Source organism: Chelonoidis abingdonii, chromosome 15, assembly GCF_003597395.2.
Source record: "Chelonoidis abingdonii isolate Lonesome George chromosome 15, CheloAbing_2.0, whole genome shotgun sequence".
NCBI classification, from domain to species: Eukaryota; Metazoa; Chordata; order Testudines; family Testudinidae; genus Chelonoidis; species Chelonoidis abingdonii.
The window spans coordinates 51,798,700-51,942,878 of NC_133783.1; the positions used below are offsets into that span (position 1 = coordinate 51,798,700).

The window sequence follows — 144,179 nt, forward strand, 5'->3', positions numbered from 1 at the left end:
ACGCCTACCTTTCTTAGAAGACCACCTCCATTAATTAACCGATTTGGTCAAGCTTTGGTCAGAGATGCAAGATTCACTGTATGGTGTAAATACCTTGTTTTAAAATTAATCATTTTGTTTCACTTATTTGTCCAATACCACCATTGAATGTCACTTGCTTCTTTTTCAGTTGACTTTTGAGCTTATTTTATTCCTCCACACAAAATGTGTTTCTCAATATGATATCTATCTTGCCTCCTACTCATTCAGTGATACGGGCGCCAAGAGACAGACACAGGGAAGGTGAAATCTAATGACCTTTGAAATGCACACTATAAGGTTATGATTTACTATTCTCTTTTATCCTCTATTAATCTTGAGACTCTGGTGGGATACATTCTTGTTTTTGCGTATTCTAAACACATCTTCTCAGATGATCTGAAAAAATGTAACCAGACACATGCCTTTGGAAAACAGTTCTTGGGAACTAAATCTGGGACAATATTTTTCTCTGAGATTATTCAGTTTGTGGAAATTTTATATCCTCCAAGTTGAAGATTTTCCAGTTTTATTAAATTTTTTTTTTGAGCATCATGTGAATCATGCGCTGATTAACTTGCAGCATTGCTGCTTTTTGTTCTGGTATTTAACTGAACCACGGAAAACATGTTTAGATAGAGTCTGGTGCTTTATGTATTTCTGTGATGACAACTGTGTGCCTAAATGTTTGTGGATGTTGATCAGCTTCTGAATCGTCTCCCCTAACACTACCCAATGTTACCTTTTTAAAGTCACTTCTTGCTGGGGATATTTTTAAAGGACCAGATTCTGCTGCTCTTACTTACATTGGGTAGTACTTTACAACTTGAATAGTCTTATTCAAATCAATGAGACTATTTGCAGATGAAAATACAGCACAATGCCCCCTATTGAGCACGGCACATAAGCACAAGCTTGAGAGTTTTCCTGACTTGAGGCCATAGTGAGTAAGGATGCCAGAATCTGGCCCTATCTGTCTAGTAGCCTAATTTTCAAAGGTGTTGAGCACTCATAACTCCTGAGGAGTTCAATGGGAGCTGCAGAGCTTAGCCCTTCTATAATCAGCCTACAAATGCTTGTGCATCTTACATGTCCTGTAAACAAAACTATGTTTCTCTATTGTGCCCTACACACATGCAGCTTTGTTTCGGTTAGGAGCTACAATAAGAAATGGGCTATAAAAGAAGTCATTGCAGAGGCAAAATTAAGTTGACCTTTTAAAGATAATATGAAACATCTGTTGAATTTTTCACTATATTTATACAATAGGGTGTGTATGCTCATAGAATAATGTGCTCACGGTAAGTTATATAATGCATGTAAACTGTACCCTTATCACCAATTCTTTTATTTTTTTCGTAATGTTAGTGGTGGCAAAAGGCACTGGATTTGATTGACAGCTACCGAACAGATACAGCATGATTGTAAGCTCTTTGAGACAGGAACCATCTTTTTGTTCTGTTTGTACAGCACCTAGCGCAATGAGTCCATGACTAGGGCTTCTAGGTGCTCCACAGTACAAGTAATACATAATAATAACTCAACATTGGAAAAACTACAGGTTGGCAAAGTTGCAATGTGTTCATTTTTCTTTTGGCCACTGCAACTTTTTCAAAGTTGGAGCCATTTTGAAAAGTTACAGAGTGGAAAAAAGGAAAATAAAAAGTGAAAAATCAGTGGAAGTTAGTCACTTAGTTATCATTTGTGCCTTTGAAAATATTTCCCTAAAAATGAATAAACCTTTTGACAGAAGGTCTGTGCCGTTGAAGTCTGTATCATATGAGCATTGGAAACACTCTTGTAATATCTTCAACATAGTAGATTTGCCCTAAAACCTATTCTGTTAATCTGTGGAGGGATAAAGTGAATCTGTGCCGAGAATAAGGAATTGTACATCTTTCATACACACGCTCTGATACCACAGGGATAGGTAATTTTATAAAACAGACGGACGGCTATTGGAGACATGGGATTGGAGGAACATCCTCCTTTTGGAGAAACCACTCATCTGCTTCAATGTGCCCACTTAGTCTTTGCATCCAAGGCTCTCTTACCTTTTGTAAAGGACCAACTAGCAATACAAAGAAATGGTTTTAGGAATGGAAAAGATTCTGCAGTGCCTACTTGTTCTTGGGGGGAGAGATTGGTACGTGAACCAAGAGGAACTGAGGGAATTTTAAAAGTTTTGAGATCTGGGGAAAGTATCTATAGTCAGCATAAAGTATGGAATTTGAAATAATAGTTGTGAAAATCCAACCAAAAAATCAGACAGAGAATGCGTCATATGTTCCAGAAAGTGTATGGTGACAGCTCTTTGGACTGTGAATCCATTGCTTACAGAATACCAGGAAAGCAGTAGACAATGCCCTAGGTCAGGGATTGTCATGCTGTCATTACTTTCAACAGGTTTAATGTATGCAATTTTCCTTAATTTTGCTTTAAATTCAGTGTATTTTTAGGGCTTTATATAATCAACTCCCACTGACACCAATAGGAGCTGTGTGGTAGACTTCAGGGTATTATATGGTCCTCAGTGTTTGACTGTAATAACTTCTGTCAGTCTCGCTGTCACAAACACTAAAAGTATATACTGCCCTTGATTTGCTCAGGCAACTTCAGTTGATGCTAACAGGAGTTGTGTGTGTGGATAGCGAGTTGTGTCTGGCCATTAGTGTTTGAGCGAGAGACTGACAGCACTTGTTAAAGTCATAGTTTAGAAAGAGTTGTTATTACTCTTATTTATTTCTGCCAATGCATCCAAGTCCCTCTTGTTTCAGTGTCATCTCTCCTGTGCCGAGGCCTCACAGGGTTGGGCCCACCATCAATGATTTTCCTCAGCTAGCCCCACTCTGAAGTCTTGCCTGCAATTGGCTCTTTTGCTTCAGATTTCTCACAAGTGCTACCATCAGTTCAGCTCCACCAGCATTAGCAACCGTGGGAGTGTTTGGCTTAAATAAGGCAGTGACATCCTAGTGATGTAAGCATGGTGTCAGACAGACATGCTGTGAGCAGAGTTAAATCACACAGGGCAAAAATGTCAGCAGCCACCTGGAACCCTGGCTGTACTAGTGCTCTCACCAGTGGAACTGAACTGATGGCAGTAACAGTGAAAAACTGGGGGCACAAAAGGCTAGTATAAGCATGCCCTAAAATGTGTCACTTAAAGCTGGCTTGATGCAGCAGGAGCATTGTTGAAGATTAGATTTATTAACCTTTCTGACTGCCCGAGAAATGGGTATTGAGTTGGAATTGGTCATTTATAATCCAGCTCCATTAAATGCATTCTGCTGACTTAAATTCCCCCTGCAGTTTGAATTGGTAGAGTATTCTTCACTCCCTCCCCTGAAGTGCTGTGTAGAGTTGCTGTGTGCTGTGAGAATAGTTGCTGTGTTTCACCCCAGAGGTAGGTACATTTCAGCATGGCTGAATTAATTGATCTAGGTATCAATTTAAGTTTGCATAGTGCTTTGGGATCGTTTGGGATGGAAGGTGCTATGTAAATGTGAAAAAAATGATGCATTAAGTCCCAGTTCCAAGTAGGGTTCAGAGATGGAATATAGCCCACACGCCTAGCTATTATTAGGCTGATGATGCATCCATTATGGTCAGATAGCTGTAAATTGTAATTACAGGATTTGATGCTTAGAATCTATGCTGATGGATGCCCTGGAAGTACCAATGGTCCATCAAGTCAGAATCATGCTTCTGAGAATGGCCAATACCTGATGCTTCAGTGGGGAAACAAACCTCTCCTCTCCTGCCCTCCCCATTTCTGCTCCCCCATAAAACACACAGCAACTGGTGCAGTACTGTACTGGAGAGGGTAAGAATTTCTTCCCATGCAGTGATCAAATCCCATGCATCAGGACATAAGGTGGTTACCTTATTTGAGACTTCATAACTATAGAGGCTATTGCTGGTCATATAGTTATCCAGTCTTTTTAGAAATCAATTCACAATATTTATCTTTGTGTTTGTATTTATTTATGTAGACTAATTTCCGGTTGTGCTTATCAGAATCTCAGCCATTAAAACCACAAATTCTAAACAGCATGTCAAAATGACCATAAAAATGACAGACCTCCTAAAGAAGAAAAGAAAAGAAAAGAAACCTTCCCAGCCCCAAATCAGGCTCAGTGACCTTCTGTGAAAGTTAATTCCACCATGCAAAATGTTTCTTTTTATTTGTTCACGAGGGAGAGAAATGGCAAAGGGCAAAGATCCTTCCTTCACCCCTTTATTTTTCTATAACGTAGTTTTCTCTATTGATAAAGCCTCAAGAAAAAGTAATGTTCCACAGTCTTGTGTACGCTTTTTGCTCTGGACTAAGGACATATATTTTAGCTGAAGTAGATTTCTTGACATGGTTCAACTCATTAGATTTTTAACAGTGATGCTAAGTGTACAAGAAAAAGATTTTGATTTTTGTTACCAGTTTCTACACACATTCGGATATGCTCTCTCTGCATTATTCACAATACCTACAACTGAGTCTGTAACTTAGGCAACCTGGCGCGATATTGAGTAATGTAGTCACTGCCTTGACATTCAAAAAGATGTTTGTATCTAGCAAATGCTATTTTTATGTGGGCATTTTGGTTGCTTCAAAGATAATCAGGAAAACTTGCTTGTATGTCATATTTTCCTTGCAATGCCAGATTTTTGTGACATGCATCTGACAAAGTGGGTATTCACCCACTAAAGCTCATGCTCCAATATGTCTGTTAGTCTATAAGGTGCCACAGGACTCTTTGCTGCTTTTACAGATTTTTGTTTGTTATTTAAATATATAATTGTAAAGCCACAGATCAGTTGCAGTTAAAGTGTATTTAATTGTATGTGACGTTTTTAGCTTGTCAGGAAATCATAACATTAAATGAAAGTTGTTTTGTTTCCTATTTCCTATGCTGATTAATAACAGTTCAATTTTTGAGCCAGACTCTAAATATATAATTAAAGCAGACTAAAAGCCAGATGTTCTCCTCTGCTGCATGAGTGGAGCAGAGGAAAGGGGGAGGGAAGCAGCAGCTCTGTGTCATAGGTCCTGTCTACACTATGCAGTTAAATCGATTTAAACAGCTTTAAATCGATTTAACGCTGCACCCGTCCACACTACACCACCCTGTAAATCGATTTAAAGGGCTCTTTAAATCGATTTCTGTACTCCATCAAAACCACAGGAGTTACCCTAAAATCGATTTTACTACATCGGAATTATGGTAGTGTGGACGGAAATCGAAGTTACTAGCCTCCGGGAGGTATCCCACAGAGCACCACTGACCACTCTGGTCAGCAGTCAGAACTCCGATGCACTGGCCAGGTAACAGGAAAAGCCCCGCGGACTTTTGAATTCTATTTCTTGTTTTGGCCAGGTGTGGGAGCTCTGATCAGCACAGGGTGACCACGCAGGGCTCAACAGCACAGGTAACAATGGAGTCTCTGAGAAAAGAAAAAGAGCTCCAGCATGGACCACATCGCTCTCATTACCCACAGCAGCCAGGAGCTTTTTGAGAGCACAGAATTAAACTCCCAGCCCCCAAGCCACCTATCCAGACAGTGAAGCACATGGAAGAACCTCTGGTGAGTGTACATTTGTAAGTATCATCAAAGCCACGCTTTGGGTCGGGGAGGGAAAGGCTGGCGCTGGGCTTCTCTGGCGGCAGGGAATCTTCCTAGCTACCAGCCACGCTTTGCGTGGGGGGGGGGGGAGGGAAGGCTGGCGCTGGGCTTCTCTGGCGAGCAGGGAATCTTCCAGCTACCAGCCACGGCTTGGGTGGGGGGAGGAAGGAGGAAGATGAATAACAACTAGCTTACGGGATAGCAGCCATGCGCTGGGAGGAGTGGAAAGCCCGGGAGGTTGGGGTTCCTGGTTCCTCTAAAGGAACAAGGCGATCATAGGTCACTGTATATAAACCCTGGAGAAGTCAAACTATACAGCCTTACCATGGCTGCATGGAAGCTGAATTATGATGCCAGGACCGGGTCCTGTGTCTGCAGTGTGCTCACGAGGACACAGGCACTCAGTATAAAAGATGCAAATTTGACCTCCTGTAGTGAAATCACATGTGCTATGTAAGAGTGCATAGTTTTTCACTGTGAAAGAGTACAATCTTGTTCTGTAAAATGTATCTTTTTCACATACTTCTCTCCGGCTGTCTTCCCTCCCCATGCAGCCTGCGCACTTTTCTGTACTACCCTCACCCCATCAGGAAGGCTAGCTAAAGGCGGAGAGAAATGAGACTCGAGATGAACAGTTTTCAGAAATCTATGGGAGTAAGCCACAGTGACAGAGCTGATCAGGAATGATTGGATAGCAAGTCTAGGCTAAATACAGGCAAGGAATGCCAGTGCACGGCCGAGGAATAGGAGAGATGCTCAGATGAGAGATGCGGCAGGAAAGAAGGAGGTGGCGACAGGAAGACAGCAGGAAGATCAGAGGTGATAGGCAGGAAGATCAGCGGAGGCGTGATGAACGCGGAGCTGCTGCGTGATCAAACTGAGATCCCTCAGGCGCATGGTGGAAGTTCAGGAACAGCAGCGGGGTTACCAGAGTGTTACTGCAACCCATGTTTAACCACCTCAAAGCTCCCCACATCCATATCTACCTCCCAGACGTGTTAGAACGCGCTGGGGGACGGATTCTGCCACCAGCCCACCTCCACCACCACTGGACAGCCCAACCAAAAGGCTGACATTAAGCTGAAATGTGCTTAATGGGCTTTTTCTTTTTCCGATCCTCCTCCCAAACTACACCATGCAGGATACCTAGATAATTCTGTGGCTGCTCTCTTTTATAATTACTTTTTAATCAAGAATACATCCAAAGGGGGGAGGGTTGTGTTTTCTTACAGGAATGACTTTTAAGAAGATTCATGATTTTTAAGCAATACCACAATGACTTTTAATACAGAATTAAATGATTTTTGAAACATATACTGACTTATTTCCTTCAGCAAGCTGTAAGTAAAGGGGGAGGGTGGTTGCTTAGGGAGTCATAGAGGCGATTGTCTCATCAAGGGAACAAACACAGCAGTCACACCGTACCCTGGCCCCACGCTGAACAACTACTTTCAAGGCTTCCTCTGATGCGCACCGCCCTCCTGGTGTGCGCTTCTAATCGCCCCTGGTTTCTGGCTGCTCGTAGTCTCAGCGCCAGTGATTTGCCTCAGCCTCCCACCCCGCCAGAAAAGGTCTCCCCTTACTCTCACACAGATTGTGAGTTCACACAGCAAGCAGCAATAGCCAATGGGGGACATTTCTTTTGGTCGGAGGTCTGAGCGGAGTAAGTATTGATCGGAAGCGACCCTTTAAACGGCAAATGCACACTCTCCCACCATTCCTGCACTTGCCTCAGCCTGTAGTTAAACAGCTCCTGACACTGTCCAAGCTGCCTGTGTATGGCTCTCATGAGCCATGGCATCAAGGCGGTAGGCGTGGGTCACCAGCAGATAACGACAGGCATCTCAACATTCGCCAACTGTATTTCTGCGTGCTGGGAAGTAATTTCCCTGCCTGCATGCCGTTTCAAAGAGAGTTGTGTTTCCTGAGGATGCTGAAGCGTTCATGAACTCCTCCTGCCATCCCACTCGGTGCTCTGTGAAACGCTTGGATCCCTCGTGAAGGGTCCACGTGCTTGCAGGGAGCACCATTGTCCGAAAAGTCACCCCTTGCGGTTCAACGACTCGGTGCCCTGGTCTCTGGGCCAAGACTAGGATATGGCGTTCCATCTATGCTCCCTCCTCCACAGTCTAGGGAATCCCAATTGCAAGCAAAGCAACATCCACCTATTCACCTGCACGTTTCCCAGAGGTCACAAATCGTGTCGTAGCAGCAGCCGCTTAACGAGCTTTTGGCTGATGTGATGCAACAGCAGCCCCACAGTTACGATTTTCCCAACCTCCCCAACCTTGATTCCTGATAGCCTCGGAACCCCGTGTATGCTGCCTGGAAATGCAAGCTATCCGCAGATAGGCCTAATTCGCCATCCCTTCTCCACTCGTCGAGGCGCTCGTCTCTCTCACGCTCTTGTATGGCGAGTTCAGGGCGAGGGAAAGCACGTCACAAAGTCTCCAAAGAATGCTCTTTACGCATGCGTAAGGTTTGCAGCCACTGGGATCGATATCCCACACCTCTGCAAAACTCACCTGCAGTCCAACAGATCTGTGCTCTGTTTCCCGTGCCCAAAATGCCGGCGTTCAGATGTGGTAGAAAGCTGCTACCCCCTACATTACCAGCAGTAGGCTCGCCCATTAAAATGCTGCGCGTCCCCGCTATGGGTAAGTGGAGATTCAGTCCTCCATGTCGTCATCGCTCTCGTAGGTGCTGCTGTCGTATGCTGCCTCCTCTCCTCCTCATCCCCCTCTTTGCCTATTTCACAGCCCACGTTCATGGCCTCAGCTAGAGCAGCACGATCATGCGGCGAGTTGTTTAACAACTTGCCCCACGCATTAGGTTACTGACTTCTGCAGCCACAGGGTCCATCCGGTTGCTCAGCGGGTCCATGCTCTGCTGTGCTCGTGGCTTTGGCCCTCCTTCTTCACCCAGGAAAAAAAGTGACGCGAATGGTTGGCTCTTGCCTTTCCACAAAGGGAGGGTGAGGCTGTACCCACACCCCCGCCCGGGCCACAACATGTTTTTCTGCCCCCCATCACCGGCCACTGGGCTCTCAACCAGGAAGTTGGGCACCTTTCTAAATGGGATAGCTGTGGAACAGCTACCCACAGTGCACCGCTCCTGAAATCGACGCTAGCCTTGGACCATGGACACACACAATCGATTTAAGGATCCTAGTGTGGACGCACTAAATCGATTTTATAAAATCGGTTTCATAAAATCGGTTTAAACAAATTCGAATTAATCAGGTAGTGTAGACAAGGGCATAGTGTCCTCGCCTCCCTGGGAGATCCTTATGTGAACCTGGAGCAGTTGCGGCTTCTGCAAGAGTGTCTGCTGATAGTTAGTATAAGTATTAGGGTGAGACACTCTTTAGCTCCAATTCTTTGTGCAGGAGAGAATACTACATGCTTCCTTCCCTCTCTTCTTCCTGCCAGTGCAGGAAGCTCCTTTTTATGGTTGACTTGCAAAGGAGGAGGCGGCAGGGTTGGGAGCAGTAACTGCACTACATTCTCCCCTAGCCACACAGTGGATTTTTAGGCTGAAGTCTGTCTTTCTAGGTACTTATAAAGGGATCATCAATATAATATCTGTCAGATGCACATGTTTATTGTAAATCTGTAAATCTTCTGCCACAGCTCCTCCTTCACAGAGGGGACAGTGCATAGCCACAGGGCTCAGAGCTAATGGCATGAAGGATCCTGTGACAATCGTGCTACAGGGGAGGTATGGAAGACAAGACCTGGCAGCAGAAAGGAGGAGCAGGCATGCTGCATAGGTGTCCTGCCATATGTGCAGTTTTAAGGATGCTCTGTCTTCTGGGATTTCACAAGGACCCTGCCTTCTCTGAGGGGCAGCTTTAATGGGAGGATTCAGTAGAAACTCTGGATGGAATTCTTGAAAGCATTCAGTCATTGACATGAAGTCAATAGGAGAAGAGATGAGCCAATGGTTAAAGTGTTTATACAAATCCCACTCTCTAAACCCAAGGTCCAGGGACCTGTTTCTGCCTTGCCTTGCATCTTGTGTGGTCATTTAACCAGCACCAAGTCACTGTAATTGCTGCACAATCAGAATTGGTAACATTAACACCCGCTTTGGATTTACTGTCTATGGGTGTGAATAACCACACAGGACACAAGGTACTGGAGGATCAGGCTAATGGAGTTTCAGGAGAACTTTTTCTTCTACTAAAAGTTTTATTTGTCGTAGTAGGAAATTAGCCCTCATTTTATTTTCTTGCTTCTAATGGACTCATCCAACGTTGACAACTCAGGATTTTAGCATGAAGCATGAAATATTTGATGCTTTTCTTGAATCCCTAGCTCATGGAGTCATGTGATTATTTGAGTTTCTTGGCTTATTTTTATATTTTCCTAATGAAACTTTCTAGCCCTTATGGCTCTGTGGAGAAGAGTTTGAAGATGTCTCAAGTGCATCCTAAAGGCCTGCAAGCCAGAAAGCAAATAAGTTATTTTTTTTTTAAATCTCATGGTTTTTGAACATTCAGGACTGGCAATACTGTTTGTCACAGAAAATGCAAAGCCAAATACCCCATGCATCTTTTGCAAATGATGTTTGCCCTTGCTCCAACTCCTTATTGCGGTCGTGGTGTTTTTCTGTGCACAAAGGCCAGCCCATGCTATAAGCAGCACGCTCCAGTTGCCAACCACTCAGCCATGTGCAGGGTGTTTGGTTGTAGAACTAGCCTCATGACGCTGTCAGCTTCGTTTGCGCACCGAAAGGGATAGCAATGACAACGAAATACACATTCAAAGCTAGGCTGGCTCCCTCCCTTGAGCTTCTCCGTCCCTTAGCAGCCCCCCCAGCGAATCTGTCAGTCGCAGCCTGGGCTATCCTGTTTGAGGGAGAAGCGGAGGGTGAGCGCACGCTCGCAAGGGAGGGGCTCTGCAGCAATCTGAGCAGCCGTAGCCCAGCAGCCCGCAGGAAAGCACAGGGGTCAAACGCTGAGCCGTCCCTCTGGCTCCCTGCACCATCGGTGGGAAGGCGCTACGAGGGTGGGGGAGGGAGCGAAGCCTCGTCTGGGCTCCAGCCTGCTGAGGAGGCAGCAGCAGCCGGGGATGGCTCAGGCTGCAGAGTGAGGGGCGCCCCGCGTGAAGCTGCAGGACGGAGAGGGGCGAGAGGCGGCTCCAGCCATGGCCGAGACGGAGGGCGGCACCGCAGGTAGGAGGAACCGCGTTCCCTATCCCTGCAGCTGGGAAGCCCCTGCCGGCCGGGCACGGAGCAGCCGCTCCGCAATGCAGGAAACCTCCCCGGGAATGCGCATGGGGCTGCGGCTCACCTCAGCCTCTGCAGCAAGGGGCTGGGCACGAGTGTGGCTCCGGGGCAGCCGTGTCCCGTCAGGGGGTGCGCTGCATGCAGAGGGCTCCCTGCCGCAGAAGGACACCGGCGGCGGGAGGCAGCACCCGCGCTGCGCGGAGCAGAAGTGGCTCTGTGCAGAGCTGGCGCTAGCCCCGACCGCCCTTGTCTGATGTATCGCCCCGGGCCAGGCCCGCCCGCCCTGCCACAGCTCGGACGCCGGCTGGGGGCGCGGCGCTCGGGCGTAGCTGGATCGAGCCCTCCGCGTGGCTTAGCGCAGAAGTCCCCGGGACGGTGCGGGGCAGGGCTGCGCGGGCGCGGGGCAGGCTCAAGCCAGTGCAGCTCTGCTGAGTCTGGGGAGCGCTCCGCTCCTGGCATGGGGAGGGGATACTCGCTTGGGGCTGGGCTGATGCTCAGATTCGGTCGCGCAATGCAGCCGAGCAGTTTCTCCCGGGCCGGCTCGCTCTCCTGGGCGGGGTGGCCAGGCATTTCCCGAGCCAGCTGCAGTCCTGCTCTGGCACCGAAGAGAGGAGTTTTAGCCTGACATGACACCTGGAAGGGTCGCTTCTGCTCATCCAGTGCTGTCTGGGAGGGGAATCAGTGCAGCAGGCCGGGAGTAAAAAAATAAATAGATGGAGCCTATAGCTCATAGAACTGGGAGGGACCCCAAAAGGTCATTGAATCCAGCCCCCTGCTGTCACTAGCAGGACCAAGTACTGATTTTGTCCCAGATCCATAAGTGGCCCCCTCAAGGATTGAACTCACAACTCTGGGTTTAGCAGGCCAATGCTCAAACCAGTGAGCTAGGGTGACCAAGTGTCCCAATTTGATAGAGAGAGTCCTGATTTTTGGGTATTTTTCTTATATAGACTCCTATTACCTCCCACCCCATCCCGATTTTTCACACTTGCTGTCTGGTCGCCCTAGATGGGAGGGGGCTGATGGTGGGAGCCAGGTGACAAAACAATGCAGAGGAACATGATGCCTCTGCTCACCCATCTCCTCTCCGTCCCCGGGCTGCCCCATGGAGCCACCCTACATACAGCTGGGTGGGGCGCAGCTGGGTCAGTAGCGATCAGACCCCCAACAAAGCTGCCAATGCAGCAGCTGTTTCCCAAAGGCTAGTACAGTACCCAGCTAGCCCAGGACTCTCTCCCCGTGTCTCCCACTGGCCAGTCTCCTCTCCCAGGATAGGATCAGACTCTAGGCAAGGGCACACTTTGTAATTCAAGTCAGGTGCTGCTGTGATTGAAATAAAGGGAAGCGGCATCTTAGACTAATAGAGAGGCAGGCCTGTCAGTGCATCAATCTGCCCTGGGGTTTGTGATAAAGAATCATCTTTCCCCCCGCCCCTCTTTGGATCACATCATATCTTCAGCATCCTGGAGCAGCCAGATAGCTCTGAATCTAAGGAGTCTCAGAGATGGGATAAAACCAGAGGCAGTTTTGCACAACCTTGAACATAGGGTTTTGACTTTGTAAAATCAAAAGTAGGAGTTGTTCTGGGTCTCCTTTTATCCAGCTCAGGAGGATTCTAATAAAAAAAGAAGAAAGAAAGAAAGAAAAAAAAAGGGTCCATTTGTAATTACAGTGCATAGGAATAAAACAGTGATTTTTTGGGGGCAGGAACTACAACTGTGTATGCATATGTCTGTGAAGGGTGCCAGCACAGTATGGGTATTACCAGAATGCAAATAATAATTATAGGGGAATAAAATATAGCCAGTGTGATGTACTTACTTCCTGCCATGTGGGTGCTGCAGAGGTTTGAAAACATTGCAACTTTGAATCCCAGTCTCTGCACAAATGAAATTCTAGATGATGATGTAGAGAGAAATAAAGGGCTAGGTTTATATGAGATTAGCATGTGGTTTAGAGGAGTATATTTCTGAATAAAATAGTTCAGCTGCAATGCATCTTAAATGGGAATGTCCGAGAACATCCATTTTGAAAACTCTAGAACAAAACATTGTTTGAAAAACTAGTTGAATCTTAAAGATATGTGCTTTGCTCTTTTATTGCTTTGCTTGCCAAGAGTTGCTGGGAACTCCAATACTCTCCTTCCCCTCATGTAAATTATTATTTTTTTAAATAAAGGTTGTAATGATTTGTCTGTCTGGCTTGATGAAGTTAACTATAATGCTGTTATAGCAGACAGCTGACAAAAGGAAGAGTAGAAAGCAGATTCACTCATCTGTTAGATGACAGTATATTACATATTTTTACACATAATTAGTTGCAAATCTGGTGTATTGCAATGTTTAAATTAAATGTTCCGAGGTAGAACCTGAGCAGGAAGGATTCTATCATAAGAAGGAATATGATGTAGCAAAGTCATGATTTGTCATACCAGGAATACTTACATCTTTTGTAGTCTATGGAACACTGACACAGTTGGAGAAAAAGGAATCTGAAGGAAAAAGTACTGCTGAATGAGAGTACGTATATTGGTAGTATTAGGGCTGCAAAAATTTATAGCAGTGTGGTGTGCTGCAAAAATGACACACACCTATGTAAAATAGCAAAATGCTGTATGCGCCAGCTGTTAATCATTTTTATGGCTACAAGTAGCACAGCATTGCAGTATTTGCAGTTTGGCCAGCATGAGCGTGACTAATTTTATTCATAGAAACTGTTGTGTTAAAGCTTTAAAAATACTGTCTTAAAGAAATATAAACCATTGGCTCATATTTGAATGACACCAGTTTAGCAGATGTTTGTTTTTTGTTTAGTTTGTTTTGTTTTTTTAAAAAAAAACAGTACACAGTGTGATAAGCTTTTAACCTGAATGTCTAGCACATTTTAGCCCCTGAACCAGACCCTGCTAGGGCGACATTTTGCTTCTCCATGGATGCAGTTTCCCTAAAGCCTATGAGGCCCCAGAGGATCTGTCCTACACTGGGTTTAAGGAAGATAGGTCCTGTCAAACTAACTTAATTTTTTTTGATGGGCTTACAAGTTTGATTGATAAAGGTAATAGTGTTGATGTTACATATTTAGACTTTTTGAAGTATTTGACATAGTACAACATTTTGATTAAAAAACTAGAATGATACAAAATTAACAAGGCCCTCATTAAATGGATTAAAAACTGTCTAGCTGACAGGTCTCAATATGTAATTGTAAATGTGGAATCATCATCAAGCAGGTATGTTTCTAATGGGGTCCCTCAGTGATCGTTTCTTGGCCGTACCCTATTAAATGTTTTTTTATAATGACCTGGAAGAGAATATAAAATCACCACTAATAAAGTTTGCAGATGGCACAAAGATTAGAGAGAAGTAAGTAATGAAGAGGACAAGTCACTATTACAGAGCAATCAGAATCGCTTGGTAAGGTGGGCATGAGCAAACTACATGCATTTGGTTACACTAAATATAAATGTATACATCTAGGAATAAAGAAGGTAAGCCATGCTTACGGGATGGGGGACTCTATCCTGGGAATCAGTGACTCTGAAAATCATTTGGGGGTTGTGATGGATAGTCAGGTGAACGAGCTCCCAGTGTGACACTAGCCGGAAGGGCTAATGGTACCCTTGAATGAATAAACAAGGGAAACATAAATAGGAGTAGAGGTTATTTTACTTAAATATTTGGCACTGGTGTGATCACTGCTGGAATACTGGGTCCAGTTCTGGTGTTCACAGTTCAAGAAGAAGGTGTCATCCCACCTCTGCCACCATGTCGTAGCTTCCTACTCAGATTTGAACCTTAGCGTTCATAACCTGAGAAGCTAGCATGAACCCTTCTAAGCTTAATTACCAGCTCAGATTTGATCTCGCTGTCACCATCCAAAAATTACAGGGTTTTGGCTCCCTCTGGTCTCCCCAAAACCTTCCCTGGAGGGACCCCAAGACTCAGAGACTGAGTCTCACAACAAAGGGAAATAACCCACTTCCCTTCCCCCTCTCTCTCCCACCCAGATTTCTTCTAGGGCTAACCTGAGAGTATTGATGCAGTCTCTTTAATCTATAAGAAGCATTTCTCTTATTCCACAAAGAGATGACCCAAATAAACAGAAATGATTCTCTCTCTTCCCCTCCACCATTCCCTGTGCTACAGAGCTTACCTCCGTAGATCTAACACAAAGAGAATTCCCCTCCTTCGTTCCTTAGCTAAACTAAACAAGTCTTAAAAGAAAGCTTTATATAAAAAAAAGAACAGAGAATATTTTATTCTTCTATTAAGATGACAATAATACAGGTCAATTGCTTAAAGAAAAATGATAAACACCTTATTCAAAAAGAGATACAATTTAAACATTCCAGCAAACTACACACATGTAAATACAAAACAAAACATATAAAAGCCTATTGTTTTGCTACCTTTGTACTCACAACTTTGAAACTGAAGATTAGAAGCTTGAAGATAGAAAGAAGCCTCCCATAGCCGAGAGACAGACAAAAGACTCAGACCCAACATTCCCTCCCTGAGTTTTGAAAAAAATCCAGTTTCCTGATTGGTCCTCTGGTCAGGTGCTTGGTTCTCTTTGTTAACCCTTTACAGGTAAAAGAAACATTAACCCTTAGCTATCTATTTATGACAGAAGGTTTGGAGAAGAGCAACAAGAATGATGAAAGGATTTGAAAACATGCCTTATAGTGATAGACTCAAGGAGCTCAACCTATTTATCTTAAAGAGAAGGTTAAGGGATGACTTGATCACAGCCTATAAGTACCTTCATGGGGAATAAATAGTTGATAATGGGCTCTTCATGGGCAATTTTAAAATCAAGATTGGATTTTTTTTTTCCAGATATGCTGTCGTTCAAAAGAATTTCGGTGGGGAAATTCTGTGGCCTGTTATGCAGGAGGTCAGACTAGATGATCACAATGGTCCCTTCTGGCTTTGGAATCTATGAACACAGGGGCATACTCAGGTGGCATAGAGCTGATGTAAGAGCTACTATTCCCCACTCTCTGAGCCAGTGTAACTGAGGTGTAGGGATACCTTAGCCACAGTCGCTATCACCAGGAGCTGGCGTGACCTCTTTGGGACATGGACAGTCACTGCATGTTAGAGCAGCCTTTATGCTGCTCAGTTTTACGCAGGAGGACAGGACTGTCACCTCAGGTGCATCAAATCTGGCCCCATAACTAAAAGGTGGCATTTGAATCCATTCAGTTCTCTGACAACGTCTTTTTTATTGAAATTAGGGTAATACATTTTAGAAGATTTTAATGAAATACATCACCCCATCATTTTCTGTCAAATGCTTGTTTTGCATGATCAGAGATTTCCTCAGCTGTGACTTGCCAAAGTCAGCTTCTCCTCATTGTTTTGGGCATGTTGGTGTCAACTTTCATTCCTATTATGGGCTTCATCTCTCCTGCTGCATTAGGTTCAGGCTTCTGGTTCTTTCCTTCAAAGCTGTGCACAACTTCTGTCCTGGCCACATGCCAGATTTTGTCTCCAGTTCCCTATTCCAGGGGTTCTCAACCTTTTTCTTTCTGAGGCCCCTCTCAACATGCTATAAAAACTCCACAGCCTGCCTGTGCCACAACAACTCTTTCTCTGCATATCCTGTAGATTCAAAGCCAGGGTTGGCCTTAGGGGGTAGCAAGCAGGGCAGTTGCCTGAGGTCCCTGCCACGGGAGGCCCCGCAAAGCAAAGTTGCTTGAGCTTCGATTTCAGCCCAAGGCGATGGGGCCTGGGTTTTGGCTTCATCCCTGGACCCCAGTGAGTCTGACGCTGGCCCTGCTCTCTGGCTTATTTTGGCTGACCCACTGAAACCTGCTCGCGGCCCCCCAGTGAGCCCCAGACCCCTGGTTAAGAACCACTGCCCTGTGCCATACCAAACCTCTCTCACAACCACTCCCTTTGTATCCTTCCCACTTTTTTTCTCATCTTGCATGGTGTTCCCTACTTTCTTAATGTGCACCAAAGAACCCCCCTCTGGTCATTCAAATCCACCCTTAAAACGTAGTTTTTCGGCAAAGGCTTGCAGAGTGACCCATGAATGGTTCCAGCACTTCCTTACTATCACGCTGGTATCCCATCCACCTTCATTACATGTGTCTGGACTCTTCTCACACAGTATGGGCTAAACTCGTCACTGACATTACTCTGACTTCAGTGGAGGAACTCCAGGCAGGAAATCAGCCCTGTAGGTGGGATTTCGAAAAATGGTGTTAGCATAACTCTTAACAGTGGGAGTTTTACCCTTGACTTCAGTGAGAGGTAGTGTTGGTCTCCTATTATTAAGTGTTTTTGAAAATCTCTCACTGTCTGTACTAGATTGTATGCTCTGTAGAACAGGAGCCATGAATATTTGTGTGTTTACACTTGTGGTAAACGTCTGTCTCAGATCTGGACTTAGAGTTCAACATCTGAGTGTTTACTGGGAACCTCCCCCAAGCTTATACCCAGCTTGGATCTTACTTCGCTGCCACCAGATAAGATTTAGGCTCTTATCAGCCTGGGTTCCCCAAATTCCTTGGGGGGAACCCCCTCTCTGGCCTCCCCCACTTTCCCTGGGAGGACCCCCAAGACCCAGACCCCTGGGTCTCCCTATCTCAAACGGGAAAACAAGTTCCTCCCCCTTGTCTCCTCGTTATCTGCTCCCCCCGCTTCCCTCCCTGGGTGAGCCTGGGCGATGCAGTACTTAACTCCTTGAAGGCAAAACTAAGAGGGAAATCACCCTCCCCCTGAGGCGATGCCTTCAAATCTAGTAAAGCTAATATAAAGAGATTTTCTACTCCCCTTTCCTGTAGCCTCACCAGAGAAAAACCAAAAACCTCAACCAGGTTTTAAAAAGAAAACTTTATATAAAAAAGAAAGAAAATACAGAACAATAATACTGCATTAAGAAACTCAATACAGGCTCTTGCTTATAAGAAAATATGAATAAACCGTCTGATTTAAAAGATAGCCCAATTAAACCAGTCCAGCACAGTACAACACACATGTAAATACAACACAAAGCATATCACAGCCTATTTGCCTTGTTGCCTTTGTACTCACACTTTGTAGGAGAATGTTAGAAAGAAATAGGAGTTAGCAGGAAAGCTGTTTCCTCCATAGCCGGGAGAAACAAAAGACCCAGAGTACACAATTCCCGCCCCTGACTTTTAAAAAATTCAGTTCTCTGATTGGTCCTCTGGTCAGGTGTTTGGTTCCCTTTGTTCACCCTTTACAGGTAAAAGAAAATTAACCCTTACCTTACCTATCTACTTATGACAACACTGTGCTAAGGTCACTCTTGGTCTCAGTAAATAATTATTGAAAGCATGAATAGAAGAAAGGAGTTTCATGCAAGTGCACTGTTTCTAGATTAGGAGAGGAAAGATCTTAACTCATTGACATACTGTTCTGTAAACTCTTAGCAAATTTTGTGAGGAAACTGATGGGCTATATTCCTTTTTTTTTTTTTTAATGTCAGTTTAATTTGACAATTGCCACAAGTTTGCAGGTAAGTATCTCTTTGTTAAATGCTAAGTTTTGACCTATTTGTCTCTTCATAATTATTTTATTTACTCATTTATTAGGCATTTGTATAGCATTCATCAGCTTTCCATCTAACAGCTTCATTTAAGTGTTTGAAGCACTAGGAAAGAATCGAGGTGACTGACTGACACTCAGGTCTGTTCAGCTTGAATTCACCAACAGGAAAGAGGATGGAGTGTCATGCAGAACTAATAGGAGACAGTTCTAAAGCTCTTAAATATACAGGCCCTGATCCTGGAGTGCACTATGCTGCCACTTTGCACAAACACACTGGTGCACCCTAAATAATGAGGATATGGCCCTTGGAGGAGAGGTGTCACCATCGCATAGGGGAAATCTGAAGTGGTATTGGGCCTCTGTAGCATTCCTGTGGCTGGCGTCTCTGTGTCCTGGTGACTACCAGCCATCATAAGTGCTCCTGGGAGCCTTCGTTCTGCTCTACACTGTGTCAGGGCAGCCTCAGGGAGGAGGATACAGTGGGTACCATTGAGTCTGTGCCTCAGATGTGCCGAGCACGCCTCTGCTGTAGCTGAGGATCAGACCCACAGAGTCTGTTCCTATCAGCTGTGCTCATAGGAACACATTTTACTCAGTCCCACTGAAATGAGCTGGAGTAGTCACCCAATTAAGATTTATGCTCAAGAGCAAAGTCAATGAGTAGATCAGACTCTTACTTTGGTTAATAAGGAATGATATTATGTGTCTTAATGACAAGATATGAATGCTGATAAATATGTGCATTTGCTATGGTGATGAGTGGTATAGTAATGCACGTATGTAAGACAGAGAAAATAAATGGAAGCTTTTCATTATACCACAAGGTATTTTTAAAACAGAGAATGCAGTGTTTTAAAAGTAGGATTGCCACAGTGAACTGGTAGTGGTGGACACATAGATACTGTAACAGGAAATTCCTCCCAAGTCAGGTTCAGAGGGTTTTTAAAAAATGTTATCACATAACCGAAAAGTAAAATGCAGTCAGTCTAAAAATAGAATGCACTAAAATACTCTTTACAAAATGAATCTAAAGGACAGGAGAGAGAGCTCTCAGCACAGAGTGCCTTTGTTCTCGTCTCCTGAGTAGCACTATTTAGGACTGCATAAGGGTGGGTCAAGGACGTACGAGAATTGCCTTTGGAAGTTGCTGGGTCCGATTTTCCACAGCCTTGCACCCTGTGTACCATTTGGGTCTGGCAGTGTGTTACATTAGCCACTTCACACTCACTGGCCCAGATCCTTGGCTTCGTTATGGCTGATTTACACTGCTGTGGTGTCACTGCAGCTTTAAAGCCAGTTAACTGAGATTATAACTTTGAGCAACCTTGAGGCTGTGATAAATTACACCAGGGTCTAGACTGACTCTCTGCAGCTCCAGTATCCCACAGCCACAAAAGTGGCTGTCCCTCCCCTAGCTCTCACCCCTGTGCCCCCATGCCCCCGGCATTGAGCACAACTTGGTCACTGCAGAGGACTTGACACTTTGCACAGGTGAAAATGACTGTATATAGCATGTAAGAAAGTGAAGAATTGGGACCAAAGCCAGGAAGACAGCTTCATTTGCCCTTTAGAGCCACTGTGACAGCTCAGATCTCTGGGTTTGGGGCCAGAATCTGATTTCCAGACTACACAAAGCAGAGTTTACCCAAGACTACTGGAAATTCCCTACTCACAGCTATAGTTAAAAGAGAATCCTTAACAGTAACACTCCACATGTTAAGGGTGAACTCTGTTCCTTTTCTCCCTTCCATTGTTGCCTACACACATTATTTTTTCCAGCAGCAATTCTCCAAAGACCCAGGAGCCAAGGTCCACAGACTCTAAAGCAGTGCTGGGTGACCTGCAGGCCTCATACAGCCCATCATAGTAATCGGATTGCGGGCCCCGAGACATCTTGCTGACATTGACCATCCACAGGCACGGCCCCCTGCAGCTCTCAGTGGCTGTGGTTTACCGTTTCTGGCCAATGGGACCTGCAGGCTTCAGGTTGCCCACCACTGCTCTAAAGGATTGTTCTGTATATCTTGCTGAACTTTTAAGTGATTTTAAAATTGCTAGAAGGACCTTTAAAAGGTTTGGGGTTCAGATAAGCACCCAGAACGATACATGCTTAACTGACCATGTGGATGCCATCATACCATCCATGAAAACCCATATTCCTCCATCCCCAAATCTCCCTCAATGAACTGCCCTACCTGCAGTTGCCTTTTTGGAAGAGGAAACCTAGAGGCCTACTGTTTATTACCTTTCAGTGAAGGATCAGTGTGGGGAAATCTATACCATGCCCCATGCCCCACAGCATCTTCTGGGAGCATCGCCTACATTCTCTCACCTTCTGGGGGTTTAGATCATCTATTCCACACTCCTACTTTCTCTGCTGGGGTTTGGACACCACTCACCCACACCCTCTCTCCACTGGAAGATGGGGATGTATAGAGCATGTCATTCACCTACTCTCTCCCCATTGGGAGGATCTCCAGTTCCTTGTACCATCCAGTGTTCCCTATGCTGCCCTCTTTTTCATGGCCTTATGTCACGTGATGCCAGGTATTGGCATCCTTTATCTTGGGAGCGGGTGGAGAATTTGACCTATCCCTGTTCGCTGTAGGGACTGGGCTGGTTGTGTGTAACACCAAGTATGATAACTTAAATATCACAATTTCTTTAAAATGTTCTTGATGTCCTATACGATTGGGTTAGGTGGGAAATGTATTCCTGGTCTATCTGCTAACTGTTTGATCTGTTGGATTTCATCTTAGCTGTCTCCACTCTTAAAGATTTAAATAGCTGTGGTTGTACCAGACAGACTGGCAATTAGCCCCATTTCCCTATGCCAAATAGATCTAACAAATCTAACACTTCTTTCTTAAGTTTCCATGGATACCTTCGAAGAGTGCACACACTGTAATCAACACAGTAGGGAGTACAGTTTACAAAAGCTTCCAGTATTGTCCTCATGGAACTGTTACGTTCAAGAAATAGCTCTTTGTAATAGCGCTCCCATCTAGTCAGCTCTGTTCCCCTTATGTTTTTAGGCTTATCAACTTCTTTGCATCTCCCAACTGTAGAGATGTAACTTTCATCTGCTTAGTTGATAACTTTTGCCTGATTCAAAACTTGTTGCCTAATATAGCTAAGGCACTTGGATATTACAGTGATGGCACAATAGAGGAACTACATAGGCATGTTTGGGCCTTGTCTACATTACTGCTTAAGTCGATTATAAGCTACGTTGCTCAGGAGTATGAAAAAGCCACCCCCCTGAGTGACATAACTTACATTGACTTGATGTGGTGTCTACACTGTGCTATGACGGCAGGAGATGCTCTCCTGCCAACATAGCTTCCGCCTCTCATTGAGGTGGATTAATTATGTCAACTGGAGAATGTGCTCCCGTCAACATAGTGCATCTTCATCCTATGTGCTAAACTGACACCACTGCATCAATTGCAGCAGCACCAATTTAGCGTATAGTGAAGACAAGTCCTTGGTTTGTAGTATGCAACTGCTTGGAGTTGCAACAATTTCATGGAGTAGTCTTCCCTGTGTCTTAAGGGTCTGCTGTCTTCTGCCGCTGCATCATGCTTTCAAATGTAGTTTCTTTTCTTCTGAGATCTACAATTATTAATACCACTTGTTACCAAAAAATCCATTTGCTGAAACATTTTCAGTATCATAAACAGGCAATAAAGATAATATAGGTTAGTTCTTGTTTTTGCTATGAGATGTCACTTAGATACTAACCCACTAATCCTAGTCTACAGACTCACTGTTGGCTCTGCCAATGAATGTTGAAATTTGACACCATCCTTGTCCTTCTGCAACTGCTGACATTCTCTTATTTCCCCATCTGTGAGCAAATGTAGGACTTTTAGCCTTGTAGAATGTCAAGGGCTTTACTGATAACTCTCATTGCCATGTGACCATCTGTTGTTTATTTATTTATTGCTTTTCACAGTCAGACTTTTCCATACTAGCCTGTTCTACTTTTATTCTATAATTTTTTTGCTTTTGTCTGGATCCAAGAGCATCTTTGGTATTCCCAAAAACTGTGAAAGGGAAAATGTTTCCGAATAGAATGCACATTTAAGAAGCAAAAGTAATTGAGGTCATTCTGTTTAGTGAATGACAGGAGTTTTTGTGTTCATCTAACAATCGTGGTGAAAGCTGAGTAAGTGACTAATCAACGAAAGATAGTAAACAATACATCCAGAGTAGTTTCCTGTTTGTTCACATTAGTTGTATTTTCTGTACCAAATCTCTTGCTTTATATGTAATGCCTCAGACCAGGAAGAGCTCTGTGTAGCTCAAAAGCTTGTCTCACCGGCAGAAGAAGTTGGTCCAATAAAATATATTACCTCACTCACCTTATGTCTCTAATATCTTTGGACCAACATGGCTACAGTAACACTGCATATATTTATCTAGCAGCCCAGGTTTGCATGGAAAAAAACAAGGTATACAGTATGTCCTGAAAAGCTTGCAATCTAAGCCATTTGGATGATATGATGAGAGATGGAATGAGGAGAATGAACATCAGGAAACTGCACTTAGGAGAGGATAGTTTTACACAGCATCTGGATTCTGTTTCTTTGTGTTTTCTATTTACTGGGGGGAAAGAGGAGGTTGCTTGTTTTTTTATGAAGATGTGGGCAAAGGTAATGCCTGATTGGAGATTATAGTGCAGGGACGCCAGAAGTAAGTGAGTTTGAGGAAGGAGTTTTCAGGGGGAAAAGGAGGTTGCTTGGTGCACAGAAAAGGTGCCAGGCATAGGGTACAGTATGACAACAGGTGTGAGTGGGAGATGGCAAAGGAGGAGCGTGATTGTTCTTTTTCATCCAGCCTCCAAGGTATCATTGGGCTGAATTCTGTGTTCCTTCAAGAAGACAAGATCTCAGAGAGGGTGAAATTTGCCTCTGAGCAGTGTGCCAACACAAACCCAGTGGTCCACTTAAACTCTGATTAAGTTAGCTATATGCACAGGATTATCACCCATAGCAAATACATTGAGGTTGTATGAATCCAAAGTTCTTTCTGGTAGTAACAGTGTGAAACTGAAAAGATCTTGAGAATACTTGATGAAAGAGCACAGATGTGGCTCCTGGGTTGAGTCATAAAAATGATCCAAAGCAGAGTAGTTATAATAAACAGGAAAAGGCATTGGTTCTGGTGAGACAGATTTTAGTTGTAGATGTTTACTTCAACTGTACAGATATCTTAGCATTTAGAGCACAGTAATAGTGTGTTAAAGGCAATTAGGGAGATTGCACAACAGCATTCTGGCTGATTGATTATTATGAAAAGTTAATAGGAAACCTAGATTTGGAATGGTCATTAGCTGGGGCAATCTCCATGGAAGTGAAAGGTATTGTACTCTTCAAGAAATAATGTGGGAAACCTGCTGATGTTTAAAATAAAGTACCTTACCCTATTTTCATTGAAGTTAATAGCAACACTCTTGTTGACTGCACTGAGAGCAGGAAGTATTTATTTTTTATGCTGAATATGTTCTTTTCATTTATATATTGAAATGTTTTTAATTTTTGTATTTCTGTCTCTTTTTTGATTTTCCCTTTTTTCCTTTCAAAGTATTTTTGTATCTGCACTAAAACCCTCCAGGCTGTAGATTGTGCCAGGTTGTTGTGACGCTTTTGTAAGCTCTGACATTTTGCGTTCAATCTTGTATAAGGTGAGGTAGTATCCCAGCAATACTTTACTTAAGTGTAACCGAATAATACTGTCTGCCTCTATAAACTTTTTGCCAGCTGTGTTGCTTCCCAAACAGCTATGTAGTAAATCCTGCATTTCCTGTTGTGCGAACATCACTGACAATGTGAAATATGCAGACCACCAAGCTTTGCTTCCAGGAAAATTCTCTAGATAGTTAAAATGAGTCTAAAGAGTTTTGAATTGCACTTTGTACTTACTTTACTGTGAGACCCTATGGTCTAGAGGATTGAGCACTGGACTTAGGAGTTTGGGGTGACTGAGGTTCTGTTCCTGGCATCGTCATTGACGTGCTGTGTGATCATTGAACTCTCTGGGCTTCTGCTCTCAGTTTTTAGTCTGTTTTGTCTTTTTATATCTGTCTGTTGTTTTTTGGAACAATTTAATTCCATTACCTGAAGTCTTTGAATAAGATAGGATGTCTTTCTAAAAATATGCTCTAGCTTAGCCAGATATGGGTTTCATGCAGAAGCTACTGGGTCAAATTCTATGGCCTAGGTTATGAAGGAAGTCGCATGAGATGATCATAATGATCCCTTCAGGCTTGAAAATCCACAAAATCTTTTTAGATTGTAAATTTTTCAGGGCAAGGCTGGTCTTTCATTATATCTTTGTACAGAACCTCTCATAATGGGGTTTCTCAGGTCGAAGGCAATGCTAATAATAATAATTGTTTAAAAACCTTTCTGTGTTTATTCCAGATAAAATCCTAGCAGAAATACAAAGGACATTGTTAAAATTCATATGGAATAAGAAAAGATCAAGAGTGAATGCAGATACTTTATACAACCCCATTAAACAGGCTGCACTAATTGTTCAAAATATTCTGTGGTACTGTCAAGCCAGCTGGTTCAAACCAATAGCAGACTGGGGCTTTTTAACCCAGCCAAACGCTGGACCCTTATTGAATAGGAAATTGGGGCAGTGTAAACATTGCTAGGCTAACATAGATTAATAAAAAATCATGCCATCCAGAAATTGATATACCTATTTAGCAAAGGCTACTCCATGTGTTTGTGATTGAGCTAGAGTTAAGTTCTTTTTCCTCACCAGTAACAGCCTTACATATAATCCAGATCTTAAACCAAATCATGAACCAGAGGTGTTCAAAGATTGAATACACATGGAATATACCTGGTTAGCTAGCTGTTCAGTAGAGGAACTTTTCTAACTTATTTAGAGATGAAAACTAACTTTAACTGGCCCTCGTTCTCCTGGTATCAGTATTTTAAGTCAGTCATTATATATCTCAACTTTTTAGACAGTTAACTTTAATAGACGTTATCGCATCGTGTCAATTAGGAAACAAAAAATTGTCACTAATGTATATGAATCTTTGCAAACAACTCTCCTAACAAAAAAAAATCCAAATATGACACTCTAGGTAAAGGACCAGGACAAATTGCCCCAGAGGAATGGGGTTTGAGCTGGAAAAGAGTACCAGCAGCCTCAGTCTATAGCATAATAAAAGAAAATGTCTTTAAGATCCTGTTTTGATGGTACTTCACCATGGGGATAAATGTGGGAGAAATTGTGGTAAAAGAGCAGCTTTTATGCATATATGGTGCACATGTCCAGGCATTAGAGAGTGTTGAGAGGCAGTCCATAATCAAATACTACAAATTGTTGGATATTTACCAAATGATCCTTTGGTAATCCTTTTAGGGCTCCCTAGCTGAAATGGTCACAAAGCAGGAAAAAGAATTAATCCTTGCTAGTAGCTGCTTGGCTATTGGAAGCCTCTCACTGAAAATGAGAAAAATAGCCCAACTGTAGAGGAATGTCTCAAAAAATATGTGAGGTTGTGATAATGGAAAAATTAATATGCCAGTTACATATGCAGTAGAATAGAGGACAGATAGATACTAAGATATTTGGTTACTTTTTTTTCAACACTCAGACAAAGCACATTCATCTGCAACAAAACCAGCACACTTGTCCTTTTTTTTTTTTTTAATATTAACATTTTATAGACAAGCCTGGTCTAGTATATAGGTAAGTATATAGGGATTTTAGTCAATTTATTAAAATCTCTAGAAATGACATACCGTATTATAGGCGTTGTGATGATGCTCACTCTGTAATATGGTAAGAGCTTGTTAAATAGAAAAATCTGATGGGTATATTTCTGGATAGTGTCTTTTTAAACAAAAGCTAACTGTTTTAACAATTGTTTTAATATAGTACAATAGCAGATTGTAATTCTTTATATTGTATCCAGTGGTCTGTAATAATAGATAAATGTTAAGGAAAATACAGTAGTTTACTACATGAATACAATCCTGTGTATGCTTCTTAATAATGGAACTAAAATTTTAGAAATGCAGAAATGAAATAGGGAGCAGAATTGATCATTTTATTAATTCAGAAGTGGGTATGAGTGTGAGTAGCAGGCATTTGATATGTATGGCTGCCCCTGCAGAATCATGGTGGGCCCAGCTGACTTTGCGGTTCAAACACTGGGACTCACCACCATAGGAGGCATTTAGATGTTAAGCAAGGTTTCATTTAGAGGGAATATGTCACAAGAACCCATCCCCAGTTCTTTGTGCTGCGACAGTAATAAGAGTTTCAAATCAGTGTAAGTTCCTAGTTGTTTACCCTCCATGATTTCAGTACTAGGCTTTATAGGCGGGGGTCCTCACAGATCAGGTTCTGGAAGAGTGTGCTACTCCCAAGGCCCTAAGCTTTCTTTATGAAGCATATTTCTAAAAGGACCACAGTAAGAGCATAAACAACTCCATGCTAGTGATCTGAAGGAAATCTTGGGATTCTGTCAGTACCTAATAAAAATGCCATGTTTGTTTATGTTTTTAAGTTGCTTCTTTACATCTCTGTAAGCTGGTGATGTGAGGCACGTTCCATGAAGCTCCTAAACCTGTTCTGATTGCAGTATATTGTGCTGGTTAACAGCACGCCCCACCAGCTGAACAACTGCTTCCGTTTGTCTGGTGAAATTCTTATTTAGAAACCTTTATGCACTTGCAAAATCTTCAGCTTATCTGTTGTCTAAATTTGAGGTTGTGGGGAACCTCCTGCTGAGATTGAATGCATTGTTATGGCATGCTACTTTGCTGTTGAAATGAGCGATTTCCCCAATATGTGAAGGAGAAAATCTGCCATTGGTGCCTTACGTACGAAAAGAATGCGATAAAGAGAAAACAAGATATTGAATCTAATGAAGGAGGAAATAGTCTGTGCATTTGGTTAAAATAATTTATACCTAGCATTAGCATCATTTCTATTACTTACTTATGGCATTTACAAGCTTACTGCCTTGAACTAATCATCTAGGGGAAAATTCTTAAAGACTTCAGAGATTAAGATAAATGGAATCCCATCATAGTGAAATGATAGTCATCTATCTAGAGTTTCATTTATGGAACACTAGAAGATTGACAGATGGCAAAGAAAGAGAATGACACAGTTATGGGTCCTCTAAAATCTATCTTTATGGAGGGACCTATAGAATATAATAGACAATTATAGCTTTTTCTCTAGCATTTTATTTATATATTTATTTTTGGTTTGAACTATTCTATATAGTTTAATAGAAAACTATTCTTTAGAAAACTATCATTGTCAAATTCTATAAGATGGTTAAAAAAGCCAGTAGAATGGATATTATTTTCCATTACATTCTGTAAACTATTAAAATAGTTCCTATAGAATCCTTTTATATTTCCATAGGGCTTTTCTTAAAGGCAAGCACAATACTCAATCAGGGAGTTAAGGAAGGCACTGGAGAACTCAGGTACAAGAGGATGGTTAATTCTGAACTTCTTAGTCTTTTTCATTTCCTCTTAGAGCCATATTCTTTTTCTGACGGAGCTTTCGTTGGATGCAGTTTGAAAGACAATGAGCAGCGATTCTGACATTGCGCATATCCTAACCCATGGTGACTAGCTGTTCTTATATGAAAGACTACAAATAATGACACTTTTAATGGGAAGAGTAATACTAGTAACCTCTGCTGCTTTCAACTCCACAACGTGCTACTAACCCATCCACATGATGCTACTGACCCATCCACGTGATACAGCTGGAGTAGATGGCCCAGCACTGAAATGGCTCCGGTCAGTCCTCTCCAACAGGTCCCAGAGAATGAAAGACCCTTCTCCTTTCAAAAAGTCCTCACCTTCAGAATTCTGCCGGGATCCATCCTGTCTCCATTGTCAACATCCACATGAGACCATCTGAAGAGGTGGATGAAGGCCACAAGTTCCACTGACAGTTATATACCAGTTGTACCAAGTGATGTATCTCACTGTCCATGGACGCAGTTAGTGCCATGACAAGGATATCAGAATGCCTACAAAAGATCAGAATGCCTAGAAGAACAGCTGGCTCAAACTGAGGTGATGCTGGTAAAAAGGGGACTATCTAGCTATGACCATGTCTTCCCTGTCCATCCTGCCATTTGTCAAAGAAGTCAGTGCCTCAGGGCCATGTTCAGCCCACCATTGAGCCTAGATGATGAGGTATTAGTACTGGAAAAAGCCTTCTCCTGTGTGCAGCTTGCTACGTAAATCTTCCTCTAACGCCCAGATGAAGATCTGGGTGTAGTGATCCATGTGTCAGTCACTTTCTGATCAAATTGCTGGAACTTGCTGTGTTTGGGACTGAACAGGGAAACAGTGCAGTGGCTCCAACTTGTGCAGAATGTGGCTGCTCATCTCAGTGGGGTTAGCTGCCCCAGCTGTCTTATGTACTGATCCCTCCGTTGCCTTAGCAGAGAGCTTGGTACTGCCTGAACTCCAAAGCCATCAGTGGGTCAGGATCCAGCTACATCAGGGACTACGTCTTCCTTATTTCTTCTTTATCTGGCCAGGAGATTGTGAGGGTTTGTTTCAGATGTGGACTGCGCCACTGTCATCTGTACCTTTGTTGCCTAAAGATTAAATAACTGCATTGGACTGCACCTTAAGTCAAGTCTAAAACGGATGCTTGTGCAGACTGGTGCATCACTTATCCAGTGGTTTATCTCTCAGGAGATGCACAGCACTAGCGCTCTGCGATATGCATTGGCTGCATATTGCTTTCCAGGTGAAGATTAAGGTGTTGGTTTTATTTCATAACTGACCTGCATGTCATTCTGCACTGTTGTAGTCAGCTGAGGCTCTCAAGCTAGATACTCTTCACGATAAAATACAAAGTAAAGACAAGTGCTTTTTATATACATTATGCCTTTAAAGATATAAAAATGAATATTAAAAATTTGGCTTCAGTGCATGGGCAATATAGTCTCCTCTTGTCATGTTTACATCATACATGCAAAGACATTAGATGAAAACATACAATTGCCTTGCTGGAAGCTTGCAATTTAACACTACTTCATTTCTTAGTATTCAGAACACACAAGAACCAAAAACAGAGAGAACCAAAACAGGCTGCTCCCTAAAGCAGAGAAACAGAACTCATGACACCTTATTGTAAGTTGGTTCTTCTTCAGACTGGGTCTTCTAGGCCCAGATCTCTCACTTCCCTATAGAGCCCCCTAACCTGGAAGCAGGACCAGCCTTTAAAGTGAGAGCTTATAATTTTTACAGTTTTCAATATACCACACTCTTGAGGAGCTGATACACTGAATTAATATCTGATCAAGTTTCAGGAGATATGGGATGAATTTTTGTATATAAAAATGAGCAAAAATATAAAGTATTCTTTGTACTAGATGAGGAGGGTGGCAGATACCACACATTTATGGTTTTTCTTCTTTCTCCTTTCTATCCTAATTCTCTTTCCACAACTCTTCCATTTTCCGAGGCGTTCCTTTGGGTCTGTGTATTTTCCCATATTATACATCTGCTGTTTTTTCTCCTTGCACATGTGTGTATGCACGGGTATGTACAGGCATGTGCATATTCTCAAACCATAATAAATGATCAGTAGATAGGCAGCACGCATATACATTTGTCTGCTGATTAAAATGTGCAGAAGTGTAGTGTACTTTGTGTGCTAAAATGTGGTTGCCAGAGTTTTTGTATCTGAACAAAAATGCAGCCAGCATAGAAAAAATTATTTTGTGGACTAAAGCCATTTCGTTTTGATGACTGTGGGCTAGACACTGCAACTCTAACTCATACAAGTTATGTTGAAGTCAATGGGACTACTCCCATTGAGGAGAATCTGGTCTTTGGTAGAATATCTAAAAAGCTGAAAATGTATTTTGACTGATGCTGATTCATTTGCTGAGGCACTATGGTATGAAAAGATCTGAATTTGAATACTGGTGTCCTCTTCTCAACTCCTGCATCTGGAAGCTCAAAGATAGAAGTCCATGCTGCCTGTTAGGTATGTGAAACCTGATTCTCCACCTTGTGTCATCACTTACGTCTCTGCGCTATGTGTCTAAAACAATATAATCCTCATTGGATAATATTTTATACTTGCTTTGCACTGGTGCAAATGACAAACCATGGGGGGAGGCCAGGGGTGGGCAAACTACAGCATGCGGGCCAGATCCGGCCCATCAAGGCTTTGGATCTGGCCCACAGGATTGCCACTCCCTTGGTGCTGTGGGCCCCACGCTGCTCCTGGAAGCGGCTGGCACCATGTCCCTGTGGCCCAGGGTTGTGGGGAGAGAGGGGCAGAGGGCTCCATGTGCTGCCCTTGCCTGTGGGTACCTCCCTCCACAGCTCCCATTGGCCAGGGAACCGCAGCCAATGGGAGCTTCGGGGAGGTACCCACAGACGAGGGCCCCGCGGAGTCCTACCCTCCCCCCAGGGGCCGCAGGGATATGGTGCTGCCTGCTTCTGGGAGCAGTGTGGGGCCAGGGCAGGCAGGCAGGGAGCCTGCCCTGGCCCCGGTGCGCACCACTGCCACCCGGTGCCCCTCCAGGTAAGCGGTGCCGGGCCAGAGCCCAAACCCTTCCTGCACCCCATGTCCCAACGCCCTTCCCTGAGTCCCCTCCTGCACCCTGCCTGCATCCCAACCCCCTGCCACACCCCACAGCCCTCCTGCACCCCAACCCTTGCCCTGAGCCCCCCTCTCTCTCTTCCCTGCACCCCTGTCCTGAGCCGCCTCCTGCACCCCAACCCCCTTCCCTGAGCCCCCTCGTACAGCCCACACCCCTCCTCTGCCCCAACCCCTTGCCCTGAGCCCCTTTCTGCATGCTGTACCCCCACCCACATCCCACAGTCCCTCCTGCACCCCAGCCCCTTGCCTCAGTGCTACATTCATGGCCCTGCATGCAATTTTCCCACTCAGATGTGGCCCTCAGGCCAAAAAGTGTGCCCACCCCAATGTAGATTCTCTTTTATAAAAAAAAAAAAAGTTCAAATTCCAGGAGCATTTGGCTTCCTGAGTTTTACCCAGTTTTCGAAACAGTGTGGAACAAAATGTGGAAATTACAATAAGAAATAAACGTGCAACTGCAGTAGAGTTAATGAAATTGGTAGATGTTAAAAACTTCATGTGAGGAACTCTGGCTTCCAAATCCCATAACAAAATGACTTTTTGATGTTTCTGGAAACTCAGAAATTGCACTGTTATAGTCAAATCAGTTTCAAAATAGATTGAGTTAAATCTGTACAAATCACTTGTGTCGATGTTCTTAACTCATTTTGAGAGAGGCTAACACTGATAAAGCTAAATTGATTTCAGCCACTCTGTAACTGAGTTAAAAATGTCCACGCAAGAAGGTTGCACCAATTTAACTAAATTTATTTTTATTTTAAATGTTAATAGTTTGTTTCAGGGACTTGTAATAGTCCAGATTTCAATCTGGACCTATGACCAGACTCTTGCAACTGCCTTAGGTGAACGATTTTCAAGCTATCAGTGATTAAATATTTGTTTACCATATATCATTCAGCCACTAGATGTCTGTGTGCTATGTAGTGTGATAAAGGATATGGTCCCTGATAAACAAGGGAGATGAATCTGGAACTTGAACTGTGTGAATATCTGTTTGCTTGGGTCTATAATTTAACATTTTCTTTTATAAATATCCCATTTAAAAGGACTGTTATTCTATATGTCATGGCACTATCCAGAATAAAGTTTTTTTTAATGAAGAAAACACCCCCCCAAGTTCTGGCTTCATCTTTTATTGCTGCTTAACCGCGTGGCCTGTAATTCTTATTAACCATCTCCTCTTCCTGCTCCCTGTTTCTTTGCAAGAACTCTCAGTCAGGGTTCTGTGGCTACAAAACACATTCCCAAATACTGGAACCTTCCTAAGCTTTTACTGTCTTTTCTACTATTGAGACCAGGCTTGTAAAATTATGCCACAGCATTTCCCCCAAAAGGACGGTATGAGGTTAACATTGTAAAAATAAAATATACAAACCCCAGTATATTTTAAAACATTTCAGTAGGGTCCTTTTGATAGATGAAATCTTGTGCTGCAAAGTTCCTACGCATAATTAGTCATTCACTGGTTAGCAAATCATTTCCGTACTTGTAGTGAAACACTTACCATTAATCCAAAGATGAATGGAGTGTGAGAGGCTAGATTCCTGCAGCCTCTTTCTATAAACACCTTTTCTGGCTCCCCGGTATCATAAACTGCATTCATTCATTCGCATGGCAACTCTCTGGTAATATCAGTGCCACTTTGTTAGGCCATAACTCAGATTATTAAAGATTTCCTCGTCATTGCAAACAGCTTGTCAGTAGCATTAGGAAATGTCATCAGATTATTTATACTGTTTGTAAATGTCATAATGAAACTGCTGTCTGCAACAAAATTAGAATGGCTCTTTATGCTGTACTTACACAGTAAATAGTAAAGTTTGACTGAAAGTTCAGTTTGCTATATTAGTGCTGAGTCCTGCAAGGTGGTTCCAGGCTCTGGAATTCTTTCCCTGTCTTGGTCCAGTAAAGCCCAAGGCTCAGTATAAGGTTTCTCTATTTACTCAGGTATTTGCCGGCACGTGGTGCTGGTGGGATGAATCAACGGGGTCATCATAGGGGACTTGATCTGTTTTTGTTTGGGTGTGGCCTGGTCTACACTATGCGTTTAAACCGATTTTAGCAGCATTAAACCAATTTAACGCTGTACCTGTCCACATTACGAGGCTCTTTATATCGATATAAAGGGCTCTTTAAATCGGTTTCTGTACTTCTCCCCAACGAGAGGAGTAGTGCTAAAATCAGTATTACCATATCGGATTAGGGTTAGTGTGGCTGCAAATCGACGATATTGGCCTCCGGGCAGTATCCCACAGTGCACCACTGTGACCGCTCTGGACAGCAATCTGAACTTGGATGCAGTGGCCAGGTAAACAGGAAAAGCCCCGCAAACTTTTGAATTTCATTCCCTGTTTCATGAGTGGAGTTATCAGCACGGGTAAGCAGTGCCATCCATCCAAAAGAGCTCCAGATGGCCGTACGGAGTATGGAATTTCTGATCGTGTGATGGGAGACAAAGCTGTCTCATCAGAGGCTCCGTAACAGAAATAAAAGCCAAGCGCTTGAAAAATACTCCAGCTACACGTGCTACTGCAGCGAACGGAAAGCCAAGAGTCAAAGTGGGGTCATGTAGAGATGAGGTGTACTTGAGGATCCCAGTATCACCCGCCCACAGAGCTCACGAAAAGTATTTGCATCTTCGCTGAGCTCACCAATCTTAGTCAAACACTGTCGAGCTAGTTCAGGTAATAGTCGTCAAGTGCCCCTTTCCCACACACGTGAAGAAAGGGAAAGAAGCGGTCTGACTTTTTTTAACGTCTCCTATGTGTATGAATGCTTGCTGTAGACGCGATGCGTGGCAGTAAAGACAGTTCAGTCCTCCCCTCCCGTGCAGAGCGTACTATCTTGAGACTCGAATCACCTGGCTGGCCAGGCGTAGGCTGGCCGTGGGGCGCCCTGGGTAAAAAGAGAATCCTGGCTATCGCCCAGTAGATGTCGGAGAACAGATGGTAATCGTCTATCACATAGCAACTGGAGGGCGGCTTCATCAGCCCCTCTTTTAGTGTAAGAAAGAGTCTGTAACGCCTGAGCTGTCACCAGCACTGATTGCCTGGCTCCTCTCCCGCACCGCTAATTGTCTGCCTGGCATCTTAAGCAGCTGAGACTGCCTCCCCTCAGTTTATCTCCACTAACAAGTCACTGTTTCTTATTCCTGCCATTTTATAACTTCTGACACAAATGAGGGGACACTGGTGCAACGGTTCAGTCAGGAAGGTGGGGAGGAGGGAGCAACGGTGGAGTTGTTGCAGGGGCCACCCCATGAATGGCTGCATAGCTATCATTGTCTAGCGGATCGTATTGACATGGAAGCAGCTCGTGCTCTCATGGTTCTCTGATCACTGGTTCTCTAGTGCAGTTGCCCCCATTACTAGGCAGGACCTGACTCTATTTTAGAGGACCATAAAGGAGGGATGAACTCGGGAGTCATTCTCATTTTTTGCCTTTGCGCCCCGGCTTGACTCAGCCAGGGGCACTCATGTAGCAGCGACACGGTACAGAACACAAATAGCGCCGTCATTCTCTTGCGCAATTTACAGTGATACTACGACGGTACGAACGTTGTTAACGTTCTTTGCTGCCTGCAAAGACATGAATGCTGCTGTGTAGCGCTGCAGTATCGCCTCTGTCCGCGGCATCCTGTACACATACGGTGACAGTAAAAAAAAAAAGCTGAATGGGCTCCATGGTTGCCGTGCTATGGCGTCTGCCAGGGCGATCCAGGGGAAAGGGCGCGAAATGATTGTCTGCCGTTGCTTTCCCGGAAGAAGGAATGACTGACGACATTTACCCAGAACCACCCGCGACAATGATTTTTGCCTCATCAGGCACTGGGACCTCAACCCAGAATTCCAATGGGTGGGGGGGACTGCGGGAACTATGGGATAGCTACGGAATAGCTACCCACAATGCAACGCTCCGGAAATCGACGCTCGCCTCAGACCATGGATGCACACATCAAATTAATGTGCTTAGTGTGGCCGTGTGCACTCGACTTTATACAATCTGTTTTACAAAACCGGTTTATGTAAAATCGGAATAATCCTGTAGTGTAGACGTACCCTGTTGTGTTTTTAAACATGCTCAGATGCAGTGGTGGGTTTATTTTTGCAGGTTTAAAATGACCAAGGGCCTAATTTTTCAGCAGTTCTGAGCACTTGCAGTTCCCGTTTACTTTAACCGGAGTGGTGGGTGTTTGCCACATCTGTAGATCAGGTCATTAGAAAGACATTCTGAAGAACATTCTGTGGCTGAGACTCATGGACAATTGATTTTAAACATTTTGGTAAACGAAAACATATAAATCAGTTTCTCTCTGTTGTATACATTTTCTACTTTCTGTTGCAGCCCCGTTCTCAGCTCAGCATTTTTTATTGATTAGAGATTACATTTGTATCTGTGTATATATTCCCCCATTTTTATACTTCTTGGACAAATTATTCCTGCTGTAACTACATGACTTGAATGGAGTTACATCAAGCATGAATTTGCCCCATGGTGAGTGCATCAACAGGTTATTTATCGATTGCTCTCTGAGAAACAAAGGAAGCTGTATACTCACACATAGGATTTTCTTTGTTTCACACAAGGCACACACAGTAAGAGTCTGTGATTGAGCATATGAAAATAAGAAAAAATATGCACAGAATGTAGATCACTAAAACAGGAATTTGGACAGGTAAGGATAAAAGGTAGCAACATGGAGAAATGTTAGAAACACGTAGGCCAACAGCAGAAAAGAATACTTTATTTCCTACAAAGTCGGCATCCTAAAGACCATTCACGTCAGGGAAAGACTCGCACTGACTGACTTCAAAGGGTATTGGATAAGTCTTGAAGTATCAAAAGACCTTAGGGGGAACATGGGTGCTAATTCCTTCCCACTTTTGCCAGAACATGTCCCTTTCAAGTCTAACACAAACACATACAAGTATGTATTGCAAGATGCACATGTTTTGGAACAAGGAGGAATTTATACAGATGAACAAAGTGGCTGATACAATCGTCTAATATAGATATATTTTAAGCAGCCTGAGAAGTGCTATCCTAATCTAAAAGCAGAAATTTGGCCTTTACCCTCTTTGTTCTCTACCACAAGTGGACTGACATGGTACATGTTTAGCTCTGAGAGTGAGGGTAAGAATATTTAATGATTTTTTTTAAATAGTATATTTCAGTATTTATGCAAATTACTTGATATTCTGCTTATTTAAGTAAGATTTTGAATGCTGTATGCAAAACCAAAGATTAATGGTGCTTTCCTGCCTCCCAGCTGGGAGCGCTGCTGCAGCACTACTAACAGCTGTACCATGAGTTTCACTGTGGATGTGTTAAAGAGAAGAAACTGAGCACTGGGAAAGTTTAAGAATAAATGCTTATGACAGAGTAATTGCAATTTGCTCCCACAGAACTGTCAAATTAATTTAAACTGCTCTTTTACTATTGAAATTAGTCTTTTTTGATCTCACATCGTGTGTTCATTTTCTGTGTTTGTAGGAATTCTCAAATTTTAACTGTAAGATATTAGTGGAAGTGTACATAGTACCAGCTGTTTGAGTCTGCTGAGATTTCTGAATAATGTTGCATTAAAAAATGATGCATAATATGGGAGGGCCCTCAATCAGGGAACTCAAATAAACTTTCAAAACCAAAAGCACAACTTTGTAAACTGTGACATCAGTGGAGATACTAGAAGCGACTGTTCAGTTTAAAGCTTGCTATACCAGATTACTTATGGGATTTGGATGAACTGTGTGGATTCATCAGATGATGCAAATAATAAATTAGCTGTCAGTACAGCCCCCACCTGACCTGGAACACATGTCAACTAGCAAATCTTCAGAAGAACCAGCAATATTTTTAATAGTTTATAAAACCAAAATAAACTACCATAATTATTCATAGAGCCTAGTTTTATAGAATTTACCTTCTTTTTGGTTGCTTTAATGGTAGGATTGCCACAATAGACAAACTGTGCACTGGTAGACAGAGCAAACTACTCTTATACTAACCTGCTTATTCTGCTGCACAGACATTTTTATATGCTCCAGTTGCTGAAGAGTTTTCTTTCATTTTCTTTCAGCTGCAGTTTCCCCACCTGCTTACTCATCCCCAGCTAAAAGTTTAGGAGATCCAGGAATAACACCATTGTCTCCATCACATATTGCGGTAAGAAATATAGGATATATGTTGTATAATGCATTGACATTATTTTCTTCTGCCTGTCACACCTATAAGAACTTGGGACTCCTGACTCCTCAGTCTCTTGGTCATCAGTTACAGAACTCACGGCTTATATACAAAAAGTTAAAGGAGGAATTCTACTAGTGCAGGAAGAAGAGATAAATTATGAAATCCTGGCTCCGTTGAAGTCAATGGGAGTTTTGTCCTTGACTCCAAGGGAGCCAGAATTCCATCCAAAATATATAAGGACAGATGTAGAGGAAAGTGACACTCATCTGCATAAGCCGGTGCAGTACCACTCTACAAAACAATCCCTTCTGTCCCCACCTTTGTCATTCTCTTGCTGTCTGATCTTGAGCAATCACTGAAATATTCCCCGCTCTCCAAAAAGTGACTTATATTATATTGGGATCTCAACACATATGTGTCACACTCTCTGTCCTATCTCTCCTTCTCTCATAACAAAGAAAAATAAAACATTTACAGTTGCCTAAGGGGAACACCCTAAGAGGTCAGAAAAAGTTCCATTAAAGGATGCTTCTTTAACCTATCTTAACTTCCCCTCCCCTCCTGCTCCACACGCACAAATCATATTAATTTCTTTGACATACTCCACCCCTTATAGCTAAGCCCCAGCTATTGCCAACACAAGTACAGTAGAACCTCAGAGTTACAAACATCTCGTGAATGGAGGTTGTTCATAACTCTGAAATGTTCGCAACTCTGAATAAATTGTTATGGTTGTTCTTTGAAAAGTTTACAGCTGAACATTGGGTTAATACAGCTTTGAAACTTTGCTATGCAGAAGAAAATGCTGCTTTTAACCATCTTAATTTCAATGAAACATGCACAGATTCAGTTTCTACCTTGTCAGATCTTTTTTTAAACTTTCCCTTAATTTTTTTAGTGGTTTACGTTGAATGCAGTACTGTACTGTATTTTTGTCAATGCTGCTGCTTGATTGCGTACTTCCAGTTCCTAATGCGTTCATAACTCTGGTGTTCATAACTGTGAGGTTCTACTATAACGCAATGCACATTCTACTGCAGGGGTAGGCAACCTATGGCATGCGTGCTGAAGGCGGCACACAAGCTGATTTTCAGTGGCACTCACACTGCCCGGGTCCTGGCCACCAGTCTGGGGGACTCTGCATTTTAATTTAATTTTAAATGAAGCTTCTTAAACATTTTGAAAACCTTATTTACTTTACATACAACAATAGTTTAGTTATATATTATAGACTTATATAGAGAGACTTTCTAAAAAACATTAAAATGTATTAATGGCACGCGAAACCTTAAATTAGAGTGAATAAATGAAGACTCGGCACAGCACTTCTGAAAGGTTGCCGACCCCTGCTCTACTGTAATGCACTGCACATACTACTCACAAAACAGCGGTGCTCAGAACGTGTCACTGCCATTGTAGAATCCCTTTCCCAGCTTCGCCTAGCTTTGTATATCAAGTTCAAAGCTGCTAATACTTACTTTAAGGTTTTTCACAACTCAGCCCCTGCTTAGATTTCTGCATTCTTTTCCATGGCCCCATAGTCCAACTCTCCCTCTCTTTGCCTCTTTCTCCTATCTGTCCTGTGAATGCACTACTTCTGCAAAGCCTTTCAATGGTGCACCAGTGAAGTGTATGATTTGAGAAATCAAGGATATGAATCCTCAGATTTTGAGATTAGTCCTTCATCAGGTCATCCCTGGTGTGGCTCTTTTCTGTGTTCTCTGTTGTAAATAGGAATCCCTGGAGGCAGGGTCTTAGTTATTTACAGCACAGACTACACTGACATTGTTCTGTAAAATGTAAAGGGTTTGTGGCAGAATGTCATTTTCTAGACTAAGAAGGCATAATTTTATAGAAGGGAAAATCAGGTAGCCCTCTGTGTGAATGGAGTAACACATTTTCCAGAATGCCCAAACATCATCAGCCCTATGCACCCAGCAGTGTTTCCAAACCGCTCTCTGAAAATATCCAGATGCCTGATACTCAGTTTACCCACCAAATCTTCATGTTTCTGAACTCCAAGACCTTACTCCTAATCACCGACCTCCAACAAGTCCTGGCACCTAGGTTGTCCTTGAGGGAGTCAGTTACTAGGATATAGGGCTTCAATGAAAGAAGGAATGGTGGGTCTGAATATCTACTGAATATGGAGACCCCTGAATCAGAATATCTCAAAATAACAGCCTGTTTGCCCATCCCTATTTCAGGGTGGGTAAAAGCCGATTTGAATCAAATCAACAATAATTTTGAAATTGACAATCTAGGTTAGGGCCTGAATTTATTATAATCTGTTAAAATCATTTAAATTAAAGACAAATAATAATATTAAGCAGTACATGTATTCTGCCAAGTTTTAAAGAAAGTGAAAATACTGAATTGGTGGAAGTTGCTGGCTAAGCATCTGAAACCAGGGTTTGTTGAAGTGCTAACCCAGCTTTTTGACAGCAGTAACCTCTTCTGCAGGCTGAGAGAGAATATTTCCTTCATCGCTGTTTATTCAGCTAGTTCAGTTCAGTGACTAGTTCATTCAAAGCTAAGAAACCAATTGGGAATTGAAGAAGCTTGTTTTTCTCTTCTAGTATATGAGTAAAAACTAAGAGAGGAGGAGATGTACTATCTTGAAGGATGTTGTGATCAGAAATAATCAGTTCAATTCACTAACTACAGATAATACTTCCTTTGTTTATTAAATCAGCTAGTTTTAAATGCAAAAAGTCTTTTGATAAACTTTTGCAGTGATATTTTATATAATCCAACAAATAAAATTCTGTTTTTGTGCATTTTTAATTAAATTTTAATTTCCACCCAAATAGAACTCAACTCAGATCACAAGAAAAAATCATGATATAGTAAATAAATAATGCATCATTCACCATTTTCTAACATAATAAAAATGTAAAAATTAAGAATTTGAATAAACGTAGGTTACGCTATCTAACTACATTAAAGAATTTGTATGGATATAATGTGTTCTCGTGGTTAGCACTGCATTTCACGTAAAGGTTATCTTTAGTTGCAAATCAACATGTTTTAACAGTTACCAGCCAATGGGAATCACCCTTTCTTTGGAAGATAACTAAAAAATACAAATGCAAAACATGATTAAAATTGATTATTTAAATTAAGGTTTCCTTTTTGTTGATTGAAATCATAATTAAAATTGGTGATTTAAATTGCTTCAATTTAAATCAATCCACCCAGCCGCATTTAAAGCCTCATTGATAAGAGGCCAAATGTTTCCATGTTTTGTGCATCAATAAGATGGCTAATTCCTCATTCCATTTGGCTTTTGATGATGGGTAGGGGGCAAAGAGTGTAGAAAGTTTAAATCACAGTTTAGGAACCAAGCATCCATATTAGGCTAAATCTCTTTAAGCTTGTCCCTTTGGACGATTTAGTAAGGTATCATTTACTGTATACATTTTGTTAATTACGCTGTAGCTTCCAACTACAGTTTACTGTGACAATTGCCTTACTCCTTGCAGTCAGCTGTAAAGTGCTGATAAAGTTGTTACTGAGAGTAGCACAGTACACGAGAAGGTGATTAGTATAAGAGTAAAAAGCGATACTAGTATAAGAGTGTTTTTGTTCTGGTGTGTTTACTGTGAATCTCTCAGTGGAAGTTGTGTCATATCCTCTAAGTATTTGCAATGTTGGGTTTGCAAAAAAGAGAATACATGGCTGGAACTGGGGCATAAACTCAACCTAAATTTTCAGAAGTGACTAGTGATTTTGGGTGATCAGCTGGAGACACTTTTAAGAGACCTGATTTTCAGAGTGGGTGCTTTAGGAGTACACCTCTACCCCGATATAACACAGTCCTCGGGAGCCAAAAAATCTCACCGTGTTATAGGTGAGACCGCGTTACATTGGGGTAGGGGGAGGAACTGCTCCCCGCCCCAGCTCACCTCCGCTGTGCCTCCTCCCTGAGCGCACTGCCGCTGCTTCGCTTCTCTCTCCCTTCCAGGCTTGCCGCACCAATCAGCTGTTTGGCCCGGCAAGCCTGAAAGGTGGGGGAAGCGGAGCAGTGGTGGAGATGAGCAGTGATGAGCTGGAGTGGAGAGCGGTTCCTCTGCGCCCCCCCCCATTACTTGCTGTGGCCCTCCTCGGCCCCCTCGCCCCAGCTCACCTCCATTCCACCTCCTTCCACAAGTATGCCACAGTTCCGCTTCTCCCCCGTCCCTCCCAGGCTTGCCGCACCAAAGAGCTGATTGACATGGCAAGCCTGGGAGGGAGGGAGGAGAAGCGGAGCTGAGCAGCGTGCTCGTGGGAGGAGGACGAAGAGGCGGTGGAGCGGAGGTGAGCTGGGGGGCAGAGTAGAGATGAGCTGGGGCAGGAAGCGGTTCCTCTGCACCCCACCCTTTTACTTGCTGTGGCCCCCCTGCCCCAGCTCACCTCTGCTCTGCCTCCACCTCTTCCCACAAGCGTGCGGCAGCTCCGTTTATCCTCCCTGCCTCCCTTCTGTGGCAAACCTGGGAGGGAGGGGGGAGACGCGGAGCAGCAGTGCGCTCATGGGTGGAGGTGAAACGGAGGTGAACTGGGGCGGGGGACCCTGGGGAGGGCCGCAGCGCAGAGGAACCACGTGCAGTAACACGAATTCGGATATAACGAGGTAAAGCAGCCACATCTCCCAGAACGCTGCTTTGCCACATTATATCTGAATTTGCATTATGTAGGACCGCATTATATTGGGGTAGAGGTGTATCTGAAGTAAGGCACCAAAATGACTAGTTAGTTTTGAAAATTTAGGACAAGAACTTCTGTGAGTGGTCACCTTTCAGGTTTTTTAAGCTGAACAATCTAATTGATTTTATTACATTTTAAAGGGACACAAACATAGGCTGTGTCTATAAAGTATTTTGACACCCCCTGAAGGGAAGGCACTAATAAGTACAAGATGCGTATATATATTCTGGAGGCGCTGGTTGCAGTTGCATAGTTAAGGTTGAATTAAGTTTTGCATTTTGTATACCATACAAGATGTTTCCATATCCATGGTGGCAAAATCCATGGCCAAATGGTAGAACTATGTGATAAATGGTAGAAACGTACAATTAGTAACATTTTATCATCTGCCTCGCTTAAACTCTGCTCATTAATCTCTCTCTGCCAGGATTTATTCCATCAGTCCGGCTTCCTGAGCAGCTTCAAGTAGCTGCCTTTTTATTTAAATAAATATCAAACTGCCACAAAAATATTTCTTCCTATTTCCTTCAAAACGACAGTGGCCCAGGGCCCGAAACAAGCAATATTCAGCTTCATGCCAGTAAATAGTTAAAGGCTTGATATTTCATAAGTGCATAAAGCTAGGAATGGGGACTGCATGCCAGAGGAAAGGGAGAATCTTGGTTTTCCTGTGAGACCCTCCACACTTGCTTCCATGGATAGAAAAGCTGTTTAAAGACATTTTTAGAGAAGCTTTCAATTCATTAGTTAAATGTTTTCTCTCCTCTGAGTCCTGTCAAACGAAACTGATTGTAACTAAGGCCCATGGATTTACAGGCAGAGGGATAGGCAGCGCGATACTAGAATTAGTTCCAATACAATCTCTAGAATGTTTCCAGAATAGGTTTTCCATAGAAGATGCAGCAACAGGTGATACTGTGGTGCAGTATAAAGCTTTACTAGCAGTTATTGTGTTGGCCTGCACACCATTCTCCTGGCTTCACCATTTCTGAGCAGGCTTACCAACCCAGACTCATGCTTATGTGACTTTTTAAATCTACTCTGTATTCCATGTATGGTATCACTATCGTGTATTCCATATATGATACACAGAGGTATAACATGTTTTTCAGTTAATACATTTCTCAGAGTTTGATAGCTAGCCATGTGGGTCTCAGCTATTACTGGAAGTAAACACAGAAGGATTTCTGATTTATTTGGATTTGTGTCAAAGGTACCAAAATTAACAGTTAGTTTGGATGTACATTGCATTTCCATGCCCATTAAGGGATGTAGCCCACTGACATGGTTCTAGGGGACTGCACTTTTCTGCAGGAGGCAGATGAATGCTTTGCTGCAGTTCAGAGCTACTGAAAGGTAGGGCAGATTACAATTCTGTCTCTAAACAGTGACTCAAAATCTGTTCTGTTTCTGTTATTTTAACAGAAGGACTCTGATGCAAATGACGCTGTAGAACAGTTATTCCTTGTTGTTGTGGCTATTGATTTTGGCACGACATCCAGTGGCTACGCCTACAGCTTCACCAAGGAGCCAGAATGTATTCATGTAATGAGGTAAGGGCTGCATTGCAGCACTGAGCTGGTGACAGTGTATATTATCTGCAGTGGCTACATCTGAGGTCAGCATGGGTTTGGAATGACTGGATTTGTATACAGCCAACGATGTGAAAACTCCCTTTCATGGTGTAAATTTCTCTTATGCCCCTTTCTTATTTTAGCTGTTTTAATAATAAACAAAAACATGTTCTCTGTGAGTCTTATTGCTCAGGTTTATAAAATAGTGTGAACTAAAGAAAGAAATTGCTGGCTATGTATACAGAAGCATTCCGGGAGCAGTTATAACTGTGGAGGTCATGACTTTCTTATCCATATTAACATAATGAACGATGCATATTTATGAAAGTAATAATGGCATTTCCCAAAGTGCCTAATAGAGAAATCACTGCACATAGGGTGGTGCAAGGCCTTTTGTCTCATAGCATACAGAATTTGGCAGGTACAAGCTGGCATATCTGCACATCTTATTATTTAGAAACCTTGGGCAAAAATTTCCAAGGTCTCTAAGTCCCATTTTCAAAACATACCTAGATATCTAGAAGCTTGTCACTTTTGAAAGTGTGGCTTAGGCCCCTAAGTCATTTAGGGCCATATTTTCCAAGGTGTTCAGCACCCACAGTTGGAGACAGATTTTCAGAAATGTTCAGCTCCCAATTAGGCACCTAAATTAAGAGGACAGATTTGCAAAAATGCGCAGTTGGATGCATTTGAAAATCTGGTCACTAGGCACTTTTGAAAATTTTACCCCTCATCTCTAGACATTGCAGAATGATGTGGGAGGGAGGGGGTTAAGAGAGCTAAGAACAATGATGGTTACTGCTAAGGGTGTCCTTAAATATTTTCATACTGAAGAGAAGCATTTAAGATGAAATACCATTGCTTTATGATGCTCTAATTAAATTTTAAGTAATGGTGCAGTTTGCAGTTCTGAGCAGTAGGTGCACCCTAACTGAAGTAAGTAGGAGAAAGTTGTGCATATTCATTTAAAGGGGCAAAGTTTACCTCTCCTAGCATCTCACTAGGAGGAAGTGGACAGAGAGAGAGAAGGTTCTACCAAGGAAGCAGAGTGGCTGTGACCTTCCATGATCAGCAGCAAGGAATCAACCAGTTGCAGTGACCATTGAACACTACAACTGACTTAAAAGTGGGGAAAGGATATAAGAATAAGGCACACCTTAAGATGCCCCTTCTGTCAGAGGTGCAGGGAGGCAAATGGCATAAAGCTAGCTATGCCAGGGATTCCTCAATATCCCTGGACTCCCTCTTCCCTGTTATGGCAGCTTTCCCTCTGGAGCATGGCAAAGGGGATCTGGTCTTCTCTGTCTAATGGTGCATCCGTAAGTCAAGTAATGTAGATGTCTAAGGTATGGCCACTTACCTAAATTATGCTTGTATACAGTTGTGCACACAACATTTTTTTTGACTGCAGTTATTTGCACCCGCAAATTATTGGTTCAAAAACAGAGGCCAGTGTTTGAAGATTTGGGCCATTTAAATTTATAGCATTTTATTTATATATTTATTTTGCCATAAACCCCCAGTAATGTAATGTTAAGGTTGTTAAGCACTCAAAAGTCAGAAAATGCGAAAGTGAAGCTTAACTCTACCAGTTGTATGCATACAAAATAGGTATTAGTTATGTGATTACATGTTGTTTCTCAAATAATATAATGCAATACAGCTTTTCCCCCTACAAATTTGATATGTATGCGTCTAATAATGTGATCACAAATACAAAGACTACTGTGATGGATTCACAAAAGGAAAAGAGCACTGGAAAATGAGTTCCTTAGGAAAGGTTTTGTGTTTTCTTTTTTCATTTTCCGTAATTCAAAATTGACTTCAGTCTGACTAAAACTATATTTCTTTAAAGAAAAGAAAAGGTAAATTGTATCCTTGTGCAGAGACCAAATTATGGGAAATTTCAGCTCTAAAAGTGAATGGTTTGAAAAGTTGAGTGTATGAAAATATTAACTATGGCAATCACTTTTGGCATGAGGCAACTTACTATTCGTCCTTCTGGAAGTCTGAAAATTGGAGTAGAAAGGGCTACAGTGCTGCTAACCAAATGTGACAAGCAATGAAGCTGTCTGCAGACAGTCCTGATTGTGCACTCAACCTCTGTGGTCAGTTTGTAAAAAGCCTTTCTGCCCCATTCATCAATGGTCCTTCAAGAAACCCCACAGTGCAATTCATGAGAAGGTACTTGGTGCTACCAGGTGGGGACAGGTAGATACCAGGGATCAGAGAGAGGTATGGGAGGCAGACTTGGACCCATATTTAGTAGTAAGTTTGCATAGTCATTTTTGACAGTAAATTAGTTTTAAAATGAAAAATTAAATTTTTAATTTTAATTGTTAAAATAGGGGATCTGGATGAAATATTGAGGATGAGGAAGAAATGGCATTTCTGAGATTGTACTTTAGTGATCCCAAACTGTGCTAACTACAGGGCCATTCCTACAAAGCCATGGCACAGTGGTGCCTGCAGCCCACTGCTGTTTAGCATCTTTAACTAAGTCTGTAACAAACTGCGGACATTTTAGGTAGTGACACCATCCAAACTTTTAGGCCCAAAATTTGACCTGTTTTATCTTAAGTCCTCAACCTGCATTTGGATCCACACCCTGTACATGTGCAGAACCCAGTTAAAAGCATAGGGCTCCATACAGCTGCAGAGGTCTGCCAGTGCAGATGTTATTGCAGTGTTAGACAATTAAAAAGTAGTTACTGTACAATTGATGGAAGATACTCTTCGAATCCTAAATATCACTTTACCACTCACTTGCTGAGAAATTATTTTGTATAGAACCTGGAGAAAACCAATGCCAACCAAGGGAACTACATGCTGTTATGGTGACATGGATCTGTGTAGACATTATGTTACATGCTAGTGTAAACAAAGAATAAAGGAAGAAGCCACGTTTCTTTCAAGCTAGAAAGAACATATTTAAAAGTTTACCAAATTGGAAGGACAAAATTTGAAGGACAATAAATGTGGTTGTGGCATAACTAGCATTTTAACAACAAGAACACTTACAAAAATTACTGACTTGGTGCTTTCACCCATGAAGTTCTGACCAGAAAGTGCATGAAATAGGCTCTTGCCAGTAACTCGCATCTATAGATTTCTACTTTCATTGTCTCTTAATTACAATAGAGAATCTGGGTGAAAGTGTTTCATAATCCTGTTCCAGCCATAACATGTTTATGAAATTATGAAGTTCAATGAAAAAACATAGTTTTAAAAGGTTAAGAAGTTTGACAACCAGTAGTTCAGAGAGTATTAAGAAGCTCAAAATATTTACATAATTAGAGTTACAAGTAGTATAATGTACAAATATTTGAGCACAGGAAATGTCACTTCCAACTGAACCATTCTTGAGAATGTTTACATTAAAATGTAACGCACCAATGATACATTGTGCTCTTTCCTTGCTAAGAAATCTTGGTTCTCTGCCTGTCTAACATTGATCCTTTCCAGACACTTGGATTTCTGGCTACCTTCTAACAAAGCTGCTTTTCTGTGAAATGTCTCAAAGTAGTATCATTTTGACTTTAAACTAAAAATGCCTCCTTTGGTACAAGAGCAGATCACAACGTTTCAATGATATAGATTACTAGGTTGCTGGATCTCAGCAGAATTGTGGCATGCTATATGCATGGAAAATATAATCGGCCGGCAAATCAAAATGATCATTTTGATTCCAATTGTTATTTGTTGTAAGCCCCGATACTTGCAAACAAAGAAAAACTTTTAGGCACTGATCCAGCAAAGCACTTAAAGCACGTGCTTAATTTAAGTATGTAAGTAGTCCCATTGACTTCAGTGCTTCAAATCCAGCATGTGCTTAAGTGCTTGACTAGATCAGTGTCTAATTTACTTTGATTGCGTAGTTTTAGTTTTGGTTTTACCAGTTACAGTCCTTCATGCCTGTAAAGTCCTGTTAATTCCTCAGTGTTTCTATCCATATATTTGTAAGGTCCTTACCTTAGCAAGCTCCCATTATAGGCTTCCACAGAGCCAGAAATTTCCTTAGTGAGTCAGTGGCAGAATCATGAGTAGAACACAGGTAACCTAACTCAGTCCCCGGGATCACAGCTTCTCTTCCCTAGAAGAGAACAGATGCCATAAGAGTCTTTTTAAAGGCCTGTATTATTATTAAAATTAAAGTCAAACTTCCCATTATATTTATTTATTGCCTCTTGTATGTCTGAGCAGAGATGTAAATTGAAATTTTTAAAGCTGCCTGAGGGATTTGGAGGCCAGATTTCCAATAGAAATGATTGGGAATTGGGCATTTAAATCACTTAGCTAGCTTTGGAAATCTCAGCCATAGTGTGGAGTGGCATGCTGGGCTGCCAGTTTAGCTGCAACTTAAGTGTATTCAATCCAGAAAGAGGCATAATGTACCTGTCCATAAAGAAAATAAACAGGACCATCATTATCTAGTTCCTGAGTACATTTTCTATTAATGGAACTTTCCAGAAATGACTCAGAATGAATTACTGAGGATTCCCTCTCAAAATGATAACTGTTCTGCTTCCCTGGACTTATATCTGGTGTGTGAGACTTCAACATTTTGGATGAACAGTCTTTTCTGGCCATTTGGTCTACATACCAGTGTTGGATTCTTAGCTCTTCTATTACCTCAGAGACTGGAGTCTTTTGCCTCCTTTAACATGTGACCCAAGATTTTGAAGTTCATCAGATAAGCCCCAAGTGGCAAGTCACAAAAGATAAAATGAAAAATCAGAGCAGATCTTTTGCTACTTGCCATTGCTCATTATTTTCTACTGCCAGGACTGATCAGCTGAGTGGCAGGTCAACTGTGTTGAGAAAATCTCTCCTAAAGGATGGAGATCAAAATCATTCCATTGCCCATCATAACTATTCTTCTTTCAGACCAGTGGGAATGTCCCCTGAACTTTGGGGTACATTTATGTACCGCGGTCTTTCTCTGCTTGTCAGGGTACTGGTGTGATGAAGAAAAGTTGACTCTACCTTGTGCTCTCTCTAAACTGCTCACGGAGTGCTACTTCAATAAGAACTGAGTCATCGGTGATCCACTTCTTAAAAGGTCTTTAATTGGAAAAATGCTATAATTTGTTTTATATTTTAATTTGTTTTCCTGGGATAAGTACTGCAGCTTGTATAAAATATACAAGAGGTAAAACAAAGCATGCTAAATTTAATATACTATCTTATATGCAGAGGAAGTAGCTCAGCCTGTAGTTAACATAGCCCAAAACTTCTATTGTAAGACCCTGTTCTCAGTTGCTTATAACTTTGCCAAATGCTAACCTTTCAGGCTTAAATTTTCCATATCATGTCTGCCTCAAACTGGATGTTAGCCCAATTCAACAAAAATAGCTGTCTCTGAGGATGAGAGTGAGGGAAAATATGTTGTTTTGCCATGTTTAAAAAATTTACAACTTTTTGGTTGAAATCTTTAGTGTCCCCCATGCTTTGGAGCAGTAGGGTGACCAGATGTCTCAATTTTATAGGGACAGTCCCGATTTTTGGGTCTTTTTCTTATATAGGCTCCTATTACCTCCCGCCCCATGTCCCAATTTTTCACATTTGCTGTCTGGTCATCCTGTGGAGCAGGGACTTGAAAATTCACAGCAGGGGAGGCCTGGATGTCAGGGATATGAATTTTTCTGTCCCCATGAAAATTTGCCCAAATTTGGCTAATTATAAGACTGAAAAGTCTTGTTTTGCACTTGCTCAGTAGAGACGGCTTAGAATTCAGTAGCTAAATTCTCCAGAGATTCCATCTACAGTCCCCTCATAGCCCCTGTGTGTGACTGGATTGCACCTGTGCTGCTATCCCCATGGAACAGATGCACATGCTTCATCCCAGGCCTGCAGAGGCTGAACAGTACCAGGGGCTGCAGGTTTGTAGAAGTTTTGATGGTGCCCAGAATGCCCAGAGCCTGCTGCCCCCAAACTCCACCCCCACCTGCCTAAGGCTCTGGGAGGGTGTTTGGGTGGGGGGAGGAGATCTACGGTTCAGGCCCTGGGCTGGTGCAGGGGATTGGAGTGCAGGGTGCAGGCTCTTAGAGGGATTTTGGGTGCAGAAGGCATAAGAGGTTGGGCTCTGGGAATTTGAGTGGGGGAGGGGGTCTCGGGTACAGGCTCTGGAGTGGAGTTTGGGTGCTGGGCACAGGCTCCGGGCTAGGGCAGGGAGTAGGGGTGCAGGAGCGGGTGAGGGGTGCAGGCTGTAGGTGGGAGTTTGGGGGCAGGAGGGAGCGTTGGGAAAGGGGTACATACAGGTGGAAGCACCCAGGTGCACCCAGGAGCGAAAAGTGGGGCTGAGGGAGAGATCTGGCCTCAAACATTGCTGGAGCCAGGCCCCAGGCCAGGAATATTCCTGGTGCCCATGCACCACGGGCCCATGGAACTCACCACCTCTGAACAGAAATTCCCTTTAAATTGTTCCTCTAAGTGGCTGGGGGCTGATGTAGTGCCAGGCACAGGAACTGAGAGCAAGAAAACTGTCTCTCTTGTGCTCTCATTGCTCCCTAAGGCTGACCAGCCTGGTCAGACAGTCTAGTCTGGTGCTTGATGGATGAGGAGAAGAAGAAAGACAGACACAATTGTAGAAGAGAGGCTTAGTCAGAAGCATTTGCACTCCCTGCTGCATAACATGGACACACACTGCTGCTGATTCTTCTGAGAGGGAGAGGCCTTCTTTACATAACCATAAAATTACACAGAAAAAAATAATAATATGGTCACAACGTCATGCACTCAAAAATTAGGAAATGCCAGAAATAAGATTGCTTGTGCAACCTCAAATTGGACTCCTTGTGTGTATGCATTATGATTATGATTGCTTGAATATCCACTTAAACTGTTTTTTGACTGAAAATTGAGTGTTTAGCTAAACTAAATCCAAAATATTTCTTCTCAAAACCAGAACTATGCAGTTTGGAATTGTCATCTCAGTGCCTCATGGGCGTTGTTTGTGTGTCTTATGCCTCCAGTTCCCTCTATAGGCTGTGTTTCCCAGATAGACTACATCTCCCACAATGCATCGTGTCCAGACACTGCCATTGTGCACTGTGGCAACTCTGCAAGAGGGGACACTGCGGTGCATCCCGAGGGAACATAGCTTGGCCAGGGAGCCAAGGCACCTGAAGATACAACTCTTCACAGCTGCTTGCTTCCCTCCCACTACCCCCCAAAAAAGTCAAAATTGTCTACAGGGGAAAATACCTTATATTTCAACCAGCTCTAATTATGATGCAGTCTTTTATTACATGATCACATACTGTTTACACAGGTTCCCTGCCTCATTCAGTGCACAGGGTATACACTACTCGTATATGTAGGTAGTTATTCAGTACTTCTTTTTATCCTCTTCAGTCAGTTTGTGGCCCCATACCTTATTTTCCACACACCATCCAAATCTGCACAGAATATAAAACTAAACATTTTCCTGTGGGTAAGGGTATGATTCTGTCACAGAGGTCACAGATTCTGTGACTTTCCGGGACAGACGTGACTTCATTGGGGTAGGGCTGGAGCAGCTCTCAGCCCTGGGGCCACCAGAGTAGCAGCTAGGATTGGATCAGCCCCCTGAAGCTGCTGGCAGTCAGCCCCAGGGTCATCCAAGCAGTTGGCTGGCAGTCAGATCCAGAGGCGCTGGAGCAGTGGCCCCAGGACTGAAGCACTGGCTGGGGTTGGGTCAGTCCCAGCAGCAGGAGCAGCAGTGGGGCTGGGGCAGCTGCCGGATGTCAGCCCCTGGCAGTGCTCTGACTATTAGATGTCTTCCCTGCCCAAGAGTATTTTTAGTAAAAGTCAGGGACAGGACAGGCTTCCATGAATTTTTCTTTATTGTCCGCAGCCTGTCGCTGACTTTTACTAAAAATACTCATGACAGAATCTTAACCTTAAACATAGGCTTTTCTGTGTTGTTTTCCCCATGATATGTGGGTGCTTTAGAAACATTAATGAATTTATCTTCACAACCCCCTGGGAGGTAGGGATTTATTATTACGCTAATTTTGCAGATGGAAAACTGAGACACAGAGAGGAAGGCTAACATTGTTTACACTAATTTTGGATGCCCAAATTGAGATGCTGAGGCTGTTATTTTTCAGAATATTAAGCATTTTTATAGCACATTCTGCTTAAAACATGGCTCCCATTAACTCCAGTCGCAGCTGTGAGTGCTCAGCTCTTCTGTAAATATGCCTCCTAAGGTTTCAGACAAGGTATCCAGAAAATGAGGAACACACAATCAGTGGCCAGCTGTGAAAAGTTTGTTTTAATTGACTTGTCCAGTATCACAAAATAACTCTATGGCAGAGGCAGGGATAGAATCCAATTCTCCATGGTGGCTTTTGACTGGATGAGATTTCCTTGATGGGGTCTTGTGGGGTGGTAGTAAATGATCATGCATTTAAAGGCTATATTATAATGCATATCGACAAGGGGGCTGATTTAAGGTTGCCTGGGCAACAACAACTTTGCCATTTCCTAACTTTTGAGTGCTTGGCTTTGCAACCTTAATGTTCTTTTGTAGTGTTTTTTTTTTAAATAATAAATATTTAATTTGTTCATTATATTATTGACTTTCAGTGATCTTGATACTGTTGTCCCCTTGTTACTCCTGTGTAGCTTACATTGTGGGAGTTATATACCCATCAAGGGAAGGATATAACTATACTGTTGAAAATTTCATGACCATGTATGAAGACTGTTAAAAGTCAGGTACAAAGTTTTCTTGGATGTGAATAAACATTCATTTTTGGCTTAAAAAGGATTCAAATCCAAGTTTGCTCATGTGAAATTCTTGGGTGTAATCCACTGCCAGCCTGCTTAAACAATTCACTAATAAGCATATCATTATGAATGTTAATTATCACTAGTTTGAAGCTGGTTCATCTTTTTCATAGGAGATGGGAAGGTGGAGATCCTGGTATATCCAATCAGAAGACTCCAACTACTATCCTCTTAACGCCAGAAAGAAAGTTTCATAGCTTTGGTTATGCAGCAAGAGATTTCTACCATGACCTGGATCCCAGTGAATCCAAGCATTGGTTATATTTTGAAAAGTTTAAGATGAAGCTACACACCACTGGTGTAAGTAATAATTGAGCTCTGTTTCGATGGTTTTGTATTTGTAACTAAACATATTTTTATATTGGCCATGCCAGTTATCTTTAGAAATTATGAGCCAGGCATGGAGCACCAGCATTCGTACTTGTACAAAAAAATTGGTTTGTTTATTAAGTGAAACTTGTAATGCCTACTGCTTTATTTTGCTTCCCTCTGCCAGGATCAAACATTCTTCAACATTTTAATTAATGCCATTCTAAACCTTGGGAGTTGCCTCTCCTGGACCATCCCTGTCCTGTCTGTTTTTTGTTTTTTTTTGAGTGAAATTCACCCCTGAGCAGAGAGCCTAAGACCTATGCACCACTGAAGCCCTATTCTGAGGGTGTAAGAGGAACTTAAGAGCTACACAGCTGGAAGGGTGATCCTCTGCATGGGAGTGAATTCACCTTTAATATTTGGTGGTATATTCCAAAAGGAAGACATGTTACTATTTGACTGTACTCCCAATTATTATACTCTGACTTTAAATTTTAAAATAACTATTCTAGAGTTCTGGGGTTGGTCAATACTTTCTTTTCCAGTTTCATGTCTTGGTAGGAATTCAAAATACATGATTGTTTTCACTGTTACGTGGGGCTTCATTTTTTGCATGCAGTTTCATGGCAGCAATTAATTCCAGGTGCAATTTATGCAAATAAGATGTTTATTATCCACATACCAAGATCTGCCTACAACTATTTGTAGCCACAACTGATAGGTACAAAAAGCCAGGCTTGTAACAAATAGCAAAATATCACAATCCAGGAAATCCCTGTGGCTGGTTAGATCCTCCCCAAAAGAAAGCCAGGAAAAAAACCAAAACAATGCACGTCAGTTTTCCTAAGCTGGTGGGTCCCAGTAAGGAAGAATTCCCTTCCCTCAAGCAGTGGGAAATGAATTTAACATTTACCTCTTATTTTCTTCCTTTAGAATCTCACCATGGAAACAGATCTGACAGCTGCAAACGGGAAAAAAGTCAAAGCACTTGAAATATTTGCTTACGCCCTGCAGTTCTTTAAGGAACAGGCATTAAAGGTAGGGAAAATACTTCCTTTATCCAGCTCTCTATATTTATAACTAACACAAATTCTGGCCCAACTATTTTAACCGTGCTTCAGCCTCCAGCAGTGCTTGATGTAAACGAAGTGGGGCAGCTGTAGGAAGTCCAGGAAAGCTGGGGACTGGGAAAGGTCCTGGATAGCCGTAAGTGATTTCCTTCCTCACAGAGAGAACAAGAGGATGTATCGGTATCACCACAGTGCAGAGACTGAATGCTCTCTTAATGGAATGATGCTTTTATATCTATTATTTTCTCGTCAAGGAAAATCTTCTTGTATTTGGCATTTGCCTGAACAAAATGTGATTAAAAATCTGAATATGGGAAACTCAGCACTTGGCACTATCTGTATATGTAACTCTCCAGAAGTAATACATCTGAGAGCCTCTTTTGGCTCTGTTCATTGTGATTCTCCTGCTTCTGGGACATTCCATATTCTGTACTCATTTAAACGCTCTCTCCTGTCTGGGAGATTGTACTCTAATCTCTTAGGGCTATAACTCCTGCTGATCTTTGTTCACACAAAACTCCAGTTGCCTGCAGTGAGTAGTCAGAAGCAAGTCAAATTAGCAGGATTTGTCCCTTAATGGAGATGAATTTCCAAAGCTTTACTAGCTTTTAGCTTTATGATTCTTAGAGTCAAACAGCACGTCTGTGCACCCTTTGGGTGAAATTCACCCCTGTACAGATGCTCAAGTCCCCTATTCTGGAGGCGTATGTGGTGCTTTGGCTTTGTTCCGGTTCTCTGCATGGGGAAGACTTCACCCAGTTGTGAACAGAAAGCAGATGTTGTTTTTTGTCCCTTATAGAGAATGTTTGTGTATAAAAAATCTCACCGGCATTAGGGAGATACCATATAGGCAACATCTGTTATAAGTTATTCTAGTGTCTTGCCTCCCCTGCATCACTTCTACTTCAAATGTAAGTGCCCACCCTTTATGTTTTTGCTTTTTCTAATAACATGGTTGATGTTTATAGATAAGAGAGATGAAAGTGGTCTGGTTTCTTTGCAATACAGAAAACAAAATTCCTAAGATGAGCCTCACCAATTAGAGAGAATAGAATTGTATTCTCCCCTAACACATACTAAAAAACTGCAACACTTCACACTTCCTGTAACGTGCTTCCTAGCTGATGGCGAGGAGCTATACAGCATGTATTGTCCTACAAAAGACATTACTTAGGTAAACAATTCATGCTACTGTAACCTTTTCTTGGGGTGCCCAAGGCTATGAGTTACTTTGTCACCCTCCTGTCTCTGCGAGAGAGAGAGAGAGAGAGAGAGAGAGAGCTGCTTCTGCTTCACTATGTGTCAGTTTCCTAATACCACCAGTGTGTTAACCACTCAGACAATCTCTCACGGGCTTTGCCATCCCTTACTTTGCATTATAGGTAATAATTGGTGCACCCTAGCCCCTCTGAAGCATCTTCTGTAGTATCCAGCCCATCACAGAAATTACCAGGTTTGCTGTCCCTAGGGGAAGAGTATACCCACAGCTTGGCTGGTGCAACTCAGGATCATGCAGTAAGAGTTGAATTCTGGACTCTCATAAACCAGTGCAATCTGTATAGGGATTGCTAGGGAAGAATTTGTTCCTAAAGCTCCATTCAGGCAAGTATCACTTAAATAGCCTCATTGTTAGATAGTTAACCTGCTTTTTTTTTTTTGAATGGGATTCATTTATTCTCTTTGATTATTATCTCTCTTTATAGCCGCTGTGAGAGAAGACACAAGCCTACCCTTACATTTTCAAAGCCATATTTAGGATTCCAACTACTTTGCTTTGCTTTGACCCCAGACGCAAATGTTAATGAGTCACAGAGCTGAAACCATACACAGCTTTGGGAAATTCCGAGGCAAATATGTATATTCTGGGGCACCGCACACAGTGGCATGTACAGTTTTGCTCCGTTGCATCCTCTGGACTTGAACTGTTATAAATAAGCAGAGTTCTGTGATATGACATTCTGCATATATGTGTAAAATAATCAGTATAAATGGACCATTACTTTGCCCGAATAATAATCGGATCAAATAAGGTTCCTGGGGATATCAGGTCTCTGCTTTTTTGCCACAAGTTTTGAATTGTATTGTAGCTAAGCAAACACAACGCCTTGGAGAATTGCATATAGAAAAATGTTTTACATTCTAAAGGAGATTGTTGTTTACCCTGTTTGGATGGAGGTTTAAATAGGACATATAATAATGACATTTTACTTGGAACCTTTCCCAAAACAGGTCACAAATATTCCCTAACCTGCAAATGGACTACAAGCTCTTTAAAAAAAAAAATGCTACTATTAAATGTTTGCTCAAAAGTAAATTTTTTTCAAGCCATCAACAGTCAAATGTTTTCAGATTCTTAGTAAGAGGAAATTACATTTGACTCTGTTTTTAAAAAATGGATTGGTTTAAAGATGGGCAATGTATAAAGCAGCCATTGACAAATTCAGATTGTAAAATACGAGGTTTGTCAGTGCTACAGCAAATAATTTGCCGTACATTGATCAGGGTGAAAGTGGGAATTCTTTAAAGTATCTGCAAAGACCAGACTTTTACCATAAACATACATAAATATGCTATTACGTTCAGCAAAACATGAACTCCTCATTGGAAAAATGAACTCTTCCTGTTCCATGTTAAGAAATGGCAGCAACCCTTTCCATGGGCCTCCTGGAGAAGGCCAGTATTGGGATTGTGAGCATTCTTGAAATGTCAGCTAGTGATTTAAACATTCTGACTTGTAACGTAGACATAACGTTAAAAAAATTATGAAAAGGGGAAGTTACCTTCGCCGGAGCCAGCTGAAAACGATATATACTTGTAAAACAGCTGGTGTCAATTTTACATCTGTCTCTGTGTTTTCGTTTGGTTTAGGAGCTCAGTGACCAAGCTGGCTCAGAGTTTGAAAACTCTGAGGTAAGATGGGTAATTACAGTGCCTGCTATTTGGAAACAGCCCGCAAAGCAGTTTATGAGACAAGCCGCATACAAGGTAAGACTGTGAAATAAGAGAGAAGGAATAACCCCCTTAAATCCCTAGTAATTAGACTCACTCTAAAACATTTGTTCAGTATCACTAGCAAGAATGTATTCTACATAAAAGCAGGCCAGAGAGTAATGAAATGGACTGGGTTAGAAACACTGGAGAGCTGAGACGCCCAAAAGCAGTATGTATCAAGTGGTATGTTTTCACCCTAGTAGATGCCTGAGCTATTTATCTAGATTCCTATATTGGTACCCATCATTGCAGCCTCTGATCCTTCAGTCATTCTGTGCCCAGGACTCCCACTGAACTCAGTGAGAGCTCTGCATTTGGAATAGATGCAGAATTGAGGCCCAAGAACCAGACAATTTAAATACTAGTCACAGTTTTTTCTTAACTGTCAACATTGGCATCGTAACTAAAAAAATAAAGTAAGAAGAGGGATAGCAGAAATCCTCCTCTGTGGAATTATTTCCCCCTTGCCCATATTCCCACAATAGGAATGATCTGGACAGCCTGGAGAGAAAATTAAATGCAGATACGAATTTCACTTCAGAAACAGATTATGTGCATTTAAAATACCCTGAAATCCTTTTAGAAAATTCATACAGTGTCTATCTGTCCTTTTATTTCAGACTCAGTTTGTGTCTTTGCTATGTTAGATGTACATATCCTTCTTTTCCTTAGGATACAGGGGTGCTGGAACAATTTATATAGTGGGGGTGCTGAGAGTCATTGAACCAAACTGTAAACCCTGTATACGATGGAAACCATTTCAAGCCAGGGGGAGCTGCTGCACACCTAGTTCCAGCATCTGTATTTAGATCTTCATTTTGTATTTAATTTTTCTGGCCATTAAGAACTACATGTCCCAATGACAGCATTGCCAGTTTGTAAGATCACTAGGGGTACGCACGTAACCCCCCAAAGCATTACAGGGAGGCACCCAAGTTTTTTGGACTCTGTTCTTCCTATCTCTAATGTTGAGCACCATTTTTCTTAACAGTCTTTATTGTGGGATTGCTAATCATAGTGCCAGAAGCAAAACACACTTAAAGTTCTGATGGAAGGACACAGTTATAGGTAAATCCGAAACACTAGAGACCCATCTGTTATCTATGTATATTGTTGTCTGCCTGCTGTCTATTTGCATGTGTCTTCATGAAATGGGAGCTATGTAAGAAGGAAAGAGTAGCTCTGTTGACATTTCTCATTTGTGGCACAGTGGAATGTTGTTGAATAGTGTCTGTGTCTGTGACTGTGTTTTTTTTTTTTTATCAGCAAGCTTGATAAATAGTGAGGACTGATAGGGCTTTAAATGAGGATGTGTGATCAGCTGAAGAAAAATGAAAGGAAATGGAGAAATAATTGAATGTATCCTTGAAACATAAATTGACTCTTTAAACATGGAAATAGAACAACAAATGAAGAAAACCGATTCTTCTGCTTTGTAACTGTCTTGCAGTCTTATATATTCCGACTGTCAGATCCACTCTGTTGCTCAAACCAATATTTGCAATGGTTGGTTGGTTTGTTTTTTAAATAAGCCTTTGCTACTTAATATTGAAACATGCAAGTATCTTAAAAATGAGGATTTGCTGCCACAAGAGTAACATGAGTAACAAGAGAAGTAAGTAGAGGAAAGTTTGAAGAGGTAACAAATGATCACTTTGTAATTGGAAATACTCTGCGCTTTAGTTAGTCTAATATGGTGTGATGGTGGCTCACATCAGTGAGCACTAGGGGGGAATCTGCCTGAGGGAGCAGGGGCAGGTGGTATAACAGAAGAAGTATGAATATCTTGGGCAAAGAATAACCATATGAAGTCATTACCTCATAGTATGCAGTTTTGTAAGACAAAGTATTGAAAATAATTTTGCAGTCTGTGGTAAAGGGCTTTTCTGCCCATCTCAGATGGGTTTCCAAGCAGAAGCTAAATATCCCCTGGAACAGTGAAAAAGGAGTAGAGGATATAACTCTGCTATGCCATGTCCAATATCTGTCATAGAGATCCCCCTATTTCCCTGCCTCTGTTTATTCTCTCTTACCTGAAGATTATGCAGTATAGTGATATGGTTATGCATTAAGGGGATTTATGGGCCCAATGCTGCTGCAACTGAAATTTGCAAAGTTCGCAGTTAGCTCAAGGGTAGCAGGGCTAGGCCTGAGCATGGGAGTAACATGAAATAGGCTTTCTCAGGACTTTGCAAATCTTATGCTATGTATGCCAGAAAGAGGTCTTCCTGTTACAGTACAGTAAAGGCCTCTCTGATGAAAAGATTAAAGATATCCAAACTATTTAATAGCATTTATGGTAAATTTCATAAAATGCATTGTGTGTAATTAAATAAGGTGCCACAAATACTCCTGTTCTTTTTGCAAATCTTCTAGCAGTTTGTTGCTGTAATATGTTGCTTTGAGTGGCACTTGTAACCTCTGACTGTGCCCCTTCATACAAATGAAATTTTGAGTGCAGTAGCCTATTTATCAGGAGACTTTAATATTTCTAGTCAGGTGTCTCTTTTTAGTAGTGGCCTTCTTCCAGTTCATGTTTCACTACAACTTCTTCAGACGCACTAAAGGAGTGGGAACTGCAGACTGGAATTTCTTTAACATGCCAGTAGAAATAAGGGTTAGGGAATGGGTTGGGTGTGACAGGAATATATGAATGCTGGAGCTGTAAAGTAAGGAAGTAAAGCACAGTATGTGAAATATGATCAGTGCAGAGCAAACTAGCCTGCAGATTTATAAACATCAGTTAACTGAGCAGTTTATTTAGTGATGTTGTAAACATTGTTTCATTGTAGGTTCTATGAATCTTGATACTGTGTATTCGAGTCTCTCAAAATAGATTTGTAGTTTGATGACAGATAACAGGGAATGGAATAAATTACATGCTTAGCTCATATAAATATAGAGGGAGGAAGTCGGATCTAAAGGACTAAGCACAGAGCCAGGAATTCCAGTGGGTTAACTCTGGCTCTTTTTTGAATATCATGCCTGCCTCAGTTTCACTCTTGTGTAGAAAGAGAGTAATAATATTTACCTAACAGACTGGTTTTGAGGCTTAACTAATATTTGTACGGGCGAGGTTGGTCAGGACCAGAGGGGACAGTTAACTAAATTAAAAGGTGAGAATGCAAAACCGATAAAAAGCAATCCTGTTTCACACAACATGTGATGAGAGTGCGTAACTCTTGTGCAACGGGAAGTCATTGAGGCTAAGAACTTAACAAGATTCCAAAAGGGATAGGACATTTATATGGATATCAAGAATATCCATAGTTGTTGTAATTAATTATAACAAATTTTGCGGAAGGAATATTAATCCTTATGCTTCTGGGCTTAAGTCAATATCTCAGTATTAGGGATCAGGATGAGACCTAATGTGGAGGGCAGATTACTCCACATATGCCTATTGCAGGGTTCTCATACTTTCCTCCATAGCATTTGGTCAGGTCACTGTCAGAGATTACTGGAGTGGACCTTGGGTCTGATCCAACTGTCAGTTCCTATGCTCATATGTACATCCCTTTAAAGATGTAAAATGTGGATAGTTTATTATCAATATTGATATACATATAAAATATATTTAAAAAAATTGATGTTCAGGTTTTCAGCATCAGTAAATGGATTTAAAAGAGCAAAGAAGAAATGACTTTCTGATTCAATGAGACATTGACATAGAACCATTTGTAGCTATTTTACAAAGCTGAATATTTTGCAATTCTCCGGAGAGATATTTCAAAATATGCTCTTTGTAATAAAATAGTGCAACATGCCATTACTTTTTTTGTGTGCTGTTGCCTCAGTTGTGCACATCTGTTCTATTGTCAAACATTTTCCACCAGAAAAGAAGTCTGCTTTTTGAAAGGCACTGTTTAAAAAAAAAGAGTCAGCAATTAAATACTTAATCTTTTCCCAGAATGTATTGTAGTCTTGGCTTTCCTCTAGGATAGAGAGTGAATATTATGAGAGACAGGAAACCAAAAAGAATAGAAATGTCAGGACTTCGTACAGAATTTGGTTATAATTAGTAAAGACTACATCAGCAGAAATCAAAATCGTAACTGGAGAAACAGTAATTGCATTAAGGGTCAGTAAAAATGCAATCACCTCAGCACATTATAGCCCATAATGGAATGAAGCTTTCCAATTCACCAAGCTTACCTTCTTGTGACCTCATGACACTGTTCTGTTGACCTGCTCTACCTCAGGTCTAACTACCATTCATTTCAGTGGAAGCTATGCCTGTCTAAAGATTGCAGGCTCAAGCTCCATACATGTGGGAGGAGTGTAATTTATTTTCTTCAGTACTGTTAAAAACTCACAGACAGGATAACATTTGAAAAAGCCCCAGTGTGATTTAGGAGCCTAAGTCCCATTTTCAAAAGGGCCTTTAGGTTAGATTTTCTATTGTGTAAGCACCTAAACAGATCCTGTGGTTCTTAGGTGTCCTCCCTGTCAAGATGCTTTGGAAAATCCTACTAGGCACCTATCTGCATCTTTAGGTGCCTAAATACCTTTGAAAATCTGGCCCTTAGGCGCCTAGGTCTCATTGAAAGGCTGCTGCTGCTGTTTGTATTATTTTGTATTGTATTACTATTTCATTACTTAATTCTCCCTTCATTTTCTAAGAAGCTAGAGAGACTTAGACTGAGATGCAATGCACAGTGTGGTTCATTTTCTATTGGGTGCTGCCATAATAACCTTTTTTTCCCTTTAAGTGTAGATCAGGTGTTTAATGCCTGAAGATGAAGATGATGTTTTGAACTTGTGAAGTCCTCATACTGCCGCCAGCTGCATTGTAGCAAGCCTCTGATGTAAACTGCATAGGAAAGGAAATGGATTTAGACATATTAGTGGCTCTAGAGAGACAGAAGACTTTTCTTTAATGGCACTTGTTAACAGAGACAGTATTGTGTTAATGAACTGATTGTCGTGATTATCAGAGGCTCATGGGGTTATCTTGCCCTGACAATACTTTCACTTTTATGTTTGTGAATTCTTTTTAACATAAGAATTAAAGTGTTTATAATGTGATATTGCTGAATTTTACAACCATAAATAATTAGGGAAGTATATTGGTCATGGAGTGAAGATCTGCATAGTGGGAAATGTGCTAACAAACCTCATTTTGCACCTCTTAATAACTGCATATAGGTTTACATGAAATCACCAGGCAATGGACTAGGTGAGCCATTTTATCCAGCTTTGCAAAATTCTACTCATCCACTTGCCTGGGGCAAGATTTGTTTGGTTTGACTTGTTAGAGGTAAGTAAAATGTAAGGCTTTTCATTATGTTCCTGGTAACAGAGCAGGTGGATATTATTCTATGCTTAGGAAGTAAATTTGAACAACTTCACAAGTCTGAACTGTGTATAGCCTCCTTGAAATGCATTTGGAATCTCTTCTGTAGTAATTGTCTCACTTCATTGAAGTCTGCACTGTATTTTTATGTAGAAAGGCGAGAATCTGTACTTAGAAGTGAAAATGTTAACAGTTTGCTCAGACATGGCATAGAAAGGCTTATCAGATAAATGAAAATGTAGAGCTGATTGAAAAATCAAAATGTCCATCCTTCCTGAGGAAAGACCACAGTACCTAATGGGATACCAGTCCACAAAGGCTAAAGAGGCAATCAGGCAACCAAACTATAACTTCCATGAGGCTCAGGTGGACACAGATTAATGTTAACCTGGCCCAGAAACATTTCACTTTGGTTCTACAAGGCAAAATGTTTCAGTTTGAACTGACCCCACCCCCAAAATGAAATATTCCATTTAAACTTTCCCAACAGAAAATCAATTTTTTTTCTGGGCAAAATCAAAATTTCCCACACAAAACTCTTTTTTACCAAGTTTGCATAGGTCTCCTTGTAGAACTAGTTTGATCCACAAGAACCTATTGCAGAAAAGTAAAGGGAAAGGCTGCTGAACACTGTAATGTTCAGAAGGTACTTGAGTAAAGAGCAGCACCTTCAGTCGTGGCAGTTGGTGTGCATGTACAGTGTACAGAGAATAATCCTGCAAAAATATAACCTATGACATTGGAGAGCTCATGACAGTCTAATAGACTATATAAAACTGAGAGTGCTAGGCATAAAAATTCCAGCTGCCGTATGGCTGATGGCTTCCTGCAACGTGTAAAATGTAATATAATGCAGTCCGTGATTACTGTAATGCCCCTGTTTGCTATGACTTCATCTACTGCATAAAAGCATCCTTAAGCAACAGTCATTTTGGAACTAGTTGCAGCAAAATTACCATAGTGGAAGAACAGAATTTGTGCTAGTGCAGTTCTGTTTCTGCCTGAAGACCTGCCGGCACAGCCCTTCATCTTGACAAGCATTTCTTCTGCAATGTACACATTAATCTTATCCAGACTGATGTTAAATTTACTAGTGAGCGTGAGTCCACTCGTAATTTTGGAGCAAGGAAGGAGATCTGAGGCAGTTCCCACTAGCAGTCTAATTCCTATGAAGATCCCTTAATGGCAGCATGAAACAGATGCTATTGTACTTCTCCAGTGACAATCTTCATTGGCTCCCTGCCAGCAGTGATGGTAAATCATAATCTCAGCATCTGCATAAAGGAGGCAACAGAATCCCCATCTCCCGTGCATGGGGGAGGCTGGTAGCAGCAGGATCTTCACACTCTGCTGTGGCGTGTGAGTGGGCAGCAGTCTTCACAAACACACTACCAGCAGGGAGCAGGCAGCAAGACGGTCACCCTTTCACATGCACAACAGTCAGTAGGCAGCCCCTCACGTGACGATTGCACTGCAATGTCAGCTTGGGGAAGCAAAAAGGGAAGTTTGTGGGGCTCAAGAAAGGGCTGTAGAATCCAGGGGTTCATGACTTCAGTGAACGCTGCTGAAAAATTACTTGATCCTGTTCATACAAGGGAAGGGTGCTTTGGATTTAGAATGCACTGTCATGTGTACAAGTGAATAAGAGGGAGGTGGCAGCCATCAGAAGCAAATCCCAACACAGGCAGCTGGCTATTCTGAGTTCCCCTGGCTCCATCAGTTCCTGCAACCCAACAGAGTCCACAGGCTCCCCTGGAATTAGTGGATCTTTGGGCCTCTTGCTTTCCTAAATCATCTCCTACACACTCATAATCCATACATCGATTACAGTTCCTGTTTTGGCTTCCTGTGAAATCTGCATTGGCGCATTGTTCCTGCTGATATGCTAGGATCTGCAGGTGGTCTTGTGAGCATTGGAACTAAGAGGCTTGATTGGGAGCACGAGTCAAAGGTAGGAGTGAAAGCTGGGGAGAAGGGGTGAAACTGATGCACAGAGGTTAGGTAGCAAGCCAGGAATCAAGCAGAGCAAGTAAGCTCCACAGCTTTTCCTGCACCCTCTCATCTCAGCTGCCCTGTGGAACTCTCACTTCCTGTGGGCCTAGTACCCTGTGAGCTCCAAGGCTCTGCCTTCTTGTGCTCTCAGTGCGTATCATAAGCATTTCACTTTTTTTATAAATGAAGTTAGCAAAATTGAGAAGATGGAGTTGAGAAGTGTGGTGATAATGGACGTGTTTCCAAGAAGCAGTGTTTAGAAACTGAGGAAGTTCAGGTTAAAATTAAAGAAACCCAAACATTTGGAAGTGCAGTGATGCACAGTTAAGGCACCCAAAAACCTGGACTCTTATCTCTGTCACAATAACCGGAGGAAAAACAAACTTAGACAATCTAACAATCATAACAGAGAAATTTATCTCAATGAGACAACTTAGCCATATAGAACAGACTGGTTCATCTAATCAGCTACCAAAGATACTTGGATTTCCTGACCCTGAAGTGGTTGTGCCACCCGCAGGCGCCTTTACAACCTCACCTAGTTGATTGTTCAAAGATCATGCTGAAGGCAAACTGCATTCCTTGTTGAGATTCTAGGTGCCACCAAGTATATACCCGGGATGAAGGTACATTTTTCATCTTGTTTAACTGAATGCAGTGCCCCAATTTCTGAACAGCCACTGGTAATAAGCCCAATTACAGGCTGTACTTTCTGCACCCATAATGAGACTTGCTTATTAATAGATTAGTAGATTGAAGTGAAATATCAAATAGATTACACTTTGTTGGAAATAAATGGCTAAAGAATATAAGCAGGCACATGTATAATAAGAGCCCAGCTTGAGATGCCTTCTACCTCATCTTCAAAGGTGTCAAGCACCCATAATTCCAACTGACTTCAGTAGGTGCTGCAATGCAGACCACTTCTATAAACCAGTCCTGTATGTCTCAAGTTGGGTACTCAGAAACTGAGGCTTCCCAAATTACTGAACCCTCTTGCAAATTTAGGCCTGAGTGATGTGGAAAGAGATCATGGAGGAAGTTTGTAGCACAACCAAGAATAGAGGAATCAAATCCAGATCTCCTGACTTGCAGTCTCAGACTTTACCCACAAAACCATCTTTATTCTTTAAACAGAAAGAAAATTATTTTACTAGGAAAGGGAAATTTTTTCCAATGCCTCTTTGCAGTTAGATGAAAGTTTTTCATGCAGGTTGAATTCTTGTTTTAAACTCAGTTTGTGATGAAATGCCAGTGCAATGTTCGGATTGACGGTGTACTCAGTGAAAATACTTGGTATTTGCATCCATGTTGAATTAAATGGATATTTTCTGTGTTAATTCACATGTTAAAATGTCTGATTACTGCTAAGGATATAAGAACATTCTAGACTTCTCAAAACTGCTATACTTTTTACCTACTCAGATTAAATAATCAGCGTGAGGAATATTTCCCTTCAAAAACAGATGGATCAAGTAGAAATTCTAACTGAAAAGATTATTGAACTCTTTAAATAGTCTTGAGCATTTGAATAACTTCAGCCTTTTCACAGTGAGTCTGATGTTGCTGTCGTGGTGTCAGATGTGATTTGCTCCTTCTCACTGATACACCAAGGGAGGCTCTTGACACAACAGTCACAAAGGGGAGAGATTAAGGACTTCTTGTGGATTTGGCCAATGGGAAAAGCACTGGATAGTGACAGATTCCTTATCAGTTTTTTATAAAGTGTTTTGGTCCTTTTCATTCACCAATAATATAGTCTGCAACAGACTTAGGGTGCATTCCACAACCCTTACTTTCAGTACATTATACTAGTCAATACTCACAAGCATAAGTACTACCCAATATGTGTAAGGATCATCACAGTGTACCCAAAGTAATTCAAAAGGCTCCTTTGTAAATAAACCATAGTGGCAATAGTTTATACTTTGATAGCTCTTTTCTTCTCAGGATTTCAGAGGTGTTAAAAATTAGTGAAGTGTCAAGACAACTTTGTGAGGGCAGCTGTATTGCTCTGTGCATGCTACAAATGCAGATGCTGAGGCATAGAGAGGCTACCTTCCTCCTTGGTATGGCACAGGAGAGAATGAAAAGAAGTCCTAATTCCCAGTTCCACACTAAACAGCAGTCAGCACTGTGTTCCAGAAGCTGTCCTGTACATCTGTCATCCTTGTATTATTATGTCACACAGAGAGCTTTCTGGGGCAAGGAACATGTCTTGCTATCTTTGTAAAGTCTTGCAACATTAAGTGTCAAGACAACACTCAGAACAATAGTTCAGGAAAAGGATGGCAAGGAGACCTTACTGGAGAGGAGGAGAAGTTAGGAAATGGTCCTGTTAGAAATGGGCTTGAAGGAGAAGAGAGAGGATATTTGGAGAAGTGGGAAGTGTTTGGCATTTAGGGGACAGCATGTTAGAAAAGGCACACAGCCAGGAATGGCTGGTTTAATCTGCAGCAGATGGTAGCACTCACTCCCTTCACACTCCTCTGGCATGTCCCCTACACCAGGATCAGGAGTGGAGGTGGCACTGCTATGCCAACGAAGGACCCCTCACACTGGGGGAATCCTCAGCTGGCAACTTCCAGCCAGTTTCTGTCCCCTTTGCTCCAGCAGAGCAGCACAAGGAGATGATAGAGAGTCATAGGATCTGACAGCAATAGACTGAAAGGATTGGGAGAAGCGTAGGAAGCAAGAGAGTGAAAGTAGGAAGAAGTGAAAGCAGAGATGTAGGATTGTGATGGATTCGTTCCAGGGGTTTGGAGTAGAAGGCGAGGAGGGAGGGAGAGGCAAGTGATACTAAGGAAAAGTTTGTTCAAGAAGGAACACATGCCCTATGTTTTCAAATGGTGCTGTCATGCACTATGAAAATATGGGCTACGGTATTGGCCTATTGGCTATATAAAGGCACTAGATGGAGAATAACTGCCGAAATGCCATAAGTGAACAAGAGAACCCTTAGATAGACACTTGACGTGGATTGTTAATGTTCCAAACCATACCCGTCTGGACCAAATGGGATTTATCATCAGTATAAATTCATATGATTATACTGAGCATCTGGTCAGCACGGTGTAAAGTAAGTACTACAAGAAAAATCAGTCCCCAGTCGTTTGAGCAGATGCAAAGTGTGGGAGTTTGTGCATTCAGTTCCTGACAGTTTCAAGCAAGTTCCAACTTCTGAAATTGTATTGATACTTCATCTGCTTCTGCTAAAGCTCAGGTCCTAGCAAACACAATATTGTCCTTTCCTCATCTTTCTTTTACTAACACCAGCTTGATGTCTAGTTGGCAGCCGGTATCAAGCGGAGTGCCCCAGAGGTCAGTCCTGGGGCCAGTTTTGTTCAACATCTTTATTAATGATCTGGATGATGGGATTAATAGCACCCTCAGCAAGTTCGCAGATGATTCTAAGCTGGGGGGAGAGGTAGATACCATGGAGGGTATGGATAGGGTCCAGAATGACCTAGACAAATTGGAGGAAATCTGATGAGATTCAACAAGGACAAGTGCAAAGTTCTGCACTTAGGAAGGAAAAATTCCATGCACTGCTACAGGCTGAGGACCGACTGGCCTAGCAACAATTGTGCAGAAGAGAACCTGGGGATTACTGTGGATGAGAAGCTGGATATGAGTTAGCAGTGTGCCCTTGTTTCCAAGAAGGCCAATGGCATATTGGACTGTATTAGTAGGAGCACTGCCAGCAGATCGAAGGAAGTGATTATTCCCCTATATTTGGCACTGGTGAGGCCACACCTGGAGTATTGCATCCAGTTTTGGTCCCCCCACTATAGAAGGGATGTGGACAAATTGGAAAGAGTCCAGCAGAGGGCAACAAAAATGATCAGGGGGCTGGGGCACATGACTTACGAGAAGAGGCTGAGGGAACTGGGCTTATTTAGTCTGCAGAAGAGAAGAGTGAGGGAGGATTTGATAGCAGTCTTCAATTACCTGAAGGGGGGTTCCAAAGAGGATGGAGCTCAGCTGTTCTCAGTGGTGGTAGATGATTGAACAAGGAGCAATGGTCTCAAGTTGCGGTGGGGGAAGTCTAGGTTGGATATTAGGAAACACTGTTTCACTAGGAGGGTGGTGAAGCACTGGAATAGGTTGCCTAGGGAGGTGGTGGAATCCTCCATCTTTAGAGGTTTTTAAGGCCCGGCTTGACAAAGCCTTGGCTGGGATAATTTAGTTGGTGTTTGTTCTGCTTTGAGCAGGGGATTGGACTAGATGACATCCTGAGATCTCTTCCAACCCTAATCTTCTATGATTCTATGTCTACACTACCATTCGTGTCAGCAAAATTTATGTCGCTCAGAGGTGTGCTGCTGTAAGGTTTCTAGTGTAGACATAGCCTGGATGAATTCAGTACTCCTGAAACACTAGGGATTTGTAGCATTTAACTGCACATAGCTATTAGTCTGCATAGTCTCACCCCAGTCTGTGGGAGGACCAGGGTTGTGGAGTGGGTAAGGGAAGTGGTCTCAAATTCAGAGGCACAAATCCAATAGGATCCTGGCTCCCCACCCCACAGATTTCATGGCACTCTTTAGACAAACTCTCCCTTCTTCTGACTGCTGGGTATTTCCTCCTTTCTGTAGCATGGGAGCATGGCAGGGCCAATAGCCATGCTTCCAATGACTCCTTGTCTGAGAAGCAGTCCATGATTCCAAAGCATGTGCAGTTGGGGATTATGCTTCCAAAGACAGCATTAATTCTTCATTGATTTCCCCTTCAGATTAGCAACAGTTTTGGTGAGGAGCATGTGTAATGCAGTTGCTTCCCCACCTGACCCTAGCCATGATCACTTTTTCCTCATATGGACATGGGGTCATGCAGATATTTTGTGGAGGGAAAAGATGACTTGCTGGAAGATGGGGGCAACATTCTGCTTTACCATTGCCCTGTCTACTGTCCCACTTACTGTTTTCTCTTCTGATTTGCTTCCTCTACAATGTGTCTAAGTAAGTAGGTTATCATATCTTTGGCTACTGCAAAATTCCTCTGGTAGTAAGCAGGGCTTTGGAGCTGTGCTCTGGCTCCGCTCCAGCTCCAGGCAAAAACCTGCAGCTCCACTGCTGCGGAGCTGCTCTGCGCTCCAGCTCTGGGCTCCCCTCCAAAACCCTGGTAGTAAGTATTTTAGATGAGATTAATGAATAATATGCTGATCCTGGCCTCAGAACTCCATAATCATTTGTTATATGGATATTTAAAATGCCTAATTTAATTCAACTGGAAAACATTTCTGAGAGATAATGCAAAGTAGGCGTGAAATCATTAGAATAAAATGCCCTGAAAAACCAGGGAAAACTATTGTAGGAATCTTGCATATCATCTGTCCTGTTTCTATCCTATTACAGGGCTTCCACTCAGTGGGTTGTTGAACCCAGAGGGCATTTTCCTTGTGCTTTCAGTATTTAAATGATGCAGAAGGATGTAATGAATGGTTGATGTTAAATCATTAAACTTGGATATTGACCCACTGCTGCATTATTTGTTTGTGCTGTTTGTATCACTGGTTTACTAGAATTTTCAGCTCCTGTCTTCCAGACACTTGTATGTTCCGTACAGACGACTACTGAACTACCAAGTTTGTATCTGGGTTTGAACTTTCCCATAAATGTGAATTTTCTAATGAAAATGGCTTTCTGACTCTTCACCAATATCCAGTGTTGGCTTAATTATTGTCTCTTGGGAAACACTCAGATACTGAGGTGATGGGTGCCGCTGGAAGAAGACAGATACAAATATTTTGGGGAAGGCAAATAATTTGTTGTTTTGGCCTCAAGTAAAGGCAGCAATAGAAGCTACAGCCATGAATGTATTTTAAAAAATAGCACATTATAGGATAAGTCTTTGATCCTGCAGGGTGCTAAGTGTCTTCAATTTCTCTTGACTTCAGTGGGGGTTGAGGAGCTCAGCCCCTGGTAGGATTGAAGCCTGAAAACACTCAGAGCTTGTCTGCACTACTGCTTAAGTCGATGTAACTGACACACATCACTCAGGGGTGTGAAAAAGTCTTCCACCGAGTGGCGCAAGTTACATTGACTTAAACGCTGTCCACACCTGCGCTATGTGGGTGGGAGACGCTCTCCTGCCAAAATAGCTTCTGTCTCTCATGGAGGTGGCATAATTGTGTCAATGGGAGAGCGCTGTCCTGTCGGCATAGCGCGTCTTCACCAGACAATGTGCTGCTGTAGCGCTGCAGTGTACTTTTGCCCTCCAGGTCAGATTTTCAAAAATGTTCCCACTGAGGCTCCTACATGAAGTGTCTGGATTTTCAAAAGAATTCAGCACCCAGAAGCTCCCGTTTTTCCCTCACTTCATTCTGATGCCTAAATGCAATCTGAACACTTTTGAAAATCCAGCGCCAGTTGTGGGTGCCGAGCACTTTTGGGAATCTAGCCCTAAGAAGATAAGTGGACTGAGTTAACTAGGTGATCTGACCTCATTCTGTTATATCCATGTATTACTTTCTGTAATGTAAGTCTCTGATTATTCTGAAAGCTAAAATCATAGCATGTATTTGTGTGATGTGAGGGTGTTATGATTTTCAAATATTTTGGGAAAAGGCTTTTTAAGTATCAAACCTAAAGATTTAACACTATGGTATTAAGCGTGTTGTTCAGGTTGCTTTCTGAAGTGTGTTACCCCTTTGTGAGCCTTTTGGTGCTAATGCACCGAGTCTTTCCCCTTGTTGCTCATCTTCTTTGCTGGCATGCTCAGCTGTGTAATTAGGTCTCCCTTGTTTATTTGTGACATCCCAGTTTGATGCCATGGAACTGGAGAAAGTACTAGCCAGTGAGAAGAAAGTAGAATTAAAGAAGAGTTCACTTACTGACACACTAAGCAGGCGATGTTATCACAAATCTGTTAACACAATGAACTGGTAATTTCAAACAGTGTAAATTTCATAAGGCACTTAATTTCCAGCTGCAGCTGCATCTTAGTTCAGTTACAGAATACATTCCCTACAAATGCTATGCTGTGCACAACTTGCGATCACAGCTTTCCTGTTGTTAGCAATTATAGTAAATATTCTGGTAAACCCAAAATTTGCCATTTATTCACAGCTGCTGTTTATTTGTAATAACAGTTGGGTGAATGGTACCAACGTGTAGAACTCAGTTCCATGATGACCCACATCAACTTTATGCAGATATTATATAAAGCCAACTTTATAGCTGCCCCTGCAGATTTTGCACACATCAACTAGCATTTATATGCCTAATTAGCTGCAAAAGGAAGCTTGGGCTTGTAGCTAAAGGTAAGGCACTGAACTAGAACTCAGGAGTTGTGAAATTAGAATTCCTGCGTCTGCCACGGACTTTCTGTGTGACCTTGGGCAAATCATTTAATCTTCTTCAAGTGCTTGTTCACGTCCATTCCACATTAGGTGTGCACGCACTGCATGCATGAGCATCAGAAACTTTTCCCTTAGCGGTTCCTGTCAGGCCAGCGGTGCGCCCCCCCTTAGTGGTGCCACTGCGCTGTGCATGTATACCCCCGCTGGCTCAATGCCCTCCTGTTCCTTCTTACCATCCGTGGTGGCATTGGAACAACCTCTTGCTCTCATACAAGAAGCAATCCCTTAATATTAGAGTTACATAGCTGTTATCAGTTTGTTAGCATTCCCTTGTTGTGGAGACTTAGTAGATTAGGTGCTTGGAGGCTTCCAGCACCGCCTCGGGCTGCAGGGCATGCTGCAGTGGAAGCACACCAAACGGGACGGTATAAGATTTGCAAGGTGTTCAAGCCAAGAACAAAGAAAGAGAGAGCGGAACGCCCGATGTCGGCTCCACTTCCTCGGTGCGGAGTGCCCTGGAGTCATCAAGAGACCAGGTGCCAGCCAAGCACCGCAAGCCATCGAACTTGGAGCGCCGAAGTAGGCCTGGCACCGCTCATCCTCCCTGGTGTGGCCCAAGGCGCAGCCAAAGGAAGGGCACGGACGTTCCCCGCAAAGGAGACTGGCGCCATCCAAGGCCCCAAGCACCAGGAAGAGAGTGATGGATGCTGTACTGGCGCTGTCACCAACGGTACTGGCGCCACAAGTCCCACTGAGTCCAGCTCTAAGTGAACTCAGTGTGGATGACAGGCTCGAGGGAGTAATAGATCAGCCTTCCACACCTGATACCTTTGAGGCAGCAAAGGACCTCATTGGGTTATCAGTGGTGAGCCCCTTCCCAACCAGGGAGAAGCCTCCAGCATCCGTGCCCAGGGTTCTGTTGAGAGGAAAGCCAGCAATGGTGCGCCGTTCGAGGACACCGTTCCAGCATCGCTCCCGGCGTTGGTCCCAGTCAAGCTCCGAGTCCATGGACTCCCAATTACCCCTAACTCAGAGGGAAGTCCTAGTACTGGCGGCGAGTCAACGCGTGGAATTGGTGGAAAAGGCACACCGCTCTCTGGCGCCCCCAGAGGCTAGCACCAGGAGGAGACGAACCAGTCGTCCCAGAAGACCTCGGTCTTGGTCTCGGGAGCACCAGTACCGATCCTGGTCCTGCTCCCGATCGGCAAGAAGCGGCTCGCCGACCTCTTTGGCAACTTAGCTTCACGATGCCCCCTGTGACGTGGGACCCTGAGCAACTGCCCTGCTTACTACCCCCTTACTAATGCTGACCCTGGCTTTTATATGCAGAAAAACAGTTGCTGTGGCACAGCTGGGCCATGGAGTTTTTATAATGTGTTGGTGGCGGGGGAGCTCAGAAAGAAAAAGGTTGAGAACCCCTGCTCTAGACCTTTGTGACCATCATCATCATCATCAAACATGCACAGAGGATTGTCATGCTAGCCAGTGTAGTGGAGTTCCCAGATCTGGCTCAATCCTGCAAATCCACGGATATCTGCGGCAGGCTATGAGGGCAGCACCAGGCAGGGTTAGAGTGTCCGTGCACTCCTCTCCATGTTGATGGAGAGTTTGAGAGCAGGGTGTGCTGGGGTGTTTTGGTCCATCCTTGGTGACATGGCCAAAGAACAAGCAACACTGCTTTGGAATATAATGAGCCACTGAAGGAAGGTCAGATCTCTGCAAGACTGTGACATTTCACACAAAGTCAAACCACATTATGCTGAGGATTGGGTGCTGATAGCACACATGGAATGCCTGTAGCCACTTCAAGTCTGCCTGTAAGAGAGGTCCAGGTTTGTAGTTAGTACAGCAATATAAGTAGTACATAGACAAGTTTGTTAGATCTTCAACTCTGTCTCAGCACAAAGAAATTTTTTTGACCCTGCAGCCCAAGACAGATTCATGTGTTGATCATCTACCTAGAAAAGGCACTTCCTTGGCCCCCATTACCTTAGTCTCTGAGCCCCTCACAATTTTTAATGTAATTATTCTCACAATACCCCTGTGAATTAGGGAAGTGCTATTATCCACATTTTTACAGATAGGAACTGAGTTACAGAGAGGCTAAAGCTATGTCTGCACTACCACTTAAGTCAGCAAAACTTACGTTGTTGAGGGGTGTAAAAAACCACAATCCTCAGCAACATAAGTTACACTGGCGTAAACAGTGGTGTGCACAGCTCAGTGTCAGTGGGATAGCTTCTCCTGCCAGCACAGCTACTGCTGCTCATTGGGGGTCGTTTAATTCTGTCAATGGGAGAGCTCTTCCCCATCAGTACTGAGCAGCTGCATGAGAGATCTAACAGCATCTGTACGACTTCTAGTGTAGACATGGCCTAACTGACGTGTCCAAGGTCACACATGAAGTCTGGGGTGGAGCCGGGAATTGAACCCACATCTTCTGTTTTAAAAATGCTTGCTCAGGCCAGACTGCTCAACACAACGAAAGTGATTTTTTTCACCATTTGTCTTCTCATCACCTTGTTCTTTTCCTCTCATTTATAACAACCATAAGAGACCTGTACTTCCAACAAAAGTGTCACTCTCCCCACCACTACTGGGAAGGGTGAAATGGAGAAATTGTATGGTAAGTAAATTCCCACTCGATGGAGTGGGAGTAAATTTACAAAGGTTGTTCATTGGTTTAAAGCACACAAACCATGAAAGCCTTGTGGTCCGTGCTCAGTTCACTATGGGCCCGGTTTGGATACCTTTACCCATGGTGGGTAGCATTTTACGCCACAAGGAGTGTCACTGAATTCAGTGGGGCTTGTTATAGAGTAAGGTATAGGGTGTCAAATCTGGCCACCTATCTCATGTTACGTATTTAAAAAAGAGACATTAAAAGAAAGGAAATGACAAGTGTACAGTTGCCTATGCAACCTCACTGTTACTCCCTTTTGTGTCCAACCTACGCACTGAAGTAGGCAAGGTTTCTGTGGAAAAAAGGTATGTGACAAAATAGTAAGTGATAATATAATTAAAAATTATAATGCAGACGCACAACTGGTCAGAATTAAGGTTGCATGTTCAACTGTCAGTTAGGCATTTCCTAACACTTGAGTGTGACTTTGTAACCAAAATTAATTTCTTTTAATGAACCTTTTTATATGCAAGTTCTTAGGTTTATTTTTTTCTAAAAGAAAAGGGTAAAAACAAATTCTATTATGCGCAACTATAGTAACCTCCTCCCCCCTCCATGCATCACCAGCTAGATTTGAACCTGAACTTTCAGCATTGCAGCATAGACTTCTACTATGTGAGCTATAGGACTAACTACATTAGCAAGCAGCAGTAGCCTGTTATCTGATGGGGGCTGGAGCTGGGTGGGCGGGCTGTTGATGGCATGGGTTGAATCCAGTGGGTAGTTAGAGAGAAGCCTGACCTGGGGCTCTCTCACTTTCTCCTGCCCTGGTCAGCTGGAAGAGTGGCTCCTGCCCTTACAGTGCCCTTAGAGGGGAGATAGGATTCTGAGGTCATGTACTGCGTCCCAAGGGTGTGGCACTCCCAGTACAATGTGAGTTGCTGCTGCTGCATTGGCAGCACCAGTGAACATGAGATCAGCTCTTCAGAATGCATTGTGTTCAGTCATTTTGTTGTACTCAAAACGTTATCCTGGGGAACACATGCAGGAGAAGGTATATGACAATTTTAATAGTTGATAACTAAACCTGAATGGAATTTCGTGAGGCAAAGAAAGGGCATTTTCTAACCCCAGGACTTTCTCCCTGCTGAATTTCAAAAGCCAGCTGCAAACCATGGAGGTGTTAGTGTTAGAAAGAAAGAAATTTTAATCATGAAAAGTGGTATGCAGCCTATATCTAGGGGTTGATACCAGCTTTCCCAATAATATATTATAGATGTTTGTGTCTCTATTAACATACACATAATGTACAATGTAACACACACACACACACACGTAGAGACAGAAAGTGTGGACTTATGGGGGAGGAATGTTGCACTGAAACTTCCCTTACTACAGCAACCTAAATATGAATGGTACAGACACACAAAGGACAATGTCATTATCCCATGAAGTTTACGATGTAAGTTGAGGGCACACGCACAAGGAGTGTGGTCAAGCACTGGGTGGAGGGGTAGAGGGAAGAGCAGGACAAGGTCAACAGGAATAAAAGAACATGGCTGCTGAAGACGTTAAGGCATGGGTCTCTGGGACTAAGGGTACGTCTACACTGCACGATTATTTCAAATTAGCTTAAACCGATATTACAAAACAGATCTAATAAAATCGGTTTAGCGCGTCCACAGTGGGATCACGAAATCGATTGTTTGCGTCCATGGTCCAAAGCTACCATCGATTTCAGGAGCGGTGCACTGTGGGTAGCTGTTCCTCAGCTATCCCATAGTTCCCACTTCCGGGTTGAGAGCACAGTGCCTGATGGGGCAGAAAACATTGCCCCGGGTGGTGCTGGGTACAGCCTCACCCCTCCCTTTGTGAAGGCAGCAGACAACCCTTTGGCGCCTTTTTCCCGGAGTGCATTGAGCAAACGCCATAGCACAGCAATCATGGACCCTGAGATCACAAACGGTATCCTGACCGTTGTCAACACCTCGCGTACTCTCTGCCAGCAGCATTCAGTACACAGAGGGTGACATTTACAGTACTCAAGGAATTATTTATTTTACTTCTCTTTCACGTGCTGGGGGGGGGAAGAGACTGACGAGCTGTTCCGTGAACCACGCAAGACACCGTGTATTAAGCTACAGACATTGGGCGCTCAGCCAAGAATGCAAATAGTTTTCAGAGACTGCTGTGGAGACTGGTAGCTGTAGTCCTCATTACCTCCTCCCTCCATGAGCATCCGTTTGAGTCTCTGGCTTCCCGTTACGGTTGTCACGCACCGCTGTGTATCCTGGAGTTTATTTTTCAAATGCTTTGGCATTTCCTGTTCTTTAACGGAGCTCTGATAAAACAGATTTGTCTCACCATACAGCGATCAGATCTAGTATCTCCCGTAAGGTTCAATGCAGGAGCTACTTTTGCATTTGAACTGCATCGCCACCCGTGCTGATCAGAGCTGGACACGTGAAAGCAGGAAATGTCATTCTAAAGGTCTCGGGGCTTTTCCTGTTTACCGGCACTCCGCATCCGAGTTCGGATTGCGGACCAGAGCGGTCAGTGGTGCACTGTGGGATACCTCTAGGAGGCCAATAATGTCGATTTCCGTCCACACGAACCCTAATCCGAGTTATCACTTTCGAATTTAGCGCTACTCCTCTCGTCTGGGAGGAGTTCCGAAATCGATTTAAGGAGCCGTTTAACTCGATATTAATGATGATGTCGTGTGAACGGGTACAGTGTTAAATCGGTATATCGGCCATTAAACCGATTTAAAGTCGCAGTGTAGACCTGGCCTAAGTGTAACTTCTGTCTTTGTGTCTTTCTTTCCACCTTTTTTCATGCTCTCAAACATATATGCGCACATACACATACAACTATTAAAAAGGGAGATTTAGGTTTTAGTGGGCTGTAATAGGGATGGGCCAGGAAAAGGGCCCTAGGATTTGACTCTACATAGATCAATGTGGAGATACTATGGGTCCTACTCCAGCCTAGGCTGTAGGGCACAGCACTGCAGGCTCACATCCTGACTCAAGATTGGAGAGATGGACTTCCCTACCCCAGCCCACTCAGTTTGCATAAAGCTCAGCTACTTATGTAGCATCAAGGAAGCAGACCAGTGTTCCCTCTACAATATAAATACATAAAAGCCAAGGCAACCCATCCCAACACAAGGACAAGAGTATTTTGTGTCTTAATGACCACTGGATTTATCTCAAAGACTTAATGTAAATTATTTTCTATACTGAGCATCTCATTTCTGAAAATTAGTGAGTGTGGAGCGAGCTAGATTGTAACCTTTCAGGATGTGGCCATGGACTCTGCTTTTATTCTCTTTGTAGAGCGCACAAAAGCCATGATGCGCCATGCAGATGTTTAATCATAATTAGCCAGGTAGTCTTTGATGAGTAGCCTCCTTGAAGGTACAATTCTCAGTGCATGCAGGTACAGCTTTCCTTTAGGCTTAGGAGACCATGCTAGCTATAGGGCAGCTACTTTTCTTGAAGAATGACACATTGTATGTCTGGAAAATGGTGATGTGCTTAAACACCAGATAACACCAAGTGAAAAGTGGGTACTAGCCATAAAAATGAATAATTTATTTAGTACTGAGCCATCGGCAGTGCTGTACAGCTGGTGCTTGTACTGGCACTGGTATTTCTTACTTTGTGAACGGCACTCCAGTAAGGAGGAGCCTCTGTGTGCCACTGCCCCTCTCCCATTCAGCTTTGCGTGCTGTGTCACCAATGGATCTCTGGATGCTCCAACACCTAGTCTTAGGATTGCAGAAGCAGCCCAAGATCCATTGTGCATTGTTGCATGGACAACTGAATGGGGACAAGGAGTTGGTTTGCTGGTACAGATGAGGCCTTAGCTTGGTGAGCTGGCTCTGTTGCCTGTAGAAGCTGGGACCACTGGAGTGCATCACTCCTATAACATTGCTAGTGATAGTTAGAAATAATTTCTAGTGACTAACAAATATAATATGTCATAGCAGGCTTGGAAAGCGTTAGACTGGCTCCAAATTAACAAACGTTTAGGTCTGGACTCTGCCTCAAGATAGCGATGCTCTGAGTAGCTCCAGAGAACTATATAGTCCTCAGTCATTTGAAATGCAGAATTATCGTCGTCAGTGTTCTCAAGAACGACCCTTCTTCTCCCTAGACTAGTCTGCCATGTTACGGGACACAATGAAATACCGTTTTGATTTGAGGTTTTTTTTAAATGCAATAAAATACAGACAGCACTGTAGAGAAATATTCAGCATAATTTGAGCTTTTAAGAAAGGAACATGTACAAAGCTGAGATCCAGCCTGTGTGAATGGCTCCCATCTCCGAAAGCCTCCATAATTAGCACCATCAACACTTTTGTATTTCACAAAGCCATACACCATGCTATCATTCACTCTACTCTATTAGGCTTTATTTATTTCACAGTGACCTACTCAAAGTGAATGCTGTAATAGGGAATACACAGTCATTCACAAGGTTTAAATACAGTTCCTAATACTATCTGTTTGAACTACTAAAGGCCGCAGTTATGGTTCTTTTTTCAAAGGACACATTAGGCATCATTTTGCAGGCAGGATGACTAAAGGCAACAGCAATAAAATCCACAGTACTAAATAATATGGCTTATCCATGAAGTCACAAATATTTTTGGATTGCAAAACTGATGAGAAGAACTGATACTGAGGGCTCAATTAGTGCAAAAAAAATTTATGCTTCATCAGTTGAATTTACCATCCTGATCTGTTATGAATTAGATGTTAATTGGAGTCAGTCCCTTTAAATGCACCCTTCCCTGTCTGCCTCCACAGACGTATAGGTGACCAAACCTTCCTGAAACCCCCTTTCCACCCATCCCCCCTCCAAACACACATACAAATGGTAGAACCTAGAATAAGACACCCACCACTGAGGTGGTATAAAACATCACCTCATCACCTTGTGCAGATCTCCCAAGAACTCTTCCCCGTTTACAAGGGAAATATTTGTATAAATCCAAATTCACACACAGAGCGATGGTGGTTTTGTGCCTTCAGCATATAGGAATGACAATCTAATGGGGAAGGCACTTGACTGGACCTCAAAAAATAGTGTCCAATTCCTGGCTCAGCCACAAACTCCTTGGGCACTTACCTGTCCTGTGCCTCAGTTCTCCCTCTCTAAACCTGGGATAACACTTTCCTACCATGTAGGAGTATTGAAAGAATAAAATCTATTAACAGTTCTGAGGCATCCAGATATTACAGTGATGAGAGCCATATAAGTTCCAATCTAGACTAAGGTTGCCAGGTGTCTGGTTTTCAACCGGAACACCTGATCGAAAAGGGAACCTGGCAGCTCCGCTGATTGGGCTGTCTAAAATCCAGTCAGCAGCACAGCGTGTCTAAGGCAGGATCCCTGCCTGCCAAGGCTCCACGCAGCTACTGAAAGGGAGAGGCAGCCAGAGGACACAGTGTGCTGCCCGGCCCCATGCGCTAGTTTTGCTGCTCCCATTGGCTGAGAACCACAGCCAATGGGAGCTGCAGGGGTGGCACCTGCAGACAGAGCAGCACGTGGAGCCACCTGGCCAGCCTCCTCATAGAAGCCGGAGGAAGGACATGCCGCTGTTTCCGGGACTTACTTGAGGTAAGTGCTCTCGGAGCCTGCACTCCTGGCCCCTTTCCACGCCCTGACCCCCTCCCGCTGAGCAATCTGGCCTGAGCACTGGCTTATGAACAAGCTTTACTTTCACTTATACTTTCTCATACAAGCAAGTTATTTCCCAGCACATACAACCAGCAGTTGTCTTATTACTGGAGTGCGAAGTATAACTGTTAAACTGTTTTGGGTTCCAGTGCGGGTCAGCTGTTGTTCCATGTGAGCCACTTTTTGTTTGTTTGTTTGTTTTGTATTTTAAAGGCTTGTTCACATCTTTGGTAATTGTTGTGCCTTTTTTTGGAAAGCTGTCATGCAGTGACAGTGTATGTGCATGAATCAAAGCACCCAAAAGTTGCCTGGGAGATTGACAATGAAAACAAACAAAGCAAAAAACCATTTTCTTCTTTACCAACATGCTTTTGCACTAAGGAACACAGTTTACCAATAAATAACATTAGCAGGAAAACCTCAACTTGAGTTGGAACTGTAGGAGCTTGGAAATGTCAATGTTGCCTGTCACAAGAGAAAATCAGAATCTAGGGCAGAGGTGGGCAGACTATGGCCTGCGGGCCACATCCTGCCCGTGGGACCATCCTGCCCGGCCCTTGAGCTCCCGGCCGAGGAGGCGAGTCCCCGGCCCCTCCCCTGATGTCCCCCCTCATCTGCAGTTACGCTACCGCTTGGGCAGTATAGGTGGCTCCAGCCGGGCGGTGTGGCTTCCAGTCCTGCCACTCTGAGCGGCATGGTAAGGGGGCGGGGAGCGGCGGGGTTGAATAAAGGGCAGGGGATCCCGGTGGGCAGTCAGGGGACAGGGAGTGGTGGGTGGTTGGATGGGGTGGAGGTTCTGAGGAAGGCAGTCAGGGGGCAGGAAGTGGGGGGGGGCAAGGGGCCAGGCTGTTTGGAGAGGCACAGCCTTCCCTACCCGGCCCGCCATACAGTTGCACAACCCCAATATGGCCCTCAGGCCAAAAAGTTTGTCCACCACGATCTAGGGGGAAACACTGGAGCTTGTAGGAGAAAAGAAAAATAGGACAAGAGCACACTTGCCAACTTTTGTGATATTTAGAATTTTTCTTAAAGCCCCAGCTCTTGGAGTCATGTGATTATTTGAGAATCGTAGGTTTCATGGGGAGGGGGAGAAGTAAGTTTGTAGCCCTTATAGTTGTAGAGAAAATCTTGAAAACATGACCTCTAAAGGCTCACAAACCAGAAAGCAAATAAAAAGAACTGTACGTGTTGTTTTTAAAAATGTCTTGATTCTTAAGCCAGTCTCATGATGTTTTGCAGGCCTGACATATGATTTTGAATGCGTGGGTTGGCAATACTGAGTCTGCATCTTAAAACTATTGCAGAATATGGGTGTGTGTAAAGTGATCAGAAAAGGAGAACTCAAAGTGAAAAGATGGATATCTGGCCAAGGGCATCATACAGATCAGTGACTTCAGGGGACTTCTCTTGCTGGCTTTCTGCAAGAGCTAATTGTGGAAATTTCTTCAGCCCCATCACACATGTAAACAAAATTTCCTGGGCTGATACAGTAACCACAGTATTATCCACTTGCTCTGTGTAGTGATAAAATAAGAGTGATGTGTTAATGTTATTGTTACAGGGAAAGGAGGGCAAAAGTATGTCTCCATTTCTTGACAGAAGGTTGGGACTCTTGAGAAGTTTAGATTTGGCTGGGTTAACGAGGAGTGCAGATTGTAGACAGTTTACCCTGAATTTCAACGTGTCTTCTCTAGCTCTCTTTTTCTGCCTGTCATACACACTCACCTCATTAACTAGATACTAAGCATAGTAAGTGCATGCATCTTCCCCAGTTACAACCTGCAAAGTTGTGAAAACTGAAGACATAATTTTTTCCAGGCCAAGATCTTTAGCCAATGGCTCAACAACTTTTTAGTGACATTTAACTTGGAAAGAAATGCAGAGCTGGTTTAAATATTCATTGTTCACCTATCAAACCAGACTGAGATGAAGACTATCTGGTTACATTTTTTCCCACCCCACTTCTCTGAATGATTCTGTCTCACAGGCAGGAATGGCAACTCCTGAAAACCCCGAGCAGCTGGTAATTGCCCTGGAACCTGAGGCTGCTTCCATCTACTGCAGAAAGCTCCGCCTTCACCAGATGATAGACCTGAGCAGCAAAGCACCTGTCAATGGTTATAACGCTAGTGACACCATAGGAGCTGGATTTACACAGGGTACCTCTTCTACTAACCAACTTGAGATCTAGTGCCTTTTGCCTACATTAGATTTGGTCATTAGGGCAGTTTTCTTACTATTTCCTGTAGGTTATCATTGCTTCTTTGTGTTAGTGGAACATTACAGGCTAGTATAGAAAAACTTCTCTATTTACTTTAATTTGACTATTTTGGGCACTGATCCTGCAAACGCTTCTGCTCAATGCTTAACTTTAAGCATACAGGTAGCACGATTGACTTTATTGGGATATGAGGGACTACTCACAGGTTTGAAGTTAAGCAAAAGCATAGTGTTTGCAGGATCGGGACCTTACTGATCTGTTTTAATGTAATTGCTAATTGTTTCCTAGTGCAGATTTAAGTTTACTTTTGTGAGCCAACAGTGATGTGTTAAACTAGCTATTTTAATTTAACAAGCAATTACACTTGAATTTGCCATCAGACCTTTAATGTTTCTGGAATTTTTGTCAAAAGTTGGGCACTTGGTCATTTTTGGTTCATAATTACGTTGGTCACCATGAAATAGTCAGCATTCACCAGTAGTTAGCAAAACTGTGCCACGTGATACAGCGCAGCATTTTCTTTGAACTGTGAACAGAAACTAAGTATTGTGCTTCAGATGCCATGGTGTGTTATCTGTTGTTACTGTGAATGTTGGTAATTTTCGCTCCACGTATCTGAAGAAGTGGGGTTTTTACCCACAAAAGCTTATGCCCAAATAAATCTCTTAGACTTTAAGGTGCCACCGGACTTCTCGTTGTTTTTGTGAATGTTGAGTTTTCACTAGCTCCTGTGGTAGGTTTGATGCAGACACATTTACACTGAGAGGCAGATTATGGAGTGTAATTTAACTGGTTTGCAGATGGATCATCTTTCACTGCAGACATTTTTGAAAACTGTCATTCTGACTGACTCTGAAGTTAGGCAGTAAAGATGGGACAAGTTTTGATTGTAACGTAAAGATCCAAATTATCTACTAGTATAAATTGGTGCACTCCATTGAGAGCTGTGGAGTTGTGCCAGTTTACCCCCGCAGAGAATTTGGCAAAAGATCTTATACTTTGTCATGTTTTCCAGCTCAAAACAACAAAAGCAAATGGAAGATTCAGCTAATAAACCCATTCAAGACATTTTATTTCTCCCTGTCCTTAATGAAAGCCACTTTTTTTTAGTTAACAGGATGTGATGACACACTTTGCCCCCAGAAATTTCATAATTAGTAAAACCTGATTGAGTCCTTTTAAAATAGCATGTCTTATTTATCTAGATGAAATAATATTTAGCCACCACAATTTTAGCCCTGTGCATGCCACAAAGACCCTGATGCGGGTTTATTCAGTAGTACTACAGGTAAGATCCTCGCCGCTGACAAAGCCTGTGTAAAGAGGTTTTGCTCAGGGGTGTCTCTTAATGGGCAGGAGGACAGAGGCATCCCTCCTGTGCCAGAACTTCTTCACAGCCGGAGCTGGAGCTTGAGCAACTGTGCATCCCTAAGCAAGTGGTTTTTGGCTGGTGCAACCATGTATTTGTCGATGCATTGGTCATGCCTCTGCACCTGCCCTCTGGCTGCCATCCTTATTCAGGCTGATATAGACCCTGCAGAGCACAGTTCTTACAGAACATAGGGTGCAAACCTGTGTGTGGGTTCAACACATTTTGCCCCGCCCTCTATGTAGCTGAGCCACATGCTCAGGACCTTCCATGACCCCTTACTTGGGCTGCCAGGGCATTTATCCCTATGCAAATGAAAGCATTTTCTGGTTTGGGGGTTAAAGAGAGCTACAGGGCTGGGCTGTTGAGCAAAATCTGGTCACAACGTCATGGGATTCTGTCAAAATTCTTTTTACAGATCTCTTTCTTGACTGAATAAGGTAAAAGTTGGTATAGACGAAAAGGATTTAATTCAATTAGAATTAATAGAAACAAAGCTTTGAGTGAATTAATTTGGGTTTAATCTAAAATTCAATAAAAGCATGGCAGGGAACCAAGCACAGCTGAGACGAGATCAAGAAGGAAAACCCTTTAAACATAAACAGAGGAGAGCTGTTCAAGGACTGTTTTAGTGCTGTGCAGTCAAAACAAAAGTTGTACTCTTCGGAATACTGAGGATAAATTTGCATTAGGAGAGGAAGCATAATCTGATGGTTAAAGGAATGTATCTCAGGTTGATCCAATGCGTGTTAAAGTCAACGGAAAGACTCTCATTGACTTCAGTGGGTGTTGGATCAGGCCTTTCCTTGGATTCTGTCCATTCCTCTGTCATTGCGGTGTCACTTAACCTTTCTGTGTCTGCTTCTCAATTTGTAAAATGAGGATAATATTATTTGCTTCCATCACAGGAGAATTGAGGTTTTATTTATTGGCTTTTGATATCCTCAAATGGAAGACACTATAGAAATGTGAAGTAATATTATCATTAGCTAGCAAAATACAATTGTCCTCTTATATACAATAAATGTACCTTTTTTCTAGTTTTAGATCGAATTTTTTCAAATGAAACAATATTTTGCTATACCATGGAATGTGTCTGCATTTTTCTGTAGTATCATATAAATGACCTTTAAAGATGAGTGAAAGTTACATTGGAAATGATTTAGTAGTCATTTAGTTGCACGAGCTGGGTTTAGAAATACATTAGTAGAGACACTTAGCAAATCACATGACATTTTAAATTCCATGTGGAGATTGATTTTCATAAATACATTAGTGCTATAACTGTGTGTTACTAGATTATACTTCATTTTTAAATCATATGTATTTAAATTGACCTATGCTAGTATCTGCAGATATGTCATGGGCCAAATCCTACAGGTTCTCCATCAAGCAAAACTCTAATTGGAATCCAGTGGAAGGTGTGCCTGAGTAAAATCAGCAGGATTTGCTCCTACAACGAAGGTCCATAACACAAAGCTGACAAAGGCCAAGATTTTCAGAAGTAACTAATGACTAGAGGTGCTGAAATGGAGATTTTCGAAGGGTCCTAATTTTTAGAAGGTACTGAGCAGCTACCCTCCAAAAACTGGGCTCCCTTGAGGGATCTCTTCTGGAGCAACCAAAAATGGAGGCACCCAAAATCAGTAATCACTTTTGAAAATCTTGGCCAAAGTGTCTTCACCTCCTAGACAATTTTTAAGTCAATTCTTGATTATTTTATTATGTGTTAAGTATGCCACCTACTGGCAAAAATGCATCTTGGAACTTGTAGAACCAAAAAATGTGTCGGCATATAAATACTTCATTTTGTTTATTAAAAATATAATAAATATGTGCTAGTAAGAAAGCTTTTAAAGAAATCTTAGAGCATTATTTGAAATCTAGTTATTCTAAGTAAAGAATAGAATATCTGATTTTTTTCTTTCCAGAACTCAATTTGTAAATTCCTAATTCTAATACAGCAATTTTTGTTCATCTGTTTCGTTAGAACCTTACTGAATGACACATAGAAGCTCTCATTCTGCTTGTGTTTGCTTTCTGCACTGTTTGTTATCAGCTTGTTCCTGTTTTCTTATACTTAGTAATTTTCTCTCTGTCAATGATTAGCTAAGGAACACACACGTCGTAATCGGGAGAGCCGCACCTTTTTGGTGGAAAATGTCATAGGAGAGATCTGGTCTGAGTTGGAGGAAGGTAGAGTCCTTTTGTGAATTATCTTTACTCTTGCTGGTTTTATATTACTGGTAAAAACCCCACAAACCTTTTCCACAAATTTATTATGTGCTTTTGGTATTCTCAAATGACTAATTTAAAGGAAAATACAAGTGCACGCACTGCTCTTAGTCTACAAGACTGAACTAGAATTTTGCATGCTCTAGAAAAGCACGTATTATTAAGTTGATGGGTTATAAAAGGGACAAACCTAGATTTTAAAATACAAGCCAGAGCATAATGTCCTCAGAATACACCTTATAAGCAAGCTGACACTGTAACATGTCTACAGAACTGTTAACACAATGGAATGTACACAGATGGCATGCACAATTCCACTTATCATAAAGATACATTCTCCCCACATGGGTGCTTAAGTCTATAGCATAGGGCATACAAGTTTCACTTCCATTATAAATCACTGCAAATTATTCCATTAGGAACTGCTAATTTTCAAGCCAGTTGTCCTCAGTACAGATGTTCATGGTTTTCTGCTCGGGATGATAGCAACATTGCCTGCAGTATTAGTATTCATATTGCTTAAGTATTAGTAGACTGTTGTGTTTATACCGATGAAAATGATGTATGCTTGTTCCTGTTGCTTCATAGGTGACCGATACATAGTTGTTGACAGTGGAGGAGGTACAGTGGATCTCACTGTCCACCAGATCAGGCTACCTGAAGGACATCTGAAGGAACTGTACAAGGCAACTGGTAAAATTACATTATTTACTACTCATTTCACTTGTGTAATACTTAGAGTTTGATCTTACACCCTTACTGCCAGTAAGGATGCTATGACATTTTACTATTTGCTTTAATTAGTTAATAGTTCATCTTATATTAAAATCAACATTCAAAAGGTCTTGCTAATTTCATGCGATTTCTGAACTGGTAGTCAATAGATAGTGTTAAATAACGTTCAGTATATGTTTACTTTGAGAAAAATAAAACTTTCTTTGAGAAGATAAGACACAGTGTCAAACTCTTCCTGACTTTGGCTCAGCACCAGCGTTGGTCTGACTTCCATCACTCGCACACTAGATATCTCCACTCTCATTTCATCTCTCCTAGGTCATCTCTAAACTATAGTGACCTGCATGGGCATTTAGAAGGTCACTATATGGCTGGCTGATAGTCAGAACAAAAGATTGTTGTAAAGTCCCACCAGGCTATTAACTGAGTGATTTGTCAGCAGAACAGTATCCTCCCACAGATTCATGTGAAAGCACACATGTGCCTTTAACTCCCAAAGGTAGAGCACCAAGATGGGTCCCTCCCCCTGATGGGAAAGGTGTGCTCTTGTCTCAAATCAAATGACATAGTGATTGGTCCATGGCCAGGAAGTAAAATTCAACTCCCCAAAGTACATTCCCACCCCCAACTCCAGATCCAGTTGGGCTTTGCCTTGTGAGCTTTGCCATTCACCATTTGAGACAATTCCTTAGTTGTCACAGCACCCATGAAATCCTGGGTTGGTCTTCTTCTAAATGATTCCTGAACTATCATCCTTGGTGACGCCAGTGCCACCACAGAGGAACCCAACATATGTCTTTCTCTGTGCAGCAGGGCAACCTATTCATGAATACAAGCTCCGTCTTGATTTCCTCATATACAAGATGGAACCATCAGTAATTTTATTCTTTTCCCTGACAGTGAAAATACACTTATCATGCTCTGGTCATTGCATTTTCATCCACTAAGCTATGTCAGTATGATCTGGATTTGTATATGATGGGCTCAAGTTCTAGTGAGCAATACAATATATGTTAATGGTATGTTTTGTTTCTAAAATAGGTGGGCCATATGGTTCTGTAGGCGTTGACTATGAGTTTGAAAAACTCCTATGTAAAATATTTGGAGAGGATTTTATTGAACAATTTAAAATCAAGCGTCCTGCTGCTTGGGTGGATCTGATGATAGCATTTGAGTCCCGTAAAAGGGCAGCAGCCCCGGACAGAACTAATCCACTGAATATCACTCTGCCTTTCTCCTTCATTGACTATTATAAGAAGTTTCGAGGTCACAGCGTGGAACACGCCTTAAGGAAAAGCAAGTAAGTAGGTGATTGAACCTAGATAGATTCATAATTAACTACTCAACTGCTGGAAAGAATAATAAACGATCCTAATTGCAAGGAGCATAATAGATTATAGTGAGAAAATGTAATCAAATGATGGGAAGATCATACTGCCTCAGATACAGTTACCAGAAAAGGAAGTTATATTCTAGTTTTTCTTAAAGAGTTTTCTTCGTAACACTTGCATCCTACTGTAGACTTCTTTCTGCGAATTCCACTAGATCATCTTCATTTGTATGGCACCATTTCCTAAGGTTCCACACTGAAACAGTCTCTTGTATTTCTGGCTATATGTGTAGGGCTAGATTCTTAGCTGCGCTGAGTTTATATTCAGTGCCGCTAAGAGTTACCTTCCCACTTATCTGATTCTGGGCTGACCAGAAGCCACAAGAGCTTCTGGTGTAATTGAAAGCAGCCTACACAACTGTAGCAGTTCCACGGAGAGTTCCACCCTTGACATACCCTTCATACAGTGGCTTGCAAGAGTCGGTGGTGCACTGCTGACTGTTGGAGGAATTCTGGACAGCAGTGCAAAGCAGATAGAGTTGAGTCCAAGAATCTGTCGCATTCTGTACGTGGACACACCCGCACTCTTACTTCCTTTTGCACAGTCCCATCCATATTCATAACATTCCCATGCAACTCTCTGCCTTCCAAGAAGCATTCTGTGTTGTTTTTTTCCAAATCAATTAAAAAATAAAACAATTCTGTTTGTCAATTATTTATTTAAATTGGGGTCCCCATTTTGCAGATAGAGATGGAGAAAATGAGGTTCAGAGAGGTTAAGTGACTTGCTAAAGGTCACAGGGAGAGTATGTGGCTGACTGGAACCCCCATGCCTCCTTATTCCTAGACTTTTGAGTAAAATTTTCAAAACCACCTAAATGATTTAGGAGCCTAAATCCTATCCTAAACCAAAACCACTTTAGAAAATGGGGCTTAGACACTTAAAAAAATGTACCTTTCTACTTACTACAAACCCTTTTTCCCTCCCATGAATCATTCGTAGTGGTGCCTTTTGGAAGTAATCTAAATGCCAAAGAAATGGAGAGGGCAATGAGAGGGGGATGAAAATTGCTTAAATATATGTGAATGAAAAGGAGAAAATGACCCAGCTGTGACCAACTCATGTAAGGGAGGAATGGAATTCCAGCAGTGGAATTACCTATTCCTGTATTCAAACTTTTCTGTGCCATCTTGCCTGCACTTCACAGCACACTGCTCAGAACAGAATTGCCATGCACATGTGGTACTATTATTTATGTCCCTAGAGCTCCCAAGCCTGTTAATCTTTGCGTGCTTGCAGTGGCCTTGAGATCTACTGCTACTTTAACTGAAAGGATCATTTCCTTCTGAGGGATGCATTAGCTTTGTTTCAGATGAGCTGACATTGGAGGGAACATAAAATGTTTCAGTAGAACTCTGAACATTAGTGATGCTGCTGAGAGACAGTCAGGCCAGGAAAACCACAATTAAACAAAAGGCATTATTGCTGGTGGGAGGCACACTCAAGTATGCAGGTGGACAGGGACTGGCCATTTTACCTGCTGCAAGTGACATGCTTAACATAGAGGCTGTAAATCTGTGAATTTCTTACCAGCCATGTCCTACAGCTCAAGTACCGGCTTACTCTTAAAATTAGACCTTGTTTTAACAGCCTCCTTTGCTCTTTTGTTGCAGTGTGGATTTTGTCAAGTGGTCCTCCCAAGGAATGCTAAGGATGAGTCCAGATGCAATGAATGCCCTTTTCAAACCTACAATTGACCAGATCATTCAACATCTTAGTATGTATCAAGGTGTAATGAGTTTCTGACTGGACGTAAACGGAAGTATGATTTATCCAAATACCCATCTATCACAGCCCCAAAACTGGGAATTATGTTTAATGGAGTAATTTGACCCCATGAATGGTGGGTGAAAAATTTAATCCCCCCAAATCACCCAAAAAATGACCATCAGGGTTGCTCCAAGTCACGTAGTATCTTAATAAATATTTTTGGCTATTCTGTAGCTGTTGACCAGGCAATCAGTACTAAAGGTGCATAAACTTTATTTCCTCTTGAGCTTTCAGGAATACAAGTCATTAGACAATTGAAACATAATTAATAGTCAACATCCCCTTTCTTTCTTTCTTTCTTTCTTTCTTTCTTTCTTTCTTTCTTTCTTTCTTTCTTTCTCGTTAATTTGGATCTTGTCTAAAGACAGACAGACAGACATATTAGGACATCTAGTTCATTTCTGTGCCAATGCAGGACTGTCGCCCACAACATATTCTTCATTGTTCTGTCCAGTTCAATTTTACCACTGACAATAAACAAATAATAGGTGATGCATCTGGGTAAAAAATAATTCCAAGCTTGGTTTAAACATCATTGAATGTGTTACTATAGTAGTGGAAGATGATGTGGCCAGACCGAGAAACCCCATGTCTAAATTCTCAGTCCAACATAAGACTATTAGGCTTGTTTCAAGTGGAGTATATTATGTATTATAAGCATGAGAATATTATTTTAAAACTGTACACAATACTGGATTGTTTATGTCTAGAATATAGTGTCCAATTTGGGGCATCCTATATGAAAAATTGTATAATTATATTAGAGCACAGCATAATAAGACAACTAATATAAATGCAACAAAATAGCTTATATATGAATAGAAAATGAGAGAACTAAGATTATTTTGTTTTGACAAATAATCGAGACAGCATGATTGAAGATTTAAACTAGGTACAGGTATCTGTAACATTAAACTTAAATCGATATGAGTGTTTTGGAGAGACCAGAACTAGAGAACATGGGTTTAAGCAAAGAGAGAACATATGTAAGAAGAATTTAAGAAGGTATTATTTTGCAGGTGGAATACATTTCAGCTGAGATGGCAGAATCAGAAGTATTAATATTTTAAAATTGGGCAATTATATGTAATGTAATAAAGTGAGCATTAATCAGTTTTGCCTGGGAATACCTGGCTGCTGTCTTGTATATCAGAAGCTCATGTGGGATATTCATCTAGACGGCTTCCCTCTCTGCCTCCAGACTGGCTGTTGGATTGGTTTGCACAGAAATGTGCCTGCTTTCATCTAGCAAAAATAAATAAATAAAATCTGGCTTAAGATAAAAATAAGTTTTAAAATGCGTATCTAGTATCTAAACTACTTCAACATTTTCTTCTGTTTTGAGGTCTATGCCCCTTCAGGCACATCCTCCATGTTAAATACAGGATATTTCTCTCTGAAAACAATAGACTCTTTCAGAACAAAAGATACTTTGGAAGTGTCACGGAGTTCATGGAGCCATTCCAGACACGTCCCTTCTTTCTGGTTCTATGCGTGGATATTTGTTATGGGGCGCCCAGTATGTCTCTTGCAAGATTATTCACAGTCTAATGCAGGGGTTGGCAACCTTTCAGAAGTAGTGTGCTGAGTCTTCATTTATTCACTCTTAATTTAAGGTTTCGCGTGCCAGTAATACATTTTAACCTTTTTAGAAGGTCTCTTTCTATAAGTCTATAATATATAACTAAACTATTGTTGTATGTAAAGTAAATAAGGTTTTTAAAATGTTTAAGAAGTTTCCTTTAAAATTAAATTAAAATGCAGAGCCCCCCAGACTGGTGGCCAGGACCCGAGCAATGTGAGTGCCACTGAAAATCAGCTTGCGTGCCGCCTTTGGCATCCATGCCATAGGTTGCCTACCCCAGGTCTAATGGATTTTGCCATCAGGAGGTTTTCCTAGCTGAACAGGCTTTGTCTCTCTGTTTAGGTGATCTGTTTGAAAAGCCAGAAGTAACCAATGTCAAGTTTCTGTTCCTGGTGGGTGGATTTGCCGAAGCCCCTTTACTCCAACAAGCTGTCCAGAATGCTTTCGGTTCAAAATGTCGAATCATCATTCCTCAGGATGTGGGCCTCACTATCCTCAAAGGCGCCGTCCTTTTTGGCTTAGACCCTGCTGTCATCAAAGTGCGACGTTCCCCTCTGACCTATGGGGTGGGGGTCCTGAATCGATTTGTGGAAGGAAAGCATCCTCCAGAGAAGCTGCTGGTTAAAGACGGCACACGATGGTGCACTGACGTCTTTGACAAATTTATCTCGGCCGACCAATCTGTAGCTCTTGGAGAAACAGTGTCGCGCAGTTATACGCCTGCCAAGCCCTCCCAGTTAGTAATAGTGATCAATATCTACAGCTCGGAGCAAGATAATGTCAGTTTCATCACCGAGCCTGGAGTGAAAAAGTGTGGCACTCTTCGTCTGGATCTCACAGGAACTGATACTTTGGTGCCAACTCGGAGGGAGATCAAAACGCTAATGCAGTTTGGGGACACTGAGATTAAAGCCATGGCCATTGATGTTGCCACTTCTAAGAGTGTCAAAGCTGGTATTGATTTCTTAAATTACTAAAAGTCCCCTGTCACCATAGTCCATCTACGAAACTCTTATTTCAATGTTCCATTTTCTGACTTTCATATATGACACAATCCACTTGAATTTCAGCAGGCTAGATGAGAACAGCCAGTAGGTAGAGAGATATCAAGGTTTAACGATCTAGTGAGATTTTCAAAAGTCCTAAAAGATTTATGAGCACAAGTCTCATTGAAAGTCAATGTTCCTAAATCACTTAGATGCATTTGAAAATCCCACCTCAATTAAATAGTACAATCTGTTGTCATGTGCTAAAGATTAAGCTGAAGATTCCCAAATGGTTGAAAAAATTTACTTACAGGATTGTTGTGGGAATTGGTTATTTGATCAGCACTGTCTTCTGACTGTGAGAACACATCACTTTTTGACAGTGTTCATTTGTTTTAGATATTTTGGCCAAGTTTTCCAAATCTGGATGCCTAAAGTTAGGCTTCTGAATCTGTATTTAGGCACGTAAAGAATAGAGACCTGATTTTCAAAGATGCTGACCACCCACATCTCCCACTGACTTCACTAGGAATGGACAATACTCACCAGTTGGGAAAAATCAGGGCTCTTCTGAGTTAGGTGACTGCCTATGAATTTAGGAGCCTAACATTAAGTCCTCCGGTTTGAAAATGTCTGCCTTTATTTCTAAAGCTCATATTTATATAAAAGTTAACAACTGTTACCTTGGTTTAGATTTGAAAATTCTCTGATAACAAAGAAACTTTCCATTTTAGGGTTTTTTTTTTTATCAGTATTAATCTGAAATCTCTGATTACATTTTTTGACAAGTTAACCCACTGTTTTATCATTTTGGAAAAGTGCTCAGTTGAGGACTTCCTCAGAAGTGAATACAAGTGAAAAAGGGAAAGTTTTCTGGATCAATAATGTTATAAATTATAAAGTAAACATTTCAGTTGAACAAAATATATTTTGGAGGTATGCTGCACAGGCAGTAAGTAATGTGGGAGACAGAAAACAAAAGCCCCAGTTCAGCAATGAGCCCCAGCGAGATACCAGAGTACAATGCATGATCAGGGGTCTGTCTGTAATGCAGGCACAATACAGTACTGCCTGTGGCGTCACCATGCTTTCCAAACGGTACTGCTTTACTAACATGTCTTCTAACACTCACACATCTGGAGCACCGCAGCTCCAGACAGAACAATTTTCATTTTATAAAAATATATAAATGAGCCACTCCTGGAACCCTGCATCACCCATGAACTGGGAATCTCAGATTCAAATCCAAACCCCCATCCAATCTTGAGGTCCTGGACAAAACTGTAGCATCAGCTGAAAAACACTGATATTTTTAATACTTTTAGCATTTTTATTTTAAACAAGGCTGCCACTTCACCTGCTGCAATGTGTTACACTTTCAAGACATTGAAAGGTTAATTGTTCAGTGGAATCGTTTTCCTTTAGTTCAGCATAGGTTACAGCCATAGAAGCCATTACTGATGGCTTTTGAAAAAGGAAGCTTTATCAATCACTTGAGTAATTTATGCCCCAATTATGCACTACTTACTTGAAGATACTGCTCTATTGGGATTTTGCCTAAGAAAAGAGTGCAGGATTGGGCCCTTATGTTCTGCCCTTGAATTCTTTGTCTCTCTCTTGCAGAATTCCCTAGTAGAATGTGAAAAAAATGTACTGAATTTAATAAAAAAGGGACTGGAAAATGCTAGTCACATTATCTGGCTAGATATTTCTTATAGAGTTACAAACTGCTTGCTAGCATTGTTTCCTGCTGCTTGCTCTGCTTAAAATGTTAAATATAAGATTTCTTTTGGTTGCCTTTCCTGGTTTACAAATAAGAGAATCTTTAAGATGAGTTATGAACAATATAATTTTATGTATATACAATATTTAAATACTGTACAGACTCTTTCTTTCTACAGTGCTATTGTATAAAAATGCTCTTTGCCTCTGTTGATTGCATTCAGCTGTTAATTGGAGATAACACAGTTTCTCACTCAGCTTTTGTAATTATAGGCTTTTAAAAATGGTAAGATATGAAATGTGCAAGGATGATCTTATAATAATGGGAGAGCAGTGTTGCTGTGTCAGAGAACTCAACAGTCTTCCTGCAATGCAGGTCAGACCAGTTGAACGTACTATACAGACATACTAGTCAGTTGCTGGGGTTTTTGTTTCTTGTTTCAAATGGTCACCATTTCATTTTCAAGAATGCATCATAATAATGAGTGAATTCTCCTGTAAAATATGTGAAAATATAGAACTTATGCCCTGAGACTTCAGATACTATGATAGCTACTTACCCGACTACCTAGGGAAGACTAGGTATCGTGACAGGTCCAGGCTATGCCAGCCTACACAAGTTGTGGATCTGGCCCAATACTTTGTCTAATAGTGCCAAGATATGACTTGCATAAAGAAAAGCAGGTTTAAGATCCTTACATCCAATGTTAAATTATGTGGGCCCAATTCTGCATAGATTTTTACCCCGTAGAACTCCATTGATATTAAAGGATTTACCTGGCCATAAGTCAGCGCAGAATTAAGGCTAATAATGCCCTGTTACATGGATGCAATACCCACTGAATGGAGATCCAGCAGGGATTAATTTGTCCCTTTATTTTTGAGTGATGCTTGCAGCATGTCGGCAGTGAGTGAAGGGAGCTCTGCAGCCCCTCAAAAATGTAGCTCCTAAACAGCAGTGATTCTTTGCACATTTTATATTCACCTTTTAAAAGATTCAAACTTGATCCAAGCTTTTTATTCTTTAAAAGATTTTGTTGTTGTGAAATGAGAAGAGTTTCCACCTTCCTCTTTCAATCTAGTGGGAGCACCGTAAAACTTATTTTCCCAGAACTAAGGATTGCTGAGCAAACGACCGCTCTGTCCCCAATTCATTCCCCTGACCCTCCCACCCCAGAATAGAAAGTGTAGCCTTTTAGAATTAGAAATAGACTATTAGACTGCAACTACATGCTGTAGTTTGTAGCCCTTTTAAACAACTTCAAAATAGAAGTGGCGTATGGAAACCCATTTTAACAACATCAGTTGAACCATCTGTTAAGCTTGTAAAACTGGTAGGAACTTCAGTAGGACAAAAGTTTCTAATTGACTTGTTTATGGAACAGACATTCACGTGTATTCTGCAGTAAATTCCCTGCAGAACATGGCATTTCAGACTATATTGTGTTATTTTAAGCGAACAAACCCTCCAGTCCTTAGGAAAAACTCCCAGTGACTTCAGTGGAAGTTCTGCTTGCGTGACAACTTGAGAGTGTGACCTAAAGCTGCTTAGCTCTCATTTGGAAGTTAGCAGCTTGCTGTGGTTGAGTTTGATAAATGTACAGTGATGGTATAGACAGCATGTATCAGTATTCTTACACTGATTTTTATATACAGGAGATTGAATGCATTATTATGAGAAGGCCTAATTACATATTGCAGAGATTTAATAGCCGAGATAAGCTGCATATTTATAATACGAATGGATGAATGGCATAAAAGTTGTTGGGCATAACATTACAGTACTCACCTGCTTGGAGTATTCTTAAACTATATTATAAAATGTCAGTCATTGTGGTCTTGTTCACCTCTCTGTGCAAGATGAATTCAAATTTCACTGACCTTTGGAGCAGTTCACAACTTGTTAGAATTGTACCTGAGTACTCCTGTGTCTTCAAAAGTGTCAAATAAAATACAATAAAGCTCTGGGTTTTGTGTGGTAATGTTTTATTACTGTTTGTCTTTGATTTTAATTTAAAAATTGTTATAAAAAGTATTGCAACTGTTTTTAGAAAGTAGCAGATTTTAGCAGATATATAAATATACTTCTGCATTTGCTTATTTTTTAATGTGCGCAACAGAGCAAAGATGGCACAGTTTACATATGTCATAGATTATTAGGAGGCTCCTGCCGAATGATCCAACTCTCTCTATATTGTTAGATATAGCTAAGGCATAAATGGCTTTGTAAAGCCAAAAAGCCTATTATGCACTCTTGTATACTGCAGAGATATTGTGAACAATGAGAGAGAGCTGGGCAATGGTTGGCAGCATAGTTAGAGAAGCGACATTTCCACCGCTTATGTATCTTAAGTTACATTAATTACACAACCTCAAGATATTAATATGAGTTGGCCTCAAGCCTCAGAATTCAGATCAGGATTATAAATATCCCCCAGCTTCGGTGGCTATTTGTATCTATTTGTATTTGTACCCAAATTCAGTGGCTACAGTTTTGATTTGACCATTCTAAAGATAGGGTCCAGTTGCAAAATTGTGATTTGTTTCTTGATTTGGAGTCTGAGTATTCTAAAGTTCAGGTCTGTTGGTTTCGTTCAGGCTTATGAACTCAGAACTTATTCTGAATATTAAGTTTCTTTGTACCAATCTGAATTTTTTTGCTGTATTTTCAGAGCAAGTTGAAATCTTGCTATTTATACAAGGTGACAGAAATGAGTTAGCGCGCCCATAACAGAAGATTCAGCCTTTGATTCTCTATTAGGGCTGAGTTGTGCTCGGACATAGTGGAGAATGGCAGCTGCAGGTACCCGTTTGTAGCTCCCTTACCCTTGGCCATCCAACACCACTGGAAGGTAGAGCAGCAGGGAGCTATTCTAAGGCCTGGTCTGCACTATGAGATTAGGTCAAATTTAGCAGCGCTAAATCGAATTAACCCTGCACCCGTCCACACAACGAAGCCTTTTACTTCGACATAAAGGGCTCTTAAACTCGATTTCTGTACTCCTCCTCGATGAGGGGAGTAGCGCTGAAATCGACATTTCTGGCTCAAATTAGGGTTAGTGTGAACTATTCTAACTTCTGCCACTGGGATAAACTCCATTATGGAGCTCACACCAACAGAGGAACAGGCTGGTATGAGCTCCACCATATCGCCTTCTGCCTCTCACCCCATCAGCTTGCCCTAGGCCTACTTACTCCTTATGCTGAGGGATGGGGATGGGGATGCAGCTGACCTAGGGGCTCTTGGGAGATGTAGTCCAGCCCGGCAGCTCAGCCCATAGAGGTCAGTGACCATGGACATGAGGCACAGTAGGTGAGACACACCCAGATTAATGTCAAACTGACCCAAAATTAAAATGTTTGGTTCCACAAACTACGTTTCAGATCAAAACGAGGGGAAAAATATATTTTGAGGCACATCAGAATTTTCTCACAGGAAATTTAACTGTTGCGAAAACTGCATTTTCCGTTGAAAAAACATTCTGATAGAAAATTTCCCAAGCAGCGCTAGTAAGCAGTGTACATAATTCAGCTTCAGCTTCCCACTACCTCAAAGGAACATGAGAGGGTTGTCCTTTCCCACCATTATTTTAGTATTCGCTCTAGAGCCCCTCACCGACACATCTAAAAAACACACAAATGTTGTAAAAGGGGTAAATTCGAGAGCATTGTATCTACTAATGTTAAATGACTCTATAGAATCACTGTCACCTGCTTTGGTGTTGGAGTCCATGTAAAAATTTACAGGGATTAGATAGATCATGGAAATTTGAAACACAAATGTTGACATTCAAGCTTTTGTGAATGGAGGACTTCAAAGCATTTGTTCTAAACCTTGCTTGTGGAGCTCTTTAAACTCAAACAGATCATTTTATGGGATATATTGAATAAATGTATTGGACTCTCAACACTTCAGGCTGCACTTCACATAGATGAATTATGTCTGTGCAATATTTATGCTATAATTCATTTCTTTATTTCTACTGGGGGACTGTACCTTTGAAACAGTGGATAACACAGAGAGAATTCATTTCACTCAGCTCTGTCTTCAAGTAGAATAATAATCACCAGCTGTATTAAAATACAGTAAAGATATTTGAAAAAGAATCCATTCATTAACAAAATTCACCCATAATGACCATTTCTGCCCTATTTTGAAACAGCATTTGGAAAATAATATTTCACAAGCTAGCAATCTGGTCAACAAGCTGGTCAACAATCAAGAGACAGATTGCAGATTGGAGTTGTATTAAAATGACAGTGTGATGACATCCCCATAGTTGAAGGATATATTTTGCTTCCTGGTTACCACCAAGGAAAGTGTAATTATTTGTGTGTGTAGGCACAGACTGGATGTGTTAGTGAGTGGTAGTAATGGCTGCAGGTGTGTGTAGCATAGGTTGTGTGTTTGTTAGTGGGTGTAGCACAGGCTGTGTGTGAGTGGGGTGTACCGTACAGACTGTTGTTGGATGCATGTGGATGTAGCGCAAATTAGGTGCTTTTTAAGCCACAGACTGCAAGGGGGGTGTTCAGTACAGATGATGCAGGTGTGTACGTAGACTAATTGGGGTTTGTTAGGGGGTGTAGCATAGGCTGTGTGTGAGTGCAGTGTGCAGTAGTCTATTGTTGGATGCAGATGGGTGTGTAGCCTGGATTGGATGTTCGTTAGGGGTGTAGCACAGGCTGTGTGTAAGTGGAGTGTGCAGTGCAGCCCAGATTGGTTGTTGGCTAGGGATGTAGCACAGGTGTGATTGGTTGAGCAGTGGAGGAGGGCGTGACGGTGTGTCACAGGCAGAGAGCAGACGCTCTTTGGGGTTACAGTGACAATTGGCAGTCCCAGGCACAAATGCTACGGGGCTCAGGGCCAGGCCCTGCTGGGTTATCTCCCCAGCACAGCTGCACTCCCAGCCCCTGCTATCCCACCCTGGCTGGCTGAGGTCACAATGCCCTAGCTGGGTGCAGAGCCTGCAGGTAGCAGCTTTCTCGGCTGAGCTGATCCAACTGTGGAACCCAGCCAGCGGCAGGAGGCACCTGGTGCCTTCAGATCTGGGGAGAGCTCTGGGTAAGGGGCCCTGGGCTGTAGTGCTGATTCCCAGCCCGGTACCTGTCGTGAGTCCAACCCTGCCCGCCGCCCCCTGTAGTGTGAGGCCCAAGCCTGCTCCCACTAAGTCGCTGGGAGCTTTGCAGGGACTTTAGCGGCAGCAGGAAGCCTTGATATCTCCAGTGCAGGGCTGGGTGAATGCGTGCTGCCCGGGGAATCAACAACAAAGCCCCACTGTCCCTTCAGTGCGGAGTGGCTTCCCCTGTGGGCCATTGCGCCAAGCAGTGAATGTTTGGTTCCAGCTGGTGCTTTTTATCGGGCTCCTCAGCTGTGACTTGTTAGCTGTGGCCTACCTGAATTTCTCTGAGCCTTTTTATGCCCACAGCATAAATCAGCACTACACTAGCTAATATTGACTTCCAGAGACCACTAGTCACAGAGTACTAGCTGGTTGTTAAAAATAAATAACTAAAAGCCTGGTGGTGGTATACTTAAAAACCTCCTCAAAGTAGATTTGGCCCCCTTAAGTATAATGCCATTTTTACCTGCACCCTAGTGGCGTGTGAATGAAAGTCCCAGACAAGGTATTTTAATTACACAGAAAAATCCTAAATTAAAAATTGTAGGCTGAGCTAAGACCCTGGATCCTGCAAACAATTCCTCACATAGATCTCCCATTGATAATTCTTTGAGGCAAGGACTATCATTTACTGTAAGTGTGTACAATGCTTAGCACGATGGGGCCCGTGTCTAGCCAAGACTCCTAGGCATTACTACAGGGCTACTACTGATAATGATAAGGTATGTCTGCAGGATCAGGCCCTAAAGCTGCAGGCTTTCTAGATGACATTTACAGGCTCTCTTAAGTATTATAAACTTTTATTTCTGTAAATTACTCCTGTAGTTTATCTCATATGAGTTTTTGTACTTTGACATTTTTCATCTAAGGTGCTGTCATAAGTAGATAGGTAAGGTAAGGGTTAAGTTTCTTTTACCTGGAAAGGGTAACCAAACACCTGACCAGAGGACCAATCAGAGAACTGGATTGTTTAAAAGTCAGGGGCGGGAATTTGTATACTCGGGGTCTTTTTTGTTTTCTCGGCTGTGAGTAAACAAGTTTCCTTCTAACTCCTTCTTATCTCAAATATTCTACCAAAAGTCTGTGAGTACAAAGGGAAACAAAGTAATTCGGCTATGAGGAGCACCACAAAATGATTTTCGTGCAATATGACACATTACAACAAGCTATAACCCACTAATCCTCCTTTGTCCTAAGCAGAGGTGTTAACTGCCCACTTTTCCTTGAATGGTTTCTTGCAACATGTTAAATCCTTATGCTAAACAATCTGTTCCACCTTGGATTTAGAAGTGACATGCTGACTACCTGTCCCAGACCTGAGAAACAGCTCTGTGTAGCTCAAAAGCTTGTCTCTTTCAATAACAGAAATTGGTCCAATAAAAGATATCTCACCCACCTTGTCTCTCTAATATCCTGGATCAACACGGCTATAACGCCACTGGAAATTTAATACAATATCTAATTCAGTTTCATGTTAGGTATAGGGGTCACTACAATGGAACACAGGTGCTGACTCCGTGAGTGCTCTGGGGCTGGAGCAGCCACACAGGAAAAAAATAGTGGGTACTGAGCACCCACCATCAGCTCCCCCTCAGCTCCTCCCCCCCAGCACCTCCCACCTGCCAGTGGGCCCTGAGGATCAGCAGCTCCCCCTGCCTTCCGCCTATCTCAGTCAACTGTTTTGCAGCATGCAGGAGGTTGCGGGGGGTGGAGAGGACGGAGAAAGAATGCAGCATGCTCAGGGGAGGGAGTGGAACTGGGTGGGAAGAGGTGGGGTGGGAAGAGATGGTGCGGAGGTGGGAAAGTGTGGGGTGGGACCTTGGGGAAAGGGGTGGAGTGGGAGCGGGGCCTGGGCAAAGCCAGGGGTCGAGCATCCCAGCACTTTGGAAAGTCAGCATCCATGGTGGAACACAGCCACTATTTACTGCCAGTGTTGGACGTTTCACAGCAGCAGCATACCACACTTAGGGCCAGGAAGAGATGAAGAATATATTGTCCAATAGAAAGAACAAGGGCAATATTTTGATATATTAAAATTTAACCCTCTTACCTTGGGATCCTTTCACCTTCCCTTCCTCAAGGGTTGGGTTGTATGGCTGTGCAGCACCAGAGCTGCACCTCAGAGTTGGACAGAATGACAGTGGGTCCAATATGCATAATTTATAAAGTACCCCTGGGATTTCAAGAACTATAAACAAATAGGATCTTACTTAAAATGTGAGTGTCAGTGTATTTCCTTTGACTTTTCGTAGTTACTTCTGATATACACCGGTCACAAGCAGACCTGACTGTCTTTATAATGTGTATGCACTGATGTCTATGCAATACATTATGTGCTCATACAGCTCCATGCTCAGGACAGCACTGTTCCAGAACAGATACGTGACACTGGTAGTTAAGGGAATTACTCTGTTGGTGGTGGGGTTATATCCTGACTTTTCTCTTCAACGTCCATCCTTTGTGGCATAAGGTACTATTGAGCATATATAAGGATGGCAGCAACTGGCCTTTATCGAATAACTACAGGGCTGGTGTTTTCTAGTCTATACCTGACCTCGCTGCTCTTACTGCTAAGCAGTTATTCCTAATATGTAGCTGACACTTTAATTTCCTTCCTTACCTTGAGGTTGTTGCTCTTTTTCTACTAGCTTCTCAGCAGGCAGTTTGTTTCCTTCATTTTTTATTGCCTTGACAGTACTTTTAACATTGTGATCATATCCTTTCCCCTGCTTTGGATATTGGCTTTTCAAGGCTCTAACATGTTAGCTTCTTCCATCTCCTCCCATTTTAATCGCCAATCTTTGTGTCATCTTTATTGCTCTCTTTGTATTTTCTTTTGTTTTGCAAAGTTAATTTTACAGACCCATACTGTTAGAATGTAAGAATGGCCATACTGTGTCAGACCACTAGTCCTCCTAGCCCAGTATGCTGTCTTCTGACAGTGGCCAGTGCCAGATGCTTCAGAAGGAATGAACAGAACTGGGCAATTATTGAGTGATCCATCCTTTTTCGTCCAGTCAGTCAGTCAGCGATTTAGGGACATTCAGAGCATGAGGTTGTGATTCTGAACATGTTGGCTAATAGCCATCGATGGATCTATCCTCCATGAACTTAACTAATTCTTTTTTTAATCCAGTTTAACTTTTGGCCTGGCAACGAGTTCCACTGGTTGACTGTGCATTGTGTGAAGAAATATTTCTTTGTGCTTGTTTTAAACCTGCTGCCTATTCATTTAATTGTGTGATCTCTGTTTCTTGTGTTATTTGAAGGGGTAAATAATCCTTTCCTACTCACTTTCTCTGCACTATTCCTGATTTTATAGACCTTTATCATATTCCCCCATTCAGTTGTCTTTTTTCCAAGCTAAACAGTCCCAGTCTTTTTAATCCCCCCTCGTTTGGAAGCTGTTCCATATGCCTGATCATTTTTGTTACCCTTCTCTATACCTTTTCCAATTCTAAGATAGCCTTTGGGGCATGGGGAGTTTAGAAGTGCATGCAGTTGTCAAGGTAAGGGTGTACCATGGATTTATATAGTGGCATAATATTATCTGTGTTATTATCTATCTTTTTCCTAGTGGTTCTGTTATCTTTTCTGACAGCCGCTATGCATTGAACAGGTGCTTTGAGAGAACTATCCCTGGTGACTGCGAGATCTCTCCCTTGAGTCGTAACAGCTAATTTAGAATCCACCATTTTATATGTAGAGTAGGGATTATGTTTTCCAATGGGCATTACTTTGCACCTACAACATTGAATTTAATATGTCATTATGTTGCCCAGTAGCTCCATTTTGTGGCATCTATTTGTAACTCTTCACATTTAACTATTTTGAGTAATTTAGTATCAGCTGCAAACTTTGCCACTTCACTATTTACCTCCTATTCATTTATAAATACGTTAAACAGGACCAGTCCCAGTACCGATCCTATATTCCAGGTATAATTCCACCTGTCCCAAGATGTATGACTTTTCCCTGGTGTATCGTTTCTTCTGGCACATCTTTGCAGTTTGTTGGTCCAATTTCTTCAGGTTATTTTATACTCAGGAATTTGATCATGGTGGAGATGTCACTGGCATCTAGATTTTCATTACGAAAACTAGTGGAGGCACAGTGATCACCTTTAAAACCTTGCTGATTTTGCTGTATATAAATAGAGATAGTTCCCTCAGCGCAATATTTGCAGCTATACTTGTAGGAAATACTTGAAATACTGCAAATACAGAAGTTATATGAACTTAGGCATGATCTAAAGCCTAAATATAATTTAGCTAAAGCATTATCTCAAACAGCAGGCTAGGGCATAAGAGGGCCTATGTACATACTTCAGTAGTGTAAAAATAATGTATGCATATCTGGCTAGTATTTTCCCTAGTGATAACATCAATACATCCTATCTACCTTAATGTTCCTTTCCAAGTATCTTAATATAACTGCACAAAAAACCTGATGATTTAGCTGTATATTTTAAAAGTTCTATTACATGACATTGCTTAGTAGAAAAAGTGAATATTAAAAGAGAAATATAGTATATTCTGTTCTTGATTACACTGGAGTAATATTATTGAGTTCAGATTGCTGCAGTGAAGTTACTCTGAGTTTACACCAATGTAATAGATAACCTGAATTTGGCCCATTAGCTGAGTTTTAAGATTGCCTAATATTTATTTTTAGTAATATAACAGATATGTCATGAACTGGCTTAATTGATATTAGGATATAAGTTCACATATAAATGTCCATTTTCTTTCAAACAGGTACAGAGAGAGCATGAAACCAAATAAAAAACCCATGGATGCGTGCAATTCTCTGATACCTGGATACACAGGTAAATAATATGTTTGGGCCACATCCTGACCTCCTTTCTCAGCTTTATACCCAACTTAACTGGCCAGTGGAGGATTCACCTGCATCATGGAAAATCCTGCGTTCACAAAGAACTGCAATAGCCGCTACTGTATCACCATCCTCTGCTCTATTTTACCATGCCAAACCCTGACAGCCCTGCAGTTGGGGGAATGTAAGCATGCCTTAAAATAGTCCCCTCCCTAGATTTTCAGCATGCACAGCTCAGCTGATCTGGAGAGTTTGGGCCAGAATAGGAGCTTTGCATTTGAATTTACTTTCTTGGATTAGTTCACATAAGAGCTGGACCTGATCCACAATGTTTGGATCCAGAACTAAACCACCCCAATGTTCAGAGATAGTTCAGAACCAGGATTTTGGCTCATCAGTTGCAAAGTTCAGACTGACAAAATTCAGAGACAGTTGGAAGTGAGCTTTTCGTTCAGACCCATCCGATTTAAATCAGATTCTTATCTCTATTTCTTTAGCATTTAACATAGTCATAATAGATTCAGGTTCAATATAAAGGAATATGTAGTTGTGCTATACGCATCTATTCTTTATAATGAAAATGATTACACAGCAAAAGTCTGCTTTGAGGGTTGGTCCCACATAAAAGACCTACATCTATTTCTTATAATTCAGGAGTTCATTTTAATACAATCACAATTTCCAACCAAAATGAATGATCTGAAACTGCATTTTTCAAAGCATCAAAAAAAAGACTTTTCAAACTACCCTTCAGACTGACATTTTGGTACAGTAAAGAGAATTGCTGTTAGCAAAATTGATCTGTCACAAGGGGATTGTACTTTCATAGCCCTTGTCAAAATATGGCTTGTTTCTAAGGTTATAGGAGATCACTGGGGTTGTAATCATCTATATAATTGCAGTGTGCATGTGTAATTTGAAGAACTAAGCATGGCAGATAATGTTCTATGTTTGATAATTTCACTCTCTCTGTAAATGCTTGCAATATGTTCATTAGATCCTGTGAACTTTTAAAATGTATTCTGCTTACTCTTTTAGGCTATGTCCCCCAAAGATTCTATAGAATTGGCACTACTTATGGAGATGATTCAGTGGCATGTATGAACTCATTCCACAATGCTACTCAAAGAAGCAGAGATGCACAGAATGAGCTGAGATACATAGCAGCCTCTACACCCAAACTTCCATCTATTTGCTCTAATGAAGATGTTTTACAAGCACTTTATGACTATAATTATAAACACCATCCTTATGTGCTAGGTACTGTATTTAAGTTGTAATGAACTTGATTTCAGCCAAACATTCAATTAACATTACTAGTACAATGTGAATTATAATTACAGTCTTCAGGGACATAGTAATAACCAAATTTTACCTTCAGTTGCTAGCACATTGCTCTGATTTCTGTGCGAGTTACACACGTGCATTCAGGGACAGGATTTGGCCCCTATGGCTTTTATTTCTATTCTAAATCTCGAGGTTTTCTCAAATAGGTGTGTTTATTTTTAAGGACACAGTCTCATCTTGATGTGAAACATTTTACATGGATCTTGAATCAATTGTAATTGTTATCCAGAAATCCTTCCAGAAATCGGTTTCGAATAGACTCATGCAATAGCATGCTCTCAAATTATACTATTATCTAAAAATCTGAAGCCAATGTTTTCAAACCTGGCTGCCTAACCCTAGAGTAAAACCAGCCTGCTGTTCTGAGAGGCTGAGCACTTGCTGCCCTGACTGACCGCAGTAGGAACTACAAATGGCCACCATCCCTGAAAATCCCTCATCTTATCTGGGTATCTAATTTTAGGCACTCACATTTGAAAAATTTGTCCTGCCTTTCTGGGGCTTGGTTCTGCCAGCTTTACTCATGCTGATGGCTACCTTACTCTGCAAGTACTCTCATTCTTGCAGTGCTACTGTTTGCAGAGTAAAGTGCTACTGAGTGTGAGTCAGGCTGGCAGCATCTGGCCTTTAGTGTTTTCTTTATTAAAAAGAAAGAGCGAGAGAGAACTCTTAAAGTAGTCTTGAGGAAAGGCAAAACATTTTCATTTGATCTTGGGACTCATGTGGATCTCAGGATGTCTCATGTATCCTGGTTTTCCCTTCAGCAATAGCTTCTTTCCAAATCTTTCCTTGGGCTCCTCACTCTGGGTAAGTGAGCCCCTGTTGTGGTTCTCCATGATTCATAGACTGTGAGTATCTATGAACGCCAAACACCAAGGCCCAAACATGACTCCAAGTGTTTTGACCCAAATTGAGGTCAACTCCAGTTGCCTATCATGGATTCCTAACTAACACTTGCTGCAAGTGCATTTCTCATCTGATCAGAAGGTTCCAGAACCAGGACCACCCTGTAAAAGATGTTCAGAACTTCGTCCTGCAGTTACCTTAGAAACCCCAATGTCATCAGATAGAATGTTTCCAAGTGACAGTTCTTAAGTATTGTGATGAGGCAAGGCCAGATGGCTACAGTAAAGTACTGAGAAACAAGTATGTTAGCCCCAGGCTAAACAAATCCCTAGGACCATGGTAACCAAATGGCAGTTGCTCCAGGTTAATTAAGGCACCTGGAGCCAATTAAGACCTTTCTAGAAGGAATACGAATGGATGAATGGCATAAAAGTTGTTGGGCATAACATTACAGTACTCACCTGCTTGGAGTATTCTTAAACTATATTATAAAATGTCAGTCATTGTGGTCTTGTTCACCTCTCTGTGCAAGATGAATTCAAATTTCACTGACCTTTGGAGCAGTTCACAACTTGTTAGAATTGTACCTGAGTACTCCTGTGTCTTCAAAAGTGTCAAATAAAATACAATAAAGCTCTGGGTTTTGTGTGGTAATGTTTTATTACTGTTTGTCTTTGATTTTAATTTAAAAATTGTTATAAAAAGTATTGCAACTGTTTTTAGAAAGTAGCAGATTTTAGCAGATATATAAATATACTTCTGCATTTGCTTATTTTTTAATGTGCGCAACAGAGCAAAGATGGCACAGTTTACATATGTCATAGAGGGTGGGCTGTAGAGGGTGGGCCTGGGTTCCCCCCAAACCTCCCAATTCCTGATCAGACACAGGAGGAGTTGACCCAGACTGTGGGGAAGATCACTGAGGTGAGCAAATCTGCCAAGAAGCGCAGGACCCACCAAGGTAGAGGAGGGACTTTGTCACAGTATGTAACTAGTGCCTTTCTTCCTACTTCACTTAATGCACCACTGAATAGCAGCCAGCTCTGTCCGAACGTGGCAATGCCCAACAAGACAACATTGGAGCTTAGAATAGAAAGTTCAACTGTGTCCTGTTGAAACTGCAAGGCATCTTTCAGCAGATAGAATGTAATTTCCTGTGTTAGAATTTTGACAGGCCATGGGTACTAACATATATTTATATGCGTGAGCCTATTCCCTACTTAGGCACTGATGCAAAACCCATTATGTTCAATAGAAAGACTCTTACTTGCTTCAGTGGGCTTTAGATCAGGCCTTTAATGACCATTGGCCAAATTCTAAAGTCCTTTCATAGCCTGAGGAAGGACTGATTCAAAAGTGAGGAAGGACTTCAGGATTTGGCCCCATAAAAGAGAAAAAGTTATCTAGGCACCACTAAGGGGCATGTCAAAAGTGGTGAGACCCACTCTTGGTGATATAAAGTGACTAATGAACATTCTATGAAGCATGTCAATTAACAGAGAACATTTGTTATAAGGCAGGAACCTTTTTATCCTCTATGGTAAATATAAGCAGATATTTTCTTGGGCAGTTAAGTGTAATTTTGAGGTGGTATTTATTTGGTCATTTTGCAGGTACTGTAATAACTAAGAGAAGTTTGCTAGAGCCACCTATTCCTGGTTGGACTGGGTTTGTGCCTAGAGCAAGGGTCACTGAACTGGGATACGGTGTTCGTTACCATGAAATGACAAAAAATTGCTATCAGGATTTTAAGACCTTAAGAGATTGGGTCTGTGATGATCCCACCAGTAATTTCCAGAGGTAATTTTATACTAAAATATATCAATTGAAAAGTACATTATAAGATGGTGGTGGTGATGATGATGATGATGTTTGATTGTATGGTAGAGTGGAGCAGTAAATAAATATAACCTCACCAACCACTAAAGCAATTTAAGGGAGTAGGACAGATAACAGGTTTACATTAACTTTAGGGGCTCTCCTGGAGCATGCCAGGAATCTGTGTAGTACAGCATTTGTAATATAAAGCATACTTTTTTTTGGAAAGATTGCAGTATGCTATGTATTTTTCATAATTGTATTTTAAAAGCTTCCTTATCTACAGGAGGTAGTGAACATAGACACCACACAAGAACTACTGTACACAGAAGCACATTGTTATATTTTGGTTATACTGATATTCAGGCCTTTTCTGTTCACCAGCTGAACCACAAACATTCTAAAAAATTGTATGAAGCCCTAATGATAATCCTTTTTTCAAATATTTCCAGTACATCCTGCTGCATGGTGGATCTAATGCCTTGCCTACAATAATCTCAGGTACTGGTGTAGTTCAACTCATACAAATATCTAGTGGATTTTCACTAGAGCATCATTATTTGCCCCAGTGAGGCATATACCAGTAGCTGAAAGGCCAGTGTAAAAAAGATCTGCAGCTCCTAGGTAGGACTGAAAATTCAGTGTTGATAGAAGGAAAAGCTCTTGGGAACCTCACTTTTAATCCAGAAAAGCACAGCAAGCATCTGCTTATTTCAGTACTATATTTAATTTAATAGAAAAAGCTCTGAATCTTTTTCTTCTTATCTGACATTTGCATTGCCAACAATTTCAGTTTGCTTCAGAATTTAGTGTTGACATAGCCTTAGCAGCTGTCAGCAAGAGGCAATTATGAGTTGGGAGTGGGAATACAAGTGAGTCTGGGCTTTTGTCCTTGGGAGGACAGGAGAGTTGATCTGTACCACTATAAGCAGAATGGGCCAGGCCTCTTACTAACTAGGAAAGGATTTGGCAGTGGAGCAGGGGGAAGAGCGTGGCTGTGAAGACTTGGGAGTTTGAATTGCCACAGAGGGGTGGTCAAGGCATCAGAAACAGGACTTTCCTTCCCAAACTTGGTGAGAGGGAGTATTTCCCTTCTTCCCTCCTTCCACTGAGTGACAGATGCTGCACCTCTGCGGGCAACTTCCTTCTGCCTCCTACTGATTAAGAGAATACACTGGCCTCAGCACATCCATTTTCCTCCCAGTACAGTGCACAAGCCTAATTACGAGTTGGTGTTTCCTAATACACACACGCGCACACACACAGCACCCTACAGGTGTCATCACTGAGTGTGTGCTAGCACTTGCTGAGGCTGTTATTGAGGTTTTGCACTATACAGTGAGGAAGTCTAATATGTGGTGTGCTGAGTGCTTACTCATCTGTTGGAAAGCGTAAGGGACCTGTGTTCACAGCTCCCCCCTACACAGCCTCACCCGTGCACCCCATTTTCCTCACAGGTATACCTATGCGCCCAGTGAAGTTGATGGACTTGCATGAGTTTAGCAGAGAGCAGAACTGGGTCCAATGGATGAAATCCTGGCCCCACTGAAGTCTAAAGGATTTTTACCATTGACTTCAGTGGGGTCAGGATTTCAGCCAATTATTTTAAGGTTCTTGTATTTGAGTGTATGGATTCAGTGGCAATTGTATAACAATCTCTCTCTGTTGATGTCAGTTGGATCTCATATTCCATGCACACGCAAAACTCCCTGGAAAGGCAATGGGTGTTTGGGGTGTGCAAGGAACACATGAGTGTTGTGGGCATGTGGGGAATGCTTAGTGAGCAGAGCACATACAGTTGGAAGACAGCTAAGGCCAGGAGAGTTAAAAATTAAGTCTGATAGTTATGTAAAACATGGGGATACGTAAGCAAATTCTGAAATGATGGAAGATAGAGGATGCCTTCTGAACTGCAATTTTGTTTTAATTTAGAGGCAAAATGCATGAAGTTAAACTTAGCAAAGTTCCCAACACATACCAAAGATTCTACAGGCCTGAAGGGATGCTGCCAAAGTACAGTGGTCATATTCCACGTAAGAATTTAGAATTTTTGTCCTTTAAAAACATATGGTTTGCACTTGACACGTTGCTCTCCAGGACGGATTTATTATGTATTTATTTGGAATGTTATTACTGTAGCCAATAAGAGTGCCTGTTCAATGCTCTGGGAGCCCATGACAATCCTTTAAAAGCCCATCTAAATAAACCTATTATGTCAAGATTAAATAACCCCACAGCAACATAAATATACCAAAAATGAGTTAACCACTTCATGAAATCCAACACTGTCCCTAGCCTACCTCACCCATTCATCCATCTCCTTACAAGTACGGTAGAAAAGATAACCCTTGCAGCAACTTCTGAAGACTAGCAAACTTGATTAGTTGTGGAGAAGTGAATTCCAAAGGTCCAGGGCTGTAATGGAGAACAGCCTGCCAGCCACCACCTCCTTTCTCTTGCACCGGTGAAGCATAGGCGAACTCCTCTGACTGCAACTACAGTTGTATTTCATGGGACTCCAGGGATTAAACAGTGGACATTCGTTTCTTGCAGATGAACATCTTGTCATTGGGAAAACCTTTGGAAACCTGTGCAGAAGCTGCTCGGTATGCACACACACGGAGGAGTCCTATGGTGCACATCTCACTAAGAAACGTAATGCCACGTTGAAGCTCATGAAGAACTTGAAATGTAACATAAAAAGTTGAAACGTGCGATGATTTGGACTTTGGCAATTGATTAAAAACTACTGAAATACTATCTGAAATGTGCATGTCATTAGGCTGGATCTCAACACTTAATGCTATGTTATCTGAGACGTACAGTGTTTTGGATAAATTACATATGTGAGGTAAATGTGAAAGTATAGTTATAAACCACAGTGTGATTCAGTAGTTATGAACTCATGTAGATCTGTATTGCTAAAGCATTTCCATAATACTCTCTAGCATAATTGCTGGCAGTGCTTCAATATAATTCAATTCTTCGGTTTTACTGAAATAAGGGTACTGAGTTTTTGGGGTGAAGTGAAAAGCACTGGAAAGAAAAATGCCAAAGAGCAAAAGGAATCAGTAAGTTCCAGAGTGATCCACTGGGAAAGGCAGAGTCAGGGCTGGTGCTTCCATTTAGGCGGCCTAGGCAATCGCCTAGGGCGCCAGGATTATTGGTGGGCGGCGTTTTGCCGGAGGGGGCAGCAGGCGGCTCTGGTGGACCTACCGCAGTCGTGCCTGCGGAGGGTCGCCTGGTCCACGGCTCCGGTGGAGCTGCTGCAGTCGTGCCTGCGGACGGTTGGCTGCTCGCGCGGCCCCGGTGGACCTCCCGCAGGCATGACTGCGGCAGCTCCACCAGAGCTGCGGAGCAGCCAACCATCCGCAGCCATGACTGCGGCAGCTCCACCGGAGCTGCAGGACCAGCTCGCGGGGCTGCGAAATTGCCGTATGCCTAGGGCGCTAAAACCCCTAGCACAGGTCTTGGACAGGGTACACTTGGCTACACAAACAGGAATTAAAATTTAGTTTGAAACAGCATATCCCAAACTTTTGGAAGCCGAGTCCCTCTTCAGGAAAATGAAAACAATCACATTCTTTAACCAATCCCACATATCTTCATGTATATACCTTTCACATTCCTCCCCACAGTGGCACATGCTTTGTGCTGCTTTATGGAAACACTACATTTTGGGGAAACAGAACCTTAGAAAAAGGAGGAGGAGGGGAAAAAATATACCAACCGATTGGGTTAGAGCCAATCATTTAAACCTTACTATATTCAGAGTCGATGATGGGTGTGTGTGGGGGGGAATCATATGCTTTCTTGTCATAAAACTCTAAGCATCCCCATTTCTCCCTAACTCCAGGCCTCAAAGGGTCATTATTTTTCTGCTTCAGCTCTAATCAGCATATTCTTTAAAATGGTGTCAATGGTTGGTGGCCTACCTACACTAGTGTTTCCAGTGTTGCCAACTCACGTGTGGAGCGGAACCATTGTTAGCAACAGACACACATTTTTGGTGAGTTTCCCTAGTGTAATCAGTGGGCTGGATCCTCATACCTGTCCCACATGCTTTGCACTGCTCCCCAGAAATCATTTTTGCCCCACTGGTCCTATCCCTGGTCCTGTATGCAAGAGCTCTTACATGGCCAGAGAAGATGATGGTAGTAATATCAGAATTTCAAAAGATCTCCAGAATCCTGACATGCATAAAGGGCCAGGGACCAAGAAGATCTAGACCATGACAATGCATGTGCTGCAAATATCTGTTGGTATGTTTCCTGTTCAGAACCATGTTGGCCAAATGGAGCTATTTAGAAACAAGATCAAAGAAGGGGCAAAAGCAATGCGTAAAATTCCCCAGCTTTATTCTACTCCATTGCCCTTTGCTAGGCTTTAGTATCCCCATTTGGTGAGAGAGGCATCTCTGTATTATAGATAATTAGCTTGCACATTATATATTGAATCCTGACAGTTTGTTCTGTTAAACGTGTCAAAATCTGTGACCCAGTGAGGTTATACGGGGAAGGTTTGGATTTAGATTTGCTAATCAATTCTATAATTTCTTTGAGTGCTTGCTCGTATCGATTCCAATTAGGTGTGCGCACGCTGTGTGCACGTTCATCGGAAGATTTTTACCCTTGCAACACTCAGTGAGTCAGCTGGGTCGCCCCCTGGAGTGGCACCATTATGGCACTGGATATATACCCCTGCCGACCCAATGGCCCTTCAGTTCCTTCTTACCACCCTTGACGGTCGTTGGAACTGCGGAGCACGGCTTTGCTGATCTCCACGTCCCTAGCTACTCGTAGTTCTTTGCTGTTTATTGTGTGTATAGTTTGAGTTCTTGTAGTTATAGTTAGTATTAGTTGTTGTATTTATAGTTTAGTTTAAAGGGGGATTGGGGATTAGCCGCTTTTCCTCCACCCGGTACGGGCCCATGCCCAAAGTACCGGGATTCAAACCATGCTCGGCGTGCCAAAAGCTGATGCCAATAGGGGATCCCCACAACTCCTGCCTCAAGTGCCTAGGGGAATCCCACCTTACTGATAAGTGCCGCATCTGCAAGTCATTTAAACCAAGGATGAAGAAGAAGCTGGACTTTTGATTGAAACAGCTCCTCATGGAGTCGGCACTTAGTCCTGCAGCATCAGTACCGAGCGCCCAACAAACTGCTTCTGTAAGGAGCGCCTCTTCAGCCCCGGACCGCTCTGGTACCGAGAAGGAGCCCTGGGACCGACCCTTACCGGCTCCAACATCTGCTAGGCACCGCTCCCCGTCCCTGAGACCCAGGAAGCAATATAACGCTCCAGCTGCTTCAGCTCCATAGAAGAAGCGCTCTTCGAAGACGGTTCGTCCGGCACCATCATCTGCCACGGCACCGCCAATTGCGGCTCCACTGAGCGCAGCGTCATTGAGTCCGGTGCCTGACAGCTCCCCGGCTCATGCTGTGGTTGAGCTTGCCCTCCCTTCTACACCGGAGACCTTCTCCACGGCAAGGGAGCTCATCATCATGACGGAGTCCACACGGCCTCAACCCCCGGCACCACCGGTGCGGGTCATACAATCCATTGGGAAACCGGCCCTAGTAAGGCCACCTTCCGTTGGTCCAACAGAGAGACGTCGTTCAAAATCACGGTCTCACAGACGCTCTCGATCATGCCATTCCCACTCCCGGCGCTGCTCGCAGTCCCGGCACCGCTCTCCATCGCAGTACCGGTCGCACTCGTGGCACCGTTCGACATCTCGTTCGCTGGCCAGATACTCCCAGTACCGATCCGACTCATGGCACCTCTCTCGGCACCGTGTATCCTGCAGTCACTCCAGACGAAGGGACTTGAGATCCTGGTCGACTTCCCGGCACCGCTATGGTAGAAAGTCCCGGTCTCACTCGCAGTACCGTTATAGCTCCAGGTACCACTCCGCGGTACTGCCCCGGGATCGAGCATCCAGAACAGTGGTGCCCTCCCAGGGCCTATCGGCACCGCTGTGGCCATCGAGACACACAACAGTGTTATCGCAGGCTGGTAGCGCATCCTATCCTCAGGAGCATGAATCTGAATTCCCCAGCCATATCTTTCCAGAGATCCAGAGCCACGAGCAAGGGCCTCATCACTGGTCCTTCTGGACACCATGGGCATACCACCAAGCCCAAGGTGCTCCATCAGTGGCTCCACAGTTGGCCCCTTCAGAACATCAGGTACCAGAGGTGACAGTAAGCCGCCTCCCCTCTACAGGCATGGCTGAGGGTCCAATACCATCTGCAGACACCCAGGTTCCACCTGATGCAGTTGACGCTCCTCAAGTACAGGAGCCTCTACAGGACCCCCTGGTCCCGGGCCTCTCCTCCTCCTCCTCGCCTGATGAGGCGGTGGCGGGAACATCTTCCTCAGGCCCTCCACCAATTGATCTCAGGGCCCATCAAGACCTTTTGAGATGAGTGGCTCAGAATTTGAACTTACAGGTGAAGGAGGTCCCTGAAATAGAGGACCCTGTTGTGGACATCCTATCGACTGATGCACCTACTAGAGTGGCTCTTCCGTTTATCCACACCATACAGGCTAATGCGGACACCATTTGGCAATCCTCAGCCTCGATTCCACCTACAGCAATGGGAGTAGAGAGAAAATATATGGTCCCCTCAAAGGGGTCTGAATATCTCTACATTCACCCACCTCCTTGCTCTTTAGTGGTGCAATCGGTGAATGAAAGGGAGTGTCATGGCCAGCAAGCTCCGGCGCCTAAGTCAAAGGAGGCTAGGCACATGGACCTCCTAGGCCGCAAAATATACTCGGCCGGGGGCCTCCAACTTAGGGTGGCAAACCAACAAGCCCTCGTAAGTAGATATAACTTTAACACGTGGGTGTCCTTGGGGAAGTTTATGGAGCTTCTTCCCCGGGAGTCCCATCAAGAATTTAGGGCCCTACTTGAGGAGGGTAAAAAGGTAGCAAGAACCTCCCTCCCAGCTTCTCTGGATGCAGCGGACTCTGCAGCCAGAACTCTGGCATCAGGAGTGATGATGAGGCATATCTCCTGGCTCCAGGTATCAGGCCTTCCCCCTGAATTACAACAAACTATTCAGGATTTGCCCTTCGAACGCCAGGGCCTGTTCTCAGATAAGACTGATCCCGGATTGCAAAGTGTGAAGGACAGTCGCGTTATAATGCGCTCGCTGGGTTTGCACATGCCAGTGACTCAACACAGGAGCTTCCGGCCCCAGTCACATCGCCTTTACGCTCTGCCTAGGCCGCGTCAGGACTTTAGCAGAAGGCATGGTAGAGGGAATCGCTGGAGGCAGTCTGGCCCTCGAGGAGGTCAAAATCAGGCACCCCCTAAACCACCAGCGGGACCCAAGCAGAACTTTTGATGGGACGCCCGAGGGTGGCCCACCAGTTGCTCTAGTGGATCCTTCTCCTCTCTTTTTCAACCACCTCTCACAATTCCTCCCTGCCTGGTCCAAGCTAACTTCAGATCGTTGGGTCCTGTGCATGATGGAAGTGAGATACCACCTCCAGTTTGTTTCAACCCTGCCTTCCCACCCTCCTTCCCTGTCCCTCTTCAGTGACACCTCTCACGAGCAATTCCTCTTACAAGAGGTCCAACCGCTCCTAGTCATGGGAGCCATAGGGGAGGTGCCAAAAAACACGAGGGCAAGGAATAAAACCCCCGCTACTTCCTAATCCCCAAGGCAAAGGGAGGTCTACGACCGATCCTAGACCTGCGAGAACTCAACAAGTTCATGATGAAGCTGAAGTTCCACATGGTAACCCTGGAGATCATTATCCCATCCCTGGATCCGGGAGACTGGTATGCCGCCCTCAATATGAAGGATGCGTATTTCCACATCGCAATTTACCCACCACACAGACGGTACCTCCATTTTGTGGTCAACCGTCAACACTTTCAGTTCACTGTACTTCCGTTTGGTCTTTCTACAGCTCCACATGTGTTTACAAAATGCATGGCTGTAGTCGCCGCCTCCCTCCGGTGTCGTCAGGTACACGTCTACCCGTATCTCAATGATTGGCTCATTCGAGGGACTTCCCAGTTACAAGTGTCGCAGCACCTGCGCATCGTCAAAGACCTCTTCGGGAGCCTAGGCCTGATGATCAACACAGAGAAGTCTACTCTGACACTCACGCAGAGAATAGACTTCATCGGAGCGGTTCTGGATTCCAATCTGGCCAGATCCTGCCTCCCACAGTCGCATTTTCAAGCAATGGCTTCAATTATTGGAGGTCTTCAAGCCTTCCCGACAACATCGGTGCGCACCTGCCTCAGCCTAGTAGGTCACATGGCCTCCTGCACCTTCGTGACCAAGCACATGAGACTACGCCTCCGTCCCTTTCAGACCTGGCTTGCTTCCATATACCAACCACTCAGAGACAGCCTGGACCCGGTGCTCACTATTCCCCGGAAGATTCTGGGCTCCCTAACGTGGTGGCTAAACCCCACTCTAGTCTGTGCATGGATGCCATTCCGCCCACCGCAACCCTCGATGGCCCTAACCACGGACGCGTCATCTCTGGGTTGGAGTGCCCACCTCGAGTGCCTTTGCACTGAAGGCCTCTGGTCGCCTCAAGAGCTGGCCTTACACATCAATGTGCGGGAGCTGAGAGCAGTCCATCTAGCATGCCAGGTGTTTCGAGACCATCTCCAAGGCTGTTGTGTATCAGTGTTCACGGACAACACAGCAGCCATGTTTTACATAAACAAGCAGGGTGGAGCATGCTCCTCCCTCCTTTGTCAAGAAGCCGTCCACCTTTGAGACTTTTGCACAGCCCACTTGATGGATTTTGTTAGCGTCTTTTCTCCCAGGAGTCCAGAATGCTCTGGCGGATCACCTCAGCAGAGCCTTCCTGTCTCACGAGTCGTCGATTCATCTGGATGTCATCCATTCTGTTTTCCGGAAGTGGGGCTTTCCCCACATAGACCTCTTTGCCTCCTGAGAGAACAGGAAATGCCAGGTGTTCTGCTCCTTCCAGGGATGCTCTCTGGGCTCCCTCTCAGATGCATTCCTGATCCCGTGGAAGAGGCACCTACTCTATGCCTTCCCAACATTTCTGCTCGTCCACAGAGTCCTACTCTAGCTTCGCAGGGACAGCGCCCACCTGATTCTGGTTGCTCCAACGTGGCTGAGGCAGCACTGGTAAACCATGTTGTTTGACCTCTCAGTGGCAGCCCCAATTCCCTTGCCACTCTGGCCGGATCTCATAACACAGGACTTCGGCAGGCTTCACCATCCGGACCTGCAGTTTCTTCATCTCACAGCATGGTTGCTGCATGGTTGAGCCAGTCTGAGTTGTGTTGCTCTGCCTCGGTCCAACAGGTGCTCTTGAGCAGTAGGGAACCTTCCAGTAGGATGACATATCTGGCCAAGTGGAAGCGTTTCTCCTGCTGGTGTGCTCAACGTAACTCAGTCCTCAGGCAGGTGCCCGTTCCTACTGTCCGGGACTACCTCTGGTCCGTGAAAGAACAGGGCCTAGCGGTCTCTTCCATAAAGGTGCATCTGGCAGTCACCTCCGCCTTCCACCCAGGGAAAAATGGCCGATCAATCTTCTCTCACCCCATAGTTTCAAGGTTCCTCAAGAGATTGAAACATTTGTACCCTCAAGTCAGACACCTGACCTCTACCTGGGATCTCAGCCTGGTGCTAGCCAAGCTTATGGGTGCTCCTTTCGAACCACTGGCCACCTGCTTGCTGCTGTACCTTTTCCCTGGAAGACAGCCTTCCTCGTCGCTATTACTTCGGCAAGACAAGTATCTGAGCTTCAGGCCTTGCAGCAGACCTCTGTATAAGTATTCCATAAGGACAAGGTACAGCTGCGACCACACCCCTCCTTCCTCCTAAGATTAGTGTCCGCCTTTCATGTCAATCAAGACATCTTCCTCCCAGTCTTTTTCCTGAAGCCTGCACCCATCGCGTCGGGAACAGCAGCTTGCACACCTAGACGTTCGCAGGGCTCGCTCGCAATTTATATCGAGAGAAACAAAACCCTTCCATAGGTCACCTCAGCTCCTTCGTAGCTGTGGCAGACTGGATGAAAGGCTACCCAGTCTCATCCCAACGAATTTCATCTTGGGTAACATCCTGCATCCATACATGTTATGATTTGGCTCACGTTCTGGTAGCCACCTCACCGCCCATTCCACCCGGGTTCAGGCGCTTCATCTGCCACCTTCCTGGCCCATGTTCCATCCAGGAAATATGTCAGGCAGCTAGCTGATCATGCGATTCACACCTTTACCTCACATTATGCATTGGTTCACCAGTCCACAGATGATGGGCATTTGGCTCAGCAGTTTTGCATTCTTGCAACATCTCACTCTGACCCCACTGCCTAGGTAAGGCTTGGGAATCACCTAATTGGAATCAATACGAGCAAGCACTCGAAGAAGAAAAGACGGTTATTCACCTTTGTAACTGTTATTTTCTTCGAGATGGTTGTGCTCATATCCATTCCAAATCCGCCCTCTCTCTCTGTCGGATGTGTCGGCAAAAGGAACTGAAGGGCCTTTGGTAGCAGGGGTTATATCTGGCGCCATAACGGCGCCACTCCAGGGTGTGATCCAGCCGACCCACCGAGTGTTGCTAGGTAAAAATCTTCCGACAAACATGCACGCGGAGCGCGGACACCTAATTGGAATGGATATGAGCAACACATCTCGAAGAACAACAGTTACAAAGGTGAGTAACCGTGTTATCTAATTCTTTACAACAGCATAATTTAATCGCTACAATTTCTGCGTTCAGGTCTTTGATTTCCTTGTTAAGCATTTAAGTTTCAATTCTTTTAAAAAATCTTTTAACCTTTATCCCTTTGATTTTTTTCTCAGCCTATAATTTATTATAGTCTCCTGTCAGAGAGGGAGGTAGACTAGGTGACTTTTACTGTATTGCAAATTATAATTATTAGCGTTATTTGCATTAGTAATGGATTCATTCTTACCACTGAAAACAATTCCATTATCTGATCAGACAGTTATCTTCACACACAGTTCAGATTGTCCGTGATCATATATTTTTATTAGGCACCTCTTCCTCAGTGGGTCAAAAAGAGAATTATTCTTCAGTATAGTAAATGGTCTTTCTGCTCCTAATGCTTCCCTGGTTAAAGAAGCTAACCCTAGAGGGGAGTAGAACAAGACCTGCTCTTTTGCCTCCATTTTGTTCCACCATATGTGGCAATTATAGTGAGATATGCTTTCATGACCCCTCGATCCAAAGCCCAGTATTGTCAATGAAAGGACCCCCCATTGTTATCAGTACATGTTGGACCAGGCTTATTATTCCAGTTCAGTGGGAGGCACTGTGAGAATGATTCTTGCTTGACCTTTCAACTCCTTTTATTTTTTAATTAAAAAACAAAGGTGAGAAAGGCACTGTTGGGTTGACAAAGGTGAGAGAGGCACTGCAGGATGAATTGGCAATGGGAATGGATACTTCTTCATCTCTTGTCCTTTAAAATGGAGTGTGCCCTCACAGGGATACAAAGTTTTCACATGAGCTCACTGTCCAAATTAACCAGGGAGAGTGGGGGAGATGGGTAGGGAAAAGATGGTGCAGGGCTACAGACCAGCCAAGCACCTCTAGACGTTAAGAATAACTTAGGTCAAGGTTGGAGTGGAGACATCAGAGAACATCTCTCTGCCATCTCCACTGCCCCCTTCCCAGGGCATCAAGTGACAGCCAGCATGGGACCAGAGGTGTAAAGGTATCAAGAGACAGCTCATAAGTCCAAGAACTTCTGACATAAGATCAGTCATACTGGGTCAGACCAAAGGTCCATCTAGCCCAGTATCCTGTCTTCCAGCAGTGGCCAATGTCAGGTGCCCCAGAGGACATGAACAGAACAGGTAATCATCAACTGATTCATCATCAAGTGTCAGCTATCTTGGGATTCTCTTCATAGCATTACATGCTGTGTTTTAGTAAATCCAGCTTGTAAATAAAGAGACTCTGAATAAAGAGACACAGGTCCTATGCTCAACTCTGCCACTCCCTTGTTGGGTCATTTTGGGCAAGTGCACTGGATTTTTGTGTGTTTTATCCTCCTCAGATGTAAAATTATGACATTAAGACATACAGGTCTGGAACACTTTTAGACCTGTGATTGAAAGAGACTATGAAAGTGGCAAATATCAGAAAATTTCAGCTATAATTAGGTTGTAAGAATGTTATCTATTTGAGCCAAGATTGTCAGAAGTTAGTGGTGATTTTTGGGTGTCCAACCTGTGTGACCTTTAAAGTATGGGTAATCAGCACTTTCTGAAAGTCAACCCCTCCCCAACTTTTAAAGCCTCTCAAATATTGCCCTCAAATGAACCACCCCAAATAAGTAGCAACTGCTGTACATTCTGGGCTTTATTCTTAATAAAGTTATGTATAATTTTAATTCAAGACTGTCTGTGTGAGATCATTGTTTCATGATCTAATGTGGTTTATTTGCAGGATTGAGTCCTTCCTTTTTCTTCACTCCCTTAACTGGTTTTATGTCAATAGTTATTCCCTTCATCAACAGAATTAAAGGTAAAAGGATCTTGCAGTACTATATATACATAGCAATAACTGCACAGTTCCTAATGGAGTAGAGCCTTATATGACTGTTTGGGATACATATTTTAAATAAGCTTGTCTCTGCAATATCCACTCATTTTTACTGTATAATTGCATAGATACAGATGTAAGCAGAAACAGGATGAGCTCTACCCTGACATCTGGTGGTGAATTGTGGCAAGTTGTGGAAAAGAACTTCAGGGGCTGATCTTGTTTGCATAGGCACACCCACCCCTTCTAGCATGAGCCCACAGCAGCCCAACTGGTCACCCTGATTATGTGAATCAAGGGCAGTGGAACTGTTTTATGACAGAGGAACTCACCATCAACTAAGTAGCACTCGCTAGACAAGGGACATGGGTTCCAAAACCCAATGAATTGAGAGAGGCTGGAGAAAGGTATGTGTATTTGATGTTATGGGCCTCTTTTGAGGGCCTGAAACACCAAGTGCACTGCCTTCTCTCTCCACTGTGGAATACCAGAGCTAATTTTGATATAATTAAGAGTCTAGTTGTAGGTTGCTAGCTGAATTCACTTTGGGCCAATGGTGCACCAGTACTGGGGCTCCCCTACTACAAGCTGAAATCACTAAAGAGCTAAAATTACTAAGACCTGAAATCACTGAGTGTAGGGGGAGGGAGGGGGCTGAAGATATATTGCTCAATGGCTGGCAGAGCAGAGCATGTTTGCGGGATGACTGGAGTGGCTCAAGGAACAGCTGATGGATTGGAGTGGAGCAAAGTGGCTTGTGGAGTGGTTCGCAATGAAGGCTGCAGCAGAACCCAACAGAGAGGTGGGGCAGTCGGTCTTGGACCATGTAAGGTGCCCTTAACACCCCTGCGGCCCTGCTGCCCATTTACATCCAGGCTGGGAGGTAAAACTCTGCAGATAAACATGTGAAATATGGGGCTACACTGACCAGGGACAGAGACTTTTGAGTTGTTGGACTTTTGGGTGATTTTTTTGGGTTGCTGGACTTAATACCCTGAGGGGAAAAGGACACTGCCAAACTTACTTGAGGGTGCATCTTTTGCTCATGGTTTGCATTATGAATTCTGTTTGTGGTGATTCCCCAACATAATGCCACATTGTTTGCCTCCTTTATTAAAGGGATTTTGCTACACTCAGACTCCATGCATGCGGGAGGGGAAGTATTGCCTCTTAGAGGGGCCCGGGGGGTGATATGTAATTGTCCCAGGTCACTGAGTGGAGGCTCGAGCTGGTTTTGCATTGTGTTATTGAAATGGAATCCCTAGATACTGAACCTGGCCCTTCTTGCTGCCAACTCAGATGGGTAGAAGGGTTACACATATATAATTTCCAATATATTTTAGTTTTTTCTGGTTGGTTTTTGTGTATAGGAATGAGACAGGACTAACTTGTATTTAGGCCGTAGTTAGGATTTTTCACCTAAAGCTGGTCAGAAAATAACATTTCCTTCAGATTTTGGAGTTTTTATCAAAAAACAAAAACCCACAAACTGAAAATGTTCAACTTGGGGGTTTTCAATGAAAACCTAGTATTCTTGATAAAAATTGGCTTTTTTTTTTTTTGGAAAATACCCATTTTTTTCCCCCAAAAAGCTATTTTCAGTTAAAGAAAATGTTGATGGAAAATTTTTGACTAGCTTTATTTTCAAGACCTGCTTTACCTAAAGTTTAAATACAAATTTCTAAGGTGTGGCTTTCTAATTTAAGTGCTAAGCAATAGCCAAATAGCAAATGACTTATGCATTTTTGGACTCTAAAACTAGATTAGTTTTAAATTCAATTTCATAATAAAATACATGTAGAGTAAATTTTATACAAGCACTATTAATTACATTTTAGGGGGTATCGAGTAAGACTTGAAGAGAAGTATAATATGTAAAATACTAGTAATAGCAGGGACAAATGTTTATCAATATTTAGGCTGGCTAAAGAAAGATCTAGTAAAACAAAGTGATTAAAAAAACTTTAAAAGGTTCGAGTAGTAAATTAATCACTGTCTAAGTTCCACTAAAGAAATAGTTCTAGAACGGTGGGACTTGATTAGCGCATTGATTTATGAAGCAAATCAGAAGAGACGTTCTATAGACAACACTGAGTATCACTATACATCAAGAATAATTAGAGTCAAATAAGATCTTCAGGGTCGCTTAGCTGTTTTCTGATGAAGTAGACTACATGATGAAAGTGCATTTGCACTCTGTGTGGAAGAAGCCTCTTTGATTCTTGAAAAAGTGGTTTGGCAAGTTAAGTGACTTACATGAGTGGCTGCCTATAGCATGTGAAGAGGAGGAAGGAGCTGAGTTTATTATATTATATCAGAGGTTTCCCCAAACAACATATATATCATCCTTCTGGTTTAAAAATGGCCCCTTACGGGTTACTGAAAACCGAAAAGATTGTTTGCAAGAACGCCATGGGTGAAAGTCATGATTTGCATAACCAGGGGGCCAACAGAGATTTGAGACAACTTATGCCAGCAGGGAAATTGGCCCCAGATGCCAATTGTTTTACATGTATAGGAAGAGCCTTGCTTTTTAATTCTGTACAATAGTGTCAATAGGGCTTCTGTCAGTCGAGGGGACTGGGCTCCACATGGCTCAGGAATGATTCCTCCCTACTGGATCATTCCCTGATCTCCTGCACCTGCAGAGGCCTTTGCACAGATGTATCATGGGGTTCAGGCTTTGTGGGGTGACAGGACAGGAGACACATGTTTCTGCAGCATCATCCCTGTTCCCTTATTAACCCCACAGGCATTAGCAAAAATGTCAGCACTTAAAACCGCCTTTTCTCCTCCCCTCTCTGTTCCTGCCCCATGCGTAGGAATGGAATCGTGCAGGATGTGACCCACCATTTTCTAATTACAAAGCCCCTACCTCATGAATCATTTACACACACGTTTAACTTTAAGCAGGTGCTTAGGTTTAATTAACTTCAGTGGAAATTAAGCACATGTGTTGGTGTTTTGCTAATCACGGCCTCTGCGTTCATATTCCCATGCTGATGGAGATGGTTTGAAAACCTGGATGGAGTGATGTAGAGGTTATTCTTTCTTCTGCTCCCTTCTGAAAGGGAGCCAATTACAACACAAAGGAAAGGACAGGTTTAATGAATGCCAGGAAAAGGCATTGCACTAAAATCTTGCCTTAACACTGCTACTGCTTCCCAAAGGACTAGCCCCTCCTTAGTATTACAGACGAGAAGATATGTTGCTTAGTTTACAGCATACAGTATATACCACCAGGCTTACTCAAGTCCAATATACAAAAAAATACCTGACGGCTGAAAATATAGTTCTATTGCATATGAGAGAGAGAATGTGCAGCCCAGGACACAGACAATCTAAAATGTAGTCAAAGTACTTAAGCCATTTTGTCTCTAGGATTTGAAATTCTGATAGTAACGCTGCACACCAACAAAATAATAGTAATTTCTAGCAAGGATTATAAAAACTAAACTACAGTGTAAGGTATTGGTCATCAAATAACTCATTCCACAACAAAGTTGTCCCACTTGTGTTTTCTAATGTTGATAATAAAAGAGACATTTTGAGATCTGAGTTGTATTTCGCTTCCTTTGACGAATAAAGTCAGTTTTTAAAATGCAGTAAAATACATCTCTGAAATGACTCAGGTAAAACCAAAACATTTCTGCATTTAAAGATTCAATCAAAGATTTGCTGTGAATGGTGAGATACTAACGTAAAAAAAAATCAATGTGGTATGTATTTTGGACATGATTTGTCACAAACATAATTTCTAATAGATAAGAGTGATTATATGGTAAAGAGCGTAATTTATATATCCCAAGCACTATGCTTTTGTCACTGACATCGTTAAGGAATTTGACACGTTTGCAAGAGAACAATATATGTCAACTGAAATATATACCCATTAGCTATAAATGGGACATTGAAATGAATGATGCATGCACATGCTATACTTAGAAGTAATAGCGTGGTTTAAAGTCACTTGCGTTTTCAAACAAGAATTCTTTTTATGTTGTCATTTTAAAAATCTAATATTTCAAAAGGTCAGGAATAAACAGCACCATTAGCATTAAAAGCTAGCAAAAGGGAAAGTAAGTTGTTGTTCATTTAACAATGCATTTTATGTAACAGCTTTGTAAAGTGTTCATTTTTATTCTGCTAAAACAAGGGGGAAGCTGTTCCAGTTCATTATTAAAGAAGGATTTTTTTATTATACCATTGTCAATTTTAATGTCCCAATTCTGTTAGGTATTTGTTAAAATTATATGGTCTGCTGGAGTGGCTACGGCAGAGGATAATGCTGAGAATATCACGACTGTCAAAACAAGAGTGTGGGCAAGTATCTGCTTATACCAAGCCATGAGGAATGAAAAACAAAGGCAAAAATCTCCCTCAGCGTTAGGAGGTTAATCACTCTATAGAAGCTGCCCTAGGAGGAGTAACTGAAATTTGTGAGCCAGATTCTGTAGGACAGCCCCGCTGTGATAAAAAGGACCAGGTGCTGCAATGTCAAGAGGTTGCAAGATGCAATGAGCCCTGACATCATGTTGCAGGGTACGGTGTCCATGCAACCAGGCTGAGTCTGGCTACTACTGATTATAGATGGGGTAGCAGCCACTCTGCTGCTGTATGTGCTATGAATGTACCCAGTAGCCATGTCCCTCACACATGTACATCTCTCATCCTGTTTTCCTGTGGAGACCAGCTGTGGAGGTCACATGCTCAGTGGGTAAGTGGATGCAGATTCCCCTGGATGGGTCTTCTGTTTTTTTGACTCACCAGTATGGCCACAATGGAACATGCTCACTTCTTAAGGGGCTATTGTGCCTGCCTGCACAAGCCAGCTTAGTATTGGATCCTGTGTGACTATGAGTGCCTGTATGGAACAGGATTGTAAGAGTTATTAAAAATTATGCTTTCACAAACGCCCTTTCTCCTTCGCTTCTTCATCCACAGCTTGTCCATGTTCACTTGCCTCTGTGTGACCTCTCTGAATGCTCAGACTCAGTCTGTCTGTTTTTATGCATTGGGCAATGTGAGACTAATATCAGTTTCTGGAAACATTAGCTGGGCTAAACTCTGCACTCAGTTATACCTGTGCAGCTCCAGAGACTTCAATGGGGTCAGATGAGAGTAACTGAGATCAAGATTTACTTCAGTATGTCCTCTGATCTGAGACACCTCCTTAACAGATGACAACCTCCTTGATCACTATGCATATGTATCATATCCTTGTTCCCTATGTTCCATATGTTTGCATCTTTGAACATTTTAAGTCCCTCCACACAGGAAGCCTGTCTTCTTGTACATTTGCATAGTGGCCAGCACCTTTTGGGTTCTACCACAATGCAAATAATGATGATAAAACAAGCGGGACAGTTATGCATTATCAATTTTTATTAATACTAACAGACAGGGATTACATTTTTGTATGTTGTTAGCAAGATGTAAGAGTTTGCAGAACGTTCTCTCGCACAGTTTCGCTGCCACAGAAATTAAACCTGAGGAGAAAAAATATGTAAAGTGTTTTTAGTGTGTCTAGATTTATTTATTTTTTGTAATTGTACCAGTGTTTTTTTAATAGAATAAGCCAACCTAATTTGTTTTTTGACAAAATTATGATAGAATATTGTTACATTGGCACAAAAGAACAAGCAAATGCTTTGGGTTGCTAAATGTGAAATAGAATTTCCTGCTAATCCACTAAGGGACCCTTATCATCCTGACTGGTTGGCCTCTCTTTTTTGGTTTCATGCCTTTTGGTTTTATACCTTTCCTGTTGAATTTGCATGTCACCAGCATTAGAGAGATGATGATTGCTTGGTGTTTGCCAAGACGTGAATAAATAGAATAGCTGATGGGACATTTTTGGGAACAGTATCCCTCAGCATGTTGATCTGTTGAATGCAAAAACCAGAAGCAGACTTGTATGCTCTGCTGTACCATAATTCACTGGTCTGTGAAGATTTTGGTTTGCTTGAGATTCCCCTAGCACATCTCTATTTCAAGTGAATGGACTTTAGTTGTGTGATATTTTTTTAATTATATCCATGACCCATTGAATGTACCTCATACTTCATTGTGTCTCCATTCAGAAGGGCAGAAAAGGTAACACAACAACATTGGTAGGTAACTGGTTGAAATATGCTGTTTTAAAAGAATTAACTTAATAAGCACCTTCCAATCAGTAACTGCCATGCAGTACACTGCTTCTACAGTCTACAGTCCTAAGGCCTGATCCAAAATCCAATTAAGTCAACGGGAGTCTTTCTGTGGAGTTCAGTGGGCTTTGGATCAGGTCTTTTAAGCACAATTTATAACTACTAGCTCTGTCTGTGGGACCTGAAGACATATTACCATCACCTCTTAATCTTCCAGAGCCTGAGCCAACACCCATTAAAATCAATGGGAAGACTGCTATTGACTTCAATGGACAGTGGATCAAACAAACACTGATGGCCATTTCTAGTATAAAACTTGCAGTACTCAATAGCCCGATGTCTGGAAAGAGTGGTGCTGATTACCTAAGCATGGTTAAGTTAATCTTTCCTACCCAAAACACAGAGGTTTATGCAAAAACTTTTCTCTTGTTGAAGCCAAATCCAGATGTTTTTATAATTTTTCCTTGACAATATCTGACAGAAATATTTAATGTACCAGTAAGCTACATCAGTATCTTGTGGGGAAGGAAATTTAAACTTTTCCTCTTTCTTTATTTTAAAACTCTAAATAGCTGTTCTTGTGCAAGCACTATTACCCTTATATGTCATGCTGTCCTTGTAGCTCCTAAAGAATTTGAGATTTTCACAATAAATGTACATACACATTTCTATCTTCTCCAGCTTGTACTGTGACCGCTGCTGCTCCTAGTGTGGGTTGAGTTGGGTTTAGGATATGGTTGTTCCAAAGAAATTTAACTTTCGTAATTGTCCCAACATTAAGTTCAACGTCAATGAAGTTGGCATATGTTTCGCCTGGTATGAGGGTCCCCCTTCAAGAACAAAAGTATATAATGTCCAATGAGGTTTAATATTAATTATCAATACAGTGTAGTTGTTTGAGTAGCTATAGTAGCATATTGATAGTAAACATGGCCTTCAGCTTGTCAAAGAGTAAGGATCATAGATTAGGGTTGGAAGAGACCTCAGGAGGTCATCTAGTCCAACCCCCTGCTCAAAGCAGGACCGATCCCAACTAAATCATCCCAGCCAGGGCTTTGTCAAGCCGGGCCTTAAAAACCTCTAAGGATGGACATTCCACCACCTCCCTACGTAACCCATTCTATTGTCTCGGTTACCTCAATATCATGTAAACGTTCATGTTATATAAAAATCTGTAAATGAAATTTCCCTGTCCTCATATGAAATCAATGTTCATCAGAATGCATTACCTGCTGACCAAAGGGATGTTTGCCTGGCATGCACATGCTCTATAGTACCTCACCTATATTAAAATATGGTGTTCCAGGGGATCCAGTTACAACACAGTGCCCTGAGGCTTGGCTGCAGCATGGTTACATTTGGTAATGTAGGCAGGGTCTTGGATGTGTTCTGCACATATGTTAAACCTGTTTTATCTTCAGTTCATTTGCAAAACACAGGCATGGTGCCATATGTGCTACAAAATATAGGTGTGTAGACTCATCCAGGAGACATTTTCACCGAGTCTCTGACATGGTTGGATTGGTCATGAAGGAAGAACCTTAGGGAAAGGGGAGGATCTAGCAAGAATCAAACAAAAAAAAATCGACTTCTTGAAGGCTAAGAAACCCCATGCCTGGCTGGAAAATGTTGGGCAGAGAAGTCAATCCTGGGGTAATCTTTTCTGTGCAGCTCTTCTCTGACTGCTCTTAGCACACCAGGCCTTTTCTTCTTTTAGAGACAAGGAACCAAATTCTGCTCTCATCTACAGTGGCATAAATCCAGAGTAGCTCCATTTACTTGCACAAAGAACTCATTGATGAAGTGGGCTTTGAGAAGTGATTTAAAAGTGAAGAGGGAGGTGACAAGGCGAATGGAGTAAGGAAGGCAGTTCCAGGCATAGAGAATGCATGGGATGGGTGTGGGGAAACAATACAAAGAGAGACACAAATTGGCAAAGTATATGTGTGGGTTGCCCATCAAGCAGAATTTACTTGGTAAGTATTTTGTGACAGAGCTGTGCCTTCTGTTAACATCCCTTCAGAATCTAAATCAAATCTAGCTGAACATAATTTATAAAGAAAATTACTTAAAATATCTTCCCATTAGATCTACTACCCTTCCAAATTTCCATGGCTGCATAATATATTACTAACTATGCCAACTAAATAGTAATCCAGCACTAACATATTTGTACTGTTAGCACAAAAAATGAACAGGATTGTTAACTCAGGAAATCAAAATAAACTCACATTGCAGCAGAAAATTGCAATGCTTTGCAATGCATAGCTTTATTCAATGTGCATTATAGCTGGGATTTTTCAAAAGAGCTTAAGAGAACAAAGCACCTAGGTGCCACTGAGTTTCAAGAGCATTTAGGCATCTACAACTTCAACTTCAATGGGAGTTTAGGCTCTTTAAAAAAGTCCAGCTTGCTCACGCTAAACCCTTTGGCAGCATACATTTAAGTTTCTATATAATTACACCCCAAAAAATTCAAGAGCATTGTTAATGTTCCAAAGTCAAGCACTAGGCAATACAAGATTTAAGGCTGTCCACACAACTTTAATTTGGCCTTTTTGTGTGTGTGTATTATGATACAGGCTCAAATTACACAGTTGCATAGTGACAGGTTTCAGAGTAGCAGCCATGTTAGTCTGTATCCGCAAAAAGAACAGGCGTACTTGTGGCACCTTAGAGACTAGCAAATTTATTTGTGGGCTACAGCCCACTTCATCCAATGCATAGAATGGAACATAGAATGGAACATATACTACGGAGATATGTATACACATACAGAGAACATGAAAAGGTGGGAGTTGCCCAACCAACTCTAAGAGGCTAATTAATTAAGATGAGTGATTATCAGCAGGAGGAAAAAAACCTTTTGTAGTGATAAGCAAGATGGCTCATTTCAGACAGTTTGACAAGAAGGTGTAAGGATACTTAATATGGGAAAATAGATTCAATCCTAAATTGATGCCCCTCTGCCATGTACACTGGCCAAACCAGACAGTCTCTACACAAAAGAATAAATGGACACAAATCTGACATCAGGAACCATAACATTCAAAAACCAGTAGGAGAACACTTCAACCTCTCTGGTCACTCAATAACAGACTTAAAGGTGGCAATCTTGCAACAGAAAAGCTTCAAAAACAGATTCCAATGAGAAACTGATGAAACTGAATTAATATGCAAACTAGATACCATCAATTTAGTCTTGAATAGAGACTGGGAATGGCTGAGCCATTACACACATTGACTCTATTTCCCCATGTTAAGTATCCTCACACCTTTTTGTCAAACTGTCTGAAATGGGCCATCTTGATTATCACTGCAAAAGTTTTTTTTCTCCTGCTGATAATCACTCATCTTAATTAATTAGCCTCTTAGAGTTGGCAGGGCAACTCCCACTTTTTCATGTTCTCTGTATGTGTACATATATCTCCATACTATATGTTCCATTCTATGCACCTGATGAAGCGGGCTGTAGCCCACAAAAGCTTATGCTTAAATAAATTTATTAGTCGCTAAGGTGCCAGAAGTACTCCTGTTCTTTTTACAGTTGCATATTATCTCTTTTAAATTACTTGACCACGTGCCATCCATCTTCCTCTGTCCCTGTCCTGCCACATCAAACCTCCACTCTCTGGCTCCTGTTCCCTCCCTCTTTGCTTCCGTGCCCCTCACCCCCATCCATCCCCTGCACTTTGGCTCCATAACCCCATCTTCCCCCTAATCCTGTTCTCTTCCAGTTTCTTGCACCTCCTCACATCTCCGCATTCCAATTAGGATGTTTCCTTCTCCTCCTTACTGCCAGGCGTGAGGGAACATTGAGGGTACAACAGACACAGTGTCCCTGCTCTCAGTTCCTGGACCTGATACCACAGTGGCTCCTGGCTGCCTAGAGCAACATCTGCAGGGAAAGTCTTGCTCAGCCCCTGCAGCCATGGGATAGAGCATACTCAATAGCTTTGTTGGGACAGATAGCAGCTGTGAGGGGCTGGAGCATACCCAGTGCAGATGGATTCTTTGGAGAATTTAACATCAAACTCCAACAGGTCTTTACTAACCATGTGCAAACTGAGATTTTTCAGAAATGTGGATGAATTTTCATGGAGATGGCAAAAGACACAGTCCTGATACCAGGATGACCTCACTGGTAAATTTAAAGTTTCCGCTCTAAAGCATGAAGGCCTTAGAACTTCTCAGCAAAATGGTTGTAAGGATTTCTTTAACATGGGCAAAACACTGTATTTTCCCCTCATCTCTTTCTCAGAAACACCTGAACCATTCTTGCTGAACTGTAATATCTTTCTGTCCAAAACAGACACCTGACATAGGAAATTTCAGCAGAAATGGTTAAAGTTTGGCAAAGTAAAGAGCACACAAAAATAGGGTTTTGGGAAAGAAAGTGTCAGGCAACCCTGATAACAGGCCGAGCTGGTAGCACTGTCTATGAGATAGCACCATAAACTGATACAACATTTTACAAACATGCAAAAGATAAGGGATCAGAATTATACTAGTGTAAATCCATAGTATCATTTTAGAATTCAGTTAAGTTACATGGTATAACTGAGATCAGGATCTAGGCCCAGGTTCTTGTATCCTTATAGCTATCAGAGAAGTAGGGCTAAATTCTAACTCTTCTTCTGATATAAATCCAGAGTCAATACAGTTAATATGGATTTACACCACTGTATGTGAGAGCAGCATTTGGCCTATAGATTAAGAAGCATTAATTAAAAATAGAAGAATTAAATATTCTAATAGCAGAGAAGCTCATTTTTCATTATAATACTGAACTTACTGAACAATTTCATATTGCCTTGTGTTTCCTCCAGCGCCGTACAGGGCAATATTTACATACCCACTCACTTTACTCTTTCCAGCAATTGCCACAGATACTTTATATCTCCAACCTACACAGCAGAAATAAAATGAATTAGATTGTACCTACATAGAAACAAACACAACATGCTAAATTTTCATTTTCTATCAGTACTTTATGTTTCAGGACAAAACAGAGGAAAAACATGACCGTCGCTTCACTTTGAGCTCACGATTAAATCCTGACCCAACTGGAATGATGAGAATAACATAAAATAGAAGAGAATGTTTTTCTAGGAGAATACTAGGAGCCTGCTTTTCCACTGCTTTGCACACTCTGCAGTCATTTACAGCTGTGGAAAATGAGTGTAAAGCCCTAGCAAATCACAATTCTCCGCTCACATTAGTAGTAGCATTTTATTCCCAGTTTGCACAGCGTGAATGACTACACGAAGATCCAAGGCAGAGGAAATTCACGGACTTTGTGTTTATTTGTGAAAAATAGTCCATGATGTGATAGAAGGAACATATTGCATGTCATAGTGACCGGGAGAGTATCTATTCACAACCTTGGGGGTGTTGTAAGGAACAACCCTGAAGAGTGAGGACTGGATTTTTTGGCCCATAAGCAGGGCAAAGAGGACTTAAAGCATCCAACGGCCAGAGGAGTATTCCATCTAGGGGAACTTCCCGTTGACTTACAGCTGAGAAAGGTGGCTATGTTACCTCCTGCTCCAGCTGCGTCCCCACCCACACCATAAGGGGAAGGAGTTATGCATGGGCATAGTTTGGTGGGTGAGGGGGCATTTCACCCCCAAACTGTAAACCTTAGGCTGGCATGGAATTTGCTGCCCTCACCCCATGCATAGCTCCATTGGCCAGACTGGAGCTGTCCCCCAAAATATAGAAGTCAAACCACACCTATGGAGTTATATTGGGGGCTTTCTGGGACTGGTGTTGTCAAGACAGGGAGGGAAGGGGGCATGATGATACAGCACTCTGCTTCTCCACCACGTTAAGGGCCTTTGTCCAGTCAAACTAATTTAAAGTGAGAGGGAAATATTTTAAATTATGTTGGTGCTCATGTTTAAGTAGAAGCAAGTAAAAAAGTAGGAACTTACGAGCAAAATTGCTGGCCTCTCCAGTGTTCAGATAAAGTCCCTGGATCCCAGAAGTAACTCTGTCCTTAAACTTCTCCGCATAGTGACCCATTTGGGGGCATCCGCCTTTGGGGCATGGGAAGCAGTTTTCCTAATCGAAATACATCTGCCAATTAATGAAGCTCTATCCCAAGGAGACAGGAAAAAAATCATTTGGCCACAGAAAAATGTTGCTAAGCCATGTCTATGGGCTAACTCTAACTCAGCTTGAAATAAGCTGCCCTAGAGAAAGCAGGAGGTAGAAGGGTCCTGTCTGGCGCCTCATGGATTTGAAGGCATGGATGTCTCCTTTGTACTTCATCATAGTTTGCTGTTCACGAGGAGGAGGCGTCTCCATTTCTCTAAGTTCCCTCTCTTAAACTCAGTGCTTTAGAATGGGGGTAGCAGACAGGAATTATGCTCTCCCCAGCTCATCTAATGACTGGTTGTAAAGTGCTTTGATGGTGCTAAGGTTTATGTAAATGCTAGGTATTATTGTTATTTACCCTTGCGCATGAAGCTCTGTTCCCCTCCAGTGGTGGGTGGGCCACATAGTTAGGTTGATGAGCCTGCCACAGTGTTAGCTAACAGAGCAGGGTCATAGATGGAGCTATGGGACAAAGGAGAAAGCAGTGGCTTTTGGCCACATCCCATCTGTATTTGTTCCTTGAGGCCATCAGGTCGTCAGGGGAGTCACTGAGCATGCACTGAACCTTAAGGTAAATGATTTTATTTCAAAATTATTTGCTGTGCTCACTTCTCCTTGGATGTCTGCAATAAATAATTACTGGGGCAGATTCTTCACCCTGCCTGACCCCCTCTTTGACCCAGCGGGGTGAGAGGTTGCAGGAGCAGCTCTAACGTATACCACTGGCATGAGGGCTCTCAGGAACCTCAGGCCACTGTAACCTCAGCCATAACTCTGCTCTACCATGCCCCTTCTGTGTCTCATCCCCATCCCCCAATGCCCCAGTGCACCCCTTCCTTCCCCTTATGCCTGCACTCACGCAGTGCAAAGTGTCCTGAGCCAAATAGACTCTGGTTCTACCGCATGCAGATGCACAGACAAGTGCCACTCATCCGCTGGGATGTGAGAATGACTTACTGTCTGAAAAGTGTCGTATGAAGCACAGGTGTATCCTAGAAAGCCATCGGGAGAGGTGATGCTTTCATAATAATACTTGAAGCTTCGTAAATGATTACAAGCAACAAACTCAACAGTTCCTGTGGAAAGAAGCTCCTATTACATATCGTACTGCAAAGCTATTGGTTGTTAGGTTTTTTTCTTTTAAATAGTGTAAACTATTTAAATTGGAATTGCGGTGTTGAACTGATCATGTCATTTGAATGATTTGTAAATCCCCAAGTTACATTGTCAAAATTCTGGGCAGCACCTGAGTTGCAGTTTGAAACCTATTTCTTCAGTGACTGTATTTACCCTTTGCACGTAATACAGAACATGTAAAATGCAGATGTGTAAGAAACATGGGGCCGATTGTGCAATCCTTGTTCATGTTGGTGAATACTTACTCACATGAGTAGCCCCACAATGTGTGATTAATTGCATTACTGCTCGCCAAAATGAATAAAGGGCCTCTGTAGGAAACAGCTCACCTTATCGTCATATAAAAGGAATCAAAATGCAGTGTTAAGTATTATGTTCTCCTTAACACTGAGCTTCCTGGAGCAATGCTGATTTATGCAGACTGAGGATCTGGCCACCTGATTATTTGGGGGGGGAGGGGGCGAAGGGGCATGTTATTATTTCAAGTATGTTATTTTGTACTAAAATTCCTTAAATGTTCTGGGTTTAGGTTAAAAAAAAGAAGTAATTAAGTGCAAGGGGTTTTTGTGCATTATTATTAATAAAAAGTTGATCGGTGCTTACACAGGCAAGAATTTGTGAGTAAAGATTGCAGAAATAGGCCAGTAATTGCAAGAAATTCATAGAATCTTAATTTTTAAGGTGCTTATAATAATGTAGGAAAGGGCTAGGAAAGAAATCCCAGGAAAATGTTCAGGTTTTATGAGAGAGAAAATATGTCTGCTATAGCTGGGGTGTTGTCCTTACTGTATGTTTTGATTTATCAATGTGATTTCCCAAAGGTGTAAAGGTTCATGCTTGCAGATCCTTTGGCAGTTTTGGGATCTTAGACTGCAAGTTTTTTGAGGGCAGGGTATGTGCTTTATTAATGTCCTGTCAGGTATAATGTAAATTTATGGCACTATGTACAGGATTCTTAACATAATAACAATAACAGGATTTGGGATATACAAAATAAGGAACAAATCTGAATGTGCACGATCCATCATACGCCAAACTCTTTCCAACTGCCTAATAATAGAAATAAAAAATACATTGTTCCAGTGCAACCCAAATTGCTAACAGGTAACAACAGAACAGAAACACATTTGAATTTAACTGCAACAGCTCACAAAACAATTGAAACCAGAGATCCCATAGCAGAAATAGGCATGAATGTTATTGTTCCCACTCCCACCCAGTGCGGCTGCCAGGTGATTACATAATAGAAACAAAGTTGAATGTTGTTGTTCCAGAGCTAAACTTCTGGCACAGTTTGAGTAGAGTTTGTTTCTCTGAGTAGATAACTGGCAGCAGTGTCTGATGAGACAGACCAATTAATGAATATTTGTTTCTTTTGTGGAGTTACCTGGGAACAGAGCAAGGGGCACTAGAACAATCACACTGAAGTTTGTTCCTGTTATTTGGCAGCATAATGGACTATTTACAATAAACTTCAGTTAATCTTGCTCCATTAGATCCAAAGCTGGATAATTTAAAGAGTGGGTCAGCCAAGGTCCTTGAAGGAACATGGCTGGTGGGATCTGGGTCTTTGCAGACCCATGGAGCCCAAACACAAGTGGAAGGGGAGCAGGAACTCTTGTTATTGCTCCTCGCCCCCAACCTTGTACAGATACCCACTACTTGACAATGCAGACACGCTGGATGATTGGAGTTAGAGACACCAAACCTCAACCCCATCAAGTTTTTCCCAAAGCAAAACCTTCGTGCTACTCATTCTTTGATCCCTCTACCAGAATGTGTCCCCCAGAGTACATTTGGACCATACTATCAGTTTCACTGTTGTTTGTGGCTGTAATTGTTGGCATTTGTAAAGAAAATAATCAAAAATAGTTGAAATAAGAAGATTGCTGCTATGTTAGCTCAATACATTTTGATGTTGACCCTCAATAGAAGTCTTCATCTGCTTAACATATTTACCTTGCCAGATTCCATCAATATCAACAATCTGTGAAAGAGCATTCTTTGCGCATCCGGGCATTTGTACTCCTCCATTTGGATAAAAATCAAGATGTCCTATAGCCTGGTTTATTCCAAAACCTGCAATGTTTGTAACAGGGGTAAGCAAATTTTAATTTAAATACTGTCATGTATTTCGTGGGAGCAGCTCTACATAGGGCTATAGTTTGTAAGCTTTTTGAGGCAATAACTGGTGGGTATTTTTGATTGTGTGCATTTATTTTTTGTTGTTTTTTTCCTGTATTTGTACAGCACCTACCACAATAGGGTCATATTGTGTGATTAGGACTCCTAGGTGCTACCACAGGACAAATCAATAATAATAATACAATGCAGCTGGAAACTTACCCAGATTTGGAATTGTGGGAGATATATCAGTGTGAATAATATCAACAAAGGCTGCATCAGTCTTATCCAGTCTGACTTCAACTGGAGTATCTTGAAAATAAGGCTGAGCAGGATCCAGTCCTTAAAGAAATATATCCACCATTAAACATGCATGCAAATAAATATAGCTAGCTAGCTATACTACTGTAAATAATTGAAGATGGGTCTATGGAGGCTACATAGTTTTATTTACTTCAGAATTAGAGTCGCTAAGAAATATATAGTGTGATTGATCTCTCAGTGGCAAACGCCAAGGCTATAACCATAGCAGGGTGAGCAGGGTAACAGCCCAGGAAGCAAAGCTGGGGGTGGTGGTAAAATGGGGTAAAAAAATGGTAGAGGTGCAAATATGCACATTCACCGGGGCGCTAAAATGCCTAGTTACAGCACTGGTAAACAACGTGGGACAGATCTCCAGCTGGTGTAGATTGACAGCTCCATTAAAGTCAATGGGATTATATCACACTCATGCATGCGCGTGCATGCATACACATACTCACCAGTTCATTACACTGCAGGGTTTTCCTTCAGTCAGATACTGTAGTTGTTTTAGTTGTTTTAGTAAAAAAACATGAGGTAATGTTAAGATCTAACAATGCTCTCTTCAAATTCTTCATTGGTACAGACTGAGCTATAATTCATTAACCTACCAGTTATTCTTCCAAGGCCTGGACTCCTTTTCCCTGCCTCCCCTGCAGCATGTGCTCCAAGGCTATGGCCAATGAAATGGACTTTGGAAGGAGAGTATCCATATTGTTCCTGAGGAAAACATCAATTGTAACAAAAGAGAATCTATATTTTCTCTAATATGAGGCCTAGAGAAAAGCTCTGGTTTACACAACTAAAACCAGAAATGGGCTGCACAGAGCAGAGGTCCGTGGAATTGGAAGGACAGAGTCAGGATGTAGAGCAGTAACAGAGTCTTTCAGTAGCTACTAGGCAGTAACAGAGTCTTTCAGTAGCTACTAGCCTCAAGGCATTATTAACCTCTGCAACTTCTGCACACATGTGAGATTTTGGCAGTGGATAGTCATGATTCCACCAGCCAGACCCCTTATTCCCTGCCCTACAGCGAATGAAGTGTATTTGGCTTCCTATGGACATTGTTTTAGCCAAGTCATGAATGGCAAAGGGAAAAAAATTCTTGGCTGCTCTTATGTAAGACACCCTCACTCTAAGGCCTGATTCTCCACTGCTTTGCACTTTGTGTTGGAGTGAGCACCAGTGCAATGTGAGTGTTAAACACTACCATTCCGATTTGTAATTTGCACTGATGTAATTGACAATGCAGGTTGCACGGCAATGGAGAGCCAGCCCTCTAGTATTTACGCTAGCCAGAGGCAAATTAGTTCAGAAAATATTAGGAACCATCCCTCTCCTCATAGCTTCACTCAGGTCTGGTTGCAAGCATTTTTAAATCATTAGATTTAGGGACAGAGGGAGAGATTTTCAAAGGCAAAAATGGCAGTTAGGTGCCTAATTCCTACTGACTTTCAACTGGAATTAGGCCCCTAATGGCCCTCTGTGCCTTTGAAAATGCCCCCCAGAGCCTCATGTGGTGTAAAATGGTGAGTTACATTAAAGCAGCAAAGAGTCCTGTGGCACCTTATAGATTAACAGACGTATTGGAGCATGAGCTTTCGTGGATGAATACCCACTTCATCGGATGCATGTAGTGGAAATTTCCAGGGGCAGGTATATATATATATATATGCAAGCAAGAAGCAGGCTAGAGATAACGAGGTTAGTTCAATCAGGGAGGATGAAGCCCTCTTCTAGCAGTTGAGGTGTGAAAACCAAGGGAGGAGAAACTGCTTTTGTAGTTGGCAAGCCATTCACCGTCTTTGTTTAATTCTGAGTTGCAGATGAACTGAAGCTCAGCAGTTTCTCTTTGAAGTCTGGTCCTGAAGTTTTTTTGCTGCAGGATGGCTACCTTTAGATCTGCTATTGTGTGTTCAGGGAGATTGAAGCGTTCTCCTACAGGTTTTTGTATATTGCCATTCCTAATATCTGAGATCTATATGATTTGCACAAGCTGAACATCTGGCCCTTAGTTTGATTACAGACCCACACACCATCTCCCTGCCCTAGGGCAGCTGGGAAGATCCCATCTGTCCCCAAACACCAATACCTAGGTGACACTTCTTCATGGATTGGGGAGAGCACCCCTGGGAGGTGGCTGTTGCTATCCAATGGCCAATTATTGTAGGTTTTTGTATGGGTATCCTTAAGATGGGTACTATAGCTTTCGTGGTTGAGAAAGGGTAATTTGCCGTGTTCATTACTTCTCTATCGTTAAAACTACCCAACCCTTCACATCCACAAGAGTACATAAAAGTAATCGCAGCATGAAAATATTCAAACTTTGTGTATTATGTGGGAGTTGATAGGAGTTCAAAGGAGGAGAAGCGTCTTTTGCAGGGAGGAGTCTTTTCATGGCTATATGACAATTCATTGTGATTGTCTATTTAGATTAGAATAAATTTCAGCAGCTCTATGACTATAATCCTATTATGGAACGAGAAGAAGATGCCTTACCTTAAGCACATTTATAAAATAAGCCACTTCAGCGCCCACGACACGGATATTGTTTGATGCCTGCGTATATAGGCACCTTGACCCACCACTCCAATCTACGCAGATGCAGTTCACGTCTTCCACTTCAAACATCCTCTGGTGCGAATGTAGATTTGAAAAGAACAGAAGCAAATATTATCAACCCCGGTTCAGCTCGCTGATTACTTTACACAGTCAGAGACTTACAATGTCATATGAATTCCCTGTACATTTTTTCAAGTACAGCCCCTATATTACATCAGGGCTCTATTCATATCTTGATTCTTTATGTAAATGATGCGAAGACACAGCCTGTAAATTATAAATTCAGTTAGAAGCATATATTTTTCCATAATAATTAAAAGGTGGGATAATTAAGAACTTACATATGTTCTGTATTTATCAAACACATGGATTTTTGTTTTCAAGAGGATACATAAGTTTCTGCTGTCAGTTTACATTGGTTTCAAGTTTATGGTTTTGTTTTAGTATCCACACAGTAAAGTATCTGATCATCTATCTGTCACATAATATTAGATTTTGCTTTTCTTGCTCTGACCTGTGGAATGGTTTGCTAAAGACACCCTGTTTTAACAGCTGTGATATAGTTTGTATATTATGTTATGCTCTGGATTACATGGCGGCAATGCCAGTAAAAGCAAGTAAAGTACTTCTTGTTGTGAATAAGGATGGCAGAACCTGGCTGTACGTCAGTGGTTTGCAAACTGTGATCAATGGACCGCCAGTCTCTTTGGTGAGCTGGAGATTGAGGTCATTTAGAACCAAACAATGGGAAATTTGAAGGAGGGGATAAAAGCTGGAGAAAGGAGGAGGATTCAGCACAGGGAGAAGGTTAGCGAAGTCCTGTGTTTGTGTATTGTTGCTTTTGGATCTGCAAAAGGGTGGTTTTGTGCAGAGCTGTCAACTAGAGGGCTCTTTCTGGTAGCACAAAGATAAAGAAATAGCATTTTACTGCTGGAACGGAGCCCAAAAAGGCTTCACATGTCCCCTGCACTGGGCTAAATCCTGGGAGTTGGGGAAAGCTGGCCAATCAGCACCCTTCTCCCCAGAGGTGAAAGTAAGCCGGTACAGGCCGGCACGGAGGACCGGTAAGAAAAGGAGACTGCCTGAGGGAGGGAGAAGCCTGCCCCTTGCATAAGAATAGTTTAAACTCAGCTATTCCCTGAGCGGTTCAGCCCCCCAGGGTTAGGAGTGGTTTCTGGCATCCTTGTTAATTTCACTCACAGCTGGGGGTTGGGGGGAGGGTGTGTTTGACCATGGCAGTCCTTTTCTGCTCCCAGGATGAAGGGATCTCTCCAATACTTATACACAATAAATACAAGCATTTGGCTCCACAGCTTAAATCCAGAGCTAATAAAAGCAGATGGAAGGGGAAAACTCACTGTCACACTGGTTTCCCGTCTCCTCCCTCCCCCTCCTCCAGCCAGGCTGCAGACAAAGCTCTGCATTCCTTCCCCACTCCCACGCCCCTGTCAGCAGGGGTTCTCCTCTAGGCTCTAGCTTGCAGTAGGGAGACTGGCTGAGATGCCTGCTGCTGCTTCCTGCATAAGAACAGTTTAACCTCAGCTGTTCCCTGCGCAGATCAGCCCCCAGCGTTAGGAGCCGTTTTTGGCATCTTTGTTAATTTCATTCCCACTTGTTGTTGGTGTGTGTATGCGTGTGTCTGACCATGGCAGAGGCAGTTCTTTTCTGCCCCCGGGATGAGGGGATCTCCTATACACAAAAAACACAATCAAAATCAGGAACCATTTCCAAGTTCAAATCTATCCCATTCCCTCCCCAGCAGAGGATCATAGTTGTGATGTCCAAACTGCTTGCAGATCCTCTTTGAAATGTCACTGAACTGAGCAGGAAACAGCTGAATTTAAGCTGCTCTTATGCAGGAGGCAGGCTTCTCCCCCCACAGCTAGTCTCCCTGCTGCAAGCTGCAAGCTAGAGGGAAGCCCCTGCTGCTGCTGAGTGCCAGGCAGACAGAAAGCATGGAGCCTAGTGTCGGCAGCCTGGCTGGAGGAGGAGGGAAGACACGGAGAAAAATGTGACAGTGAGTTTTCACTTTTTCAGGCTTATTCCAATAGTAAAGTTTTATTACAGACAGTACTGGTAGTAGTAAGAGTAGCTTTATTTTCTCTATCTATTTCATGCAATGGGAGGGATCCATGAAGTACGTAGAAGAGGTGGGTTGCTTGTGATTGGACCATATGGGTAAGAAATATAAATTACTTTCGCCCCTGCCCAAATCCCAGGGCTCCCAGCCGTTTCTGCAGCTGGTAGCTTGGGGGGTGATTTAAAGGGCCCGGCTCCTAGCGTCAGCTCAATCCCCGAGCCCTTTAAATCCTGATTTAAAAGCCCCGGGATTTAAAGGCCCCACTTCTTCTTATAGAGGCCATACCTCTTCCGGTCAAGGCCCCTCCCGTCCACAGGACTCTGGAGTACCGGTAAGTCCTTTAAGTTACTTTCACCCCTGCTTCTCCCCCAACTGGCCAATGGGTGCCAGAGACTCCCAAGGGATGAGCAACCTGTTGTCCCTTGATGAGTGTCTCCCTTCCTTGCCGCTGGGACTGTGCCCCTTTCACCACCTGTCCCATCAATTTCCCCCATCCAGTGATGCAGGTGGGTCACGGTGTCAGAAAGAAGAAGTAGCAGAATTTTACCAGACAGCAAGTCAGCTCTTCCAGGAGAATTGATTTTTTATAAATTTTCTAAATTTGAGTTGTTGATATTAATGCCTATTTAGAAACAGAAGGATTATAACCAGTCATAGCAGCAGTCTGTTTAGACCAATATAAAATGTACTTAAAAAATCTGTCTTAAGTGCCAACTTTCAAAACAAAGACAAGAATGTGATTTTCAAATATTGGGCTCCAGGCTTCACTGGAATTAGCTACTGACTCGAGATAAAGGAATAAACTGCACAGCTTTGCCATGACAGCTCACCCATTCTGATTGCAAATGCTCAATTACAGAAAAATGTCTTGCATAAATGTGAAAAGAGGAGATGGTTCCGAAGATGAATAAAAATTCATCGGGGGCAGATAGTTGGAACAGATATATTAGGAGCCATGTCATCTCCCCAGCTATCAGGCCCAGTCCAGTGTCATGGGCCGTCCCACCTCTCCTCAGTGGACCTTCCACACTCAGAGCCTTCCTGTACCATGACAGCTTAATCGAGCTCATTATCAGCAGAACTGGGAAGCAGCAAACTTGATCTCTCCCCATTTAATAAACTCTGGAATCTCCTTAATTTCTAAGCCACATTTTACTGCATGTTTTTTTGTATATCAGAGAAAAAACATTAATTGGACCAAACTCTGTCATCATTTATGTCTATACAAACCCTTTGACTTCCACACAGAGTAGAATTTGGCCTATTTTGTTTAAGATTTTTCCTGGAAGTGGAGCTAGAATTGACTAGATTTCAGGTGAAGAACATTTTATGTCCTAATTTTATAAAGATAGACGTGGACAGTTTTCCTCTTCTTGTCAGCCCAGATGGTACGATATGCATTGGTTAGACATAGAGAAAATTATTAATTTACAAGGATACCTTCGTAAATGTGAACTAAGTGATTTGAGAATCACAGAATATCCAGATAGTACCATACCTTGCACATGTCCGACATCCAGGTTTCTTCTCCTTGGCCCAGAAATCCATGGGTAATAAAACGTGTTGTTTTGCTTAGATCAAAATTTGAGTAGCCAATCGATGCTGAATTTATTGCAGTGATCTCCTGTTGTAGATATTAAAATAGTAAATATTTTAGCTATTTCCTATAAAAATCTTGTCAAAACAGCAATGTGAATAGAAAACAACACTGTTATTATGTAAGCCCAGATCCTGCAAGCATTTACATATGAACTTAACTTTACATATGTGACATTAGGTCTGTGTATGTTTGTGGGACAGGGGCTGAGGAGTTTCACCATTGATTTCAGTGGAGCCAGGATTTCACCTTTAATGTGTCCTTTCCATTTCTCACCAAACAACTTCCAGTGCTACAGATTTTCCTAACATTTCTCAATAGACACAGGAAAAATGTGGAGTGTGGCTAGGGGTGACTTTTGTGAGGGAGACTTCAGTCTTTCGTTTGCATAGGGTTGGGAAAGTCTTTACTGGGTCTATTCAAAGAATCACCTGTTGCAGCCACCAGTAAGAATTTAGTCCCTTGTGACTTATGAAACTTATGGCACAGTCAGGGCCGGCTCCAGGCACCAGCATTCCAAGCTGGTGCTTGGGGCGGCATTCTGCAAGGGGCGGCAGTCCCTGTTGTTTTGCCCCCAAGCAGAGCGTCGAATTGCTGCCCCGGGCAGCGGGGACAGTCCATGCCCCGTTAGGGCGGCAGATGCATTTCCGCGATGAGGGCAATTCGGCAGCAGCTTCTATGTTTAGCTGTCTGGGGTGGCTTCAGCTAAACATAGAAGCTGCCTCCGAATTGCTGCCGCCACGGAAAAGTGCTTCTTGGGGCGGCGAAAACTGTAGAGCCAGCCCTGGGTACAGTGGACAGGAAATTTCGGAGGGGCTGGAAAATGCTGCCTCCTGACCACATTGGAGAGTTGACCATTTCTCTCACTGGCCTTGGGAATGCCAAGAGCACTAGAAGGTGATGATTCTGTGTGTACGTGTCACTTGAAATATTTAAACAGCAATAGATCTTACTTGAAAGTCATTAGGATTCTTTTTTGTGTAAAGAAGGAAGCGGATGTTTATCTTTTCTGGACTCCATGGTAACTTTGCCAGTGGTCTTTCTGTAGTTCCAGCCCATGGTTTATTATCTGTGAAGCACCCAAGCCTTTCAAAACAAACTTCTCCTCCTGTAGCACACAGATCAAATTATTAGGATGTGAATGAGCAAAGATGTGGTAGGTTCTAGTTGTCACATTCTGTCCCGACAGCACCTTTCCCCCAGTGGTGTCTCGGTGCTTTCTGAACACAGCAACCTGCATTCAGGCCAGCTACAACTGCAAGCATTGCCCTTAGCAGACATAGCAACTGCTCCCCCTGGGCCACAATCCACCCCAGTGGTGCAAAGGCCTTCTGCACAGGCCCACAGAATAGGGATAGCATGCAGTGGGGAGTATGTATTTCCCCCGACAAGGTTTGATCTACTCTCTGGGGAATATTCCTCCATAGGCTCTCCCTGGCTCTGCACTGTCCCTTGTCCTGGGCAATTTGCACAATGTGAACCTAATTGATTGCCAGCCAGATTGTGCCCATGCTAATCTGGATGCACAAGGGAGGAAGTAGGAACAAAGATCCTTTCACTTTATCTAATGGCCCTGTGGAAAAGACCAGGGTACCAACATTGTGGGGGGAAAGAAATCTTCCCATACTTCCTGTTTTGTAAACCTGCTTGTTAACCTGCAAGGTTCAGAAACTGAGGCTGGGTCTTCCTGAGGGAATGGCAAACCATACCTCTCACCCTACTTATAAATGAGCTGCAAACTCAGACAGTCATTACACATAGAACCTTCATCACATAAAGCAAAATCCTGGCAAAGGAAAATTATTGTGATCAGAATAGAAATGCTGTATTGAAATCGACATAAATCCTATGCCTCACCTCTGGTTGTACCAAGTAGAAAAAGTGCAAGAATCCAAATTCCAAGCATCTGGAACAAGTCAAAAGGGAAAAGCTTAGACTGGCTAATCCATGTGACAGGCAAAGCTTTGAATCGATTGCTTTTTCTCATTATAAATCTGTAACTGTACCACACAATGACAGTGTCTCAGCAGCAGCTTTTACTAAATAAGATAAAAAGTGACT

The 144,179-nt window shown here is 42.5% G+C and overlaps 3 protein-coding genes across 3 annotated transcripts; 2 read left to right on the plus strand and 1 right to left on the minus strand.

Moving 5' to 3' along the window:
* The first annotated feature begins 10,424 nt into the window (after positions 1–10,424).
* Positions 10,425–95,527, plus strand: HSPA12A (heat shock protein family A (Hsp70) member 12A). Its single transcript, XM_032762998.1, has 12 exons — positions 10,425–10,815; positions 37,120–37,205; positions 43,341–43,468; positions 52,381–52,567; positions 53,513–53,617; positions 56,518–56,634; positions 81,536–81,707; positions 85,248–85,334; positions 85,962–86,066; positions 87,150–87,408; positions 89,113–89,216; positions 91,197–95,527. Exons 1-12 carry the CDS (start codon positions 10,788–10,790, stop codon positions 91,829–91,831), a joined length of 2,013 nt encoding a protein of 670 aa, XP_032618889.1. The 5' UTR covers positions 10,425–10,787; the 3' UTR covers positions 91,832–95,527.
* A 6,650-nt stretch (positions 95,528–102,177) lies between these two features.
* On the plus strand, positions 102,178–110,237 carry SPMIP5 (sperm microtubule inner protein 5). The gene is made up of 6 exons (XM_032762999.2): positions 102,178–102,191; positions 103,440–103,510; positions 104,557–104,778; positions 107,325–107,511; positions 109,462–109,562; positions 110,083–110,237. The coding sequence occupies exons 1-6, from the start codon at positions 102,178–102,180 to the stop codon at positions 110,235–110,237; spliced, it is 750 nt and encodes a 249-aa protein (XP_032618890.2).
* A 15,255-nt stretch (positions 110,238–125,492) lies between these two features.
* Positions 125,493–144,024, minus strand: LOC116814995 (inactive pancreatic lipase-related protein 1-like). Its single transcript, XM_032762993.1, has 12 exons — positions 143,976–144,024; positions 143,072–143,226; positions 142,020–142,145; positions 138,379–138,513; positions 136,491–136,599; positions 135,802–135,921; positions 135,415–135,534; positions 133,276–133,394; positions 132,153–132,282; positions 131,012–131,123; positions 126,879–127,046; positions 125,493–125,556 (listed from the first exon to the last, which is right to left on the minus strand). The coding sequence occupies exons 1-12, from the start codon at positions 144,022–144,024 to the stop codon at positions 125,493–125,495; spliced, it is 1,407 nt and encodes a 468-aa protein (XP_032618884.1).
* Positions 144,025–144,179: the final 155 nt, after the last annotated feature.

Coding starts and splice junctions, on each gene's coding strand:
- HSPA12A (XM_032762998.1), top strand. CDS start 10,788: ATGGCCGAGACGGAGGGCGGCACCGCAG. Junction 37,206..43,340: donor TGTCTCCATCACATATTGCG/GTAAGAAATATA, acceptor TTATTTTAACAG/AAGGACTCTGATGCAAATGA. Junction 85,335..85,961: donor CTGGTCTGAGTTGGAGGAAG/GTAGAGTCCTTT, acceptor GTTGCTTCATAG/GTGACCGATACATAGTTGTT.
- SPMIP5 (XM_032762999.2), top strand. Junction 103,511..104,556: donor TCTGATACCTGGATACACAG/GTAAATAATATG, acceptor TTACTCTTTTAG/GCTATGTCCCCCAAAGATTC. Junction 104,779..107,324: donor ACACCATCCTTATGTGCTAG/GTACTGTATTTA, acceptor GTCATTTTGCAG/GTACTGTAATAACTAAGAGA.
- LOC116814995 (XM_032762993.1), bottom strand. CDS start 144,024: ATGCTTGGAATTTGGATTCTTGCACTTTTTCTACTTGGTACAACCAGA. Junction 142,146..143,071: donor AGAATCCTAATGACTTTCAA/GTAAGATCTATT, acceptor TATCTACAACAG/GAGATCACTGCAATAAATTC. Junction 125,557..126,878: donor GCTGGAGAAGATAGAAATGT/GTATGTACATTT, acceptor TTTTCTCCTCAG/GTTTAATTTCTGTGGCAGCG.